Source organism: Polyodon spathula, chromosome 17, assembly GCF_017654505.1.
Source record: "Polyodon spathula isolate WHYD16114869_AA chromosome 17, ASM1765450v1, whole genome shotgun sequence".
Classification (NCBI taxonomy): Eukaryota; Metazoa; Chordata; class Actinopteri; order Acipenseriformes; family Polyodontidae; genus Polyodon; species Polyodon spathula.
In genome coordinates, this window is record NC_054550.1 from 12,730,892 (window position 1) to 12,875,070 (window position 144,179).

At 40.6% G+C, this 144,179-nt stretch overlaps 1 protein-coding gene across 4 annotated transcripts; it reads left to right on the forward strand.

The window, feature by feature from the left end:
* The first annotated feature begins 2,380 nt into the window (after window positions 1-2,380).
* LOC121329869 (tetratricopeptide repeat protein 17-like) lies at window positions 2,381-60,821 on the forward strand. 4 transcript variants are annotated; one of them, XM_041275830.1, is made up of 25 exons: window positions 2,381-2,576; window positions 4,880-4,969; window positions 6,423-6,592; window positions 11,617-11,728; window positions 12,342-12,473; window positions 17,869-17,978; window positions 18,781-18,928; window positions 21,858-21,997; window positions 23,062-23,222; window positions 24,472-24,584; window positions 25,005-25,148; window positions 31,340-31,455; window positions 34,171-34,324; window positions 34,798-34,875; window positions 41,738-41,962; window positions 42,242-42,431; window positions 47,360-47,836; window positions 50,304-50,584; window positions 50,704-50,842; window positions 51,271-51,391; window positions 52,768-52,927; window positions 53,757-53,840; window positions 55,312-55,431; window positions 55,856-55,999; window positions 59,369-60,821. In XM_041275830.1, exons 1-25 carry the CDS (start codon window positions 2,409-2,411, stop codon window positions 59,498-59,500), a joined length of 3,909 nt encoding a protein of 1,302 aa, XP_041131764.1. In that variant the 5' UTR covers window positions 2,381-2,408; the 3' UTR covers window positions 59,501-60,821. The 4 variants fall into 4 exon arrangements, with proteins under 4 accessions (XP_041131764.1, XP_041131765.1, XP_041131767.1 ...); XM_041275831.1 differs by having other exon boundaries at window positions 47,363-47,836; XM_041275833.1 differs by lacking the exon at window positions 47,360-47,836.
* The last annotated feature ends 83,358 nt before the right edge of the window (window positions 60,822-144,179 follow it).

Consider the following 144,179-nt stretch of genomic DNA (forward strand, 5'->3'; position numbering starts at 1 on the left):
CGTGCCCTATAGTTATGATTTCAGAGAAGTATTTCACCCTGGCCGCGGCAACTGCACGCCTGTAGCTTGCGAGATGGTCGGTCCAGATCTATCTGTGAACCGTTAGTCCAGATGACCTCCACTTGCGCTTGAGTTTGCCGCAAGTATATTTAAGCAGTTGAAGTTTGAGGGTGGACAGTTTCGCTCTTTCTTGACGGTTCTGGTAGTATGCGTGGCAACAGTGTCAATGATGTAAGGGTGGCGTTGTAGAGGGTCACTGGGACAGTACCAGTTAGAGGGGATGAGAGACACATTCTGAGTTTCAGAGGATTCAGCAGATTCTTGGGACGGAAGGAGACAACAGTATCAGCAGCGGTTTAAGGAGCAGGGAGATTAATACTAGCAGTGATTAAGAAATGATCAGAGAGAGAGAGAGACATCGAAGTTGAAGAGATTGGAGACATCAAGGCCTCTGGTGATGAGCAGATCCAGGGTGTGTCCTCGGGTGTGAGTGGGGACGTTGACACCTCCTCAGCCCACAACCATTTTGCATGAAATTTAATTTACAGTAGCTACTGCAATATATAGTAATCAATGAAATAAACATCACACAGTAGCTATATATATATGGGAATTAAATGTAGTCGCAAATTTATCTGGCAGCTACAAAAACTAGGATAGTGTTGGCAAATATTACAACAACAATTATTTCACAATAATATGCATCATACACAAGGGAGGAGTCATATGCAAAAAACACTCATTATCATATAGCAGATGATCAGCAGATGTGTCAGCCACACGAGAGCACAGCGTGTGGTTTTAACAGACTCTACTGTGCAGAATAAATGATTTTCTATGGGTAAATATCGGGATTTTCTTCTTATGCATCCGGACCCTGGACTGCCCCGACCATAGCGTGCTGGCATGTAGGTATATACTCATATAATTGATTGCTACAGGGTACCCTACATTATATAGGGCACCCTAGCAATCAATAGCGATCGATTAGTTCTGAAAATAACTTCAATATAAGATAAAATTTGTATCACGATTTGCTCAGATCAAATTAAGTTTCTAGTAAATACAGATTTTGGTTGCTGACCTGAGAAATCCTATAGGCTAGTTTAGGCATCAATCATTACGCATGTTTGATAGACGTGACGGCTGCACCATTCACATATTTTGAGAGCCTAAACCCTCCTACACATGTCATACAATTGTGGAAACCATTGGTCACTCACAGCCTGCACGACTCAGTGTCACTGACATATGTTTGCGTATACGGTACAAAATAGAGTAGCCTATAGCAATCAATAGCGATTATTTAGTTCTGAAAATAATTGTTGAAAATAAGATCGAGTTTGCCAAAACAGCTCATTGGATCCCATAAATTTTCTAGCCATCACGAGTTGCTCAGGTCAAAGAACGATCGGCAGTATATTAATACAGACTTTAGTTTGCTGACACGACTTTATTCCAGACCAAACAACAATTTAGACGTCAATCATAGAGATTAAACCCTCCCACACACTCAGTAATTGTTTTGAAACAATCGGTTACTCACAGCCTGCGCGGCAATGCGATGCATGGAGGTACACCACACCCCCTCAAGCATTTTAGGAGTATAGGACACACCGTACTTGAATCCGTATCCATGTAATTGTAGTGTTCAATTTATTGCATTTAATACAGCGCCACGTTCAGGACATTAGATTGGTGCTTTCGCCGATGCAGTCTTGCACTTTAGTACTGTCTTGATCTAATGCTTAATAACAATTCCATCCAACAAATCCAAAATGTCCCTAAGGTTCAGGCCTAATCCAAAATAAAGTCGGGTGTTGTTTACATCAGCCACGCCTGACTGTTTCTTCTGATTTCTGAATTTTTACTTGTGCTAGTGAGATATTAGTCTGCGTGATGTTCTGATGCCTGATAAAAATGCAGTTTATTTTTCCATTTTTTCGTTATAACGAAATGATGATTTTGTTAAACGTTATATGAGCTGGTTAACTTATTGTTACTCCCCATGGCACCTATACGCTTCCGTAGTTATTGACCCCAGTGATCGAATACATTGTATTTCAAGGATTTAAAAGTACACCTGTGATACAGTCGACTGCTATTCCAAGATGCGTTTAGCATTATCGATTCAGTCCTGCTGGTTTTTGTTCAGTTAGACACATGCGCTTATTCGCGTATTGGCCAAGTACAATTTTTTTTAAATGCTTGCTTTCAACTCTCCCAGACATATGCACCATTAACAACATGTATTGTACCAACACGACGTAATTTAACGTAACGTCTCTAGCACAGTTTCTATACCCGTTGCCCTTAGTACCAGCATGGCGTTTTATTTTACCCTCCCCCCTTTCTTTTCAGGTGTAAGCTTCCGTTTCCTGTTGCTAGTTTCCTCTTGGAGAGGGAAGATGGCGAATTACAGTAGAAGGGAATTTATGACCATGTTTTGCTTCAGATTACCGGGTAAAGTCAGTGGACTTGGAAGCGCACTGATCTTTCTGAGCTGTGTCCTTGCAGAGCCTAGCGCAGCCACCACACACTGGATAGTGACCGAGGATGGCAAGATCCAGCAGCAGGTAGGGAGCTGTGTGAAACAGAGCAGGGTAGGGTCTGCGCCCGGAGATTTGCGGGAGTTGGGCTGTCACTGGTTCACCAGGGAAAGTGTATCAGGGATCCTGTACGAGAAGCTGTGGTGCAACGGCACAAGGCGGCCGAAGTAATATTTTTCATTGGGAATGTATTGAGCTGAGAATACTATTGGTTTGAATCTTGTGTTGTTGCTAAGGTGCTAAGTGTCATGACTGATAGTACACGAGTGAGAAAGCTCAGAAGGAGGAATTGTGGTCTGTTGACAGGAGGTGCGCTTACACTACCTGCACCGGCATGTTTGCAGATATATGGATTTGTATCAAATATCACTTCAAACTATAGTAATATAGCAGTTGTTTTAAATTTCTTAAAATAAAGTTGTGACTTACACTATAAAGGAATTATTATTAAAAATACATTTTGTAGTAGTCGTAGTATTAATTATTTCACCGAAATGTTGAATATATCAATTGCAGTGATACTCATATAAAAATAATGCAGTCACAGGAGCGGTAGACTGTGCAGCCTCACCTGACAGACAAGATTATTGTTAAAAGATGATAGAGCCTTCTGTCTGACAAGTAACCTACATCTGACAACGTTTCATAAATATAAATATATGTAAAGTATGTTTAATTACAAAGACAAGAAAGATGCATTTTGGCTCAACTCATTTAGAAAAAAAGCAATTTTCAGTGGTTTACCAAGAAAATATCAAACAAATATGATCATAGGAATGCTAACAGATTACACTATGTAACACAGTTTTTGTTCCTGGGTAGTAAGGGTTATTTCCTAATTGCTTATGCCTCAAAAGTATAGAAAATGGCTATTATTCCCCACAAACTTTGCTTTTGTGACCAGGACAGTGATATTTTGAAATTTACCTATTTCCAATGAGAAAACGGGCGAATTTGTGTCTTTTCGTTCACATAGTCAGAAAAAAACAACATATGAATTCAAACTAACATGTATTAATACTAAAGTAATACAAAAATGACTACAAAAGATTTAGAAGTGAGTAGTTTTTCGAGATTTACGATTATACTGTAAATCACTTTCACGAATCAGCCCCCAAATGTAGTCTCCCATCATGTTCTCGTTATACTGTCCTTGGTAGCGGCATTCAAAGTCCAGTATATCCTGGTGGAAGCGCTCGCCTTGCTCCTCCGAGTACGCTCCCATGTTCTCCTTGAATTTATCAAGATGAGCATCAAGGATATGGACTTTGAGTGACATCCTACAGCCCATTGTGCCGTAGTTCTTCACCAGAGTCTCAACCAGCTCCACATAGTTTTCGGCCTTGTGATTGCCCAGGAAGCCCCGAACCACTGCGACAAAGCTGTTCCAAGCCGCTTTCTCCTTACTAATGAGCTTCTTGGGGAATTCATTGCACTCCAGGATCTTCTTTATCTGTGGTCCGACGAAGACACCGGCTTTGACCTTTTGCCTCAGACAGCTTAGGGAAGAAGTCTTGAAGGTTCTTGAAGGCTGCCGACTCCTTATCTAGAGCTCTGACAAATTGTTTCATAAGGCCCAATTTGATGTGCAGTGGTGGCATCAGCACCTTCCGGGGGTCCACCAGTGGCTCCCACTTGACGTTGTTCCTCCCCACAGAGAATTCGGTCTGCTGTGGCCAGCCCCGCCTGTGGTAGTGCGCCTTGGTGTCCCTGCTGTCCCAAAGGCAAAGATAGCAGGGAAACTTGGTAAAACCACCTTGGAGACCCATCAGGAATGCCACCATTGCAGCCTCTTGATGCCATCTCAGAAAAATGCAGATATGTATCCACTTAGGCAGCTGGAACTAAACTGAACTGGTGGGCTTAAGGCCCCTGTATTTATACTACTATTTATATTACTAGAAAGTTCTAGAAGTTATTCCAAGTTTACTCAGCACTGAATCTATCTGGAATGTTCTGGAAAATAGGTAAATTTCAAAATATCCCTGTCCTGGTCACAAAAGCAAAGTTTTTGGGGAATAATAGCCATTTTCTATACTTTTGAGGCATAAGCAATTAGGAAATAACACTTACTACCCAGGAACCAAAAAAAAAAAAAAATTGTTACGGTGTTATAAACCTTAGAGAAAAGAACAGTTTAATTTAATCTGGGCGCTTGGATTTAGTTTGTCCCCTAAAAATATGTCTTTACTATGTTAATACCCAAAACATGAATACATTGCCATAAGAACAATATTGTGTCCCCCTTTTGGTGCCAGTATCCGGTTCTTCCTTGGATTTTCTGCCTGGCTCTGCTCTTCTCTGATTGCCTTTGCTGTTATGTTTTGCAGGTGGATTCGCCCCTGAACTTGAAACATCCCCATGATCTGGTGATTTTCATGCGACAAGAGACCAGAGTGAGCTACCTCAAGGAGCTGGAGGTACCATCATATACTATCCAGGAACTAAGCATTGCTATACCAGTGCTCTGCATCCATCAACACATGCCAGGGGACTTGGAGATGGAACAACACACGGTCAACACACAAATATATGCTCTAGATTTTGCCTAAAGCTTACCATCATAGTGTCAGTGTACAAACACATGCTTACACAGATTTACTTACGCTTACTTCTGAATAGCAGGAACAATCAGATTGGGAAAGCACAAGAGTCTGAGCATTTGGGTTTAAGCTGCAATGATCAGTTCTCAAAGAATTTGAAACTGCAGTGGCTCAGTGTTAGGCAGAGTAGGTGAGTGCCAGAACACAAAACACTCACCTACTCCTCTCCCAGACAGAGGATTTCTGGCTGTTTTTATGGATGTGGCCACTCCCCAATTAGCACCTGTGATTGCTGGCAGAGACATTAACCCCGTCCCGACTGGCTCTTATCAAAAATACATGTTTTATTTATTTTTTGTCGTGGTGCAGTGTGGCGTACGACACATTCACTTGTCGTATCGCGTACATTGTGCAGAGACCTTAACACTTCTAAGCAAAATGTAAGTTCTCAAATTTGGCAGAACCATAGCCTCAAATATGTGAAGTCCTGAGCCCAACCACAGTAGATTTCAGCAGCAAAGGGCATTTATGCAGACATGGGGTGAGGCAGAGATATATTTGACACCTCTTTCTTCCCAATCTTGGTAAATACACCCCTTTGTATCATGTTGTTGAGAGTTGCAGTTTGGGGATATAAGAAGGTGCCTGTATGTATGTCACACTTATATTTGTACATTCTTTTGGATGTATGTCATGGGGAGGCACATTTTTATAATAGAATAGAATCTGATTTCATTTTCATAACCATGACAGGGATGTATCCATCTGACACAGTTTTAGTCACTTGTATTTGGGTACTAGAATACCCTGCAGTGTTTATAAGAGACACATTATCAGTCACTGAGTGCCTTGTCTGTACCGCAGCGTTATATTTTCAAATATTTAATTGTACATCACAAGTCAGCTGGGGAATACCTTTCTCAACCTGTACTCGGGAATGTTCTCCAGGAGAGAACTAATTTCTCTTACAAGGATCAGATTGCATCCAAATCATGCTCCTCCTGCAACAATGCTGGTTTTTATTTCCCACAATGTGCCACTCATTTCAATCAGTGCACCAGCACCAGCATTGTTGCAGGACTGAGCATGAACTGGATATGCAGCGAGTGATCCTTCTAATAGAAATCGTTTTTCTCCTGGTTGATTTACCAATGACGTGTGAATAAAAATATCAAAACAGTATTATGTTGAAAAATACATTGCTGAGATATGGCCAGCACTGGATACAGTGAAGGTAAAGTATTGTGTCTCTTGTGAACTCGGGAGGGGGTTCTGGAACACTGAATAACAGTGCTGACTGCCGTGCCTCCTCTCCTGTTCTCTGCTGTAGAAGCAGCTGGTGGCACAGAAGATCCATATTGAGGATAATGAGGACCGGGACACAGGATTGGAACAGAGGCACTACAAAGAGGACGTGGACTGCATCAAAGCCAAGGTTCCTCTGGGAGACCTAGACCTCTATGATGGAACCTACATCTCACTGGAGAGCAAAGACATCAGGTACCAGCAGGGGGCAGCACAGCAATTTAAAAGACATTCCGGCTACAACCAACATAAACTTAATTGAATGTGTTAGCATTCACAGCTGTAGAACCCTATATAGTTTCTGAAGGTTTCAGAAACATGTTACTCCATGACCCAATGCTGATAGCTGTAGTTATGATATTGGCTTAGCAAACACCATAAGGGGTAAAAATTCACTTGGTTTTACTTTCTACACTCATAACCTTCTACTGCTGCAAATAGTAGCCAGAGTGTATCCAGCTACAATGCATGTGTCCCCTTATATCCCCTTAGAAGAGTTTACGACAGTAATTTAATAGTTTTCCTATGCTTTTCCAATGGTTATATTCTTCATTAGCTGTAGTTTACCATGATGTGCCATGTTTTTTAAGATGCTTTGCTATAGGGTTGGGACAATATTGACTGTGGGATAAAAAATGTGATAATTGCAATTATTGTGGTGTTTGCTCATTTAAATTCCGCTGGTTATACAAATATAAAATAAACCAAGGACAAGTTACCTGGAATAATGAAGTGTCCGATTTAAATAATTGTGGTTAAGTGGGAACAGGTGCAGGAGTGATGCAGTGCCTGATAAAAACATACAGAGAGTTATAATCCATTTGGAAAGGTATTTTATTATGTCCATGTCTGGTGACCAAATAACAAGACCTCGGCAATACACAACAATGTGTACTGTGCGACATAAATAACAACGGGTTGCAATCCCAAACAATAAACACAGATACCCTCCCCACAATAATACTAACATGGTCACCAGTCCTGGATGCGTGCAGTAGTGCTCATGGTGGGTAATACAGTTTAGTGATATTAGTGAGTTTATTAGTGCTGTTCCTTGTTGACAGCTCCGAAATTGTGTTTAGCTGTCTAATAATTTACAAAACAAGACAAATGCAGACAAACAAACAAAAACACTCACAAACGTTTTATCTCACAGTCCTTACAGTTTAAATGCTCAAACCAAACGAAGTAACAGATTATGATTCTCCGTCCCCTTTTATGCTGTCACACATGACCCCTTGGTAAACGAGTGCAACCGCCTTTCCAATCTGCGGCTGCCACGTCGTTTCCCTTCCGGGTCTCGCCCCCTTCCAGGCTGGCAGTCTTCCCTTGAATCCTGGTAAAGAACTGTCAGACCAGCCCGTCCACAGAACTCTGTTTTCGCTGCTTAACACCCTTACAGGTCGGGAGGGAGATTTACAACCAAGAATCATTGTATTTCTGTCACAGTAATAAATAAGTAAATAAATAAAATAAAAATAATGCTCAATTTATTTTAAATTTATTTCCATTTTCATCAAAATACAATTTATGTAATGTGTACAGATTACATTAAAAATGACTGTACAGTATACAAATAGTAAAATCAAATGAATACCCAGTGCATATTTTTTTAGTTTTGCCTATAGGCTACTGTAAATAATAATAGTAACGCACAGAGTAAATCATGCCTTCTCTGTACACATTGCTGTAGAATTCGGAAATAATAAAAGATTAAAATTTAAACCTAAAGAAATTTAGCACACTTTTTTTACCCAACTACTTAATAGTACACAAAACAACAAAGTAGCTCACGTTGCCACATTAACAGGCTATGATATCATACAGTACCTTACATATACTGCACACGATAAAGAAATGCATCAATTTTAAATTTACATAGTGTAGTTTACAGTGTACGGTTAGCTGCAAGATCAGTGTTAGGTCCTCTGCTCTTCCTAATCTACATTAATCACTTAGATTCTGGTATAGTAAGCAAACTTGTTAAATTTGCAGATGACACAAAAATAGGAGTGGCAAACACTGCTGCAGCAGCAAAGGTCATTCAAAATGATCTAGACAAGGTTCAGAACTGGGCAGACACATGGCAAATGGCATTTAATATAGAAAAGTGTAAGTTACTGCCCACAGGCAATACAAATGTACATTATAAATACCATATGGGAATATGGAAAATGATCTAGGAGTTTATGTTGAAATGTCTTAATTTAGACAATGTGGAGAAGCTATAAAAATAGCCAACAAAATGCTCAGTAGTGAAAAGTGTTGAATTTAAATCCAGGGAAGTAATGTTAAAAATGTACAATGCATTAGTAAGACCTCATCTAGAATGTTGTGTTCAGTTCTAGTCACCTCGCTACAAAAAGGATATTGCTGCTGTAGAAAGAGTGCAAAGAAGAGCGACCAGAATTATTCCTGGTTTAAAAGGCATGTCATGTGCAGACAGGCTAAAAGAATTGAATCTATTCAGTTGAACAAAGAAGACTACACAGCGATCTGATTCAGTCATTCAAAATTCTAAAAGTTATTGACGATGTTGACCCAAGGGACTTTTTCATCCTGGGAAAAGAAACAAGGACTAGGGGTCACAAATGGAGATTAGATAAAGGGGCATTCAGAACAGAAAATAAGAGGTACTTTTATACACAGAGAATTGTGGGAGTCTGGAACTAACTACCTAGTAATGTTGTTGAAGCTGACACCTTGGGCTCCTTCAAGAAGCTGCTTTGTAAACTTTCTATGTTCTTATGTAAAACACATAGCCTACCTGCTATTTTCTAAAATACTTTGTTTTCTGTTGTTATCATATTTTGCACATAGGGAACCTCCATTTCCCCAAGAATACCGAAATAGCTACTGAACCTTTTTTCTTTTTTGTGAAACAGATTTGAACGTGAGTGCTCACTGCTGCTTTCAGTTTAAATGTGCTTTAATGGCATGACTATATTACAACAAGTATTGCCAAAGCAACTTATAACAACATAACACATATCTATCTATCTATCTCTATCTATCTATCCATCTCTGTCTATCTATCTCTATCTATCTATCTATCTATCTATCTATCTATCTATCTATATATATATATATATATATATATATATATATATATATATATATATATATATATATATATACACACACACACACACACACACACTTGAGTGTACAAAACATTAGGAACATCTTCCTAATATTGAGTTGCACCCCCTTTTGCCCTCAGAACAGCCTCAATTTGTCGGGGCATGGACTCTACAAGGTGTCGAAAGCATTCCCCGGGGATGCTGGCCCATGTTGACTCCAATGCTTCCCACAGTTGTGTCAAGTTGGCTGCTAGTGGATCTCTACTCCGAATAGCTTGTTGGATTGAGATCTGGTGACCTGGCAGGCCACTGCAGTAAGCTGAATTCACTGTAATGTTCATGGAACCATTCCTGGACAATCCTAGCTTTGTGGCATGGGGCATTATCCTGCTGAAAAAATCCATTAGCAGATGGATACACTGCTGCCATGAAGGGATGCACCTGGTTGGCAGTGATGTTCAGATGTCATGTGGCATTCAAACGTTGCTCCACTTTTATCAAGGCGCCCAATGTGTGTCATGAAAACACACCCCACAGCATCACACCACCACCACCAGCCTGCAATGTTAACACACGGTATGATGGATGCATGTACTCATGTGATTTTCTCCATACCCTAGTACTCCGATCAATGTGAAACAGCAGGAACTGGGATTCATCAGAGAAGGCAATGTTTTTCCAATCCTCCAGTGTTTTCGTTCCTTAGCCCACTGCAAACACAGTTTCTTGTGTTTTGCTGAAAGAAGACCTATTAGGTCGTCGGCTGCCATACCCCATTCATGTCAAGGTACGACGAGTTGTGCATTCTTTTATGGGTCTTTCGGCACCAATGTTGTACTGGACTGTCAGTTGACTAAACGTAGCCCGTCTGTCAGCCTCCTTTGGCCTCTTTCGTCAATGAACCATTTTCGACCACTGGTCTGCTGTTGGCTGGATGTCCTTTGGGTGGTGGACCATCCTTAATAAACACGGGAAACTGTTGAGTGTGAAAAACCCAGCAGCGTTGCAGTTCTTGACACACTCAAACCGGCGTGCCTGGCACCTACTACCATAACCCGTTCAAAGGTACTTAAATCTTTTGTCTTGCCCATTTACCCTCTGAATGGCACACATACACAATCCATGTCTAAGTTGTGTCAAGGCTTAAAAATCCTTCTTTAACCTGTCTACCCTTCCTCTACAGTGATTGAAGTGGATTTAACAGGTTACATCAATAAGGGATCATAGCTTTCAACAGGATTCACCTCGTCAGTCTATTTCATGGAAAACGCAGGTGTTCATAACGTTTTGTACACTCAGTGTATATATATGAACTAAACATTAAACATTACTAAAACATCCTTCACCTTCCCTCTCTAACCTCTTTCACCCTCCCTTTTGCTCACCGCCTTTTCTCGACAAAATCTCTCAAGCGCCTCACAACCACTGGGTCATCGTTAGGGCGGAAGTAGTGTCTGTTCACAACAAGACGTACTAATTAAATATTACTAGAACAGATGGAATACTTGGAGTTACTTGTGGAATAATTAAACTAAAAATAGCATACAAATTTCAGTTATCATAATAAATAAAATGTTGTACATTTCTGATGACTCAGTAATTATTTTTATAATGCAATTTTTGTATCGTGACTTCTGTTCGATTTTGATATCACCAAGTTGTCATAAATCATCCCAACCCTACTTTACCATACCTCTGGGCTTTATTACACTTTTACTTTATGGAAAATGTTCATAAGGGTCCACACAACTAGGAAATGCAAACAAACTGGAGTGTAAGCAGGGCCTGTGTGTTGAGACGCGCACAGAGGAAAACTTGAAGAATGTACTAAACAGACACTGAAGAATGGTTGTTTTAATAAAAGATTGAAGTGGTTGTGGGACACTTTTAAGTGTTTCTCTAGTGTGTAGCAGGCAGCTTTCTCCACAAGCTGTAATCCAGGAGTTATAGTTCTCTTACATTTTTCTGATGTTTGGAATTATCCCAGTGGCTCTTATTGCAGTTGCTCAGATGCTGTGGTTTTCTTGCCTGCCACCGGTGCATGGAACTAGAGGCTGGAAGTAAGAGCTTGCACTGTTGGCTCTAGATAGTAAGATGCCCTTTTATTTAGAGCTGCTTCTCCTTTTCTCCCTGCAGTCCAGAAGACCATGTGGACCACAAATCCCCTCTGCCCCCGGACCTGGAGAAACCTGACTGTGCCAACGTGCTGGAGCTGCCCTACAGTATCCACGCCTTCCAGCACCTGCGGGTGAGTGCAGCGCAAAGTAACACATGGGCGCACACACCCCAAGGATCAAACACTTCCTGTATGAAGCCTTTCATGATTTGTATCATTATATGCAGGTTTGTATTGGGATACACTGCATATTTCTTATAGTCCTCCAGCTAGTACTTGAATGAAGCACGACTGGGATTTGTAGTTGCTGCTGCATGTATGATGTAATGCCTGCATATTGTGAGTGTTGTTTTAAGCCCTGAGCAGTCTCTCTGTATACAACACGAAAGGCCGTTTCAGACAATCCTGTATAATGCAGCAACACCACAAAACCAGCTCAACCTTGAGCACTGGCCTCACCCACACATTTATACTGAGAAATGTCTAAATGATAAATACAGCACATGTCTGTTTCACTGAGCCCAGCTGCAGCCTGTACCTGTGCTGGACCAGATACTTGTGCTGGACCTTATCCAGAGTGTTACAGAAAGAAAGAATCGAGCAGCAGGTAGCCCTGGGAGTGGTTGTACTGACTCAGGTTATATGTGTATAAAGATTCTGAATGATTAAACCTACTCAGGTTATATGTGTGTAAGGATTCTGAATATGTTTCAATATTTCTCTCTTCACCTCCCTCCCCTGCCAGGGTGTACAGGAGAGAGTGAACCTGACCACCCCTCTCCTGTCTCAGGAGGACTCCATCTTCAGCTGCATGTCCCAGAGGGTGGGGAGGAGTATGGAAGAGGTGGGCCATCGCATCCACGAGGCATTGCACTTGGTGAGACGCCTGCACTGCTGCAGAGAGAGCTGTCTGAAGTGCTATTTTAAAGAATGCTGTGTTTAAAGTGGTTGTAGATAACTAAATTACTCCATAAATCATACTTGTTTTGCACTTTGATTTGCTGCATGATTCTCCAATGTGCAGTTTTGGAAGAAACAAACATGTATCTTAAATGCAAAACATGATGTCTGGAAATCTATTTCTGGGACAATGCTGGACACTGACTGAAGTCATGTGAGTCAATGGGGAAAGCAGCTAGTTTCTGGAAAGAAATCATTGAAGGGGTGGGGATACTTTCACCCTCCAGGAAGTGCAACACTATCTGAAAGCATGGCTTGCAAACAGAGGTTTCATTAACAGTGAACAGATATCAAGTTGTAAAATAATAATCCTTGTTAACTAGAACACATTTCTTAAAGTGATTGTAGCTAGCACAGTCATTTCAATTTTTTGTTGCAAAGTTTTGCACTTCCATTTGTTATATAGCTTTCAGATGTCCAGTTTTGAAAGAAACATGCATTACAGTAAACTTAATTTTTATTTTAAAACACTATATGGTACTACACTTGGTTAAATACATCTGTTTGCAGTCCATACATTTAGAATGTCCTTTATTTCCTGGGTCATTTCACCTGGAGGGTGAAATTGTCCACACAGATTCAGGGACGTCTATCCTGTCATTAACCAATCAGCTGCTTCCCCTATTGACTGACATGCTTTCAGCCACTAAGGTGCTTTGACTTAGAGGACACTGCAGAGGTGAAGTGACCCAAGGAGTATACATGCAAACAGAAAACACGATTAAAGCATAGAAATTAAGAGTTTCCTTTAACCTAAAGTAGCACCAGATATCATGTTTAAAATTAAAATACCTATATATAAATAGCCATCTCCAAATTGGTAATCACTTAATTAATTTGGAGATGGCCACATTATGCACTTGTTTAGCTGGATGGAGAATTTTAACACCACCCATGCTGCAAAACAATAATAATCACTTTCTTTAAACAAGCACAAAACAATACATTTAAATCCTAATACACAAATAATACAAGGGTGGGCGTACTCCGTCACACAAGCATAGATCCTGTATCTTTTTGTCTGACAGGTGAGATTTAATGCCCTTGCACACCAGACGCGACGCGAAGAGCGACACAACAAAGCGATACGAGAAAATCAATAGCGCCTTTCACACCAAAGGCGAAACGACAAGCGACGTCACCGTGACACAAATTCCAACGCGAGCGATGGGGGAAAAAAAATACAACCTGGTCCTATTTTTGTGAATTTGTTACACAATAACTACACAACTGAGCAGTCAGAAAACGGCTTCATTTCACGTGTTTTGAAATCAAGCCCTGTTTCACTTTCGCTGAAAATGGAGAAAGTCATACTTGCAGTATCTAAATTCTCTGACCTTTTTGATTGAACAATTATAAAAACACAGATGCCAAAAACATAATATGGGAGTCGATTTCTAATGATCTGGGTGTGCCTGGTTTGTATAATTTCATACATGATTAAATACATATCACCTAATATATTGGCAATAATAATAAGCCATTTTCTATTGTGTTTGTATGTTAGGAATCATACTTTCCGAAAGATTTGGCACATTTTTGTGTCAGTGATCGCTTCTGGTGTGCATTGTGTTTTTGCAGTGAATTTTTCGCCCCAGTGAAAATCACGCCGCGTCTGGTGTATGAAGGCCTTTATACAGTTTGCAATCATCAGGCCCTCAATAATAACAAGCCATTTTCTATTGTGTTTGTATGTTAGGAATCATACTTTCCGAAAGATTTGGCACATTTTTGTGTCAGTGATCGCTTCTGGTGTGCATTGTGTTTTTGCAGTGAATTTTTCGCCCCAGTGAAAATCACGCCGCGTCTGGTGTATGAAGGCCTCTCTGGGAAGGGGAAAAAAAGTTATTTTATGTTACAAAATAGAAGTATGTACTTGAAAAGTAACACATTTTAATTGAATGACAAAAGTGTTTTGTAACGATATATATTTTAGGATCTGACATCATTGGGTAAGAAAAATATACAATTTTTGTTTTCACAACCCAAATGGCGAAATGTCAAAAAACTAGTGCTTGTCGCTCCTGTTCATCAGATTAGTCGGCCCACCGCTGGTATAGTTCAAACCTGAACAGGGCTAGGCAATACCAACAGAAATACCAACAGTGTCCGAGAAGCCAGTGAAAAGTCTTGGGAGATGGTACGACTCATAGACAGCAGCGCTTTACCGGGCAAACTGAAACTCTGGTGCTTTCAGTTTGGTCTACTGCCAAGACTGCTGTGTCCACTGACTGTGTACGAGGTTTCCTTGACAAGAGTTGAGAAGCTGGAAGCTTTAAACAGTTCAGACATCAGGAAATTGTTGGGAGGTCGACGCTCCCTCAGTAGAGTGGGACTTTATGGTAAAGGAATACTCCAGCTACCAGTCTCTGCTCTAACCGAGGAGTTTAAGTGCACCAAGGTCCGACTGTAAATGACATTAGTAGATTCAATTGACAAATGCGTAAGGGAGGCAGCACCTGTGTTGAAAATTGGAAGAAAGTGGGCGGCAAAGAAAGCTGTGGAAGATGCTAAGGCTGCCCTTCGAATCGGTGATATTATGGGGCAAGTTCCTCCTACATGGCACAAGGCAACCCCAGCTCAATGGAGGAAGTTGGTAGTCAATGAGGTGCAAAAGCAGGAAGAGAGGATAAGGTGTGTAAAGGCCGGTTCCCAGGCCAAGCAGGGAGAATGGATGAGATGGGAGAGTGTGGTACAATGCAAGATTGGCTGGCAAGACCTATGGACAGTGGAACAGAGCAGGGTCGGTTTCCTCATCAGATCAGCATATGATGTTCTCCCATTATCACAGAACCTAAACCTCTGGGTGGGTGAGGATCCCTCATGTCCTTTGTGTACATCACCTGCAACATTAAGGCACATTTTGACAGGATGTAAGGTGGGTCTTAACCAAGGATGGTTTACTTGGCGCCATGACCAGGTGCTGCAATGTTTGGCCTTAGCATTGGAAGACAAGTGCTACCTGACCAATGGTTGCCATCAGTTCCATCAAAGAATTACACACAAAACACAATATTCCTTCGACCAGGAGAGCAACCACCAAGAAAAGGTGTTAAACCCAAGCCTCACCCAGGACAACTGGAAGCTGCTAGAAACTGGAAAATGCTTGCAGATTTTGGTCAACAGCTTATTTTTCCACGTGAGATTGCCACCATTAACCTTCGACCAGACATTGTCTTGTGGTCTGGATCAGCATGCCTTCTTCATATGGTAGAGTTAACAGTGCCATGGGAGGATGCTGTGGATGAGGCATATGAGAGGAAGAAACTTCGGTATGCTCAACTAGCTCCTGATGCGGAGCAGTGAGGATGGAGAGTCCAGGTTTACCCAATGGAGGTGGGTTGTCGAGGATTTGTGGCACACACTACAACCCGGTTTCTCAGAGATGCCGGATTCTGTGGCCAAGAGTTGCGTCGCACAGTGAAGAACTTATCTGAAGCAGCAGAAAGAAGCAGAAACTGGCTGTGGTTGAGACGGAAAGATTCTGGCTGGGGATCTCAAGCACAATAGAAAGAAAGCAACGCTGATGTACGGGTATGTTAGCTGGGCTGAGTTGAGTGTGGGCCGGAGGGGGGTGATGCTGGGACGCCAGAATCACTGTCGAGCCCTCTTGAGGTGTTGTGGGCTAGTCGACGAAACACGATGGAAGGTGCCCACTTGAAGACCCCAGAGATTTACCCTACTTGGCTCAATCCAGACGGTTGTCATGCTGATGCGTTGGGGAGACCGCTCTGTGGTTGATCCCCTGAGCCAGCATCGCAGCCATTGTGTGTGTGTGTGTGTGTGTGTGTGTGTTTGTGTGCTGATCCCTGGAGCCAGCATTACACTTCAGCCATCAACGCCAGGCAGAAGGATATCTGCATCATCAGATGGAAAGAAACACAAATGGATGGAGATGTTGATGGCTCACATTAGTTTACTGTAAAGCTAGGTCTTAGCTGGTGCTTATCCTGGCAAGAGCCAAGTTCAGATCAGCATGAAGTTTTAACATCTACTCTCATGTAATGGAAATCGCACTAAAATAAATATTTGAACATTTACGCAAAGTAAAACAAAGCTATTCATTGATATTCGGAATTAATGCAGGACAGCCCGGTTGCCATAACTAGAGATTGGGTTAAAGGGGTGTAGGAAAGCCGCAGGCTTTTTGATAATTAATTTAAAACATCGTCGGAGCAGAGAAATAGTATAGAATGAGTAAAATTAATAGAATGCAATGTTTTCTTATGCTTATTGATTAACATTTGCTATTACGTTTACATTTGCTAATACAGTGGATACAAAATATGACTGATTGCTAATCAGAAATCTTGGATTACCTGCTTAATCAAAGATTTACTAATCCTGGTTTAAATTTGTGTGGTGCAATGTAACTGATTAAAACATAACCCCTGAACACCTACCCCTAGTTTAACACTAAACTGAGTTTTATTTAGTCCACGTTGGTGCATTCAACCCTCGGTGCACTAGAGCTGCCATTTTGAAAAGCACTTTGAAACAAGACTTTAAAGTTAGAAGTGTAAAAAGTGTTCAGGATCTTAAGTGAAAAGAAAAGTTACAGGTACGTTATTTAAACAGTTGTAGCAACACCTGCGGACATGTAACGCTAGATTTTCCAGGAAACCCGCTACTTGCTCATTAAGATTTTGTGACAAAGTCTAGGCAATAGATTAGTAAGAAGGTCCTTATTGAAAAAAAAAATAGTTGTGCACTAATCGTGTCTGCCCTTCTGTCTGTCAGACTGGTGAACATGATACCTGTCCTGATTGTGCACCAGTCTCCACCAAACTTGTACCACACACTCCCAGCTTCCCTCTGATAGACATTTTGGGTTGCATTGGGCTGTAACTCGATTTCATATGAATATTCTTAACCTTGCAGGTACTGTGTGATAATTATGCAGTTATCAGGACAGTTTGAAGTGTGTGCAGTGGCTCAAGTATAGGGGCGTATCGATGATACTTTCTTTACGTGATATATTGTATCTTAAGCGGTACTGTATGTGTCGTTTGTATCATGATTCAAGACCAGAAGCATAACGTAGTTCATTGTAATTCATGGAATGTTTTTTGAGTGAAGAGGTTATGACTAGATACTGTCCCTATCCCTTTAATTTTTGTATTTTGACTAATATGATATGTAGGGGGCCTTGGGTTTACAATAGGTTCTTCACACTATGCAACCCTTTATCCAATCTTCAGGGCCACTGAAAGCTGTTATAACAGGGGGTGAAATGTCTCTCTGGTCTAGGGAGGCTTGGGTCAAGGCTGGACTAGTTTTAACTCTGTAACCACTGCACTGACCCCACACAGAATTCCTCCTCCTGGGTGCTGTATAACATGGCAGCCTTCTACTGGCGGATGAAGAACGAGCCGCGACAGGTGGTGGAATGTTCCATGAGGGCGCTGCACTTCTCCCCCAGGTACGCTGCTGCAGGAAGGACACTGCAATACAGAGTCGCAACTCTGGTCAAGCCCAGCTTCAAACTACTTACTGACATAAGCAAGCTGTAATATGTGATGGAAATAGTTTGGAATCTTTTTTTTTTTTTTTTAACTTTAATTGAAGATTTTGTAAATAAATAGATCACGTGTGGGATATCAGCTAATCACTGTTACGGATTGGTCAGTGTTCATGTTAATTCAGATGTACAGATTACTCGGTAATAAAAAAAAATAAAACCTGTATTGGAAATGAACCAGTCACCATAAGGATTTCTTAATATTCCGGTACATCATATGCTGTTTGTGTGTGTAGAACCCATTGAACTATGCTGCACATTCTAAACATTTTTTTTTTATGTTTTAGAAGTTGCAGAGAGCAATCTTTTTTTGTGTGTTTTTTTATTTTATTTTATTTAATTTTGTTTATATGGAGTCTGTTATCCTTGAGCATTTCATTTTGCTTTACGGCCCTGTTGCCCAAACTGAATGAGATAAAGCACATGATAATACTGTTGCTTTCTAGCATCTATTCACGTCCTGTCCTGAAGGTGACATAGTCAGATTGCTGCTAGACTATTGGACAAACACTGCCAGATAGCACAGGAAGTGAACAGATACTTGTAAGGAATCATACCGTTACCTTTGAATGAACTGCATACCCTGAATTAAAAAAAAAAAAAAAAAAAAAAAATACATTTGCAATTAGACATCAGGCTGTGCTGAGTAAAACCCTATAATCCAATGTAGGGAGTACTGTATGCCCTCTGTTTCCCCCTTCAGGCAGCACAAGGACATTGCTCTTGTCAACATGGCCAATGTTCTGCATCGCGCTCACTTCTCTGCCGACGCCGCCATCCTGGTCCACACAGCTCTCGACATCACCTCGGACCTGCTGACCAGCCACTACACACTGGGAAACATTTATGCAGTGAGTACACTGCCCAGTGCGCACTACAGGGGAAATACCGCTCCATAAACCAATATAGTTGAGCTGAAAATAGTACATCTGGAATATGAGACTGTTTGTTTGCTATTTTACTTTCAAAATTGTGTTTAATATAAGTTGAGCAGGAATACTGCATTTACATCCCCATTAAAATCTTGACAAGGAGCAATTCTGCTATACGTCTGACAGGAGGAGTATTTATCATGACTAGGATAGTATGATTTTTTTTTTTGCTTTTTTTGGACACGCAATAGTGCTAACTGATTGAAATGTTTTTCACTGAACTTGTTAAGTTGTCATATTTCTAGTTGTTTCTTCCATTGAGTCCTGTATAAAAGTTAATAAATGAAAAGGAATAATTAAATAAAAAGGTAGGAATGTAAAACTGAACCCCCTCCTGTCAGTGCCCCTGTGCAGAGCGCTGTCTGTGTGTCCCTCAGGCTGTGACAGGCACACACATACTGGGCAGAGCGCTCACTTTGTGTCCCTCTGGCTGTGACAGTCACACACATACTGGGCAGAGCGCTCACTGTGTGTCCCTCAGGCTGTGACAGGCACACACATACTGGGCAGAGCGCTCACTGTGTGTCCCTCAGGCTGTGACAGGCACACACATACTGGGCAGAGCGCTCACTTTGTGTCCCTCTGGCTGTGACAGTCACACGCATACTGGGCAGAGCGCTCACTGTGTGTCCCTCCACCAGTAGGACTTCCACTCTTGGCCATCTGTGGGAATTGCAAGAGAGAAATCTTAATTTATTTAAAGAATGTGTCTCTTGTTTGGGTGCATTTACTGCAGTGTAATACAATGTGCATCTCTGTGCTGACTTCTCCCAGTACTGTCTGTGTTGTCCTTTTGTGATGGCCAGGTGGTGGTCACTGAGTCTGCACTTGGTCAGGATCTGCCTCTGCTTTGTGACTTTCACTCTGACCAGGTATTCTGCCAGGGTGAAGTCTCTTTTAGGGCCTGATAGCATTCAAGTTTGTTTTGTGTTTTAGTTTTTGTCCCAATGCGTGAAGTGTAGTTTGGCTCTGACTGCCATTGTTTTAGCAGTGCTGTCCAGAAGCTGACTGATGTCCGTGCCACTCAGTGCAGTGAGCTTCATGGCTAGCTGGCTGAGGAGGCTGAGCTCTTGGCTTGTCGGGGCTTGTGATTTTGGGTTGCTGTGGTTTAAATGAACCAGGTATTTTAGTGCTAATTTTTTTAATCTTAAGAATCATTTGGTAGTGGCCTAATTCAGCACTGCATGCATGGTTTGCTGTATTTCTCTGCACTTCTAGTAGATTTTTATAGAAGGGTTTCTGTTGGGTGTTTGTCCCATTTTGTGTAGTCCTGGTCTGTGAGTGTACTCTGTGTGACTTTTGGCATTCTTTTACTACACACGTTGTTCTGAATGCAGCTGTAGTTCAGTGTCACTATTTAGATCTGAGATGGATACGTTCTACCGTGTGATATGAGAGCTGCAGGTCTGAAATTTGCTTTTAGGGTTTTTTTTGCATGGGCAATGTTCCAGGCCACTTGTTAGGAGTAGGCTAGAGTCGCGGTCTCAGTTTGTTTGGGAAATTTGGTCAACATTTGCGTCTGTTTATCCTTTTGCTTTTTACCAACAGCAGTCATTTTGACAGGTACATTTTAATCAGCTCCGATATGAAAAGGAAGTACAAACTTTCAGATAAAACTCAAAAGATGTATTCATGAACATAATTTGCAGAGCAGAAACACCATATTTAAATAGAAATTAGCACATATAACGCATGACTATCATGGCGGTTCTAGCGTTAACATTTAAAGACAGCAGTTCAGAATCTTTTGGAAATTCTTTGTCAATGCGGGCATGGTTTGTAGTGAAATAACGCTGCAGATTTGAAGATTTGAACTGCGACATAAAAGCAAGTGCCTCATTGCATAACACCTTAAGTGAAATTCCCTCCTTAGTTTTCCCAAATGTTCTACTTAAGTAATATTTGTATTTAAGTATTTCCCTTAAGTTAGTTAACCGTTGCACAAAACGACTTTAGGGGATAACTAAGTGAAAATACTTAAATGTCCTATTGAGGCCCTCACGCATTGCACCCTGTTCTTCAAATACAGTGGTAGTACTTCATTTTTTCACAACTGGTGGCTTTTTATTACTAAAAAAATGTATACTTAATTTGTATGGCGAACACAGCCATACAAACTGTTTAAACAAATATGTTTAGTGTACATTTTTTGTAGATTTACCTATTTTTTGTGATGCTATTCTATATATATATATATATATATATATATATATATATATATATATATATATATGAATGCTGCGATTTACCATTAAATTTCTTGCATTCACACATTGTTATTTCTGCCAATTTCTTCTGCTTCATGGGAGTTGTCAAATTCGGACGTAGTTTGCCAGTTATTATTTGCTTTCTTTTATTATATTCCTCCATAAGTATTATGTTTTTCCTCCTCTGTCCAGTTTGGGTTTCTTTTTTTTAATCAGCCATACTGTAGTTTTCCTTAACTGCCCAAATGTTTCCATGGAGACAGGATTTACAGAGTAAATACTGTAAATACAGTATAATCATAAATCTCGAAAAACTATTCACTTCTAAATCTTTTGTAGTCATTTTTGTATTACTTTAGTATAAATACATGTTAATTTGGATTCATATGTTGTTTTTTTCTGACTATGTGAACGAAAAGACACACATTTGCCCGTTTTCCCATTGGAACTAGTGATATTTCAAAATATCACTGTCCTGGTCACAAAAGCAAAGTTTGTGGGGAATAATAGCCATTTTCTATACTTTTGAAGCATAAGCAATTAGGAAATAACACTTACTACCCAGGAACAAAAAAAAAAAAAATAGTTACACGGTGTAGTCAGACCAAGGAATGTATCTCTCTTTCTCTGTCTCTCCTTAGATGCTGGGGGAGTATAACCACTCAGTGCTCTGCTATGACCATGCACTGCAAGCCAAGCCCGGCTTCGAGCAGGCACTCAAACGCAAGCATGCTGTCCTGTGCCAGCAGAAACTGGAGCAGAAACTGGAGACGCAGCACAGGTAGTGGGGAGTGGGGAGAGGGGCCCCCTCCTGGGTTCAAGTACTTTTAATTGTGTTTGGCAATGTGTTGTTTCCAGTACATTAATATTGTAGCTTACAAAGTCATTCTTAATCCATAAATCTCAGCCATTTTGAACTTCCATTGGCTATATAGGTCTCAAATGTTAAGTTTGGAAGGAAACACATTTTATAGCAGACCTGTATTTTAATTTTAAAGTGTGCTTTGTGGTAGTACTCAACTTGATGACCTTTGTCGTAAAGCTCTGGGTATTTATCCACAGCAAGTATGATTTTTTTTTCCGGCGTATTTTGCATGTCACTGACCTAGTGGACCACGTGTATTGAAGCTGTTCTCTGATTGCTCAATGTTCTAGTTGACAAGTCACAAATCACAAAAAATAGAATTCAATCCTATTCACGTCGCTCCAGTGCAGCCCTGGTGCCGCTCCCCTGCCTCCTGTGTGTTGCCTGTAGTGTGAAAGATACTTATCAAAAGTGTAGGTTCTGTTCATTCTGTTGCATTGCTGCGCAGGTTCGCCTGCCTCACTGTGTCTGATTGGTAGCAGCACTAAATCTATATATATCTATATGTTTATATATAATCTCACACAGTAAAAAATATTCAGATATTTGTCCCAAAACTAATATATAGTATACATAATTGTATTTGATTATTTTTTTTTTAATAAAATTGCATGTTTGCTAGAACACATGTTTCTTTCAAAACTGCACATTTGAGAATTGTGTAGTGAAAAGATGTACCAGGCAGAACTTTTTTGCAATAAGTTTGTCAGCTACAATTACTTTGTCATAGCTTAAATAAAACATGAACTATTTCAATAGTGAATACCTGGTTACAGAACTCTATTGTAGTATAGGAAAGGTAGCTCCATTCAAACAGCAGATCACTTTTATAATGATGTCATCATAACCCTGTAATGTATTATTGTTATTGTTTTAAATAAAGCTTAGGAGGAATTCATGTGATGTACTCAAATTGCCACGCTGTTCAGAGAAGCAGGATGCTGTGTGAGGTTTATGTGCCTCCCTGTCTCTGTGTTCAGATCGCTCCAGCGTACTCTCAATGAGCTCAAGGAGTACCAGAAGCAGCATGACCAGTATCTGCGGCAGCAGGAGGCCCTGGACAAGCACAAGCTGGGCCAGGAGGAGCAGATCCTGCGCAACATCATCCATGAGACTCAGATGGCCAAGGAGGCCCAGCTAGGTAAGGAGTTCCACACCATGCACCTCCATTCATTATATAAGTCTCAAATCTGATTGGCGCTCACAGCATCACTGCATAAGAGTTCCACACCATGCACCTCCATTCATTATTATCTTAAACATGTAGTTTTTTTTTGTTTGTTGCAAATGTACATATTCATAGTTTGTACCACGTTGCCAGAACATCAGCAAAATCTGGAGGGTATGTAAAGGATGTTATGCAAAGGAAAAGTGACAGAGATGCTCTGATGCACTGTTTGGCCACCAGAGGTTTGTTCAGATTTAAAGAGGCTACTGCACACATTGTGAATCACCCAGCATATTTCAGATATCTGGTATTACACTAGGTTAAGTACATCTCTTAGTAGTCCTTGCTTGCAGATAGCCTTGCACTTGGTCATTTTTCCTGTAGAGTGAGGTTGTCCACGTTAACAGACAACACATTTATTGAGATTAAAGACAATTTGTCAGTGACAGCAGCACTTAGTTTCGGGAGTGATTGACTCCAACCTAGTTAGAAATGTTTGTGAATCACCGTAATTGTAGAGATTGCTGTGAACTGATTGCGATAAAACTTAGAACATTCATTAAGATATAATGAGGACAGTTGTTGAGAGGATCAGAGTCTAGGGGCTTTGCCTGTATGTCACTGAAAGGGTCAGAATCTAGGGGCTTTGTCTGTCGTTGAGAGGGTCGGAATCTAGGGTCTGTCTTGCATTTAGAGGATCAGGATATAGGGGCTTTGTCTGTATGTTATGCTTCCATTTTAACATGTCCAGTATTTAGAGAACTCTGTTATTGTGATGAAACTTGGTTAGGACATTCTGTGGCACAGTGTATCGAGTATCAGAATCTGGGGGTTCTGGCCGCATGTACATCCGATTCATACAGGTCATAGTGGTTAACCTTCTCACAATAACCATGTATTTACACTGTGGCAGGAGATTTATGCCACGGTACTACTTGGATTATTTTTAGGTTGAAAAATACACAAAATAATAAACTATTCTGTCATTCTGCATTGATAATAAATGTATAATATTTGGGGTACCACTGCACTTGTGGGACTGATTATTCATTAAAATATTTTTAAAAAAGGAGATGATTATATATTCAAAGATTCCAAGATATTTAATAAGCAGAGGTCTTACAGGGACAAAAGGGTTAATAAGGTCCCACCGCAGTCATTCTGCTCTAAGGCTGATGACACCATAGTTCTGATCGGCATGTATTTCATTGTGTTTCTCCAGGAAATCACCAGCTGTGCCGCGTGGGGAAGCCGCAGGGCTCCCTGCACTGTCCCTACGACCTGCCAGTGCGCTACCACCGTGGGGACGTCTTTGAGAGTGTGGAGCTCATCCAGGTGAGCTGGGAAGGGCTCTCAATTACTGCCATGTTTTAAAGAAAAAGCCCTATTGGATGGATCTTTATATCAGGGTTTTCTATAGGCTGCCCTCCCTCAGTGTGGAGGTGGTATCACAGTGAAAGCATTCACAGTCATATACTCATATGTTTACAGTTAATATAGTGCCCTAACAAACAAAAACTAGTTAAACTTGACCCCTTTCCATAGGCTTTGAAAAGTTACCAGGATTAGAAACTGTCACAACCCAGTTGTAATGAACAATAATATATTTAATTGAGGGTAGTTGTGAAACACAGGTGTGTGTTCAAGACTGTTGTGAGTTTGTAACTCTGAGTAAGCCTCTGTTCCTTCTCGTTTCTCCTCAGTTGAGCTGTGCTGTGAGTTTGTAACCCTCTGTTCTTTTTTGTCTCTCTTCAGTTCGGGGAGGATAGGTCCACTGCCAGCAGCACGTCTCTCATCTCGGAGCTCAGCCTCAACCAGAGCGACGGCCGAGTGCTCTTCCCTTCTGTGTCTTCAGCCCCCTTGCTGGGGACCTTCTGGGGCAAGGAGGCCTCCTCTAGGGTGAGGCTACTTCACACTGTTCCGCTATACATTCATCCAGGCTTGTTCAACCGTTTTGTTAAAAGAGCTGCAATTATGAGAAGTGGGCTCTTAGAGACACTAAATCATACAGGTTAAAACAGATTTACTAATGCTAAACAGAGCAGTGAAAAGGTAAACCACCACCGTCTTTATTTATTCATTTATTTATACTTTTCAAAAACATGTTTGGAATTTATAAGAAATTCAAAAAAAAAAAAAAGGAAATAGAATATGGAAAAAAAATGGAAATAGATTTGGACAGATGGTTCATGGGCCAATACCAGACGTTTTGAAGTTGGCTGCAACACCCCCCCCCCACCCATTGGGTTTTTTTGGTTTAATATTTCTAAAGTGAATTTCTGCATGTTGCCAAGCTGGGTAAGTGTTCATTTGGCTTGGCAACATCATATTCTAAACCTATCCCCCCTATCACATTTCTTAACAAAAAAATGTGTTTGTTTAGAAATTACTTTTGTGTGATGAATACAATTCACCAAATTGAAACATTTAAACTTTCAAGAGGATCATTTGAACAATTTAACATGTTTAAATACATATTGTGATATTTATACTGATTTTAAGCATTTTTATACACTATAAATGATTTAATATTGTCTGACACAAATTTAATTGTTTATAACATAACTATCCAATGTGTCAAAAATGCAATAGCTTCTGCCTAATGAGGTTGGCATGCCTCTTAACAAACACACTTTGGGAGGTGGAGTAGACAATCCTTCCTCCCAGGTGCTCAGCTGGGTTGTGCCCCTTAATGTCTGAGACTGTAAATGTCAGTACAGATATTGTATTATCAGAAAATCCCTAATTGCTTAGACTATAAATTGTATTGGAAATTTTAATTGATGAACTGTAAAGCACTGCAATATTGGGAATACAATAGATTTGACCATTTTACATGTCTGAGTCTCTGTTATCCTCAGATTCTTTATAACTGCTTCTGTACAGTTCTCACAGCTTAATCCATATTTGTTCTATTCAAGACATATTTTTGTTGACTCACAAGCAACAGATTCCTACCCTAAGCAGCCACAGCTGATGAGCTCCATAAGGGTGTTTGGAGCAGACAAGATCTCCCAGTGATATTGCCTTCAACTACAGTCCACCCGTATCCAGCAGGCTCTGCTGTGGGTGGTTTGGCTCAAGAGAACATCTCCATATGACAGCCTGGAGTTTGCCCTGTGTATGTGATTCCTCAGAGCAGCTCTGCATGGTGGAAACTGGTTGCTTTGAAGATTGTGGCTACACATGGACCAGACAAAAGCCTCACAAGATGTGACAAGCTCTTCACTTGTATAAACTGCTGCCCAATTAACTGACAGCATCCTGCATTGTTGACTGTTCATATTAAGTGTGTGTCCTTGTTCCTATGTGCACCAGAACTCAAAGAGCAAGCCAGGAGTAGCACATCTGTGTCCTGGGTCTTGATCACCACAGTTGCATTTCCCTCATCAGCTGATTTTGACTTGGAGGGAAATGCAAGTATCTGCCTCCTGCTGTGTAGAATCCAGTCCTGTATATCCTGTTGCATAACCTTACCACTGCTGGCATGAAACCAATGGCAATGTCTGCTAAATCCATAGTAGTTAACATATATCAAACTTTGCTGCATGTAGGTCTTTCGACCACTCCTGAGAGAACATGTTGGCATTGTGGGAAAGGAACTTCTTCCACTGCTTTGGAACGGTCTGGTGACTGTTGCTGATTTTGATCACTAGTTTGCCCCTGCTAGCACGATGACTGCGCTTGGTGCATTCAATGTGGTTTCTGGATATTCATCAGTGAGAAGATCCCTTGGAGAATTGCAAGGCCTTCTCCAGAACTACCATGGCAAGATCCCCAAGAGTCTCTGGGAGGCGAGCAAGAGATTGCAGCAAAGTCATTAGCCTGGTCCGAAATTGTGTGAGCTGGTTTTACAACCTTTTTGATTTGCTCTCCAAGCATGCTCTTGACAGCTTTGCACTGGGTACCATCTGTTGCTGCTATTGCCCAAGGGAGAGATCTGAGTCAAGGTCTCAAAACATTTTGCAGATACATCTGACGGGTCTGTGCTATGACCACCATCTATGTAAAGAGGCTAAGATCAGCTTTGTGAATGGCTCCTCGCTCAGCGGCTTTGGTTTTTACCGAATTCTATAAATGTCTTCAGTTTTATCTTGGGGAGTGGATCATAGCATGTTTCACTTGTGACCAGTGTCTGTTTCACAAACTGTGATGAGGCTTCCTGGCCCTTGGTTGGAGCTTGTAGTAAATTTGTTCTTACTTGAGGGCCTGCCTCCATCCCAGACGTAACACCAAAAAGTTAATGCAAGCTCTCAAAGGGGTTGACAGACTTTTTGAATTAATCAGGTGCTTTCAAGACATCATCATCATTGTCACGCTTCAGTCTTGGCGACCTTGCTTCTTTTTGTGCTGTGGTGTCCTTCTTGCCATTTGCTGACAGCTTTGAGTGATGGTTGCCTGTTCGTGTGCTGTCAACATCCAGGACATGCGCTCCACAGCTCCTTTTCTGTGTCTTAGTTGATAGACTGCTCAATGGCCTGGTCAATTGGAACCTGGGTAAATGGCGTTGAAGAAGATCTCTGCAATGCAAATTCACCATTCCTGAGCTGTTATAGACATCACACTCGCATAATTTTTCCTGGCATTGGAGTGCATTCAGGGGAGCATATCATGCACACAGACCAGGTACATTTCCCTGTTGCCCTGATGAGTAATAACAGCAGATATGCCATTTCTGTGTAAGAGCTCCAGAATTGTGCCATTGGCCTTTGTAAATCTTGTAGAATTTGAGGAATGATTGGTGTACTATTGAATTTTTGAAGCAGGACTCCCACAGTGTGCTTTGTATGCTGCTCTCAGGTCTTTCTGACATCTACGAATGGTTCAGATTTAGTGTCACCACAATTGTATTCAACTAGGCAGTTTCCAAATGTTCCCAGTGAAGTCTCAGCAGGGCTTCCATCGTAATCTTCTGCTTGTGTACTCTCTGTTATGGTGACACCCTTCAGGTGTATTAATAGAATCAGATCAGATGTTTTCTGATACCATTAGAATGTCCCCGAGACCAGCACTGGGGAAAAAGTTTTCTTAGAACAACGAGCAGAGTACCAGCTAAGTGAAACCTCCCTAGCAAGGCACAAAACGCTTCAATTCCATGGGGTTCTTCCACATCATAGCTAGTACTTTTGCATAGATGGCCTAATCAAAAACAACAACATCTGCTTGGCCAAGTTGGTCATCCATAACCTGCAAACATTTGAGGATGTTGTACACCACAGAAGCCTCTGTCGGAGAAGCATATATTTCGTGACAATAGCCAATGATGCTACGTCGGGTACTGTAACGTAGCTTGGGTATCGGTGAACAGAGAGTCACCAATATACAAGTGAAGTAGGAACCATGCAAAATCCCATCTTTGACTGTTTGTATCAGCATGAGGAGATCTTAAAAGCATGTGGGTTACATGGCAGCAATTCTCTGGAGTGATGGGGCAGGCGACATTGTTTGAAGCATGCTTATGTAGCTGTAGAAGACATGGGAGCACACACATCTACCTGTCTTTGGATGGTGATGCAGTTAGTGGAGTGTGTTGCTCCTGCTACAGAAAGGGTGTCCTCAAGAGTATCATTGTTCTCTCAACACTATGTTGCAAAGACCCCTGGCTGGACATTGCTGGGGAGAAATAGTCGTTGTTCCTTCAAACTGTGAACTGCTGCTCATATGTGGAAGTTGCTACTTTGTGTGTGATGGAATAGCCGAATCAGTTGAGCAATTGCACATTTCTGTATGCTGGAGCTGGAGTGAAGTGGGTCAACCACCTGCACTGCATGTTTAGAAAGGCTATATTTATTAATCCTGGCTAGATACACTGCTGCCAAGTCTGACTGGACTGGTGCACCATAAACATATTTCATTATCTCCATGTTTATAGGGCTCTATGTCCTTGGGCTACTGAGCTAGTGTTTTTACTGGCCCGGATGCAGTTTTATCTGGCCTAATATATTTATATATATTTTCATGGTGGTTTTTATTTTCAGTATGTTTCTAACTGTGTATGGTAACCAAAGTGAGCCCATGTCTCAAAAGAAAGTGGCTAAACAAAGCCTTTCAATTTATGTTGCTTTATCCATTTAACATGTACTGTATATAGCAAGGGCTAAAATAAGTACGGTAATCCAAACTTGGGTAACATTGAAATTAGAAAGGTAATTTAACGAATATAAAGACATACTAAATGTTAAGCACAATAACGCAGTAAATATAAGAAAAGGTAAGATACTTGGAGTTGGAAAGGAGTGCAGTTCAGTGTAAAACATCTACTGCTGACTTTCTGTGAATGGATGGAGTAACGGCAACATTTGCACTGAACATTAAAAGTACAACCAGGTGTCCTTGTTTTGAATTATTTACAGGTTATTGAATAAACAAAGTAACTTGACCTGGATTCATCTGATGTCAGCACTTGATAGCTAGTTGTAATTAGTAAAGTTAAACTTTTGTAATGTTGGAATTTATTCTATTTTGGCCAGGTTACAATATTTACACTAAGATTATTTTATAAATGTTATTTGTTAGAATTAAACAGCCTCTCCCAAGTCGCGCCAGTCTTGCTGAGTGATACCAATGAGTCCTGGTCAAAAAGTTAGACAATTTGATTGCATATCTGGGTATCCATCGGGACATCTTACTGTGAGACTGGATATGATGTAAACGAAATGTTAAATTCACAACAACTAAAGCTGCTGTTTATCTGTAAGTCTGGGAAACTGACGCCAAACAAGGCAAAACAGTACTTTTTTCTGTCATAATGAAGCCTCCACTCTAAATATTCGTCTTCATTTTTTTTCATAATTACTTTCTTTATGATTTATTGTTTTCAGAGCTTTCCTTTTGGCTTACTGGTTACTTAGTTGTAGAAAACCCAATTTGTAAAAGATTTGCCGCGGGAACGAGTACCAACACAGCACTTCTGTACGCAGTCTCAGATTCTGACTGTACAACAAATATGACGCGTGGTGGGAAAGTTAGGATTAGTTCGTAGTTGTGGTTTTAAAAAATGGTTTGTAAGTTAATTTTCAGCTTTTTGACACACTAGCCCATTTTCCTGGATTCATGAAACAGAAGCCATATGCAATATATATATATATATATATATATATATATATATATATATATATATATATATATATATTAAGTTTGTACTAGAAAGTGCTTCATAACTACCGGCCAAACTGCGCTCTCAACCGGCCCCGGGGCAACGGGCCGTGGTTAATGTCGAACAATGGGTTAGGTCTTTACGTGTGGTGAAGCAGGTTCTCGTTTAATTCAGTAGCTGTCTTGGCAGTCACCACTGCAGAAACATGTCTTTAGGGTAAAATGGAAAACAATTGTCCTACACCATGGTGTTAGTAAATTGATTATGTTTGGGTGCACTACTGCACTTGTGAGATAACTTTATCAACTAAATCCTTTGCATACTGGATATTTCTTAGAGGAGACAAATTAACCAAGATATTTGATATTTAGGGAGTCTGAGGGGAAATACATGTTCCATCCCATTCTGTTTCAAGAGTGGTGGCACATGGAGTCATAAAGCACACTACATGCAAAACTGGACTTTCTGATTTGTATGTGCTTATAACAGTGCAATGTAACATTCAGATCTGCGGAGCGAAGAAAGGGTTGATTCTCCTAAGATGATCAGAGACACTACTTCACTCCATGAGGGGTGAGGGTATGGAATAGGTTACCTAGTCATGTTGCTGATGCTGAATAACGGGGACCCTCTCTTTAAGACCTGGGTTGACAAAGTTTTGAGATCAGTCAGCTACTATGAACTGGGCGAGCTTAGATAGGCTGAATGGACTCCTCTACTTTGAACTGGGTGAGCCTAGATAGGCTGAATGGACTCCTCTACTATGAACTGGGCTTGTTTAGATAGGCTGAGTGGACTAGTCTCATTCAGGAATCTTCTGATGGTTTTTCTTGTTTAATTTCAAAGCAGAAAATTTAGAAGAGTTCCCCTGAAGAAAATTTGCTTGTGTTCTAATACCAGTCAATAACAAGTCCTGTATTGTGGCTACTCTGGGATTTCTTGCTTATCTATTTTTTCACATTTATTTCCTATTCTTTTTGTTTCAACTATGCAGGACAGCCAGGACATTCTGTGGCCAAAGAGGTCTGACTGTGCCCGAATCTTTCCCTCCATCCCCACGCCGGAGGAGCTGCCAACCTACTTCCTCCCACCAGAGAATCGTGGGCTGGGGTAAGAGATTAGTGTGCTGCCCTGGCACACTGCGCTAGTCACTGTGCTCCAGCCGGGCATTTAAAGTGTCCCAGAACCCCCTACAGTGTTTACAAGAAAAGTTCTGCCCCTTTGCTGTGTCCTGTGTTAAGAAACCTGTTACTGCCCCTTGGCATGTCCTATGTTATTTTACCTTTGCTGTGTCCTTTATTGTTCACCTATTTTTTTTTTAACATATTCATGATTTGCTTTGATATTGTTTTTTATTCACATGTCATAAGGAAATCAACTAGAGAATTCCTTTTTCTTTTTGTACTCGGGACTGTTTGTCAGGTGAAAGATTTTTTTTTCATCTAAATATCGCACTGTGTCCAGATCATGCTCCCTCCTGCAATAATGCTGGCTGTTGCAGGAACAGAACATCTGGATACAAAGAGAAATTCTCGCTCCTGGCGAAGGCTCCCGAGTATGATATGGACATCGCTGCGAAGGTTGAAATTTGTCTGGAGCAAAAACGTGTTTTTCATGTTAACCATTTGTTACTAAATGTAGTTTTATGACAAACAAAAACATGTTACAGTTGAAGTAATTGTAGCTACTGTAACAAAATAATTGTACATCTCTTGCCTGTTTTGCATGATTAGCAACATGGCTTTGAAAGAAACGCATGTTATAGAAAACAGATGTTTAACTTTTTATACTACTTTTAAGTTAAACAAGTCCTCAGTTTTTTTTTTACTTATTATTGCACTTCCTTGGTCATTTCACCTCGGCAGTGTTGTCTGGGTCAATGCACGTTATTGGCTGAAAGCATGTCAGTCAGTAGGAGAAGCAGCTGACTGGTTAATGACAGAAAAAAACATTGAAGGGGTGGGGACAATTTCACTCTTCAGATAAAAGGAGCAAATAAGTGCAACACTAACTGAAAGGTGCGTATTTCAAGTTAGCTATAACATTTTATAAGTAACTTGAATACTGCAACTGTTTAAGAGCTGAAAACAATTAAAAAGGTCAAATTAATCAAATGATCAGTTCGAAGAAGGGTCTAGTTAAGTAATTGAGAGCTCAGTTGGAATGAAAACCAGCAGAGAGTGGGTCCCCAGCACCGGGATTGGGACCCACTGTACTACTGCATTACTTTATCACAGTGAGATTTGTATTCGTAGCTGGTGAACAATCCAAGCATTAAGAATGGAGATGTGAGAATGCCATCAGTGTGCCGTAACATTCCTGAATACATCAGCACACTGTTACTGCACAGGTGGAGTTTACTTCAAAAATGAGTTTGGAAATACAGTAACAGTCAGGAGAGCGTGTCCATTTAGTACATACAACTTGGATCATTTGAATTCAAGTAACTTGAACTAGAACATAGTTATTCAAATGGAAATGGTATAAATGTGTACAAAAACTTTCATTGCTCGGTGTACTTCATCAATTTAAGTTCAGTCAACTAATCTAAATGAGTGGTGCTTACTATTTTACTGTGCAGGTGCCTCTTTTTTGAATAAAGCAAGTTGAAACAACAGAATAAGGAATTCTAGCTCATGTTTGTAGCTAACAAAACCCTTTCACCCTTTGTATTTTGCACTCCCACTCACTATAAAGGTCTACAATGTGCAGATTTGAAAAGAAAAAAGCACAGTATCGCAAACATGGATTTTCATTTTAAAACCCGATTTGCAGTCCAGGCACAGGCAAAAATATGTGTTTTACCACTAATTCTCATTATCAGGAGTTGAAGCCAGGTGCAGTTTTTATTGAAGCTACAGTAACACTGAAATCAAATTTAAATTACAGAACAATGAAAAGTATTATACATTTTTAAGTACTGTGCATTTTTTTGAAAATACAGTTGTAAGTGAACTTTTTAAAAGTATGCATTGCAGCTTGAAACCGGTATGTCCCATCCTGATCACAGGCATTTTGAAACCACAAAAGCAAGGCGTCCTGAACATCAGGGTATTGAGCAAATCAGACATGCTTGAACCCACAGTGTGCTGTTCATAGGCCTGTGTTATTGTATCAGAAGGGTTAAGTAAGCATTAGCGGGAACGTTGAAATCTGCAGCGACATCTTTCTTTTTCTTGTACAGTGGTGCATTATCCACTCCACTTTTGTCTGCAAGGATAATTAATGCATTTTGCGCTTGTCAGGAATTTCGATGCTTCATAGTTATTTTGATGCCAAAATAATTTGCACATACAGGAAATTCATGTTAAGTGAATTTGTATTGTAAGAAGTAATTTACAATAACCAGCTTAAATTTGGCTGGGACGATGTCGTTCAGGGAAGCAGCTGGTTGGTTCCTCACAGGAAAGAGGGCCCTGAAGGGGTGGGGACAATTTCACTCTGCAGGTGAAATGACCAAGTGCAAGAATCTGTAGCAAGAGATTTATTATGCAAACAGAGATTTATTTAGCCTGGTACCAGAGGCCATGTTTTAAAATGCAAATACACATTTACAATAACATGTTAAATTTCAAAACCGCACATTTGAATCCTATACAGTGAATGCATAACATGTTAGATTTTTAAAACTATTTTGTTAGCTTCACACACTTAACGTTTGCTATTTTACTATTAAAGTGCTTCTTGAATAAAGCAAGTTAAAACAACAAAAGAAGGACTTTTGGTTCAGTTAACTCGGTGTGAATGAGAAAGAATCCTGGTTCGGGTTTCCAGTGCATCGATGCCCCCTCCATACCTAACCCCTTCCCTGACTCTGCTCCACAGGGTCCAGGCTCTTCTGTTCCAGGGCCAGCTCCCTGAAGTGCTGCCGCCCCCCCCAGATTGCAGCTCTGTGCCGGGACCCCCCCCGAGGGACAGTCCTGCTTCTCTGGGGTGGGGGCTGGAGGGGAGAGAGCTGCCAGACCATCATGCCAGGCAGGTCAGTCTCTGATTCTCTATTTCCAGGGCTGACGATCCCCCAATCCCAATAAACCTCTCTAAATCTAAACCTCTATAAAAGTCTCTCTCTTTCTTTGCCTTGTGTGAGCAAGATCAGGATTGTTAATGCATGTGTTTTGTGTAGCATGATCATTGTAAAAAAAGAAAAAAGGTAAACACTTAAGTGATTGTTTTAATGCTAGATGTCAGAATTAATCAAGTTGCAAAGTAATATATAAATTGGGGGGGGGGGGGGGGGGGGGGGGGGTTTTTGCCTTGAAGTCTCCAAAATTGAAATCTACACAGTTAGCATGGAAGGGGATTCATAATTTGCACATCATTGTTGTTTTGCATTGTTTTCAGTATAACTTTTTAATGTTGCTGTTATTGAACAGCCCTCTAGTGGCCAGACAGTGCATCAGTGTCTCTTGTCAGACATCTTTTGTTTTGCATGTCCTCCTCTACACTCTCCAGCTCCTGCTTTCCCGTCTGGATAGGCCGAATCTCGGAGAGGAGCAGATCGGAGGACTCATTACTCGGGGCTTGAACCAGGTGAAGCTCACAGCTTAATGCAGCTGCACCCTGCCTCAATTTTAGAGTCTTTTTCTGTCTATTTATGAAGTTACTTCATTTATTTATTTATTTATTTATTTTTTATGTTTCGTCTTTTATATTTCTAGAATAAAAATGCTTATCTTGTCTGATGAACTCCACACAACATGAACCTCTCGGTCTCCATGTTGCTTGGGTCAGGAGAAAGAACCAGATCTCTTTCCCAGAGATCCTTTTTATAATCCTTATTGGTGCTAATAGCATGCTCCACATCACAGTCACTTCTACTGTGAAGAAGTTTCCTTCCCCTTTGGTGGTTCACCGTTCCGATAAGGGTCGTTCTACACTCTCTACCTCTAAAAGAGCAGAGAGCCCCAGAGGACAGTGAGGTCCTGGAGTTTCTCCTCCCAGGAAAAGAACGAGAAAGTCAACTAATTCCCGCTGCAGCTGAAAGAGAGACATAACGCTAAATCGGCTTCCGCCATTACGGAAGCTCCAGCTGCCAAGGCTCAACCACCCCCTTTGCAGCTACCTATGCCTAAAGATAATTTCTTTCGGTAGTTAAAAGAATGTGAGCAGTCTAAACAAGCTCAACTTTTACAGTAACTCAATAAAAAACGGATACCGTCGCACCCGGAAGTTCACAGGAGCAATACTTTCCAGATGCTGAAGAGGATGATGTCATTGATTCCAACCCCGTGGATGACGTTTGTGAGTATACAAACAGCCCCTCTCCTATATACACAGATGCAGGTGCCGTGCTGAGAAGGATTTCGTTCTCTCTCAAAGTACAAACCCAGACCTGTGCAGATCAGGATGACTTCCTTAGCAACTTTGATGCAAAGGATAGAAAAGTCTTTGAGGGGTTCCCCTTCCATGAGGCTGTCTGGAGGTCTGTTGAGGCTATTTGGCAAGAACCTGCTGATTCTGCACCATGCCTGCCCAGAGTAGATAAATTCTACAGGGTACCAGTGGATCATAAAAACCACCTTTTCAAACAACCTAGGTTGGATACCATGATGGCTACACAAACTGCAGGTATGTCTTCTTGTTTCTTTTAGTGGGTCTGATTAAAAAAAAAAAAACAAAAAAAAAAAGATAATTTCTTGAAAAAAGATTACTCTGCCTCCACATACAGCATGTGGATGAACAATTATCAGATGCATGCAGCTAAATACCAGCATATGCTGTGGAACCAGCGTTCAACGGTTTTATAATCGGCTACGCCTGGAAATGTAGCGTTTGCCATGCAGCTAGCAGAAGGAGGAAAAAACACTGCCAAACTTCAACTGCAATCAGCATGTGATACCACTGATACAAACGCCAGAGCCGTGGCTAATGTCATCCCTGCAAGGCAGTGTATTCAAATGAAGACATCTTCTCTATCTGCGGACACCCAGACAAGAATATCAGAGTTACCCTTTCAGGGTGATCTTTTATTTGGCATCAACCTTAAGGATTCCTTGTCTAATATGATAGAGGCTAGGCTGGCAATTAGATCATGCTCTACTACAGGGAAAGGTGTACCATGCAACAGTTTTTTTCAACAGGCAAAGGTAATTCGGAAACCAGCCACCTCAACACTGGTTCAACAGGCAAGGCCGCTTTCAGTGTGCCCAGGATTTCAGACTACGTAGAATAGGATGTGGCTATTATAAAGAGGTAGGTAGACCCTCAAACTCCTCCTGATAGGAAGGGTGTCCCGTTTTTTAACCAGCTGGGAAAGAATTACATCATATCCCTGGGTCCTGTGGCTTATTCAGCAGGGTTACAGGATTCTGTTCCAGGTTTTACCACCATCCACAGGCATCATTCAGATGGTTTTAGACTGGTCAAGTCCAAAGGGTATCTGCCTGCAGGAGGAAATATCAAATATGCTGCATTCCCATGCCATAGAAGAGGTCCCCTTATCTTCACACACCCAGGGCCATTACGCAAGGTACTTCCTGATATGAAAGAAGAATGGGAAATTCTGGCCCATTCTAGACCTCATTAACCTAAACAAGTTCATTCGTTCAGAAAAATGGTGTCTTTAGCCATTATCATCAAGGCAGTTCAACCAGGGGACTCGTTGATTTTCATAGATCTCAAAGATGCCTATTTCCGTCTGCCTATACGTAAGGGATACAGACCATTTCTCAGATTTTCCATCCAAAACTGTTAATTCCAGTTCAAAGTCATTCCCTTTGGGATCTCCACAGCCCCCAGGGTCTTTACTAAGGTAATAGCGATGGTGACTGCATATCTGTGGGGCATGGGCATCCATGTCTATCCATATATAGACGATTGGCTGGTAAGAGCTCCTTTGGAGCACAGGGACAAGGTACTCCACCTTTTTCAGGACTTGGGCTTACTGGTCAACGAAGAAAAGTCATCTCTCATCCCAACAGAGCCTCTATTCTTCCTGGGAACACAGTTCAATACAATATCAGGAAGAGTTTACCTCACAGAAGAAAGCTGCCACAATCCGACACATGGCAAAACATTTCAAAGTAGAAACCAGAATAAAAGCTTGTTCCTATCAGCAGTTTCTGGGGCATATAGCAGCATTAGTCTTCCTTGTAAGAGATGCGGTGTTACGTATGAGACACACGCAAAAGGTGCCTCCTTTCTTCTTGGAATCGCACTCTGCCAGACTCCCACCCCATCAGGGTCTCCCCATGAGCAGCCACAGAAGCCAGATGGTGGCAGCTTTCACCACGGGTAGGTATGGGGATGCCATTATCTTCTCATCCTCCTGCTGTCCTTCTGTATACAGACGCCTCCCTGTCGGGTTGGGGAGCTCACCTAGCGGACACTTAGGTCCAAGGTATGTGGTCACTAAAACAAAAATCTCGCCACATAAATTATTTGGAGCTCTTGGCAATCTCCCTGACATTTCACCCCAGTATTAAAACAAAAAACAGTACTGATCCTCACAGACAACACCACAGCAGTAAGATACATAAACCATCAGGGAGGCACAAAATCATGGGACTTCTGCAACCTAGCTATGAACATCTGGAACTGGTGTAGAATGCAGGACATCTCTATAAGGGCGTGTTATTTACCAGGACTTGACAACAGTGTGGCAGACCTACTCAGCAGGGTAAGGGCACCCCACGAATAGAGGATCCGGCCAGATATACTAGTGGGGGTATTCAATGAACTAGGTCACCCAAAAATAGACCTGTTTGCAACAGCAGAAAAAGCACAGCTACCACTCTTTTGCTCTCAGTTTCACCAGGAGGCAGCAATAGCAACAGACAGTCTGTCCATTTCATGGACAAACGACCTGATGTACGCTTTCCCATCCTTACCTCTAATCCCAGAGGTACTCAGGAAGGTGAGAAGAGACAGAGCCAGTCTCATACTAGTAGCCCCCTACTGGCCCAAGAGGTAATGGTTCTTGGAGATTCTACAGCTAACTGAGACCCATCCACTTTCCACAAAACCCCGATGTGTTATCTCTGAACGGGGAAATTACTTCACCACACTCCAGGACTTTTTCAACTTGCTGCTTGGACATTGAACATCAATAATTGAAGTACAAGGGGCTTTCAGAGCAGGTGGTCAATATTTTACTCACTTCCACCTTTCAAGCCTGCTCAGGTAAATGGAGGGGGTTTGTTTCCTGATGCAAATCAAAATCCTTGCACCATTCAAACATTCCCCTCGTGGACTTTCTATCTTACCTTAGTCACTTATTCCATGAAGGACTCTCCCTCTATTAAAGTACATGTTGCTGCAATCTCGAGCATTTTACCTGGCTGGGATAATCGCCAGATGGGCTCCCATCCGTTAATTACCAGATTTATTAAAGGGATGAACCATCTAAACCCACGGAGGTAAACGTCTTTTTCCTCAATGGAGTCTCAGTCTGGTACTTAACATGCTCTTGGGTCCTCCCTTTGAGCTCATGGCAACTTGTGACATGAAATACCTGACATGGAAAACAGCATTCTTGATGGCAGTGACATCTGCAAGAAGGGTAAGCGAGCTCCAAGCACTAGTTATTGACACACAGTATTTTCAGTCCTTTAAGGATAGGATTGTGTACAGAACTAATCCCCAATTCTTACCAAAAGTAGTAACTGAATTCCATATAAATCAAACCATAACCTTTCCAGATTTCTATCCTAAACCTCACAAGTCAAAGGAAGAAGCTAGACTTCATCTTATAGATGACAGTAGAGCCCTAAACTGTATCCACAGGACCATCGGAAGCAGGCCATCAGGGCACCTTCTTAATCTCCTTTAACTCACTCCTTTAATTCTCTAAACAGACGATTTCACGCTGGAAAACATCATGCATTGAGTTCTGTTACAGGCTTGACAGTAAAACAGTTCCAAAACCCATCAAAGCGCACTCTGTAAGGGGAGTGGCTACTACTTGGGTAAAATTCAAATCTGTTTTGATTCAGGACATCTGCAATGCTGCCACTTGGGCATCTTTTGACATTTTCATCAAGCACTATAACTACAATGTCTCTTGTTCTCAACCTAACTTTGCTTGTTCAGTTTTATCTGTGGTTTCTTCTACAAACATCTAACCTACCACCCTTCAGTCTACATACTTTGGTATAGTTCACGTTGTGTGGAGTTCATCAGACAAGGTAAGAATACGAAGATTACCTGAAATATGGTTTCTTCATTGGATGATGAACTCCACACACCTATATCCCACTCTCCTGTTCCCCCCCCTCTTTTTTTGGGGGGTTTGTTTGTCGAAATTTGGACAAACTGATGCGGGTATGAGGTGGATTTTATGGAGGAGGGGCACGCTACTAGTGCCAATAAGGATTATAAAAAGGATCTCTGGGAAAGAGATCTGCTCTTTCTCCTGACCCAAGCGACATGCAGACCGGGGGGTTCACGTTGTGTGGAGTTCATCATCCAGTGAAGAAACCATATTACAGGTAATCTTCGTAATACTAAAACAGGACTTATTAATGTCCTTAGTGATAGGCACCTCATCATAAAGTTTCAGGTTCTTATTATATTAAAGAGATGGGGGGAGGCAGACTCCTATTGCATACAGTGACCCCCCCCCCCCCCCCTTGGACTTTTCCACATTTTATTGTGTTACAACATGGAATCAGAATGGATTTAATTAGGAGTTTTTGCCACTGATCAACACAAAAAAAGTCTATAATGTCAAAGTGAAAAATAAAATCTACCAATTGTTCTAAATTAATTACAGATACAAAAGAGAAAATAATTGATTGCATAAGTGTTCACCCCCTTGAGTCAATATTTTGTAGTGGCACCTTTGGCAGCAATTACAGCCATGAGTCTATTTGGATAAGTCTCTACCAGCTTTGCACATCTGGACACTGCAATTTTTGCCCATTCTTCTTTGCAAAATTGCTCAAGCTCTGTCAAGTTAGATAACGACCTTTGGTTAACAGCAATTTTCAGCTCTTTCCACATATTCTGAATTAGATTGAGGCCTGGGTTTTGACTGGGCCACTCCAGGACATTGACCATTTTGTTTTTAATCCACTCCAGTGTGGCTTTGGCTGTATGTTTGGGGTCATTGTCCTGCTGGAAGATGAATCTTCTCCCAAGTCCCAGGTCACTTGCAGACTTCAGCATGTTTTCCTCCAGGATTTCTCTGTACTTTGCTGCATCCATTTTGCCCTCTATCTTCACAAGCTTTCCAGGCCATGACTCAGAGAAAGATCCCCATAGCATGATGCTGCCACCACCGTGCTTCACGGTAGGGATGGTGTTCTCATGATGATGTGCGGTGTTAGGCTTGAGCCAAACATAGCGCTTAGTGTTGAGGCCAAAAAGCTCTGTTTTGGTCTCATTAGACCATAGAATCTTCTTCCTTTTGGTCTCGGAGTTTCCCACGTGCCTTCAGGCAAACTCTAGCTGAGATTTGATGTGAATTTTTCCAATAATGGCTTTCTTTTTGCCACTCTTCCATAGAGGTCAGTTTTGTGACGCACCCGGGCTATTGTTGCCATATTCAGTGTCTCTCAGCTCGGTCGTGGAAGACTGTAACTCCTTTAGAGTTGCCAGTGGCCTCTTGGTGGCCTCCCTGACTAGTGCCCTTCTCACCTGGATACTCAGTTTTTGAGGACGACCTGTTCTAGAGTTTCACAGTTGTGCCATGTTCTCTCCATTTCTTAATAATGGACTTTACTGTGCTCTGGGGGATATTCATTGCCTTGAAGAATTCATGTTCTTATATCCTACCTCTGATTGGTGCTTTTGAAGAACCTTATTTGCTTTGAATGTTCCTTCGTCTTCATTATATAGTTTTTGTTAGGAAATGTACTAACCAACTGTGGGACCTCCCAGAGACAGGTGTATTTAACCTAAAATCATGTGAAACACCTTAATTGCACACAGGTGGACTCCATTCAACTAATTATGTGACTTCTAAAGACAACTGGTTGCAGCAGAGCTTATTTAGGTGTGTCATAGCAAAGGAGATGAATACTTATGCAATCAGTTATTTTCTGTTTTGTATTTGTAATTAATTTAGAACAATTTGTAGATTTGATTTTTCACTTTGACATTATGGACTTTTTTGTGTTGATCAGTGGCAAAAACTCCTAATTTAATCCATTTTGGTTCCATGTTGTAACACAAGAAAATGTGGTCCAAGGGGGGTGAATACTTTTGAAATGTATTCACCATTCAGTGGAGGCTTCTTAAAGGAGGCAAGGGAGACAAGCCTCAATTTCAAATAAAAAATATATATATACACACACACACACACACACACACACACACACACACACACACACACAGTTGTGCAGCATTATAATATAATTAGGGCTTCTGATAAAACACCCCCGATACATGCTGTCCTTGATTCTTCTCTGGTCCTGGTACCTATTGAACCGTCTCCCTGTCTTGCTTTCAGTCTGGCGCCCCCTTGTGGCTTGTCCTAAATGAAGCTGCTCTCTTCTGGCGAGCAAGTGGCAATGCCAGCTCCGCCCTTTCCTGCCTGCACAAAGCCCTCAACTACGCCCCTCAGGAGCACCTTGACATCCCATTGGTCAATGCGGCCAACCTGCTTCTGCACTACGGGCTGTACCAAGAGGCCAGCCAGGTCCTGGAGAAAGCGCTGGCCATCAACAGAAGCGAGGTACACACAGGCAGACAACCCTGCCTCCCTCCCTGTCTCTTAGCACTAACCATCAGACCGCACTGCCTCCCTCCCAGTCCCTCAGCTCTAACCACTAGCCCATACTGACTCCCTCCCAGTTACTTAGTTCTAACCACTAGAACAGATTGCCTCCCATCCAGTCTCAGCTATAACCCCAAGTTCACACTGCCTCCCAGTCCCTCAGCTGTAATCACTAGACCACAGTGAGCGAGTGAACCAGCGTTTATGTAATGAGTCTGTCTCTGTGTCTCTCCCTAGCCCCTGACTCTGCTCAGCCTGGGTAATGTGTGCCTAGCCCAGGGGAATGTGAGCGGCGCGGTGTCTGTGTTTCGACAGGCCCTGTCTCTGGGGACGCGCTGTCCGGGGTGTGAGAGCAGCCTCCGGCTCATCCGCTGCCTGCAGTTCTACCCCTTCCTGTACAACCTGAGCAGCTCGCTGGCCTGCAAGCGTGAGTACAATGAAACATGAATTCACTTCATTAGAACAGATAGTTAAGCACGGGTTCACACAACTGGTCACCAATAAAAAAAACAAATACGGACTTCCATATTGTTTTTAAGACGCAAATGTGTACCGTTAGTACATTTAACAGGAAAGAATTCTTCATATAGTCAGCGAGGGTGCATATATAAACATAAACATGTTTACAGCTAAGACAAAAGAGGAAACACTGTAAATACGATGTATTTGACTTATACTTCTATTAGAACATTTAGTCTGTCTCGTGTTTTAATATATATGTTTTTACAACATTTATAAATATAAGGAAACCAGTGACTAAGCAAATTTTGTTCCAGGAACAATTTTTTTTTTTTGTTACTGATAATAATGGAGTGAAGAACTATTATGTTTACAAATATTTATTTTGAGAAAATAATTGAGAGTAGTGTCCATTATTGCTTGTAATTCACCCAAACATCAATATTTTTCAACAAAACTTTCAGGAATTATTGTAAGGTTCCTCAGGTTGTAGGGTAATACATTTTTATACATGTATCTCTAAGCCAGTTACATCATAACAAAACAATACTTAATCTTTAAAAAAAGCTAAAAAAAAAAAAAAAACTATGGTGTTGGAAAAAAAAACCCTAAGTTTTATATGGTTTCTGATGTACGTTATAATGTTCACAAGAGTGTTTTGAAAAATAGGCCACCAATTCTAAGATGCTACTGTAAAAAAAATATTTTTAGCTAATTTTTATAGGAAGAAAGTAAACTACAGCCAGAAAACCCGGGTAATGAAGGAGAATCCCACTGAAAAACTCTTGGTCCTGAAAGGGTTAATAGGTGCTGCTTTTAATTTTGGGTTTTCACATGTCATCATTTTAAACAAATATTGATCCTGGCTGTCAGCCTCAGAGAGCCTTCTGGTGCTAAATTATTAAATACCGCCCTAATCAAGCCCCTTACGACTTCTCATACAACACGAACCTTCTCTCCTGTGTATGTGGAAGAGTGTGGGTGGGTCATTTGAGTAGTCCAAACCTAATGAGAAACTATCATCATCTATGGTTGCTAATGAATAAAATAAATAAACAATAATAATAACAATAAATTAAACATGTCTACTGGCGCCAGAATTTAATATCACTCACGCTATATGATGTACACTGGTGCTAGAGTCTAGCTCTAAATGTAGACAGCTTAACAGCGACTTGGATGATGAACCCTAATTTTGGTGCGTACCAAACTATTTCTGCTGGTACTCACGTGAAAACCTAGTGATAAAAGTGATGTGAACCTCTGGTTATAAGCGGGAGTGCAATGAAACGGTCCGAGTCAGGAATTCACTTCATTTAGAAGCCAATCTCTTGTTTTAAATTGTTCTTTAGAAGTCTGCTGTTATTAGATTGAATTAGTAGATTGAACAGCAGGTTGCACATGAAAGGTGAATGAAACGTCATTGAACTCTTTGGGAAGGGTTTGCTTGGGGATGAAGCACGTAATTTTGACTCTGGGAAGGGTTTCTGAGGATGAAGCAGGTGATTTTGATTCTTTGGGAAGGGTTTCTGTGGGGATGAAGCAGGTGATTTTGACTCTTTGGGAAGGGTTTCCATGGGGACAAAGCAGGCTGATGATGCAGTGGTAACCCTGGGATTGTGTTGTGCATTGGAACAGTGTGCAGATTGGTGCATTAGTTATTTTGTGTGTTGCAGTTGATGACATCACTGATCACCAGTGGGAACGGGGCTGGAGGGTTATCTGGAACGTTCTTTATCCATCTATCTAAACAGCCTTCCCCTTCATTCCTCAGTCACCCATCTGTCTAAGTACAGCCTTCCCCCCCATTCCCCGGTCCCTTTCATGTGCCATTCAGTAGAAGCTAATTTTAGTGCAGGCTCAGGGACTTGGCTTTATATATAGCTTCAGTTGATTTCTTTACCTTTCTCCCTCTCATTTTTGCATCTCTTCTCCCCATCTCTCAGCCCCCCTGCACTACACACACCCTGTGGGTTAAAGAGAAGAAAGCTTATTTAGAAGTGAGTAGTTTTTCGAGATTTACAATTATACTGTAAATATGTGTATACAGTATAATTATAAATCTCGAAAAACTACACACTTCTAAATCTTTTGTAGTCATCTTTGTATTACTTTAGTATAAATACATGTTAATTTGGATTCATATGTTGTTTTTTTCTGACTTTATGTGAACGAAAAGACACACATTTGCCCATTTTCCCATTGGAAATAGTGATATTTTGAAATATCACTGTCCTGGTCACAAAAGCAAAGTTTGTGGGGAATAATAGCCATGTTCTATATAAGCAATTAGGAAATAACACTTACTACCCAGGAACAAAAATTGTGGTACATAGTGTTACATAGTGTTATTAGTTAGAATAGGGTTGCTAGATCTGTCCCTTATCTGGAATATGACTGGCATGTTGAGCCGTTTTTGCATGTCCTTTTTTTTTATTTTCAACTTGTATTATGTTTTTATATATCTATATATGTCTATATATGCAGGCCGACCAAATGTGATTATTTTGTATATTACAGCTCATATTACAGGTATTCACAAACGTAATCTCTGTGCAGCACTTGATAAGCTTGCATGTATATACAGTGCCGAGAAAAAGTTTGTGAACCCCAGTGATAATTATGGAAATTATGAACCAATTCCATGTCTTTTGAAACAAAATGATGTATGAATTAGACAAACAATGAGTAATTAAATTCAGGGTATGTGAAAAAGTAATTGAACCCCAGTTTTTATCAGCTCAATTAAGGAATCAGGTTTTTAAATAATTAGGCAGATCTTCAGGGGTGAGTTTGAGAGGCCCCACCTTATATAAAGATCAGAAACTTTGTGTGTGTGTGTGTGTGTGTGTGTGTGTGTGTGAAAACCACTGCAAAAAATTAGCGTGGGGTTCTTGTTATTGTATGTAATCTTTCATTTGCTTTCAACTTTATTTGGGCCATATCTGGCTCCTAGTCAGTTTTTCACAAAAAATTTTAAATAGATATGCATTTTTTTTTTTTTTTTTACAAAATATGCTTAGAAATGTAATGTGACCAAGTCAATGTGTGTCCTGTAAAGGATTAAGTGTGTGTGTGGAGTGGCAGGACCGTGGCTGATCTCTGCTGGTTTAAGGCCCTTCAGCATTAGGCTGACATATTTTCCTTAATGTAAGGTACAGGCCCCATTTGTCTTGCTGGAGCACTTCCTGACCAAGCTTTTCAGACTGGCATTACACGTTGTCTCTGATTGCCTCCCAGATCGACACAGCATTTCACCTGCAATGTGACTCGCTGCTCCCCTGATATCTCATACAATCCATGAGCTGAATCCCAGCAGGCAGTTTAAACACAAGTTGCTATATACAGTATAGAAGACTGCATTGGAGAGTCTGTTTCATGTGTCTCTGCTAGCTCTCTCCCTGCTCTTTCGTTCTTTTAATCTCTGCACCCGAGATTTATTACCAACCTCGTCTTCTTGCTTTGCAAGTGCTGGCTCCTGCTCCGCAGCCAAATTCTTTGAGTGCATCAGAATGGGTTTTGATGTTGGTGCTGAGACTAATTTTAGCAGCAAGGATCCCCAAGAGTGTTTGAGTGGGAGCATGTGAGGCGTGTGAGTACAAATGGATTTTCCAGACAGTGATTTACATGTAACAATTAAAATTTTATTTAATATTACACGAGAAAAAAAGAAAAAATAATAAAAAAGGATGTGAGGGAGGGAGTGCGGGAGTAATCAAAAACAAAGGAACGGGAGCCTCTTAGTCCTCGTCACGTTCTGCTTTAATCCAAAAAATAAAACAAAAGGAATAAAAACAGAAAAGAACCAGTTAGTAAAGCCCCCGTTCGTGACACAGTCCACAACAACCAAGTCCTCCTCCAGCCTGTTTCTCCCCGCCTCTATTCCTTAGGACCAACCCCGAACACAGTAGCACGTTCCCTTTAGTATGCAAACCCCGCCCCGGTAGTCAGTGGATCACCAATCCCAAACTGACAGGCATCCTTAATTTCACTTGACTCCAGTGGCTGGAATTTACATACTCGTACTTCCGCCCCTCACCAAGGTGCCGCCCCTTAAAAAGATGACTTTTGTCATGGTCACAAGACCTTGGTAAGGGAAATCCCGAGTTGGTTTGATGCCTTCTACTGTTGGGAGGCTGAATTGCAGACCGAAACCCCTTTGACTCATCACAGAGCAAAATAATTGGCTATTTCAATTTGGGAGAAAAACGGGGTAAAATTCAACTCCATTTATTTGAAATAATAAGTTGCATTTGTACCTGTGATTCCTGCTTATTCTGTTAATGTGTAGTTTTTGTTACTTTTTAGTATAATTGTAATTAATTGTTTAATGTAGCACAATTGTAATTAATTGTAATCGAATAGCATATCATTGTAATTTGCACACACAATGCTGTTGTAATTGTAAGTATATATGTTATAATTTAAATTGAGCCCAGGTTTGATACACATGAGGGTCCTGATGTGCTCATCATTGTATGACTGACTATTTTGTTAAGACAAAAATGTAATGCCATAGAGAGAGTACGTAGTCATACCAACTATGAAAACATACTTGTTCTTCATTCAAAAAACATTTTGAAAATTACAATGAGCTATACTGTGCTTGTGGTCTTTTATCTCAATGCAAACTGTAATGACCTCCAGTACGATACAATATACTATGTAAAGAAAGTATCACAACCAATCGGTACTCCCTTTATTGTTCCAAACATTTCACATTATTGATCATTTCATTGTATTTTTATTTCAGAGTTCTGTATTGCTCTTATTGGTGCCAGTATGAGATCTCTCAGATGGACTTTATTTTCCAGCCGTGTATGATTAGGGTTCTTTGTAGTGGCTTGCTGGTTTGCACGTGCAGGTAGCTGAGGATTTATTTTGCTTGTTTCCCAGCAGAGGGCTCATGTTACAGCCAAGAGGGGGCAGAAACACAGGGGTCGGAGCCCCAGAGAGAGGCAGGAGCAGACAGGAGGGAGAGTCTGGGGTCGGAGCCCCTCGGAGACACAGGAGCAGACAGGAGGGAAAGCCTGGGGTCAGAGCCCCTCAGAGACACAGGAGCAGACAGGAGAGAGAGCCTGGGGTCAGAGCCCCTCAGAGACACAGGAGCAGACAGGAGGGAGAGTCTGGGGTCTGAGCCCCTCAGAGACACAGGAGCAGACAGGAGGGACAGCCTGGGGTCGGAGCCCCTCGGAGACACAGGAGCAGACAGGAGGGACAGCCTGGGGTCGGACCACCTCGGAGACACAGGAGCAGACAGGAGGGAGAGCCAGGGGTCGGAGCCTCTCAGAGACACAGGAGCAGACAGGAGGGAGAGCCTGGCATTAACTAAACCCCACCCTGGGACCGGAGGAGACCCCTTACAGTTCCATTGTAAGCCTGCTTCATTGGATCTCACTGCTAGTATCAGGGATTTAAATATAGTTTCATTAAAGTGTTTATAGCCAATGAATCTTATCTGTCATGCACTTTCAGGCAAAATTACTGTACAAACAAATGTATTCAGATAAAGGTTTGGCAGATTTAAAATAAAGTGCAGGAAATTTTACTAGAAATGACTGAGCAAGCTGCATGAATGCATTATGTTTAAAATAAAATAAAAACAAGCACAACGTTCACCCATGATTTCCTGAAACCAATTAAATCTGTGTTTTTGGTACAGATTTCAATGGTATCTTAAATTTACTCAGCAGAACTTTAAAGTCAGTTATTGAGACTGTCAGATTAAGGTTGGTATAGATCTCCAAGTGGCTCATCTGGTAAAAGAATGGGCGCTTGGTTTGCAGAGTGAATCATGAAGTCAGAGAAGTGCCGATTCTCATTCTGGCTGTGCGAAGCTGGCAGTCTTCGCTGCGGATTCCGGAGGGGAGCATCACATTAGCTGTGGCGCACCCGCGGGTTAGGGAGCCAAAACCAGCAGGGACTGTTTCAGCTCATCACAATACAGCGACCCTACTGGCAAGGCTGGTATTTGCCCTCAGAGGCTGGTAGCTCGCTGATATCCTCTGTAGAGCACCAGCAATTCAATCTGAGGACGAGGCTTTTTTTTGTTCTCAAACACCCATTCTAGTTTAATCTCCATTTGGAACTTGATCACCTTTTTTACAATGGAGTTTTTAATTAAACAATATTTAAAGGTAGATGTTTTACATTGGGAACTGATAAAACATACAGTTACCACAATGTATAATTTTATGTTATTCACTCTGAAATATAATCCAAGAACACTTGGGATTTACTCTGGTTGTGGCATTAATATTGCGTGACGGTAATACTGCGTGATGCTGATACTGCCTGATGTTAATTCTGTGAAGTTAATACAGCGTGAAGTTAATACAGCGTGAAGTTAATACAGCGTGAAGTTAATACTGCGTGAAGTTAATACTGCGTGATGGTAATGCTGTGATGGTAATACTGCGTGATATTAATACTGCGTGATGTTAATGCTCTGATGTTAATACTGCGTGAAGTTAAAGTAACTGTAGCTAACAAAGTGCAAGTTCCATACATTTTCTCCATATTAATTTACTGAAGGTTACATTCATTTACTGTAGGGGTTTTCAACCTTTTTTTGAAACTGTGTAGGGAGGTTTCAGCTAAAGTACCCTTTACAGTTTCTGCTGTACTGAGTGGTACCACAGTTGCAATAAATGATTAGCACGTTTTTCTCTTTTCCCTGTTCATTTAATATATAATTTGTTACTGATATACTGAGAAACTGCAGCTTTAGGACAGAATACCAAACAGTAGTCTTCATTCTTAAAACTTTTAGTTGCATGTCTTTGGATGCATAGAATTTAAAGACTATTGGGGAATCTCTTTGGAAACAGTGTTCACTTTCTGTTGAGCAAAGCCATTATACATAGTACACAATAGTCTGCACTGCAAATTTTTATCACGTTGCCATTTACTTCCCATCTCCGCATAATTGTGTGCCATTTTAAAATGTTTACAATATCAAAAACATTAAACTCAAGATCAGAATAATAAATAAAACAAAAACTGTCAAACTCTGAGTGGTGATTATTATTTGTGTTTACTGGAGCACTTATAGTACTAAAAAATGCAGAAAGATTGTGCTTCATTGATTAGCACTCAATTATACAACAAGTTGAAATCAGCAAAGTTCCATAGTCAGAATTGCCAGACGCCTGCTTCACCTGCCGTAATATCGGCTTGGAAATCCACTCAATCGATAGATTCTGTGTGCGTTTTTAAATTCACTTTGAGCTGCTAAACAAGTGACATATTTATGCACAGTGGTTTAGAGATAATATAATATAATATACCATTAAAAAAAATTAAGATCATTATTCTCTTTTACTTTCATTTTTATTTGTGCATTTGAGTCATCCTACGTACCCCCTATGACTCTTAGTAGCACCCTCTAGGTCTCATATGTGCAGTTTTGAAAGAAATGCATGTTACAGCAAGCATGTATTTTTCATTTGAAATGTCTGGTACTACAGTTGGTTAAATAAATCTCTGTTAACAAGTTATACTTTTAGACTGTCTTGCACTTCCTGGGTCATTTCACACCTTCACCGGCGTCTTTCCTGTCAGTAACCAACCAGCTGCTTCCCCTATCGACTGATATGCTTTCAGCCAGAAGACACTGCTGGGAGTAAGTGACCAAGGAAGTACCAGACATCTGTTTGAAAATGAAAATATATGTTTGCTATAATACCTGCTTCTTTAAAGATTGCACTTTTGAGATCTATGTAGCTAACGGAAGTAGAAAAATGTGTAATATGTGTGGGGTTATTTAGTTTGTTCCAATTGCTCTTCTTGTGAGTTGTGTTTTCCCTAGTGGTGACCTCAGTCTCTCTCCCTGTTTCAGCGATGATGGTCCTGGATAGTAACGGCTCTGGTGGGGCGCTGCAGCGTGGTGGGGAGGTCCAGCGGGTGGAGGAGAGCGAGGAGGAGGAGAAGGAAGAGGAGGAGTGGCAACTGAAGGAAGACCTGATTGGAGCCTTCGAGGGGGCTCTGGATGTGAAAGGGCGCCGTGTGGACCTGCAGGGGATCAGGGTGCTGAAGACAGGAGGCGGCGGAGGGGCAGAAGCTGGGGGGAGAGCAGGGCCCTGCTTCGGGAACTGCGAGGAGGATGATGGAGCCGAGTGGGTACGGAGAGACGCAACCCCCCTAACCCCCATACACCCTGCCCCTCCACATGCAGGAATGGTATAATACTGCAGCCGGTGGCTGCTGGGTGATTGGCTTTTTTTCTGTGTTTTCTGCAGATCACATTCCAGGTGAAGCGTATGAGGAAGCCCAAAGCAGACCCTTCTGACCTGCAAGTGGGGAGCCGAGAGAGAGAGGCTGGCTTCCACTCTGCCCTGGAGATCAGCGGACCCCAAATCCCTTCCCCGGGTCCCCCAGGTACCCCCTCACTGAGCCCCAGACTCTCTCTCAATCTGTACCTGTCTATACTGTAACAGAGCCCCCAACACTCCCTCAGTCTGTACCCCTCTATACCTTACTGTAACAAATCCCACAACCCTCCCTGTACTGTAACAGAGCCACCAACTCCCCCTCAGTCAGTAATATTGTAAAATCCTTACAAAATCAGGTGAATACACCTATTTCAAAGCAATGCACTTTGATTCATAGCCCTACTATTATTTTATTATACCACAACTGCCTTGACAGATAACATTTATGGAAAAAGCTAAACATTTATTTTCACAGAAATCAAGTATGTGATGCTTGTATTCAGCTGCAGCATTGCCCTTGACACCTGGCTTTCCCATTGTCTTGGGGGAGCTTGCTGTGTGTGGCTGCTGGTCTGACACGGTTTGTGTTTGCAGGGAGACGCCGGGACTACCTGAGTCTAGGCTGGCCGAGCCCGGACGAATGCCAGCGCCTCCGCAGAGTGGAGCCCACCACAGTGGCAAGCACCTGGCTGGCAGTGTCTGCAAAGAGCATTGAGTGAGTCCACGGCATCATAGCACTAGTTTAACCCATCAGCAGCTCCCAGTCTGAGCGCAGTGGTTTAATGGTAAAGGAGAGCCCCTCGTTATCTATCAGTTTAACCCGTCAGCTGCTTCCTTATTGCTTTCAATCATAACATGCTTTGACCTTAAGACCCAGCTGCTGTGAAAGTGCAAGTGTAACAGTAATGAAACTGAGAACTTTCTTTAACCTGGCATCGTACCAGATGTCATGTTTAAAATAAAATGACACGTTTGCTAAAATGCATGTTTCTTTCAAAACTGCACGTTTAAAACCTGCTTCGCTACTGGAAGGGCAAAACAGGGAAGTGTTGTGCAGCAATGCCTCACATGTGACCCGTCACTGTAATCTGATTACATTTTTAAGTAACCTGTAATTTAGTTTCTCAGGAAATTAAGTGAAGTAATGGATTATGTTTTATGTGGAAAAAAGCAACAGTTCCTTGTTACACTTTATGCATTAGCCATTGTCCTTTTTAATCTAGAAAACAATGCAAGTCAAACGATGTGCCCGATGAACGTGCTTTTCATACCATCTACAAAATGGCAAAAGGGTTCAAAAGCTGAATCTTTTTGAAAATTTTTCAAGCTGCAGCCTGACCAAAAAATACCTCTAAAATGTAAACTGTTCCTGAGAAGTAACAATTTGTAACTGTAACCAGTTACATTTTTTCTAAATAAGTTACTCTAATTACAATTTTGTTTAAGTAACTAGTAACTGTAATGGATTACGTTTACAAAGTAATTTCCACAACACTGAAGACAGGTAAGAGTTCTGGAAATACTTTGTGAACTGTACTCACTTTAGACTAAAGATCCTGATCCTCACATTACTGATAGAATCGAACAGAAAAAAAAACAAAACTTCACATTAGCTGAGGAAAATATAAAAATGTCATGCTAAATTGTTTTAGGTAGAACATCAATGCGTAATAAATTGGGTCTAGTAACTGAAAGAAAAAAGGTGAATAGGAGTCTCTCATGTTTAATACAAAATTCTATTTTAAAGGAGAGTAAAACTCCTCAAACTGTATAATCATTACAAATGTGCAAAGATCAACTAAATTAATACTTACTAAATGTGTCCCTTTTCTATATTTGTGGAAATGAGTTACTTTTGAGTTTTGCTACATTATAAAAAGATGTGAATCTTGGCCTCACACTCTCACTCTCTGTCATAAAGAGGAAGAATATATGTTAAAATTTGGATTTTATAAACCTTTAGCAAAAAATTCAAGGACTGTCAGATGCAAGTAACGGTGATGACCTAGGGAATAAATGTAATGTTACAGCTGGCAAAGCCATGTGTGCACTCAGGGAATTCCCACTCACTCACTTACTTTCACTCCACAGTATCACAGAGCACATAGACTTTGCCACTCCCCTGCAAGAGCCTGCTGTGGAGCCAATCTGCAACGCCAACCTACCAGCCACCATGCACACCCTGGATCATCTAAATGGAGTGGCCAACCGTGGAGGCATCCACTACACAGGAGAGAGCCAGCTCCAAGAGGTACCCTCCCAGCACACAGTCCTACACAGTCACACTGTATCACAGCATATACACACCACTGCACAGGACAGAGACACAGTTACACTGTATCACAGCACATACACACAACTGCACAGCGAGATACATTCACACTATCAGCACATACACACCACTGGACAGGAGAGAGACAGTCACACTGTATCACGGCACATACACACCACTGCATAGGACAGAGACACAGTCACACTGTATCACAGCACATACCACTGCACAGGTAGATACAGTCACACTGTATCAGCACATACACACCACTGCACAGGAGAGAGACACAGTCACACTGTATCACAGCACATACACACCACTCCACAGGGAGATACAGTCACTGTGGCAGAGCACAGCTCTGCTCTTTAGAAATTGGCAGGGATGGGGTTAAATTCCCCTACCTGCCTTGGTTCATTGTGTTCAGGTGGCTGGGGTTGATTAGATGATTAGTTTAATTAACGATCAATCAGCGCAGCCACCTGACATAAAAGGAGGCCTCTGCTTCTCATTTAGGAGGAGGGAGCTGAGGAAGCAGGTTGGTGTTTTGGTGTTTGTGGTTTGTTTGTATTTGTGAATCCAGTGAAGGCATTGCCCAGCCTGGAAACCTTAATTTTGCAAGTTTTGTTTTTGTATTGCTTTATTTGTGTTTAATCCCTTTATTTTGCCCTTGTGCACGTTTATTTTGTGTTTATTTATAATAAAAGTATATTTGTTTGAACTGCAGTCTGTCTCTGGGCCTCTATCCACTCGCCAGCCTGCCACAGTCACACTGTACCATCTTCCTAATCCAAATTTCCTGTCTTCTCAGGTGCTCCAGAATCTGGGCAAAGACAAGTACTCTGCACAGTCCTTTGAGCAGGTGGGGACACGCATCGCCAAGGTCCTAGAGAAGGTAAACCATTCAATTAAAGTTCCCTCTCTTAGTAAGGGCTGTAAGAAAAACAAAAGAGAAGTTACTGCACCCTCCGATCAGTGCCTGTGTTGATGCCAGGAAATAATTAAGAAGCTCCAAGTTCTTTTTTCAAAGTTTATTTTACTGTCTTGTTGTGGGGTTGCCTTGAGTCCCGCAAATGCAGGTTGTAAAGCAGCATAGTCACTGTTCCCATTGGCCATACCACTAGCCTTTCTCTTCTGTTCTATAGTAGTTGCTTATTAAAGACATGTTACCCATCCTAGCTAAATCAAATTTGTCATTATAAAAGTAAAAGATAGCAGCATCTAGTCAACGACTGTATATTGCCAGCAATACAAAAAAAAACATTATTATTATTATTACCTGTTCACTATATGGCGATGGCTCTTAATGTCTTATGTAGCTAGGGTTCCTCTGACTGGCAGCTAGAACAGAGGAGCATGAATAGAAGCATGTTCACAGAAAACAAATAATCATTTCAAGAAGAACCACTCGGAGTGATTGCAATTCTAAATAGAAAGCATTCAGCATTCATTCAAGTTACTGACTTAATTAACTCTACCATTTATTCATCACTTTCTCAATAAAATGGTGCTTGTTTCCTTGTGTTCTGAACTGACTTTTACTTCTGTTTGTGCCCTCTAGTATTGCTCTCTGAAACAGGCTTGGGTTAATGTTCGACCACAATATTGTACTGAACCGTTTACACTAGCTGGCTTTGAGGAGGCTTGGGTCTTTTTTTTTTTTTGTATAGTATAAACGCAGCTGGCCAAGGTCCAGCCATCCTAAAATTCATACGTATCAAATTGAAAATTTGAAAGTCACAAATGTTTCTTTTTAGCTGTTAAAAGAATGTGCTTCGCTTTTGCTGAATAGCATAAATAATATATAAGAAGAGTTTCCACTTTGGAAGTGGAAATTTAAAGAAACAGGCGTTATCTACATATTGGAGTCTGACAAATAGACCGCTACTGATATGCAAGTTTTCAATGCTTTGCTCCATTTCTGTTTGCAAAATTCAGTCTTAATTAGTACGGAACAACCACCTTGAAGTAGAAACATGCAAATGACAGGCTTGTTGTTGATTTAAACACCTCTGCCTCTGTGTTTTGGGGAGGGGAAATGTCTTCAAGCAAGGGGTGGTCCAAATGACATCATCGGGCATGCACTACAGGTCGGGCTATGCACGCACATCGGTGTGAAAGTCTGTTTAGGTCTGTGCTCAAGTACACTCACACTGTTAATGTTATACTTTCACATCCAAGGCTTTTCAAAGAAGATGAGAGACTAAAAGGCTATTTTGGGTAACCCCATTGTCTCTGTCTCTGTGTATTTGTCATTGTCTCTTGTGTGTGTTCTTCACTCTATCATTGTCTGTGTCTGTCTCATTGTGTGTGCCCTTGTCTCTTTCTCGTTGTGTGTTTGTCCTCATTTCTGTGTTTGCCTTCAGAACCAGACGTCGTGGGTGCTGTCCAGCATGGCTGCTCTTTACTGGAGGGTGAAGGGTCAGGGGAAGAAGGCTGTGGACTGTCTGAGGCAGGCTCTGAACTATGCTCCTCACCACATGAAGGTGAGACATACCCTCCCTCGCAGTAATAACACTGACTTCTGGATACATGCCATCTGAGGGTGCACTGAATGTCACTGGGGATATAGTGGAGACTTCTATACTGTGATGAAGCTTACAAAGGGCATTTTCAGCAAAGTTCATTGAGGGCATTAGAATCTGAGGGGTTTTGTATTCAGTCACCTGGATGAATGTCTCTCTTTGAGAACTCCCACTTGTTTAAACAGGAATTGGTTCAATGGTGTCTCTGTTAAATCATGTGTGCCTGCAGCTTAAAGTACTTTCAGTAATGTTATGAAACTGGTAAGTCAACATCCAGGTTATGATGTTGACTTCACAGAAGGCTAGACTATGGAAGAATGCTGGACAGTGTCTTCCAATGTCTGCAGATCTTCAGAGATGATATGCTTCTCTCTTTCTCTTTCAGGATGTGCCTCTGATCAGCCTTGCCAATATCTTCCACAATGCCAAGCTGTGGGATGATGCCATTACCGTGGCCAGCATGGCGGTGGAGATCGCGCCACACTTTGTGGTGAATCACTTCACCCTCGCCAATGTTTACATCGCCATGGTGAGAGGGGAGGAGAGGTGTGGAGGGGTGTGAGGGAGACAAGGTTAATGGCCATTATCCCCTCCTTCATTAACGCAGTGACCCAAAAAAACTATTTGGGGTCACACTTACCATGAAAAGCCAGTTGCTAATTGCCAAAATATTAAATTGATGATCCAGATTTAAAATCCTGATCCAGGATTTTAAAAGCTGTTAACCCACTGATTGATTGGAATTCTGTCTTCTAGACTTGCCGATTCCCCATTCTTGTTGTTTAATAGGGCTCTGTTTGTTGTCATTTGCTAGTTTGCTGCTCTCTCTTGTTGGCATGCAGTCCGAGTCTTTGTTTTACTCTGTGGCGGCCTGTCGTTGCTGAACTTCTGTCATTCATGGAGCAGCTCTATAGATCGGACATTGTCAGAAGACAAGTCACAGCTGCATTAAAGTGCTACAGAACACCCTACAAACTTTTATAAAAAAAACATTATTCTGCCTTTGCTGTGCCCCCTGTTGTCCATAACTCAGCTTATATTTTTAAACATACGTGAATTGAACAATAGTGCTCTGCAGTGATTGTCATGTGACTAGGCTGGAAATTAAAATACTACACACTGTAAACAAGAAAATCTCTAAAAAGGCTAAAAATGTGTGCAGCAGATCGCGTAAAGCAGCATCCAGCAGGAGTTTACACAGCGATGGAGGTAAGCTCTTCTGTACGTCCTGCAACATTACTTCTGTAAATCTTCTGTTGACAGGCATTTACATTCAAGTATTCACCGAAAGAATAAGGCAGAAATCCAGAGCAGTAGAAACAAAAAACGGTGACTTCCATGTTCTAAAAGTCCACTGAGAATCATGAAGCACGAAAAATACATTCAGTTTTGACCTGACAGAGGTGTTTTGTTTGTGCAAATATCCCTCTTGAAAAATAAGACAACCAAAAGTTAGGTAAATTCGTCAGACTGAGTGTAGCAAATGGTGGAGTGACTCCTTCATCAGCCCAGCTGAGACGTGAATACTTACCAAAAATTGAGTATCACAAGTAGGAGATTATGGAATTGGTAAAACAGTCTGGTTGCTTGTCAGTGGTCACTGACAAGTCAACTGATGCCCAAGATCAGTATGGGTTACACATTGTATTTGTTTTTTAAGGCATAAATGGTGAACATGCGTCTGACTGAGCTGTCCTTGCACATACACTTTACCTACGTTCTGTTAATTACAACACCGTTTCACATGCTATTATAAAGTGCTTGAATAACTTTTACATTAATTTTGATGATTTCAGTGCATTTATCTCAAAAAACACTGTACATATAATTTATAAAATAGTGCCTTGCACATTCCGCCGAAATATGATACTTTACCCGAATTTTTAAAAAATAATAAAATAAAATCTGCGATTTCACTATGTAACACAATTTTTATTCCTGGGTAGAAAGTGTTATTTCCTAATTTCTTATGCCTCAAAAGTATAGAAAATGGCTATTATTCCTCACAAACTTTGCTTTTGTGACCAGGACAGTGATATTTTGAAATATACCCATTTCCATTGAAATGTCAGAAAAAAACAACATACGAATCCAAATTAACATGTATTTATACTAAAGTAATACAAAAATGACTACAAAAGATTTAGAAGTGAGTAGTTTTTTGAGATTTACGATTATACTGTAAATCACTTTCACGAATCAGCCCCCAAATGTAGTCTCCCATCATGTTCTCGTTATATTGTCCTTGGTAGTGGCGTTCAAAGTCCAGTATATCCTGGTGGAAGCGCTTGCCTTGCTCCTCCGAGTACGCTCCCATGTTTTCCTTGAATTTATCAAGATGAGCATCAAGGATGTGGACTTTGAGTGACATCCTACAGCCCATTGTGCCGTAGTTCTTCACCAGAGTCTCAACCAGCTCCACATAGTTTTCGGCCTTGTGATTGCCCAGGAAGCCCCGAACCACTGCGACAAAGCTGTTCCAAGCCGCTTTGTCCTTACTAGTGAGCTGTTTGGGGAATTCATTGCACTCCAGGATCTTCTTTTTATCTGTGGTCCGACGAAGACACTGGCTTTGACCTTTGCCTCAGATAGCTTAGGGAAGAAGTCTTGAAGGTACTTGAAGGCTGCCGACTCCTTATCTAGAGCTCTGACAAATTGTTTCATAAGGCCCAATTTGATGTGTAGTGGTGGCATCAGCACCTTCCGGGGGTCCACCAGTGGCTCCCACTTGACGTTGTTCCTCCCCACAGAGAACTCGGTCCGCTGGGGCCAGTCCTGCCTGTGGTAGTGCGCCTTGGTGTCCCTGCTGTCCCAAAGGAAAGATAGCAGGGAAACTTGGTAAAACCGCATTGGAGACCCATCAGGATTGCCACCGTTGCAGCCTCTTGATGCCATCTCAGAAAAATGCAGATATGTATCCACTTAGGCAGCTGGAACTAAACTGAACTGGTGGGCTTAAGGCCCCTGTATTTATACTACTATTTATATTACTGGAAAGTTCTAGAAGTTACTCCAAGTTTACTCAGCACTGAATCTATCTGGAATGTTCTGGAAAATAGGTAAATTTCAAAATGTCACTGTCCTGGTCACAAAAGCAAAGTTTTTGGGGAATAATCGCCATTTTCTATACTTTTGAAGCATAAGCAATTAGGAAATAACACTTACTACCCAGGAACAAAAATAAATAAATAATTTGTTACACAGTGTTTTCACAGGGCTTTATAACATAACCAGTACATTTTCTCATTTCTCATAAATGTTCCGGAAAATTCTCCAGTTTATTTTCTCCTTTTCCAGCGTGAATAAAATACAATCGCCTCAATCACATGAAATACAATCACATGATTATCTGGGTTGCAGATTAACTGGTGTCCTGTACAGTGGAGTGGTATCATGGGACACATGGGGGAGTCCTGTATTGTGTAAGATAGTAATTTCATTTTCCACCGTTAGCCCATTGATTCTCATTTTGCTTATGTAGTACAGATTTGTTATTCATAATATTGAAACGGGAGTGACTAAACGTGCTAGTCTGCACACCGAATGCAGTACCAGAGTCATAACATGTGTTTCATTCAGAGAAAAGCATTTGAATGGATGTGCATGGCTACAATCACTTCAAATGGTTTATCAGATCTGGAATATCAAATAGGTAACGCATCACCTCCAGATCACAACATTAATAGGAATCGTAGGGGTAGTGAACACTTCAAATTGTGTTGCACTGCCTTAGTACAACTCTTTGATATAACTCTCTGCACAGTGCAGCCACAAGTATTTCACTTATGCAAACTATAGATATCGGCTTGCAAAAATGATTTGAATTAATCAAGACGCTACAACACCAACTCTTTGTTAAAAGTACTTTTGAATAAACAGGTTTGTTGTCTCATTGCAGGAGGAGTTTGAGAAAGCCATACAGTGGTATGAATCCACTCTGAAACTGCAGCCCGAGTTCGCCCCTGCCAAGGATCGCTTGCGGTCTATTCAGTGCCACCTGCTGACCAAGAAGGAGAAGCGCGTCCCGTAGGAGCAATGCAGGTGTGAGGAGCCTCAGCATCTCACCATCCAACCAAGCCTGCTTTTAACTGAGCTGCACTTAAACAATAGAGAGTTAAGACTGGGGGCTTTAAAAAAAAATGTTCATATAATCTGTTCAATTTAAATATATTAACACTACAATTCTTTCAATGGACATCTTAAATCAGAATTGTGAATGTATTTACTGCAATGGCTGTCTCTGTCCTCATATTGGGAAATGTTTACTGGATGTTTTCTGGGTAGGCTATTACTATAATGCTATAGGATATGAGATTTGTAACCCATTCACACATTCTGATTCATCGATCTGTAAAGAACTTCAAGATTACAATCCCTAGTTAAGACAGTGTAATTGTATTGGATTTTAAAAGTTACCCAAGTTAAAGACAGTCGAGGGCAGGTGCCTGTAGAAATTTTGAGGTCCGTCTCCCCACTCTCGCCTTTCTTCCGGTGTTTGTTCATTGATGAGAATTTGTAGTCACAAGTTTGATCAAGTCTTGATCCATTTCAAACAGATTCAGAACAGCACCACTGTTTTATTATCTCATTATACTTTTTCTTTTTTCTGTATAGGACCAGTTAAATGATTCATGTGGCATTGAAAGTGTTCTTTAGGCTCAAAGTGAATGTATGAGCCAAAATAAGACCATAAATCTTCCCTGTTTTGCCCTTCCATTACCACATCAGTTCAGACCCAGCCTTTTTTACATTCTTTCAAATCTACGTAGCCATTCTTCTCATAAACCCTTATAGACTGTTGTAAAGTAATTGTAGCATACAAAAACATTTCATATAACTGAACTATTTTGCACTTCCATTTTGTGATGTCTCCAGTCATTGTAAGTGGTTCAGAGTTCTGTTGCATCTACCTTAGCCAGAGACTAAAAACCTTCCCCTATCCATTCAGATCATGTGATACTTTTCAACTCTGCCAGGCCCACCAGCTCTCTCTGCCTTTATATCTGTGGAGTAGGTGGGCTGGAAGAGTTGGAAGATCACGTGATTTGAGGGAAGCAGTTCAGTTCTAGCACCTAGGATTTTCCAGACAAGCGCCAACCCAGATTAGAGAGAAACAATAGAATCTGGGATATGTAAAAAAAAAATAAAAAGTAAGTAATTAAAATGAGAGACTGCGCAGCATAAAATCGAACGCAGAATTAATTCATTAGACATGTTGGGACAAATATTTTGACCTTTTGGAATGCTGGTTCATATTATCTTGAAAACAAAAGTATGTTTGTATTTGTCAAAATTGTAATGTTTATTGTAATCCCATATGGATAAAATAAACACAATCTAAAGTATTCTTTATCTTTGTTTTGTACAGTGATTCAGTTGGGCCTGGGCTTACCAAGATGTTTCCACTACACTAGTGTTCTAGATTAAACCTTTTTGTAAGAAAAAAAAAAATTAACTCTTTGTTTGAATTGTGTCCCACCAGTGTTGTTTTGAGTGTGTTCAAGATTGCATCAAGGGAACATTTACCAAAGAGCTGGATTTGAGAAGAGGACCTATCAGAATGGATTGACTAGAAATTGGAGTGCTTCTTCAAGCCTCTAATCAGCATGTTAAAGTTTAGTAGACTGTAGAGCTGCCATGCCTGTACCTCTCATGGCATTGCACCAGTCTGTACATCCCCTGCTGTTAGATATGGGTACAAATAAGGCAGAAGAACTCAAAAGCTGATATAAAAGAATATTTGGAAATCTTAAATGAATATCTCAAAGTACTGTATCATAGAGACACCTCCTCCCTTTATTGAAGATTACAAAACCTAAAATGCACATTCCAGACCTTACCTACTGTAGCGTTGTGGTTCACCTTTCATGCTGTGCTGTTCTGGTCCACTCTTCAGTCCTGAGCAATAAAGCGTCCACATTGGAGATGCTAAACTAGATCCCAGGTCTCTCCCCAGGACTCTATAGTGTATCTGACACGTGGACGAAATGTTATTCACTTAACTGCTGATACTGGGTTCCACTGTAGAACATTTGTTCAGAAATGTTTTTTAACCTCTGCATTCGAGTGGTCAACAGATCTAAAGAGCTCCTTTACTCCTCTGCCCATGTGCAGTTGTTAGAATTCTGGACTGGTCTGCCAATGCAGGTTCCCTCTTGGGTGTGGCTGTTGCAGTAGGAGCCCTGCAGAGCCCTAGGCAGACTTGATCATTAGCAATGAGTATCACAGGAAGCAGTACTGTATAGTCTCCTCAATATTATAGCAATTGTAGCTCAATTGCAGTGCTAAGATTTTTCCACCATGCACATCCATTCATTCTATAGGTCTCATGTGTGGTTCTGAAAAACACTTTACAACAGACATGAATTTTCAATTCAAAACACGATATCTGGTACTAAAGTTGGTTAAAGAGAACTTCACAGGCAAAGCATTTAGACTGTTGTACTTCCTGGATCATTTGACCTGGACAGAGACATTTTCCCCACCCTTCACTGGTGTCTTCCCTGTGAATAACCAATCAGCTGCTTCCCCCAATTGGTTGACATGCTTTCAGCCAGTAACATGCTTTGACCCGACAACACTGATGAGGTGAAATGCGAACAGGCAAGCCAAGAATAAGGCATAGAAACTTAGTTTCCATTAACCTACAGTAGCACTAGATATACGATTTTTAATTCAAAATACATGTGCTGTAATGTGTTTCTTTTGAAACTGCACATTTCAGATCCATGTAGCTGAAGTGCAAAAGGGCTAAGATTTGAGGAATTAATTTATTAGCTATAATAAACTTTAAGGTTGTTTCATCCTTTTCCAACCTAAAAGCCAGTGTGTTAAAACATATGTTACGGGCAAACCCCGAAACTGGGCAATTCGTGGTCATAGTCCTGTCACTCGGAACAGGAATAAAAGAACGGAGGGAATAATTCGGACTCTGCCCGAGAAGAAGTGGGCAGACCAGTTTGCCCAGTCAAAGTCTGAAATAAGTTATTTTAAATTATATATATATAGATATATATATATATAGATATATATATATATATATATATAGATATAGACAGAGAGAGAGAGACATTTTGTTCCATTGAGACAATGTAATGAAGTCCAAAAAAGTCTCCAGGGTTTAGTAGAGGGAATCAAGATCAGTCCCAAGTTCACAGAAGAACTCAGAACTCAGTCTCTCCATATTAATCACTCACCCCTTACCTAGACATAAGTCCTTGTCAAGATTCTGCCTTTGTTGCAACACCATCTAGAGCTGAATGAGAAATTAAAGGAAACAGTGTTCCAGATTCTTTGTTGCCTCAACCCGGCACCGTACTCAAAATCAGAAGTGATGTTTTACTTTGGTCAGCCAGTTTACATAAAGGTGCATCTTCCAGGTGTCCAACCCTTGTGTGCTCACAGATTGAAACCTTTACTGGGCTCAGATTATTCCTGTAATTCAATCCCAGCTACAATCTCATTTGAACATTAGAAGGGCATGGTATTATTATTACTGATGACGAGTAGCCGGTACACATACTAAGGGTTCTCATAATCACACACTAAATGCTTCCAACTGCAATCCCAAATGTCTTTTGGAGTTTTGTGAATTGTTTTTCAGATTTGAACCTGTCATTTTATATAAAATAAGAACAGTAAATAAAGAGTGTTACCCTTGTGTTAATTGCAGAACACAGTGTTTGGATAATCCTCCCATCCATCCAACCATACACAATTCTTCAATTCACTTTTTACCTGTTTTACTGTGTTTCACTGAGCCTGTAACACAGGGGTCAGGACACAGCCCTGTGTTTAACTGAGCCTGTAACACAGGGGTCAGGACACAGCCCTGTGTTTAACTGAGCCTGTAACACAGGGGTCAGGACACAGCCCTGTGTTTCACTGAGCCTATAACACGGGTCAGGACACAGCCCTGCGTTTAACTGAGCCTGTAACACAGGGGTCAGGTCACAGCCCTGTGTTTCACTGAGCCTGTAACACAGGGGTCAGGACACAGCCTTGTGTTTAACTGAGCCTGTAACACGGGTCAGGACATAGCCCTGTGTTTAACTGAGCCTATAACACGGGTCAGGACACAGCCCTACGTTTAACTGAGCCTGTAACACAGGGGTTAGGACACAGCCCTGCGTTTAACTGAGCCTGTAACACAGGGGCCAGGACACAGCCCTACGTGTAACTGATCCTGTAACACGGTGGTCAGGACACAGCCCTACGTGTAACTGATCCTGTAACACGGGGGTCAGGACACAGCCCTGCATTTAACTGAGCCTGTAACACGGGTCAGGACACAGCCCTGCGTTTAACTGAGCCTGTAACACAGGGGTTAGGACACAGCCCTGTGTTTCACTGAACCTGTAACACGGGGGTCAGGACACAGCCCTGTGTTTAACTGAGTCTGTAACACGGGGGTCAGGACACAGCCCTGTGTTTAACTGAGCCTGTAACACAGAGGGGCAAGGACAGCTAATTGATTCCTTTCATCTTTTGAATGTAATGTAAATGTCTCCGATTTTGGTTTCAGAATTTTAAACTGACATTGTAAACATATTTTTGAATCAGTTCAATGAAGACATGCCAAGCATATTAATCTTCATATGGTGTTAAATATCAATAACTTTTTTTCCAATGTAAACTGTGTTTTTCCTATTTGAATCAATGCATAAGAAAGCCCACTAGGTGGCACCAAGTGCTGTGTTATTCACAATGTAGCTGGTTAAGATCTGGAGATTCCAGTGCCTTGGTTCCTGTAGCCAAAACGATTTTTAACAATGAGAACCAACAGTCCTATTTTAGAAGCAAAAAAATATAAAGCTCACTTTCCCTCTGACACATGGGAACAGCCAACAGTCTCTGTTAATAACTTTCAACTGGATTTGTGGCTCAGCAATTGACCAGTAAGCATGCCACCCAACCCTCTTGTCCTTCAGTACGAGTCCGCTGTAGTCCCAGTCCTCGGCAGAGACAACGACCCAACTGAGCGTCCCACAACTGGCTAGAAAAAGGACATTTCTGGAAAACTCAATCATTTCATTTTTGTCTACAGATTCAGTGTTGATTTATAGGAGAACCTGTAGAAGTTTGAGCTGAGATGTGAAGGTGTTTGATGATTATTGCTTTAGTTTGTCCAAGTAGACACTTCTTTACAGGTCATGCTATTAATTGAGGACATTCTAAAATGTAATTTTCCCCACAGATCCAATGCTAAAGCCAGGTTACTTTTCCATGTTTCAATGCAAGAGAAATGTGTTGCAGTAGACAACATCAGATTATTACAAAGTTGGCTTATCAAATGAGATTCATATCTGAAAAAGCTAACCAAGGACCAAAAAAGTCCTTTTAGACATTTGCCGTTTGTTTCATATTGAGACACTAGAGTGTGTGTTTAAGCATCGTCTTATTATAGTTACTATTTTTAGTGAAGATTGTTGAATTACTTTTCTGTGAAAATCCATTTGGGAAGTCCCCACAAGCTCTGATCACCACTGCCTGTGTGTCTGTCTTTGTCTGTGTGATTGTTTGTGCTTGTTCATGCTTCCTAAATGTGTTCATACCTACGCAAGTTCAGAACGGAACTCAGATCATCTTACTGGTAAAGAGTCTGAATGTTGAGCTGGTTTTTATGCAGAGGTAGTCACAAAAGGAAGTATCCTGTATCATATACTTGGGAACATGGGAAGAATTTTACTATGGTCTTTGAAAAAGGCAGCCCTATTCTCTTTTTCCTTTTGTCAGGAAACACCCTCTCCATAGCGTAAGCTGTGGCAGAACCCTCCTCCACAAATGCACCGTGTCCCCCGAGCATCTGCAGTGTTGGAAGGGCTCTGCTTGGTAACCATGGCTGCGTTCCCTCTGCTGCACTTGTGCATGGTAAAACAAAACACAAGCCCACTGCCATTGCTCTCGAATGCCTGCAGGGGGCTCTGCTTGGCTAGGCCAACTGATTGATTGCGACCAGGTATTTCCCAAACAAGCTGCTTCTCAAAAACTGCTGCTATAAAGAGGAGGAGGGTGGCTGTCTGGATGCCTACAGAGGCTCTGGCAAGTCGATTGCAACATGGAGCAGGGAAATCTGTACTGGAGAACAGACATGTATAATTGAGAGAGGAGCAGCAGAGCAGATGACTATCATGGCACAAGTTACTGTATCAGAGGTTATGCACTAATTACACCAGAAAACCTGTCCCCAGTGGGTATTTTTGCTTGATAATTGCCTACAGCAACAGTTATCCTGAACTTAATTTAGAAATTCAATGACAGACGTCTTTCTCAATGTCTTCAATGACTTTAGGGCTGACAGCATGTGTTTCAGTCTACCAAAACATTGCATAAGAAAAAAGAAGGGAGCAGCAATTAATAGCAGAACTAATAACAGGCTGACCATTCAGAGCCATATAACACCACTATACCAGAAAATATTTCTAACTTAAGATCTCCCCAAAACTACAATTCATCCCCTACTTTTCTTTTCTCTTTACCTTAAGAAAAATCATAATTTTTCCATGTTTTATTTTTTTCCTTGCTTGTGTGACTTGCGGTAATCCACACCTCTGCAAGGCCGCTGTCTAATATGTAGATAATCAGCATGCATACATTGGGAGCATTGAGATCATTCACACTTTAGCCATCAAGGATGGTTCACATCAGTGATAGAACTATGTGAAGCAATTTCAGTTCAAAATTTCAATTTCTAAATATTTCACTATTAATCAACATTAAATGAGCACATTTATCCTGAAAAACATTGGAGATTCACCCAGAATCACACCACCAAAGTTATCTCAATATAGAACCCCACCCTGGGACTTCAATGAAGCAGTTAAGACAATAATACTTCCAGATCTAGCCTCTCTGAGCATCCATGGCCTGGTGAGCCCCAGACCCTACCAGCCACATGCCTGGTGAGCTCCAGACCCTACCGGCCACGTGCCTGGTGAGCCCCAGACCCTACCAGCCACATGCCTGGTGAGCCCCAGAAACTACAAGCCGTGTGCCTGGTGAGCTCCAGACCCTACCGGCCACGTGCCTGGTGAGCCCCAGAAACTACCGGCCACGTGACTGGTGAGCCCCAGACCCTACCGGCCACGTGTCTGGTGAGCCCCAGACCCTAACGGCCACGTGTCTGGTGAGCCCCAGACCCTAACGGCCACGTGCCTGGTGAGCTCCAGACCCTACCGGCCATGTGCCTGGTGAGCCCCAGACCCTACTGGCCATGTGCCTGGTGAGCTTGGGAGGACAGCCGCAGGGCTGGCCTTGGTAAGCTGGTAGCTCTCACACAACAGCTCTCAACTTCCTCGGTGTAAAGAAGCAGTTGGCTTGGTCGTAGGATTGGAAGACATCCCCTGACCTGCAGTTCTCCTGAGCTGTGTGGGGAATTGCTGTGGTGTGGGAATGTAATTGAAAATTTAAAATGGGGAGAACATGGGAGGTAAAACAATTGGGCACTTAAAGAAAAATTGCATCAGCTTTAATAAAATGACACTTTTTTCATACCATAGTATAATTACAGTTCATTCAAAAAACACAGGTTAATAATATGGACCCAAAGGATAATGCTTAACAGAAAGCAAATAATTGAGTGCATTAATGAAAACAGAACCATAAGCATAAGCAAAAAAGAGCAGGGATTAAATATACACAAATAGGAAGCATGCTGTATTAAGCACCTTCAATGCATTAACACATTTTTTTTAAAGTGCTGTATATTTCCAAAAACATTTTTTAAAACAAAAGGAGACATAATGCTTGGTACAGGAAGCAGACTAGCTTTTTTTTGAAGGGCATGTGTTTGAAAATAGCTGCTACTATATATAGCACCTTCTATATTTAAACAATCACAAAGCCTTGCAGATTGTTTTGTCACAGTGCCCTTTTATAGAAGATCCATTTTTATATTGAAGAGGCCAGGGTGGGTGCCAGACATACAAGTTCAATAGAGGTGAGGGACTTCATTGCATTAGGAATGGACTACATAGCCAGGGGGACTGAAGGAAGGATGGCAACATGACAAAAGGGGTTGAGATCTAGCTACACCAAGAGAGGACAAGGGATTTTAGAGTTTTCTTAAACATTTAACCATTGTTAAAAGCATGAAAGTCAAATGAAGATTGTAAGGCAAAAACATGCCAGCTTTAGTGTATATAGAATTGTATGTGTACATGTCACAAATGACCAAAGTTGGTGGTGGTTTTATTATCTATACTGTTTTAGTTGCACTAATTAGTGTGTTTTTTGCATTATTTATTGTATTTTTATACTGTGTGTTTTATTATTTTTATACCCAAAAGGAGATACCAATAAGGGTTAAAGTTATATGTTGTATGTATCCTTGGGAAACAGAAATAAGGGGCACGGTCACAGTGATTGGGGCATTGATTGTAGTCAGGTTCAAGTCATCAACACCCCTTGATTAGTTCCCCCATATAACTGGAAGAAAAAGAACACAGAGAAGACAGGGGGAACACTGGTGTGACCATTTTTGGACAAGGCAGGCAGGCAGGCAGGCAGGCAGGCAGGCAGGCAGGCAGGCAGGCAGGCAAGCAAGGAAGCAAGGAAGCAAGGAAGCAAGCAAGCAAGCATGCAAGCAAGCAGCACTGGAACCTAAACAACAGATACATTGAAGAGGAAGAGGAAGAGAAGGAACTAAAATGGCACATCTAAATGCTGTGAAGACTATGTCACAGAAAAGAATGTTAAGTACTCTTTGCATTATTGGGAATAAGAGAATACTGTTTCACAATAGACTGCAAGTATAACTCGTGGTGTTTATACAAATGTCCCATTTGATGGATGCTAGTGTTCTAGTTATTGTTAACTGTTACATGACTCCAATACATAGGGACTGTGAATGGAATAAGTATACTATTGGACTGGAAGATATCTTTCTTGTATTATGAGTGCTGATGCATTGTAGTTCTGTCTGTCTCCAGGGCTGGCCTTCTCTCTCCCTCACCTCCAGAAGAAGGACTGCAGAGAAGATGAACTGCTCTATGACCTGCAGACACCCCGATAGACAAGGCTCTCCCTGAAGTATCAATGGTGGGTTGGAAGACTAATGCTCTTGTAGGAAGGGGCTAAATGCGGGGTGAATGAATTAGCCAGCAAAGCATTGGCAAGGAGCCAGTTGGACTTTCATGGACAAATTAAAGTGCCCACATTATGGTGAAAACCACTTTGGAAAAAATTGCTTTTTGTCCTTTTTGAGGAACAAGACACTCTGCGTCCATTGAATGTCAGGTAACACTAAAACTGTGGACATAATTAAGCCTTCTAAACAGTGTGGAACATTTTGAAATCCTCCAGGGAGACTGAACTATACCTCTTACTTACCTGAATACTTGCCATGTGTACTTTAACTTATAGCACCCTGGGAAAGCCATTGTTATTTTAGGTGATATAAGTGTTCTTATTGATATTCTTTGTGAACAGAACTGTTCTGTTTTATTGTTCGCCTTGCTAAAGAACAACCATTGTACCTATTTGCCTATGTGCTCCTTGGCGGGGTTTGTGGTCAGTGTGAGATCCAAACAACCTGTGTGCTTTAAAAGAGAAGGTTACGCAAACATAACCCCTGCATACATTTTAAGGTGATTTATTTGTATATTCAATATTTTCTTATCCATATACACATCAATGTTGTAAACATGTGGTCTCATACACAATAATTTAGTATGTAAACTTTTTGGAATAAGCTTATCATGATCAATGAGTAGATACTAATACTGAAGGAATGCTGCAGAATTGTGATGTATTTGTGCGCCCCCCCCCAAAAAAAAAAAAAAAAAAAAAAATTAGAATAACTAATTATGTTCCCTCACCACAGCAACTTCCCCACCACAGCTCAAGAGAACTGTAAGTCTGTGACTGTCCTCCAGTCCCAAGCTAATTGACAAGATACCGGCTCTGCAGGACAAAGGCCAGTCCCTGCAGGTGTCTGCTCATGCTCACCAGTTGCCTGGCTTGTAGGGTCCACTGTAGTGTTGTGTGGTGACACAGTACCTGATGACATTCCTTCTCCAATCTCTGGGAACGTTGGGGCCTTCAGATCTCCAGCCCTAATGGGAAACTTGGCAGAGACAGGAACCTATGCATCCCTGACTGTATGACTCAACTTGAACACCAGCCAATCATGCCTTTTACAAGTCAATCAACTCTGGGACCCTTACAGCATGTTACTCCAATTTGTTGTTGTCCCCCTGCAAATTGAAAACCATGTGCCCTGATGTTATTAGTTAGCATGAAGCCCAGTGAAATAAGATGGGGCAAGGTAGCTGACCTCAAGCAAAGCTGCAGTCCTGGTCACAAAATACTGAAGCAATATTTTACAAGAAGTGTCCTCCTCTGTCCCTGTGGGAGAAGTGCCTCAATTGTCTAGGCCAGTGGTTCTCAATCCTGCTCCTGCTGGTTTTTGTTCCAACCAAGTGCTCAATTACATAATTGAACCCTTAATTGAACTAATTTTTTGTCTAATCTGAGCTTTTTAATTATTGTAAACAGATGGAGATTTTAATTTAGGTATAAAATTGAATAAGGAACTTAAATTCTCCAACTTTTTATAAGCTACACTATTTAAAAAGTCAAATTAAGCTAACTATTAGTTCAATTAAGGGTTCAATTATGTAACTGAGTAATTGGTTGGAACAAAAACCAGCAGGGCAGTGGTCCCCCAGGACCAGGATTGAGAACCACTGGTCTAGGAACCACTAAGTGCCTCTTCCCTGTTGTATTGTTTTGATACAGGACTGTTCACTTTAATACTTAATGTTACACATTTCCAATGTAACAGAAGTAGCACTGTGTATGGTTATTTAATTAGTGATATTATTTCAGTCAGTTAGCATTTCCGTGCATGTCCAGGAATTTCCAGGAAGTGCCAATCTGTCCTATGTTACAGAGCAGATGTTTCAGTCTTTAAGTACAGTACAGTCTTTTGGGGAGCAGTTTAACCAATAGACAGGGGTTGAAAGAAAGAGCATCCATGTCTGCAAAGAACAGTGTATGGGCTTTGTGGGCTGGTTAGGAAACGTCACCATGTTGGTTGCTCAACATTTTATATCATAGCATCGAGGTCACGTGTTTATGTGTAATACGCAGTAAAGACAATTTATATGAACTTCCTGGTATGTAACTGGGCCTGTGTTGTGTTTTTAAAACGTGTTTTGTGCTTGAGGAAGAATGCATGACAAACTAGCCAGGTAGTGGAATACAGTTTAAACATTTCTGTACTTTTAGTAATGAGTTTCATATATTGTTGCGACTGGAGGCGGTAACGTAAATAGGTGTGCGTGCGTGCGTGCAGGGGTTGCATGGCACATGGTGTGTGCCTGTGTGCGTGCGTGCGTGCGTGCAGGGGTTGCATGGTACATGCTGTGTGTGTAGGGGAACGGGCTGCATGGGTGGCGCGAAAGACGTGGGGAAAGGGGCTCTGGTATAAGGGGTGGGAATCAGGGTTGCCAGTTCCGGTTAAAACCGCGGAATTGGGCTTCTCTTTCCACAGAGTCGGTTGCAATTTTACCTTGCCGCTTTTTACTATATTTTTTACTTATTTTCATGCTTGGTCGCTTATGCTGAAAATGGTTAACACTGCACAAGTCTGTTCAATTTAATATCATTCTTGTATACAAAGATATATCATTCAATTAAATATCATTCTTGTATACAAAAGTAAAACACATTATCTACCAGGTTTTGGTTTTCTCTGTAAGACATAGGGCGTCGATTGCAGCGCACCAGACGATAATCACGATAGTCTGATCATCCGCTAAATCAGATAAGATCCTGATTGCAGCGTACCACCAAATCGGACGTAGATGGTCCTGTTCAGGTGGACTAATTTAGTATTAGAACAACTTAGTACGCTTGCTCGTCCTACGTTTTTATACAGCACATTTTAAAACAGAGACAGCTCCATTATTCTCTGAAATGACATCGGAAAATTATTGAAATGAAAAGTGAAGCCTTTTGAAGCATTTTGTTCAGTAAAGGTTCGCTCGTCGATGCCGAGTCGCATGAGGGCATCATGCTCAGTGCAAGGTACTGTAGAGACGCTCAACCCAGCGTCTCAAGTGAAAGGCATCACTAAAATGTAACCGAATACAGAAATATATAATATTTTAAGTTATTATATAAAATTGACAATTGCATTGTGTAATATTACCTTGTGTCGTTGATACACAATATTAAGCAATTCTAATATTCTAACATTCTAGTCTACCAATTCTTGGTAGACTAGAATGTAGCCTATAACTTAAATATAATGCACTTTTTTTTCTCATATCTCCCATATTAAAAAAAAAAAAAAAAAAAAAAGTAGCATACTGCAAGTATGCCCGTGTCAAAATATTACTGTTTTACTATTACTGCTATACTATTTCACTTTCAGTATAGCTATATTTTAACGAAGGTTGTCTCATATTGCCCATAAATTTATTCATACATTTTTTTTTTTTTTTTTAATTTTCATTGTCGGCTGTGACATGCCTGGAAGTCCAGGCTTTTTTTCTCACAAGGAGATCTGACAACCCTGGTGGGAATCAGAGGGAGATAAGGGGGTGCTTGAAATTGACCGAGAGAGTAGGAGACAAGTGTGAGTAGAGACAGCGAGAGAGAACTAATTGATCAGAGAAATTAACAAAAGTAATCACTTTGTTTTTTGTTTTCGACTCCCAGTTCCCTTCACTTACTCTTTTGTTATCTCGATTATTGTATAAAAATAAACAGCTTGAGCCCTTCGATTCAATCCAGCCTCAGTCTAACTTCTATCCCAAAGAACCTGAAAGGCTACAATATTAACCCAAGTTATCAATTTTCAGCTGGACCCAGCATCCTCAGAATACTATAATGCTGCATGTTGTTAAATCCATTTTTCTTTGCACATCAAAATGCATGTGCTGGAAGATGGGTACTCTGTCAGTAGTCTCTGGCGTCATTTATAATGTAATTAGTATACTGAAGACTGAAAGGTGAGTTTTTCAAATGTAAAAAGAAAATAACACTGGTGTGCAATAAGAGTTGTGTCATAACAAGAGCTATTTAAAAACAATGTGCACCTCTGATGGAGGAGTATATTTAAACACATACAGGCTGTTGGAATACACATAGTGGGATTCAGAGATCAGCAGCTTTAAACACCTCTTCTTATGTAGCAAATCCCTGTATACAAACCATGCAGTCTGAACACTATATATCTTTAATGTTTTCTTTACTCACTGTGTCCTTTAATATTAATCCTGTGACAGTCTGGGTGCAGCACATCGCATGCAGTAAACTGGAATATGATAGTGGATAAGTACATAGAATTCGCTATACAATACAAAAATGTATTAGCTTTTGGAAATTGAGCTTTGGCACATTTTAGAGTTGTTGCAACTGTATTGCATATTACTGATCAACGTTCTTTTTGTTTTGTTTTGTTTTTTGTTTTTTTGTTTTAATTTACTGTTTCTAACCCGCCAGAATATCTGAAACCCTGTTTCTATAGGAAACGTTTGATTGATGCCTATGATTTAATTGGGCATTTGTGTTTGAGATGCCAGTGTGGACTCTAAAGGGTTAAACGAGTTATGTAACTCCAGAACTATTAAAACAATCACCTGCATTTGCTCCGTCTGTCTTTACTTAAGGGTAGATATACACAATGATGTATACACAACTTATTATAAAAAAGGGTTTGGAAAAAATAACAGTCTTTAATATTAACCAGAATAATATTTGAAGAAAAGAAGTCAAAACAAATAGGTTAAAAATAAAGCTCAGCTATCTCTCTTCGTTTGCTATCAATTGGAAGCTGAGAATCACAGACACAGCTGGGTGTAGTGCAAGGGAGGGAGGGGTGCATGTGATCTATTATGCACTCCAACCGTTCATAAATATGCAGGTGCCTTTTCTATTCATGCAGACTTGTTTAGGTTATTCTTGTGCAGCCAGCACTGAACCACGTGGCACTGGAGGTTCTATAAATAGCTCTATATCTCAGCTTCCATTGACATCATCTTTTCAAGAGATGGAAAAATAAACAGTGATAGCGGGAGGAGAGCTCAACCTGAGCTTAAAATTAAAACAGAATTTTCTGTAGTAAACAACAACACAGCGTGCCCTTTTCCTGGACCGTCACATGATGGAAAGAGGAGAGCTGGGTAGTTAGGACATCAAACAAATGAAACACACCAATATGAATGCTAGATAAATATTTTGGTCGTTGATGAATTGAGGATTGGGAGTGTTTAAACACAGCCGTTTTGACTTATTGTACTCCAGACCTATTTTGAAACGAGTAATCAGATGCAGTGTTTCCTCAATAAAGCTGCTATACACACAGGGGTAACTTTGTTTTCATCATTGCTGTAGGAAAGGTGCCACTCGTCTCCAACCCCCTGCTTCCCATTCACTAGACACAAACATACACAGAGTGACCTGTTATCTTGTTAATACTAACAAACAGCATTGTAATGATTGCATTATTTCCCAGCTGCTTGAAGGAGATGCCCAGGTGTTATGAGCTGAGATGTCTTCTTTTAGAGATGGCAACACCCTGGTTGTCTCTAAAGCACAGCGTCTATGCAGAGAATTACATTGCTGAGGCACTTCATACAGCAAGTCCTATCAGATTTGGAAATACTTCAGGAAACTTCAATGACAAACACATGTCTTCAGTTTGACGTCAAAATGTTTGTCATTGCTTTTATTACGTTTTGTTTTTGTACATCCAAACTATTGTGTTCAGTAGCTAGATAACATGACTGAATCAAAATGCTATAGAAGCCTATTGATACTGAATATTGATGGTGAAATTGTATAATTTGGTGTTACTGTATGATTAGAATTTCAAGGTCATACTGGAACAGGTGTACATGTTATTATACCCAGTCAGATGTGATTCAAGCTAGGCACACACAATATTGTCTAACTGAATGACAGGACAGCTAGCCCTGGAATGGCTTGAATATCGTGACTGACAGGGCAGTTAGCCTCAATATTCAAGCCTTTTAATGGCTTGAATATTGTTATTGTTAAATAGCCGCTGTTTTGATCACTGGTCTTCATATGTGTCTCTTTAAATTATGCCCTTAATTGTTGAAATGAGCAGTCCAGACCCTTTACCTTACTGAAATGAGCAGTCCAGACCCTTTGCCTTACAGAAATGAGCAGTCCAGACCCTTTGCCTTATGAAAATCAACATCTAACATCTGCTTTTCCAGATGTGTTAAAATATGTAAAACTTCAGAAAGGACCCTTTATGAATAGGTAAAACACAGTGGTATTTAGTGGACAGTGGTAACTGTCCCACAACTCAGTAATTTCACAATATGACAGCCAGGGGGAGTTGCAATCTAGATTTAACTTTAAAAATGCTTTTCGTTTTTTAAACAGCAGTAAGACGTCTAGGATCTCATTCCCTAAAGGCTTTTATGCTTTAAAGCGCGCCTTCTCCTAGGATAACGTGTGCGCTATTGAATGTCTTGTTCATCAACCTAGATACTGTGCACCTTAAAAGAAAGTGCTGGGTTGGTTAGCATCTGCTGAATATGTCCACTGCATTGTAATGTATTAAATGATGTGGAAAGATAGCACTAGTGAGGGGACTGGTATGCACATGGTATTCACTAAACCGTGCTAACCAAAGGTGCGCCTTAAATTGCGTGCTTAGCAGCACTGATGGGAGCAGGTGTTATGAGCTGAGATCCTTCTTATAAAAAAGTTATTTTTTCTTATCATGGAAGCACTCCTTGCTAACAGACAAAGGTGGCATTTTCAAAAGAGAGAGGAAGAAGAAAGGATCATAGCTTGAAGGAGAGTGAGACCCAGAATTCTGTACTGCAGTATAGAATGTGTTTTATACTGCAGTTTCTGCACCTGAACTGTGCTGTGTTTCCTCAGGATCCCTGTCTGTGTTTATTAGCCCTGGCAGTCACTCCACTTGTTCAATGCACAGGACAGAGGCTGTCTTCTCTGTATGACGTCATTTCATTATTAGACAAGGTGCATGTTATAGTAATATAGCTAATGAGTTCCATAGCACACGCCTTGATAAGGGGCATTCAGCTTACTTACAGAGGTAAGGCACGTGTTAAGGGATGCTGTTAATGTGTGCCTTACTGCACTCTTAAGAAGGGTTAGTGAAGGAGGCCCCTAGGGAGCTAAACATGTCTAGAATGTTGGTAGGCTTGGCATTGACTTAAACATGTCACACTGATAACACCACCTGCTATTAAAACCCAGGAAAAACCCATTCAGCTTGTAGTGTTTCCTCTATGTTAAGATACAAGGGTGCTGTCTGTTTCCTCTGTGTTGATGGAAGGGTGCTGTCTGTTTCCTCTGTGTTTATTTATGGAAGGGTGTTGTCTGTGTCCGCTATGTTGTTGGAAGGGTGCTGTCTGTTTCCTCTGTGTCGATTGGAGGGTGCTGTCTGTTCCCTCTGTGTTGATAGAAGGGGGCTGTCTGTTTCCTCTGTGTTGATGGAAGGGTGCTGCTTGTTTTCTTGCCCTTGTTTGTGGCACTCTTATAATCAGGCATGTTAGAATCTGGGATTGCCACTGGTAAATAAGCACACATTTAAACAGAATTAGATCACACCTGACCTGTAGGAGAGTATTTGTGAAGTTGCTACATTTCTTCTAACCTATGTGGACATCTGTCACAGAGACGGCCGAAGTGGGCGGCGTCAGAACCAGGAAGGAATGAAATACACAGACAGGACGGATGAATTGAAATGATGGTGACACCTGCTGGCACCGGTTTATTGAAAATAAAAGGTTTAAACAAACAAAAAACAACAGGACATGGCACTCTATGCCAAAATAAAAAGACAAACAAAAATGGACGAACACTTTACAAATGGTGAGCAGATAGACAAACAAACACGGTGAGTTAAATAAACAAGTATCGTGCTGGTCCCACCAGCACGCAATAGCAATTGAAATGATAACTCTCCTCTCTCTCCCATTCTCCACTCACCAAACACCCAACCGCGAGTGGGTGAAAACATGCTGTTTTTATGCAGCTGTACCAAAACTCGACTGCTAATCAATCATTCAGTTGGAGTCTTGGTACAACTGCACGTGAATTAATAAAATGCAATTCCCCGTGCTCACATATTATTACTTTTTACTTGCACGTGAAGTGCTGTGCAATCCTCGTGCCTAAATACAAATATACATTTTAAACACTCGTGTTACACAGACCCGTTTATATCCTGTGTACCAATGACTATACACCAACATTAAACACACAACATAACAGAAAATATACACGGGGGGGGGGGGGGGGGGGGGGTGCACTTCGTCACATATCCCCCCCCCCCCTGTGCAAAGCACACATGGCCTCAATGGCCACCTCCCCCCTTAAAAGCCCAAAAGTCCAACACAAAGTCCTGGGCCAGGACCGGAGGCTTCAAGGGGCCCGCAGGTCGTAAGGCTGTCGGCAGCAGTGCTGACAGCGGGGTGGCATACTCCTGCCAGGGTAGTCCTGGAAGCGGAAAGGCTGCTTGGGGGGTGGTCTCCTGACCTCCCCCCTTCTTCGTGCCGGCAGCTCTCCTTGGTGGGGCTTCGACCACCGTACTTCCAGCTGCGAAGAAGCTGCAGTGGGAGCAGGTCCCCGGACCTCCCCCACGATCTGCGGCAGCGAAACTGATGCAGTGGGAGCAGGTCTCCAGACCTCCTCCTCCTTCTTCTTCGTGGCCGGCAGTTCCCCTTTGTGGGGTTCCGGCCACAGTACCTCCCGCTGAGATGCAGAGCAACAGGCAGCCCCAGGCGATGCGGAGCGACAGGCAACCCCGGGGGATGCCTGGCAGGCATCCTTGGGCGAAGTGTGGCAGGCATCCTTGGGCGAAGTGAGGCAGGCATCCTTGGGCGAAGCGAGGCAGGGAGTCAGGACAAGCTGATGTGCTGGCTCCTTCGTAGCCGCTGTGGCCGGGCCATTTTTCCCCATGCTCCCCTCAGCAGACTATATAGTGACTGCTGAGGAATGCCAGCATCAAGTCCTGGTACTCTTTCTTGTACAGGGAGAGGCAGCTCCTGCCTCTCTCCCCCTGATGGTGATGGAGGCAGAGGCAGCTCCAACTCCTCTCCTCGTGAGGGTGGGGGAAGTGATACCAGCAGGCATTCATCCTCTGCTGGTGCGGAAAGTGATACCAGCAGGCATTCATCCTTTGCTGGTGGAAAGGGGCCCAGCAGGCATTCATCCTCTGCTGGTGGGGGAAGTGATACCAGCAAGCATTCACCCTCTGCTGGTGGGGGAAGTGATACCAGCAGGCATTCACCCTCTGCTGGTGGACAGGGACCCAGCAGGCATTCACCCTCTGCTGGTGGAGGAGAAGGAGGGAGAGGCAGCTCCTGCTACTCTGCGCCTGCCGGTGGAGGTGGTGGAGGCAGAGGCAGCTCCTGCTGCTCTGCGCCTGCCATCGGAGGTGGCGGAGGCAGAGGCAGCTCCTGCTGCTTTGCGCCTGCTGGTGGAGGTGGCGGAGGCATGTAGTCTCCTGGCGGTGGAGGTGGCGTATAGTCTCCTGGCGACAGAGGTGAGAGCAGCGGGTAGTCTGCCCTTGTTACAGGAGACTGGTGTGGCTCTCCCTCACTTGCAGGGGACTGGTGCGGCTCTCCCTCTCTTGCAGGGGACTGGTGCGGCTCTGGAGACAGCGGTGGGACCTCTCCCTCTAGCACTGGATACGACAGCAACGGCTCCTTTCCCTCTGGTGCTGGAGATGACTCCTCTCCCTCTGGAGGCAACACCAGCAGGCATTCTTCCCCTGCTGGTGGAGACTTGGGCGGTGGACACTCTGTGGTCCTCTTCCCCTTTCCCCTTCTCTGCCTCCTCCTCACCTTTCTCTCTTGCGCAAGTTCCTCCTCTCCCTCTTGGTAGGGGCAGCGGAAGGGACAGTTGGCAAACAGATGGTTCTGTTCGCAGAGGAGGCACGCCGGCAAGGGCTTGTTACATCGCCGGGGATGTCTGGCCCTTAGGCGGCACTCCTCCTCCCTGTCCCTCACCTCTTTATCCTCCTTCCGTCCCATTTTATTGTTGTTGTTGCTGTTTTTGTTGTGTTTTTTTTTTTTTTTTTTTTTCACACACACAACACCTCTCCTGGTCAGACGCTTGGAGGCGCTGTTAAATCCCACACAGGACACCACGTGTCACAGAGACGGCCGAAGTGGGCGGCATCAGAACCAGGAAGGAATGAAATACACAGACAGGACGGATGAATTGAAATGATTGTGACGCCTGTTGGCGCCGGTTTATTGAAAATAAAAGATTTAAACAAACAGAAAACAACAGGACATGGCACTCTATGCCAAAATAAAAAGACAAACAAAAACGGACTAACACTTTACAAATGGTGTGCAGATAGACAAACAAACACGATGAGTTAAATAAACAAGTATTGTGCTGGTCCCACCAGCATGCAATAGCAATTGAAATGATAACTCTCCTACTCTCTCCCATTCTCCACTCACCGAACACCCAACCGCGAGTGGGTGAAAACATGCTGTTTTTATGCAGCTGTACCAAGACTCGACTGCTAATCAGTCATTCAATTGGAGTCTCGGTACAACTGCACGTGAATTAATGCAATTCCCTGTGCTCACATATTATTACTTTTTACTTGCACGTGAAGTGCTGTGCAATCCTTGTGCCTAAATACAAATACACATTTTAAACACTCGTGTTACACAGACCCGTTTATATCCCGTGTACCAATGACTATACACCAACATTAAACACACGACATAACAGAAAATATACACAGGGGAGGGCACTTTGTCACAACATCATATGAAGAAACAGTTGTGGTGTTTTGAGTGGAAATATTAGCTCTTTAAATGATACAAAATGAAAAATGTTTATGCTTCATAAAGTATAATTTACTAAATGAAGTAACTGTGTACTAGGTGTAATAATCTTCAGAACTGATGGATAAGTAACTGGGATATAGTTGTCTTTATTACTGCTACATGGTACCATTGCTGACAAATGTTTCAACTAAGTTGAATGTTGTTTTTAATTTATTCTGTGTTCTAATTTACTGTTTTAATTTCTAACAGTAATTAAAAAGAAAATCTAAATAAAATGTGTGTTGCATCATCTTGTTTTCAAAAGGTTTTGTAGTTTTACAGCATGTTGTCTCATTAGAGAGGTAATTTAGGCTTGAAACGTTTGAGACGACTAATAGTGGCCTTAATATTGAAAGTGACTTTATATTAACATAATTAGCAGCCAATCATCTTTAAAAGAGTGGCCTGGTGTGGTGGTCTTTTTACTCAGGCGGCTTGTGACAGACAAAATGATTTTTGGTGAGGGCACTGTGTAAAGGGAACAGAGTCGCTTGGACTGGATGGCCAGATAATTAATTCCCACAGTTAAGCGGAAGTTGGCCATCCAGAAAGGGGGCGGAGCTATTGTACACTAAATCATCGACCCGGAAGGGAAACGATGTGGCAGGCACGGATTGGAGGAGCTGTTGCACTCATTAACCTAGGGGCCATGATAGACGGTACAAAAGGGGACGGAGCAAGGTGATCTGTTCCTTTGTAATGGTTAAACGTGAACCGGTTTGTTGCCCTTTTGTAACTCAATATGTGGTTAGCTTTGCAGGATATTTTCTCTCTGAACTCTTTTCTATGGAACACTTGTACAAAATTAAGTATGCTTTGATAGCATACAAGAGAATGTTTGTATTGTGTTCAGCATGAAAACCAATAGGTTGTTCAAAACATGAAGTCTGTGGGTACATCTGTAAACAGAAGCTTTTACCAGCAACTGGTCCCAGCTGGTTCCACACTGAAAGGGTAGATTGCTGAGGGACATCTTGGTTGATCCTTTTGTGTCTGATGACAAGGCCACTTCTGTCCTAGTTAAACATGCTGGAATGCTTGTGTGGGATTGTTTTGTAAAGGGGTTAAGATGCTCACTTGGGGACTATGCAATATCCCATAGTGGTCACTGTAATAGGGGGTTAGCTAATGAAATACAGTGGCTCTCAAAAGTATTCACCCCCCTTGGACTTTTCCACATTTTATTGTGTTACAACATGGAATCAAAATGGTTACGTTTTTGCCACTGATCAACACAAAAAAGTCCATAATGTCAAAGTGAAAAATCAAATCTACAAATTGTTCTAAATTAATTACAAACACAAAACAGAAAATAATTCACCCCCTTTGCTATGACACACCTAAATAAGCTCTGGTGCAACCAGTTGTCTTTAGAAGTCACATAATTAGTTGAATGGAGTCCACCTGTGTGCAATTAAGGTGTTTCACAAGATTTCAGGTTAACTACACCTATCTCTGGAAGGTCCCATAGTTGGTTAGTACATTTCCTAACAAAAACTACATCATGAAGCAAAGCAAATCCAGAATAAGGTTCTTCAAAAGCACCAATCTGGGGTAGGATATAAGAACATTTCCAAGGCATTGAATATCCCCCAGAGCACAGTAAAGTCCATTATTAAGAAATGGAGAGAAGATGGCACAACTGTGAATCTCTAGAACAGGCCGTCCTCAAAAACTGAGTATCCAGGTGAGAAAGGCACTAGTCAGGGAGGCCACCAAGAGGCCTATGGAAACTCTAAAAGAGTTACAGTTTTCCACGGCTGAGCTGGGAGACAGTGTACATACTGCAACAATAGCCCGAGAGCTTTACAAAACTGGCCTTTATGGGAGAGTGGCAAAAAGAAAGCCATTGTTGAAAAAAAAACTCATATCAAATCTTGGCTAGAGTTTGCCAGAAGGCATGTGGGAGACTCTGAGACCAAAAGGAAGAAGATTCTATGGTCTGATGAGACCAAAATAGAGCTTTTTGACCTCAATGCTAAGCGCTATGTTTGGCGCAAGCTTAACACCGCACATCATCCTGAGAACACCATCCCTACCATGAAGCATGGTGGTGGCAGCATCATGCTATGAGGATGCTACTCTGCGTCTGGATCTGGAAAGCTCATGAAGATAGAGGGCAAAATGGATGGAGCAAAGTACAGAGAAATCCTGGAGGAAAATCTGCTGAAGTCTGTAAGAGACCTGAGACTGGGGAGAAGATTAATCTTCCAGCAGGACAGTGACCCCAAACATACAGCAAAAGCCACACTGGAGTTGCTTAAAAACAAAAAGGTCAATGTCCTGGAGTGGCCCGGACCTCAATCCAATTGAGAACATGTGGAAAGATTTGAAAATTACTCTTCACCAAAGGTTCCCATCCAACTTGACGGAACTTGAGCAGTTTTGCAAAGAGTGGGTAAAAATTGCAGTGTCCAGATGTGCAAAGCTGGTAGAGACTTATCCAAATAGACTCATGGCTGTAATTGCTGCCAAAGGTGACTCTACCAAATATTGACTCAAGAGGGTGAATACTTATGCAATCAATTATTTTCTGTTTTCTATTTGTAATTAATTTAGAACAATTTGTAGATTTTATTTTTCACTTTGACATTATGGACTCTTTTGTGTTGATCAGTGGCAAAAACTCGTAATTAAATCCATTTTGATTCCGTGTTGTAACACAGTAAAATGTGGAAATGTCCAAGGGGGAAGGGGGGGGGGGAGTAAATACTTTTGAGAGCCACTATAACTCCACACATCTTTCTTGTCACACTGTTTTGAAAGACAAACATGTTATTGCAAAAATGTATTTTCATTTAAAAAAACAATATCTGGTGCCCTGCAAGGTAAAGACATATATTTGCACAAGACTTACTTTCAGCTAGTCTGGCACTTCCTGGGCCACCTGGAGAGTGAGATTGTTCCACCCCTTTAAAGCCTTTTCTGTCATTAACCAAATGACTGGCATGCTTTGTAGCCAGTGAGATGCTTCTACTATTCATTACTTCCTAAGCCCTTTTCATATGAGCTTGGATGCTGTCTGTCTCGTTAAAATGCAGCACCCTCCTTCTCCACCCTACTGCTGCTCTTTTTTCTCTCATGCTGTGAGCAATAAGCAGCCCCCACAATCAACACATGCCAGGTGATTTCAGGATAGTCTTTTTTTATTCCTTACTCCTACAAAGGCACTGGGTGAATCCAGTTCACTCGTTGTATTACACACTCGCTGACTGCTAATGTCCCCGGATATCCAGGAAACCCATAAACAGAATATTTCACATTCCAGTCCTTGAACATAAACCTTGTCCTTAAATTACCACTCACATCCTGGCAATGACATGCTGGGTATAACAGTGTGACAAAGTATGGTGTGAAAAGGGGAAAATCATTTTGCGACTGTAATTGCAGACATGTTTAGTCTATTGAAAAAGTATTTTACAGTACCTTTGTGAGGTAACTCTTGGTGACCTTGGTTTCAGAGCTACTGGTCTGGTTTGTTGGACAGTCTTTATTTTTTTCAAGAGCAGGTCATCTGGGTTTATTCCAAATAGTTTGCAGGTTTTCTAGAGGTCTTTCACACCAAATTTAACTTGGATCATTTGGCTATATTGTATAAACCTCAAAGAGGACTTTATTTCTTTACATTTTAAATAAACAATGTTTTAACCTGCTGGGCATATGGTGATTCAAATAGTGTCTGCACACATTTTCTGACTAAATTGGTGTGGTCAAAGGCATTGCCCAAGGCCACCAATGGGCAACACAGACCCAGGTTATTATTAATCTTGGACTCAGTAATGCTACCTAGGTGGTCCAGGATTAATCGTGGTTAGCCAGGGTCTGTAAGAGTAGCAGTTAATGCCCTGCTGTTACAGCAGGCCAACCTCCCAGGAGATTCAGTTCCACTATACCCAGTTCAAATGGCTCCCATACCAGTAGTGTGTTAAAAAAAAAAAAAAATCATGCTCTGACCGCTCTGAATCTATGAATTGGGCAAGGATCTGCGAACACAACAGGTGAAACACGTGGAATGTTTTCTTTTCTTTTTTTTTCTGAACAATACATTTAATGGTTATAGGAATTGAGGATTGCTGAAATTCAGTTGTGATGATGTAATATTTAAATTTAAGGTTTCTGGTATCTCTGTGTGGTATAATGCAGAATATATATATATATATATATATATATGAATATATATATATATATATATATATATATTGAGGATTGCTGAAATTCAGTTGTGCGTGTGTGTGTGTGGTGTGTGTGTGTGTGTGTATATGCATGGGTGAAAGTGTGTCTGTGGAGGGGGCGTGTGGGTGTGCGTGCGTGTGTGTGAATGCGTCTGTGTGGGTGTGCGTGCGTGTGTGTGTGTCTGTGTGGGTGTGCGTGCGTGTGTGTGTGTGTCTGTGTGGGTGTGCGTGCGTGTGTGTGTATAAGAAAGTTGGGTGAAACGTTCACACACATATTTTACTTCATGGGGGGGTGTGGGTGCGTGCCACACCGTGTGTATGCATCACTGTGTGGACACACGTGCGTGTGCACACACGCGTGGTGACTTGTGTGTGACCCATCTGGGTGTGCGTGCGTGTGTGTGTATGCGTCTGTGTGGGTGTGCGTGCGTGTGTGTATATGCGTGGGTGAAAGTGTGTCTGTGGAGGGGGCGTGTGGGTGTGCGTGCGTGTGTGTGTATGCGTCTGTGTGGGTGTGCGTGTGTGTGTGTGTGCGTCTGTGTGGGTGTGCGTGCGTGTGTGTATATGCGTGGGTGAAAGTGTGTCTGTGGAGGGGGCGTGTGGGTGTGCGTGCGTGTGTGTATGCGTCTGTGTGGGTGTGCGTGCGTGTGTGTGTATGCGTCTGTGTGGGTGTGCGTGCGTGTGTGTGTATGCGTCTGTGTGGGTGTGCGTGCGTGTGTGTATATGCGTGGGTGAAAGTGTGTCTGTGGAGGGGGCGTGTGGGTGTGCGTGCGTGTGTGTATGCGTCTGTGTGGGTGTGCCTGCGTGTGTGTGTATGCGTCTGTGTGGGTGTGCGTGCTTGTGTGTGTGCGTCTGTGTGGGTGTGTTCCGATTTATAAAGCCAGCACTCAAATAGACGAGTATCTTTATTGGGGGGATGATGCTTTCAGTCACTCTGATAGAAGATGGATAAATACGGTAAATATTGTGAAAATGCACTGCAGTCAGCTAAAACGGGATGTTATTTATAGATCTGAGTGGTGAAAATGCAAGCCTGGTCTTGCGATCTAATTAATTCAAATATCGTTTTTTCCACTATCTACACGTTGTTCTCGGTGCATTCGGACTTCTGTCGGGTTTCCAGAACATCAGCAGGTCTCGGGGATGAGAATTCGAGTGCTTCATGGCCGATTCTAACCACGCGCCCTCCTTGCCAGCTGAATTAATGTGATACTATTTTTGAAAGTCAGTGTTTCCAAGGGAGACCTAATGACGCAATGACGTCAATGCAGGTCAATAGCACACTGGTGGAGCTCGCTCGCGGCAGAAACAGAGGCAGAGTCTGGCGCTGGGGTGTTTCAAACAAGCTTTATTTTGTGTAATGTTATATTTTAAGAGCAGCATTGGCATTGTTAAACTACCTCTAACTAAAACCGTAAATGTGCGTTAAAGGGGAATTCCAAGTGAGCGATAAACATATAATATAAAGCTCTGCACTGTGTCTGCTTCCCCAAACACGCAGTAAAATCATATACAAATAGTGTAGTGCTCCAACATTCATCACATGATTTCAAAGCACTTCTATAAATAGATAGCACTCGAAAATGCAGCGTACTTAAAGTGTATATCCACGTTAGGTGGGATTAGGCACAATGTTATATATTAGCCAATTCTTTTACGTACATAAGTGTTCGATGCCTTACTCTATCTCTTGCAAAGTGGCACATCACACAACATGTTTTGCCTCAGACGGAGAACCATGTAGACACCCTACCCTTTCACCTGCTGTAAGACTAACATTTGGGTAGAGAAGGTTCTATTTATTATGAGACGTTGTGTTAATGACAAACATCTGTTCCCGGCGAGAAAAGATAGGAAAACTTGTTGACACTGTGGAGACGATTTTACAGGTAGGTGGATATTGCAAGCTTATATTTTGTTGATGCTTGCACAGTTCTGTTTACGCTTAGTTTGTGAACGGACTTCATTAAAAGCAAGCGGTCTTTCGCTGTGCTCTTTTATTTAAGCAAAGTTAGACATTTAAATGCTTTCTTTCTGCGTGCATGTGTCTGTCGGTGTATGTTTGTGGTAGTTATTTGGGTTACACAGGAACAGCTAGCAACAAGTGATTTTTATTAAATTGACAAAAACTGCAGTTTATTGATAAAGTCGGTGCACAAAAATGTCCGCTTGTATAATACAATAACTCCTCTGGGTTTCACGCGCTTTGCAGTCACTGACTTTCTTGTCGTGATTAATAAATGTTCTTCATAGATATCATCTTTTGTTTGCTTTGAAACGCACAAACTTACACACGGAGAGAGACACTCACACACAGACTTTCACACAGACTGTCACACACAGCCACCCCCCCCCCCCCCCCCCCCCACACACACAGACAGACAGACACTCTCACACACACAAAGACAAACACAGTCTCTCTCTCTCTCTCTCTCTCTCTCTCTCTCTCTCTCTCTCTCACCACAGACACTCTCAAACTCTCACACACAGACACAAACAATCACACACACTCGCATTCGCACTGTATTTAGTCAAAATGCAAAAATGTATTTCAGGTCTCAACGTTATAGAGATGAATATGAATACACACAAGGTTCACTGCTGTGCTGTTGTGATAGCTTTTTTTACACCGTTACTCTGCAGACATAGCTGTTCTATTTGAGGCAAATATGCGCTGGGAGGGGTGGGGCGGCTGACCTTGTCTAACTGCGTCGATGTTACTCTCGTGAGCACCTGCACCGCATTGTTCGACAGCCAGTGGGTCAAACTCAATATTTGTGCCAGTATGCGCAAATACAGCGTGCCCTTTTTTCATTTCACAGTGTATGTCAGTGCAAAGACAGCATGTGAATTTTTCATACCCTTCCATACCTTCAAGTAAAAACGTGTTGTGTGTTTTGGAGACTCTCAGGAAGTGGTGTTCTTTTCTTACAAATGGGTTTCAGTACCATGGACAGAGCACACCACTGTCTTCCGCATGGTGTTGATTTCCACCACTGCGCCGAAAAGCATTTTCAATTTTCAACCCTCTTTCTGATTTCAGAGCACTTTTTTTAATTGATTGAAACGTTCATCTCCTTCTTATAGCTTCTTATTCCAACTGTCTGCTATTTTTATTTTTTAAAAACATTCCTCATGTTTGCTCAGTGATGGTGAGTATTTGTACTATCGACAAGTAAATACACATTGTATCTTACTGAATAATTACAAAACAGTTTGTATAGAATAATACCTTTAATATATGCAGTAGCCAAATTATACCGACTTTGAGATCATGTTGAATTCACCACATTTAAACCCACTTTACATCTTACAACCATGAATGCTACCTCAGTTAAGCAAATCACAACGGCTATAACCAGAGTGAAGACAGCTTGAAGGCAGTCAGGGTTAGGGCTAGGGCATCCAATCATCATTTAGTGTGCTTTCTGAAAGTAACATTTTGCATATTGTGTTAAAACAAATCATGTCATCCTTTATAAAGTAATTCAATTAATAATGGAGATATACTAAGTACTGGTATCAATGTTTTGGAGCCATTGTCAGTAGCACTATCCTCCCTTAGAATGGGGGTTTGCCATCTGCCTCTGTATAGTTTGTGTACTTGATTGATTGATTGCAGATTTGAATTGTATTCATTTGAGTATTATGAACACCTTTGTGTTCTTTTTTAAAAACACATTTCTCCCAGACAATGTTGAAACACCAAGGCCATTCACAATCAATCAGCTGCTCTATACGTAGTTCAATATTAGGCTAGATTAAAACCTTTGTTGAAGATCTTGGCAACGACGATAAAATAAGGACATTTATAACCCTCCATCTCTTACTTACCCCTCCCTGCACCCCCCCCCCCCCAGTACACACACCCTCCCTACACACACCCACTCACGCCCACACAGTCACTGAGAGAACCATTTACATTACATCCATTATCTTACGGATGGGTACATGTAATGTGAAATACAAAAAAATATTTCTAAAGGGTTTTCTTCACTTCCAATACTGTGTATTCATACTTACTTACAAAGTGCAAATGTTTGCGTTTATTTGACTGATTGAAACACATTATTTTCCCTAGAATACATTGGGAAGATGAGTTTTGTTATTGGATCCAGTATATAAAAATTTGTTAATGTGGGTCTAAAAGATGTATAATTATAATAAACAAATAATGAACATTCTGCTTTCTCTTCAAAGGCATAACTGAGCTTTTCTTGCTTTGACGACTTAATAATATTGAACACCTCTATACATGCACACATAAGAATACATATCACATATTATTGATGTTTGCATAAAACATCAATAATTTCATATGTAATATCCACATGTTATAGGCTACGTGAATGCCATTTTTAAATATAGCTGCATTATTTTATATTAAAGTGTTATTTACTATTTAGATGAAGGATTCCAAAACATTCCTGTTTTTGTTTTGGTATTGTATGATATTTTAAGTCAAGCAAACGTACAGCATTAGTGTGTGTCTATGGAATGACCGACTGTTTGGAATGAAATGCAATTGGTTTTGTTAAATATTCTGTATCTCCTAACAGAAGATACATACATTACCGAGAAACAAGCGTTTCGCATTCCGCATCTCAGCCTCGTCAAATAAACGAACGACTGTGTGTATGCAACAGCTGGCTTTTCATTGTGAATTGTACTGAGTTCCGTGCTGGATGGAGGGCTACTGCCTCTTCAAATGGATGCTGCAACTGACACTTTCATTAATCGTAAGAAGGCTCAATTGAAACGACGAGGCTGCTGGGGATGGGGCGACCCCATGCGGCGCATCACCGTCATTGCAAGCACTGGAGGCGGCTCCAGTCATTGATATTTGTTACGGTTCCTCTGATTGATAGATTCACCACTGCAGCAGCGATACCACACAGAGCCGGGAACTGGAAGTGGAAGAAAGGGAATCAGAAGCCCTCTCCCTAACGTTACGCGATGGAAAAGCGGAATCTTTATATAGGAGGTTAAGAAACCCATAGGGTGACTAGATACCAGAAATATAATTATGGGTTGCAGTATGATTATGGGTTCCTATAGAATGCAGAATGGTAGAATGGTAGTGTTGCAAATAAATACTACATGCCTCAGTATGTGATAGCAACTTTTATCACACAGGTGAGGATGGTCTAAAAACACAAGAGGAAAGTTGGCCCTGGTTACGGCAGGCCAGCTGTGTGGAAAATGATTATCATACATCTACAACATGTGGAAACAAAACATTAAGATTTCAAAGGAAGATCAGTTGGCAGAGTCCTGTAGGAAATGTATTACATGCATATATTGTCACACTTGTCACATGAATCTCTATTCTTCAACAAGCCCTTCTTGAATAAGACCAAAAAAAAAACCACCTTTTCTTTTTTTTTTTTTCATTTACTTCCACAAAATCAGTAAGTGGATCGAACCGTTGTTTGGACTATTACCGGTAGTACATTAATGTGTCATAGTAGCCACCAAAAACAACCGCATCGAGTTGATCTGCATTGGTAACAACTGGATAACTTGTGGTGATACCATTGTACTTGTGTGACCTATTGCTCGTATTCGAAGATTGAACTATGTTATTTAATAAATAAGGTGTATGAGTGGGGTACAATAGGAAAGCAATGCCAACCAACACAGAGTATATGAAAAAGCTTCCCTTTTCACTTCTAATTCATCCAGGGAAATCGAGTAAATATGTCTACAAACCCGTTGGGTCTAATACATAGCTAGATGGGTAGATGGAGGAAAGACGTCAATTCAATGGGTTAACTAAAGAGTTGCTTCCCATAATAAATACTCATATTTATAAAATCGGAAATAAATATATTTGGATGGATTTTAATTTGTAGGGTATTTTATAAGAACGTTTTGTTTATTTATTTATTTTTCAATGTACCCGTGTGCATCAGCGATGTGCAATCCGCAGCGCTGGGCATATAGAACAAAAATCGTTATAGGTTAAAAATAGAAGCAACCTATTGCGACAGGCACTGCCCTTTTTTCTGAAACGTCTATATCAAGAAAACGCTTTCCCCTGTGTGCAGAGAAATCGTGGATTCTAAATAAAGTATCATAATCACACTCCTCGTGACTGCTTGAGATGGTTCATAGAATGCAAATAAGTGAGAGGAGGTGCCTCTGTGTTCTTAAAAGATAACCTCGTTTTCATTTTTCTTTCGGTGATGCAGTATAGAACATGTTTTCAGTGCAGAATAAAGGCACATTCATAAAATTGTCTTGATACAACCAGTTTTTATTATTATTATTATTATTATTATTATTATTATTATTATTATTATTATTATTATTATTATTATTTCTAGTATTTAATATATGGAAAGCTCTGTGATTCCGTGGGAGACCGCCCTTGCGCGTGGGCACAGCACACAGAGAAATCAGCACCATATCATCTGTAATTTGCGTCACTCAGAGGACAAGCCCGTTTACCTTACAAAATATATAGCCCGTAGCTTTTATCAATACTTCTCTGAAATAGCCAAATGGAAGGGAAAGAGTAGTGATAAAAGGCAGAATGTGTTCCAAAACTAATTCTGTTACAAGCTCACATCGTATGTATTTAATCCCACCACCCTCCCCCCTTTTTTTGTGGGGAAATTTCATAACAGCACGTCTTTTATGATCAACTATAGTGGAGAATCTAAACGTGACGTAAATGATTTGTAACTGACGCAGCTTTGTACAGAAAAAAACATCTTTCCCTTTCCTGACAGCAAACGCTTGAAATAATAAATTTACAGTATTGTTTGCAGTGTATATGATTTATGTAAAAATAGTTTTCTCCTGTAGACATGGAAAATGTTCTTTAAAAAAAAAAAAAAAAAAAAAAAAAACATCTAAATAAAATCTGGTTGTGCGGCGAAATCGATTGTTGTTTTAGCGCGTTCATTTCATAAAACAACTGGTGATCTCTTACACCTGCAACATTTACAAACATAGTCAATCAAATAATTTACCAACCGCCTTCCAGATGCAATAGCTGGAAAAGGGAAGCGAGCGCACACATTTACAAAGTGTCTGCCTGTGCATGAGGAGACGGACAGGGAAACAATGAATGAGGCGTAGGGTTTTAAAAAAAAAAAATCTCTGCAATGATGCAAGAAAATCAGATGCTGTTATTGCAGAGAGAGTTAGAAAGGGGGGATAATGTACATTTAATGCTTTCCACGTAACGTTCCTACGAAATGCCTTTTATGAGTTTTTTTTTTTTTTTTTTTTTTTCTGTCCTGCTTTCTAAAAATAGCATCAGGATTTGAACGTGCTCCAGAAATAGACAAGAGGGTTGCACTTGTATAAAAGGCAGTGCGACTCGGAGGAAACTTGGACACACATGCAATGTTTTTAATCTAGTCTTTGAAATGAACTGTAGACAGTATGCATAGCAATATTCTGTGTGGGAGTGTATGCATGTATGAGTGTTGTTTAATTATCCTTTCCTCTGTCTCCCTGTTGCAGCGAGATTCCCTACCCGGGTAAGTAATACATCACGTGCAAACGTTTATATTATTTTATGTCATTTTTTACAAAAAGGTTGCGTTACTTTTTACATGCTTATGTGTGTTTTTTTGTATTTTCAACCAAGATATATGGATGTTTGTTTAGGTGCATGCGTTCGTAAGCAACAGTGTATTTTTTACAGATGGGAATCACCCTGACTGTAAATCTCTAAATCAATAGCGGCTATGTTTGTCTGTCGGCGCTGTTGGGTCTCTTTTCGTTTTTTCCCCGCAATAATTTTTAAAGCCGCTTGAAGGAAATCCAATCTGATGTGTGTAAACGAGCCCTGGATATTTTCTTACCAAAAAAACAAAAAACAGAAAAACAAAAACAAAAACGCGTAGTTACAAAATATGCAATGCACCATCGGAACAAATCTGCAAAAACATCTTTGCCAAGTATGACGAGGGAAACCCGTGAGCTGCCCAGTGTGGATGTTGCTACAGCTTGTGAACCCACGTCGTCCTTTCAGCACTATCATTTTCAAAACTCCAAAATTCTACAACAGGAAAGTCACGGGCTGCACTTCAATGCTTTGGCGGCAGAGGAGCTGTCCGCTCGATCTGGTGCTGAAAACTCCCAGAAAGAAACTGATGTTGTACGGTCCCGTACCTTACAATTGAAGAACCGCTGCGTGTCTCCAAGTCTGGTTTGCCGCTCTTCCCTAGTGCTTCTTTTGAGCCAGTTCTACCTGATGATGTTGTCTCACAGAAAAAGAGTCTAAGGTTACTTTATTTGGATCACTCTCCCATCCATGTCCTGCCTTTTTGTTTCCTATAAGTGTATCCACTTTCATTTTATAACACTTTCCTTTTCCGATTCGTATCCATGTTCTCACTAGATGAGTTGCTGGAGAGTCTGAATCACTAGACGCGTTTTTACTCAATGGTGTCTTTGTGGTTAAGCTGCGTTAAGAGCTGCTACACTGGGTATGACCGCCGTTAGCCAAACACAGGCAATCTGATCAGAAAAAAGGCAACATCACCTGCATTGATTACATAGAAATGAAAACTATTTAACCCGTAACAAACTCTAAAGATAGCAACTAATTTAGTCAAAAGCTAATATCATTTTCAGTTCGAGTCAAGGAGTCAAAGCATCAAAACGCAATGGAAAAATGCCGAAGACCTAATAAATATACGTATATATATTGATAGCCATATTTATACTACATAATTAGTTGAACTGAAATGTTATTATATGGTAAGTTAGAGCTTCCAAAACAGAGCATAAGCAGAAGCAAATATGATGCTAAGAATTGTTTTGTTCACAGGAGCCTGGAAACAAACAAAACGTGTAAGCTTACCAAAACTGTTAATTCATATACTCTCAGATATACCGCTGTCAGATTAGTATTTCCAAGTACTCTGATCCAACATTGTATGCGCTGTCGGGAGGTGTGGGGGTGCATGGATAATTAAAAAAAAAAAAAAAACGTTTTTATCCAACCCCGTTTAATTGTGAGTTTGTGTTTTGTTTTTGGTGGAGAAAAAATATATTCTCACCTCTCATCGGCGGTTTGCGAGTCTGCCACAGAGCACAACCCAGACAGACAAGATCCTCTTAAATATCTCAATGCTGACGCTGTAATTTTATTGGAAACAGCGTGGATTTCCAAGTCGTGACTGTTAAAGTGAGTAATGTGCGTTGGCTGCGTCAGGACTTCAGTCACAGTGCATTCGAAACGGAGTGGAAAATCGTGACTTACTTGAGACATCCCTAAATGAAACGCACACCCAATCAAAACGACATCAGGGTGCCATCTGGGCATGCATTTTTTTCGTTGCCTTTGCACCAACTTGTAGAAGGGGAGTCGGGGTGATCCAGAAATACAGAATTACCAAGATCGTGATCCTCCCACTCACTTCGGAAACTTATATACATAACCGCAGACGGGGATACCGGGCTCTTGAGTCTTTGTAGCGAAGGAAAACACTAAACACACACACACTTGAACAGAGAAGGACAAGGGGCTGGACCGACGTGGTAAGTGTGATTTAAATCCTTCTGCTCACTGTGAAGATGTTTATTCATTGTTTTGTGGGGTAACTTTTGAAAGAGTTGTGAGACATTAGGTGGGCTAGCTGCGTTTTTTTTTTCTTTCTCAAATAAGGGTTGCATATCACAATGATTGTATCTTTAGTATTTGTAAACAGATTGGAACACTGCGGAGCTTTTGGTTTGGGTTATTTTTAAACTTGAACTCTTGACAGAAGTCTTTGAAGTCATTATTATTATTATGTTGTTGGCTTTACCGCACTAGGTGTGTAGTGTTGTGCTGTTCATAGTATTTAAGGTGTATGATTGCTCACTTGCCAATGCCTCTTATCTGCATTGCTGTAAGATATTTCAATGAAGTTAAAGGCATGGCTTCAAGGGCAATTCCCTTCTAATTGATTGTGGTTAGGGTTACGTACTAGTGAGAGTCTATTTTGTTTGTTAGTTTGGGACAGCATATATTGCTTTAAGCAATTGCTTTTCATGATACTGGCCTTTATGTGACTATATTGAATTGTTGGTAAACACTTTTACTAAAATGGAGGACTCTATCTGACATTATTATTATTATTATTATTATTATTATTATTAGTTATTATTATTAATAATGTATTATTATTATTATAATAATATAATAAATATAAAATAATTTTAATATACATAATGTGTAATTGATGTAAATACATAGTTTTTTTCAATGATATTATGCATATATACTATATATACATCCTATTTTTCGTACAAGTAAAAGCAAGTTAGAAATTAGCAAAAAAATCTAGTAAGATTTTTTTTTATCATTCTATCATTTTTATCATTTTTATCGGAAATTGTGGTGTACAAAACCTGTGTGTTTTTTTTGGGAGGTGGACGGGGTGGGGGGTGGGGGGGGGTCGGTTTGTGTGAAGGCCCCCGATTGGTGGATGACGAAATTTGGTTTGCACCAATGAGGTGCCTAGATATCCTGTATTTATTGAGGGCTGAGGGGGGAGAGCTTCTCTTTACGCAGAGCTACTAGTTTGCTGCAGTAGCTACAGCCAGGACCAGGGTATACAATAATACTGTTGGTTAAAAAAATCGTTGTTAAAAAAAGTCAGGCCCTTTCACAATTACTGACATCAAGGACTTATGCATGGTGGATGTAAGCGCTCATCGTCTGGGATTCGAATGTGGCTTTTTCGAAATCCTCCTATCTCTGCACATAGCGCGGAGTTGGAGAGAGCTTTGAGCGCAACACGATTCCTGCGCCTCAGCCGTCACTGACTGGGTCGATTCAAATTCGGTAGCGTTTGTGCCGAAGACCGCTGGACACCCGCGCGCTCTGGATATTTTGAGAGACCCGACGGGATCTGGAATTTCAATGTCTTTCGCGAATCTTTTTGCGGTCTGGGCTTGCTGTATGTAACTATCTAGCCGGGAAGCCCTTACCCCAAAAAGCATTCGCGGAGGGCACATTCGCCGAGCCGATCGGGAACTAGCAGGTGGATCGCTTCAGTGGATACTCGGATTCTAAACCCTCCTTCTTTCTTTTTTATTATTTCAAATCACCACATGCAACAGATAAGCACCTCTATCCACCCTCTCCATACTCCAGTTTAACACAAAGTCCATGCTACATATCTTACCACGGTCTTAACTTTCTTGTCCGTACGATATACATTTCTAGCCCACGTTAAGAACTCTTACAAAAATCAAAACAAACCATCCCGAGGTATACATTTAAAATAAAAAAAGAACAAAACAAACGCCTGCGTGTGAAAAAAAAAAAACACACCCAGCCTTTGTGGGAGAGATGAATTTAAAAGGAGATGACACAGCTACTATGTGATTTACCTTACGATGAGGCTTCTTCCGCGGTCCCAAGCTCAAATGAAACACATATAGTTAAAGTTTTACAGAGAGAGACCGCAGCAATCCCTGTGCTGTAATAAAGACATTGAGCCGAAAGCTGCCCCCACCCCCACAACAATGATACAATAAACTGTCCGTTTAGCAGTGACGATACAATCTAGTAATTCATGTTATTGAAATTTAACGCTTAGCATATATTATTCAAACAATGTTTTAAAAGGTCCCCATATATAGTAATTCTCTAGTTGATATATCGTTACTGTCAGCTAAATGCTGTTAAACACAGTAAGAGTTAAACAGACATTATTTACAGGCATGGCATCTTTTTTAAAAACACATTTTATTTTCGTTCTATAAACGTCTAAGACAAGTCCATGCAACTTACGCAATTGAGCCAAAATGCTGACGCGTACAGTTGGATGAAGTATTTAAGGGATGTGGGGCTGCTTAATTGAAACAGTGAAACAAGAACGACCAGGGGACATCCACTTACATGCCATTCATATCTTTAACTAATCAACATTTTTTTTAAACCTGCTTTTAAAGTTTTCACTTTGCATAAATGTTCAAGCTTTGGTACACTGCTCTAACAGATGGATGCTGCAGTTTTACAAAAGACAAAAACCGCAGCAACGCATTAGTGGTACAAGGTGGGAGAGTAAAAGGATTAGTAACACATGGTACCGATATTCTTCTGAAAGCAAAAAGAAATCTTTAAATAAGACAAGAACAGCGCACTAAAATATCTGTGTTCTGTGGCACTGCCTTTTGTATGAAACCTGTATACAGTCTATGCTAATTCAAGCTTGTCTCTGCTTTCATCAATTGTGATTTTAACCCAATATTTTGTATATAACTCCAAAGAGCTCATTGGGACTCTACTGCTAATACTACCTATTAAAAACCTATTACCTTTCAGTCAACAAACTCGTTTTCTGACGGGTTAACATCAGACAAGATATATGGTTCATTTTGCTTTTGGACGATTAGTTTCATGTTATTTATTTGCTATCACTGAGAACTAAAAATGTATATTTTATTGTTTAAAAAAAGAAAAAGAAATAAAAAAATCCAACATTATAACCAATACGAGCTTTGGTACTTTACGCAGCATCGTTATAAAAGAAAGCCAGTACTTACTTTATTTCATAATGAATACAATATTTTATCTTTATTAAACTAAATGATTTAAACATGAATCTGATTACTCAACTTTTGAAATGTGTTTTTCTTCTTAAGAACCACTCAGAATCATCTGTTATGGATTGTGAGGGATAACTGCTAAATTACGTATTTTATTGTTTTCAAATGTATCAGCATTATATAATTTGTCTATGTGCTCAAAAATTAACATATTTTCAACCATTAATGTCGTAATCAATGGTTTAATTTGTATTTTGGTAACTGCCTGTTTAATTATACATACATATGTGAGCGTACATGTAAAAATCCTGATAACATGAAAACAGGAATGCAACACACATTATCTCCAACAATCATACACAAAATGAGCACAGACCTTTTTTTTAAAAAAAAAATCAAACACATGCTCAATTTAACAAGACACTCACAAATATATGCTTTTCTTCATTTTTTTTTTTTTTTTTTTTTTTTTTAGGTTTTTAGGGCCTAACTGCTTAACACGACTGGTATTGTTATTACAATGAGGGAAATCATCTTAATTTTAACATGTAACATCTTTTAGCATTCAAATGATAACACCTTCATTTACAATAACAACAGTTAATCTTGTAATGATCACTAAAACTGTGCTACAGATTTAAACGTAGTTCCCACAGGTGTGTTCCTTGTAACATTCAAACAGGCTTGTATTACAGAGTGATGTTTGAATAATTCTATAAATCATCAATTAAAGTCATACACTAAACTGTTCAATATTTATTAACCTAAGGAAGAAAGCAGGCAGGATAACTAAGATGTCTACGACACACCAAGACCGATTGTATGGACACAAATTATAACCCTTATGCTTATTCCAAGTCTATTTAACAGAAATAGCCATGTGAAGTTTTTCAAGTTGTATAGTTTACTTCGGAGATTTATGTTTAACTCTAAAGTGGTGAAGATTGAACTTCCCTGAAAGACTTTTACTAAAATTGATGACTTTATCTGGCATTATTATTATTATTATTATTATTATTATTATTATTATTATTATTTAACCCGAACTCACTTAGCTTTTGAATAGACCTTTTAATTAGGAAATATGTTAACTGTTATACTAACTGACTACTAAAAGTTTTCAACGTGTTTAGTAAGCTAAGCTTAATAAATGGTATGTTAATGAAGAGCTTTGTGTTCGCAGAGGGAGTGCTCTCAGTGTGCACCTTCTGCAGGGTTAGAGCAGGTATTAATTCAATCATTTCCAGAATCAGCTTGATCAATAAGTTACAGAGGAGCTGTCCAAACCTTGTGGTTAAAAGAGCCATGCAAATGACTAGTTCTCAAACAGCCATACACCATTTCAAATAAATATTACTAATGGACAAGACTGCAACACAAACTTCATATTACTACAGCTAAATAGCTGACTGAAGAGTTGCAAAGACGTTTTTAAAAAATAGGTTTATCCAGACTGCACGAAGACACAGCTTTCAGTGTGTTTGTGCTCGTTATGTTGAAACACAACATCCGTTTCGCATTAATTGACTGGGCTGAACTTCTACCAGACAACCAATGACTCTATAGTCTTTCAAACTTATTAAGAACATTTCAGTTTCGAACAAGAGAGCATTATTGTTGAGCTTAGTATATTGGAAAGCCATGAGTTTGAGCATTTAAGTTATTGTACCAGGAAATACAACACAAAACACATACAAACTATATATTATACTCATCAGTTACACCATTTGCGTGTACAGTAAAACTATGTGAAAGTACCACCCACAGTCTCGGAAATGCGGTGTTGAAAGTGAAGATGAAGCCCCTCTCGAGATTTGAAATGGGGGGATACGTATATCTGCGATTTGTTATCTACATGTGTATTCCGAATTCTGCAAGCTTTTAAGACTTACTGTCATTCCAGGAAGTACCAGCTGTGTAGCTGTATATCATTTGCTTACTGGCAATAGCACTCATGTACGCTTTTTGTATGGTGTACTGATGATATCTGGGTCTGGAAAGATGAACCAGATGAAATCGAGTACTCGTCGTTTGCACCCTGAAAATCCATTTTGCAAATAAAACTTCCACGGGTTAAGATAACATGCCATTAGTCTACGCTCCTTGTCAGGGACACGGGTAAGTTTGTGAGAACAATGTCAGGAAGCCTATTTGTTTAGAATATATATATTTTTTTTACTGGTTTTCAAATTTTGCTCACATTGATTCTCCGGTGTCTTAGAAGTCATTCATAAAAGTCCCCACCGTGGGCTCTGAAACGTGTTGTGGTAGATGAACGTGTGTTTGCTGCTTTTTGAGTGAGCAGTTGCACACAATTAGTTAGAAGTCTTGTCACTTTAACGCTTTTGAATGTTCTTTTTCCTCCAGGCGGAGGAGCTCCATCTCGTCTGTGCCACTTCTGGTTCGTGCGTAAAAAGCAGCTACATAGTGGTCGTGCTTGAAACGGCGTCAGATAAAGCGATTAAAAGGCAGGCACAGGTAAGATAAGTTTTTTTATTTTATTTATTTTTATTTGTGGAAAAAAGTAAAGGTGTTCTATGCATTAAAAAAAAGAAAGAAGACGAAGACTTAAAAGATATACTTTAGTTTGATATATTTACGCATTTTTAGTGGTCGCTGAATAGCTTGGTTATTCTTTCAAATATGTCTCTTACTTATGAATACTTTGCTGTGGTTTATACTTCACTTTAAGGGCTTTGCTTTACTTTCCAGTGTCATATGTTAATTGGGTTAAAGAACACTGTATCTAATCTAAACTCGATTCAATTAAAACCAGTTAATATCACAAAATGTAACATTTTAATAATGCCAAAGTAGCATGGTACTAATAGTAGACTAAAAAAATACAAGTCAATACCATTCCCCCCTTTCATAAAAACAAACCTTCACCACACCTTTCCTGTGGTATGATGAAATCAGGATTGGAATGAACATATTGATATAAAGAACAGCAGCATAGATAAGGAGATCAGAAACGTTGTTGTCTTTAAGCAGACTTGAAAACAAGAGGGCAGTTTTTTTCATTTATGAACCCCTTTTTCATTAAAGGAGAGAATTCCACAAACAACTTGAGAGACCATAACACCCCAAACCACTTCATTGTTTTTGTTCTACTTTTGAAAACTGACATTTTATCCTTTAAAACAGAGGAGTCAATTAAAGACTGGAATAAAAGATTTGATAAAAAAGGCCCCTGTGTATTCCTTAATCCAACAGATTTGGCCATATTTTCGAAGTGTTTATTCTAGCGTTTGCAGTAATTAACTTTTAGCTTTTGAAAGAGATAAAACAGCTGTTAATTTGACAAAACTAGTAAATAAAAAAAAAAAAAAAACAACCAAAAGCAATAATCCATTTTCTTTTCAGCAATCTCAAGGTGTTTATTTCTCATTTTTGTAACATTAACATAATTTTCTCTCCTTTTATGGCCCATATTGTGTTCATTTGATCTCCCTAAAACGGGGAGGACACATTCACTTTGTAACACTGATATAAGCAGGGAGTGATTATTATGCTCACTGTAGTTGGCTTTTCCAAAAGCAGTCTAGAACACCTTAATGGATATCAAATTTTATTTAATTCACGAAAACAAATGTAAACTTATGAGTTAAAGTTAAGGCTTTGGGTACATCAGATCAGAGTGCCAAATTCTAGCCTAAGAAGGGTTTTGTTTTCACAATGCAAATTATATCCCATCAGGATTACCACTGAGTTGAAATGGTTAATAGCTGTTAAGAAATATTTAGTCTAACTGAATAAATGCACCGTTGTTTTGTAAATGTTTGCACGAATGAAACAAAGCAAATGTCGACTAGCATTACAGCATTACAACCAACTAAGTAGTTTGCTTCTAGAGCCTGGCACTTTATCTACTCTGTACAATGCTGTAATCTCACTTTCCATCAGATCATTTAAAATAAAGAAAAACAGTTTGTAAATTTATTTAGAGCTGGTACAGTTAATAAAAGTATGTAACACAGTCAAAATATAGTTCTGTCTTTTTTTTCCAACACCCTATTCATATAATTAATACGGTAAGCAAGGGGTGGGGGAAGGGGAACAGACACATTTGCTTTATGTTTTTCATTATTTATCTGTAATAAACTTTATTAAAAACAAAACTATGTAGTTTTCAAAATCTGTGCTTTTAGTGTCTATGATTTAAACTTACAAACTATATATGTGTGTGGGTGTAGGGAGTGGGGTGGAGGTGTGGTATATATTTGGAAGACCTGGGTGAGAGAGAGAGAGAGAGAGAGAGAGAGAGAGAGAGAGAGAGAGAGAGAGAGAGAGAGAGACTGCTTTTAACCAAATGACAGGGAGCCTATGAACTACTTAATAGATGTCCTGTATATCAATATTTGAAGGTTATTTTATTATGAAATGCTAGAACAAACACAACAAGAAAAATAGAAGAGTTATTCAACTAAAAACAAAATTAAATGTAAATCCATTTTATTTTGTTAGGGAAATTGAGATGAAGAAAAATAGCTCAACAATACCCTGTATCTTTTGGAGGTGCACCACAAGCTGCTACAATTGGACATACAAAACAACTCGAAAACTGTTTAGTTTAGTTTTGATTATTCACTGCACCCGCAGTGTACATCTCAACAGTGGGAGCTAATATAAAGATAGAACATGCATCTTGTTACACATTGGTACCCCCTGTAGTCAAAGCAAAAGAAACATGTGTGTATTGTGTGAATGAGTGCAGTACACCAATACTTACTAGCATGCTGACTGGGAATGAATTGCCTACCTATAGAACTCTAAGTGCCCATTTCCTCCTCTGAAATAAAAACGGATGGGCAACCCCACCCCCTCCCAGAAAAGCAACTGCGAGGCAGAGAATGTTTCCCCATATACTTGTAGACATAAACTCAAAAAACAAAATAGTCAAACTCACCACATTAATCATAGTCCTGCCCAGAACTTATTCATTGTACAAATATATCTCAAGCTATAAAAAATATGCTAACACTGGAGCAATAATGTCACAAGATTAGGACCTTGTAGTTTTTAATGACACTGTCCTTTTGGGCCAAGAAAAGAAATCTTCTTAAAGAGAAAATTCTATTTCATTGCAGACACTTCAAGACACATTAATGTACATGACCAGGCATGCAAGGAAATACATTGTCTTGTTACCGACGAAACATTTTCACACACTGTAGCATCATTGGTAAATTTAGTAGCCCTTTAATGACTTACTGTTTTAATGTATTTAATGAGTTAGAAGAAAAAAAGAAAACTGGATAGCCACTCATTCCCTTTTCACTGCTCTGGTGCAATTTCTGTACTTGAATATAGTTTATTTGTGGAGGCGGTATGGGTTCAATCTTGCTCCCTGCTCCATGGTAAAGCATTACTCTAAATATTTTATTATACAAAGTCTCGGGTTATAATCAGTTAGAAGGTAACCAGCACCATATTTTGAATACACATTTAAACACAATTATTTCGAATCTATGAACATTTAAACAGGAATCCAAAGATACAGGTTTTGATAATTTTTTTTTTTTACAAAGGAAAAAAATCACTCCCAATAAAGTTACCGAACAACAAGATCCATCTGTACAGAAACACTGACATTTCAGAGGGGTCTTAAACTGCTTTTTATGCATTTCTAGTAGTTTTCTTTGTGAAGGATTTGGAGTAGACAGGTCTGAGGCTGTGGCCTGCAGTGTTTTTAGGAATCTTGGGTGTGGTGAGATCTGTCTGGACTAGCTGTGTCTGTCAGCAGCCTGTGGACTGTGTGTTATATTTCATTGCCTTTATAACACAAAAACAAAACATTTGCCTTCATTTAATAAACTTCTTTTTAGCAGTAGCTCATAGTGTTTACTGTATCACATATTTTTGAAACTGTATACTGTTGTGATAAGTGATGTTCTTCAGTTTGAAGCAGATCACATTCATAGTTAGGATAAAGGAGGGTTAATGTACGTGAATGGGAGCTTTGATCTTTCGGGTTCAGAGAGATTTTACTTTGCAGTTGCATGTAAATAACTTCAATACAAACAAAAGTAAAACCTTTGCTATTTCAAAATTATCATTTTAATTGTAGAAGTAGCCTAAATTGGACTGACAAAATTGAAATGTTTCAAGAAAAGAGATGAGTAAAGTTTCAGCTACTATAACCTGTGTTAAAATCTCAAATACAATAGATGTCATTACTTAACAGTTGAAAATAAAGTTTTTAGTGATGCAGATAGAATTTCTTGTACAGTGCAATTCCAGATTAGATAGTTGAAGTCTATTTGATTAATAAATATATCACATTTAATTATACTGCTGATAAGAAAATAGAAATTTTGAGAATTATGGTTCAACCATTCTATGAAAAAAACAAAAATATATATGTGGTTTTATAATTTTTTGTAAGTGATATATGTATACAATAATTTGTTTTTTGAATACATATATATTGAATACACATATATAACATATATATTTCTGATATTTTGACCTATCAGTGTATATCTACCTAGCTATATTACTAAGCACATTATACATATTAATTAATTTAATTAATTAAATTTAATTAATTAATTAATTAATTAATTTGGCTTGGAATATGGGCAGATATCTGAAAATAGAGATTCCTCACAAGCTTCTTTTAAAATGAAGCACATATGTTCTGAATGTAGCTGTCATTTCTATCTGTAATACACTGTCATTCATCACTTTGCACACAGAACAAAGACCTTTGTGTCAGTTGCCAATGTGTTAATATTGAGGTTCCAGAACGTCTCGACCAGAGAAGAATATTTACACAATTCAAATATTTTTTTTTTTAGGGTTACTGAACATTTTCCACGTTTGAACTTGTGGACAAAGATAGATCTAGACATCTATAGTGGCAGACTTGAAAGGAAGTTTATTTTTGTGAGTGAAGAGACTGTCTCCCACACTTGAGTCTAGCTTAGACTTGCCATCTATAGAAGAGATGCTGTGAACACAAGGGTCCCAGGCTGTGAATAGATCACTGACACACAGATTTTACAAGAGAATGCTGAGCCAGAAATATGCACAAAATCAGAAAGAACTCAGACACAGAAAACTGTCAGGAATTTGCTTGGACACACCGTTGTAGTTACAGAATTAATTAAAAAAAAAACAAATATTAAACACAACCATCCATTCTCCTGCATGCTTAAAATGCAATGAACAAATATCTTAAAATACACTCTGGATCACATTTTTTACCTAATATAGTTTAGATTATTCTGACGCTGTAAACATATAGTTAAATTATATATAATATGAATACATTTTAGCAGAGTCAGCAGTATTACAAATGATCAATATTAATCAATAGAAATGGGTACGGCAGGAACCTAAATTGTGAACCTAACAATAATAAAAAAAAAAAAAACAGTTTACAATACAGTTACCCCAAGAACACTGGGAACAAACAGCAAAGTCAGGAAACAACCTCCCCATCTATGACTAATGGGCATGCTTCAGTGCAACTTTAGAAGCATGTCATGACATTTTGAATCTCTGTTACAGCTCAGGATGCCAAACTCAATGGCCCTCTTTTCAAATGGCGTTTCTCTTAAGAGCTAACATCTTACATGAAGCCAGTGAGGAGGGATGCATTCAAATGAGTCTTTCCTTGGGAAAACCTTTTTTGTCTGCAAACCTTTATAGACCTTACGTGGGAAGGTTCATTTAACTGTGAGAATGTAATTTGTGCAAATGTCTTCTTTGTGTCTAACTGTTCCTAACCATCTTCCCAGCGTTCTGGGAGAGGATATCTGTGCAAATATTCGAGTGAAAACAGAGTGAATTTCTTGTAGGACAAAATTTGGTACGTGGAAAATGTATAATAATCTGCACAAAATAACTACAAATACACCTCCAATGCCTACTTTTGAATGACTATTTTTATCGGACACCAGAAATATTTTTGTAAAAAGCATAAAATCACTTTTTGCTTAAGGCTGCATTTTAAACTATGTGCACGAAAACACCCACAGTTCATATAAGATACAGGATAGCTTAGTTACACAAGACACAATTACAGCTTGCGTAGCACCCATACCATCTCATTGTAACATTTTACTAAGGAACAACCCTTCAATAAATATTAGATTGTCTATCATTTACTACAATACTTTCTGCTTAAGAATGGGGCAATTTCCATGGCAAAAGAAAAATAAGTCTCACCTTTTTCTCACTCTGTTTTGTTAATATTTTTGGGTTGTGTGTGTTTCCATTTAGTTTTCTTTTAGTTAGAGAAATTCTCCTTCCAAATGGAAATAACCTAATTATTAATAAAATACGGAACAGTATACAATAATATTTCTACCTGTGTTCCAGTTTAGTCTTGCACGACAACTGCTATTGTGCAGCTTTCTTAAACTGGGTTTCCACAGCCCTTTAGGTTGTGTTGAAGCAGTGGAAGTGTAGCCGGCATTATTTGGCCACCAAAAAAACATATTAAAAAGACGCGGGAAAGGAAACAAAAACCGAGACAGTGTCACACAAATACAAACAAAAAAAAAAATAATTCCATAAGAAAGCGCTTTGTACTATCCTTTTATAATTTGCTAAACATTTTTTGACTGCATATTTATAAATCAACTATATACTTGCATATATAATGTAGCAAAGTGGGTGCTTAAAGCACTGTTGTCGGGTTATACCCAGGAACGAGACAGACACACTGGATTTAAGCAGCAACCGACCGGCAGGCTGGCAGGCAGGCAGGCAGCTCCCCAAATGGAAACATCCACTCTCGCTTTACAGACTGCAGGAACAAACCACTTCCCCCACTACTGCAGCCCCTGTCACTACTGTTGATGACATAGCATAAATACAGAAATAACACTCAACACTTTGCAATAAGGACACTATATAACAACAACAATCACCCCATCGGCCTACTGCCCTGTATCACAACAAGTCACAACGAGTCCTTAGGACAGGCAACAAGAACGCTGACTGCGGCAAGGTGAGGGTTATGTCTGTTGGGGACCCCAGGTTGATGCAGGAGGGCCCATGCTCTCCGTGGTCTCAAGTTCCCCACCAGGCTCAGTATTTTCCAAAACAACCACCCATCTTGTGGTCCGAAGCCTTACCTAGTAATTCACGTCTGACAGCCACTTGATCATTCCACACGGGCCCTCCCTGTGGCTGGTCAGCTTCGGGCATAGTCCTTTCTTTCGCCAGGAGCAGTACACCCAAACCCGGTCCACGGCTTGGAAACCATACCTCCAGCAGAGGGTATCATATGCCTGTTTCTGCCACTGATGAGCCACGTCCAGCCAGTCTTGGAGCATATGGAGGTACTTAAAATAAAATCTACAAATTGCATAAGTATTCACCCCCTTGAGTCAATATTTGGTAGAGGCACCTTTGGCAGCAATTACAGCCATGAGTCTATTTGAATAAGTCTCTAAGCTTTGCAAATCTGGACACTGCAATTTTTGCCCATTCTTATTTGCAAAATTGCTCAAGCTCCGTCAAGTTGGATGGGGACCTTTGGTGAACAGCAATTTTCAAATCTTTCCACATATTCTCAATTGGATTGAGGTCCAAGCTTTGACTGGGCCACTCCAGGATATTGACCTTTTTTTTAAGCCACTCCAGTGTGGCTTTGGCTGTATGTTTGAGGTCATTGTCCTGCTGGAAGATGAATCTTCTCCCAAGTCCCAGGTCTCTTGTAGACTTCAGCAGGTTTTCCTCCAGGATTTGTCTATACTTTACCGCATCCATTTTGCCCTCTACCTTCACAAGCTTTCCAGGCCCTGATACAGAGAAGCATTATTAGCTTTGAATGTTCCTTCACCTTCATTATTAGTTTTTGTTAGGAAATGTACTAACCAACTGTGGGACCTCCCAGAGACAGGTGTATTTAACCTGAAATCATGTAAAACACCTTAATTGCACACAGGTGGACTCCATTCAACTAATTATATGACTTCTAAAGACAATTGGTTGCACCAGAGCTTATTTAGGTGTGTCATAGCAAAGGGGGTGAATACTTATGTAATCAGTGATTTTCTGTTTCATATTTGTAATTAATTTAGAACAATTTGTAGATTTTATTTTTCACTTTGACATTATGGACTTTTTGTGTTGATCAGTGGCAAAAACTCCTAATTAAATCCATTTTGATTCCATGTTGTAACACAATAAAATGTGGAAAAGTCCAAGGGGGGTGAATACTTTTGAGATCCACTGTGTGTGTGTGTGTGTGTGTGTGTGTGTGTGTGTGTGTGTGTGTGTGTGTGTGTGTGTGTGTGTGTGTATATTCAGATCTGGATTTATCTGAAATTATCAGTTTCTCTGGTTTTACTGTTTATAGGTATGTGTTTGGGTAAAATGAACATTTTTATTTGAATTTTTGCGCCAGGAGTGGCATAAAGTCACCCAACATCAATGTGAAAGACTGATGGAGAGCATGCCAAGACACATGAAAGCTGTGCTTGAAAATCTGGGTTATTCCACCAAATATTGATTTCTGAACTCTTCCTAAGTTAAAACATTAGCATTGTGTTGTTTAAAAATGAATCTGAACTTATTTTCTTTGCATTATTCGAGGTCTGACAACACTGCATCTTTTTTGTTATTTTGACCAGTTGTCATTTTCTGCAAATAAATTCTCTAAATGACAATATTTTTATTTGGAATTTGGGAGAAATGTTGTCAGAAGTTTATAGAATAAAACAAAAATGTTCATTTTACCCAAACACATACCTATAAATAGTAAAACCAGAGAAACTGATAATTTTGGTCTCTTAATTTTTTCCAGAGCTGTATATATATATATAATCACATCTAATTACAGTGAAATAAAAACAATGCAGAATATTATGTTATGTAATTTTATGTGTATTATATTTAGTGGAATATTTGTTAACAAAGTACATTTAAAAAAATGTTTGTTTATATGTATATCGTTTTTATTTGCTTTTAGATGTTTATCCCTTTAAGAAAGACGTTCTTGGTTTTTAATGAGATGCAAGCATTTTTAGAAACAGGATATAGTTTCTGGTAATAATGGAGTAACCAGGCAGAGGGGAAAACAGGTGAAGAAACAATAGTAGGACACACGAAAAAGGAACACAGTCTGTAGATTTGTGTTATAGCTGTGGAGAGCTCGAAATACATTTTTGCTTAAAAAACCCCCAAAACAACAAAAGAAAAAGGTTATAGATTACAAACACAAAACTACAACAGAGCTGGTATTACTTTTTATGTTTCTACCTCTGCTAATGAAGTCTTCATTCCTCTCAAGCCGCACTTTTGGTGCTGCTTGTTATAAATTAAACGCAGATTTACAGCCCTAATTATAGTTGTTAATGGTATGATCTACATTGCAATAACATATTTAATACTGTAATACAAAAAAAAAAAAAAAATCACCTGCAACAAAGCTGGAATTGCATTGCTTCGGTTAGTTGATGCAGATATATCGGTATGTAAAATATTTGTTAGGGTTTAAATTAACCGTCTGTTAAAATGATATCGGCTTCTCAATCAATTCTCATCTGGATGATCATCAGATATATCGTATATTATCACCTGTCGAGCCATGGGAGAAAAAAAGTTGTTTCAATGGCAGATCTGGACTTAAGCCTCCTAAGGGTAGTCTTAAAGTTAAAACCTTAGTTAAGGCCAAAATTCCGTTAAGACTTGTTCCTGAATAAGACTTAAGTCGAAATTGACGACTTATGACCAGTCTTAGACTTAAGTCAGCTTTGTGAATACGGCCCCGTGGATGGAGGTACAAGTCTTTAAGTGTCACTGCATTGAGCTTCCTGTAATCCACACAGAATCACAGTGACCCGCCCTTCTTCCGCACCAGCTCGAACTGCACTGCCAGTGTCATTGTAGTGCTGTACAAGGCTGGTGAGGCTACAGTTCCCCACGGTGGCTGCAAAAATCTCTCTGTATCCCCTCAACTGCATCTTCAGGTGCTGAAGCAGGCGGGGGCTTTACGGTATCCTTCTTCTCAGAAGCAGTCCTGGTAGTCAGCAGTGGAGGTGTCATGTTCAGCAAAGCAGAGTAGGCACTGTCAGCTGCTTCTGAGACAGGTAGGGTCATGCCCCTCTGCGTCCGACGAGCCCTGCTCCTCTTCGGTTGACGTGGCGATGTTGTCTCACTCAACCGGCTCTCCTCCCTTAAGGCATTCTTGGCAAATTAACACAGCTCCAGCAGCCAGGCCGAAGTTGGCCCTCACTTTGACCAGTAGGTCCAGTCCCAGAATACAGCGGTCATGGATATCCGCCATCCAGAAATCGTGTTAAACCTGGATGCTTCCCAGCTGTACTTTAAGGTGCTGCCATTCCAGCATGGGAGCATCTTTTCTAGTTGCTGTTCGGAGATGGACTTTGATGGGGGCCCAATCACACTGTAGTCCGCCTCTGCCATCAGGAAGGACTCCAGGCCATATGATGGAGATGGTGGAGCCAGTATCGACCAGAGCTTTGCACTGGACCTCATTGATGGAGCAGGTTGCATGCAGGTTGTTACCCTGACTGATGCAGCCCACCAGCACCTCCACATCGTCGTCTTGGGGAAAGGAGGAGTGATTATGGAGCTGCTGTCCCTTCAACCCATTCGGCCTGCTCTAGGGAGTTTGGAGGCAGCTAGCTGGACTTACTGTCTGAGCATTGTGGGAGCCAGGCCACAGATAAATGCCTCCACCTCCAAGTCTTCCTCCACCGTTGTCGGATATGCTGGACACGCACACTGAGCTAGGTACAGGACAGCCATGGCCAGAACCCACGGCTTCTCTTCACTGGCACGGCTTCGAGTTGCCAGTTGCTGGCGCAGGCCGATCTCTGGCTTGATCTTCCTGAACCGCTAGCTGAGAGCAGTGGCAAGCTCTTTAAAGTTATAAGGGCCTGCCGGGTCGAGGTCAAGCAGGACCTGCAATGACTGGCCCTCCAGTGACGCTGCCAGCTGCCTGGCCTTTTCTTCAGGGCCCCATCCGCTCACCAGCTTTAATGCTGTTTCGGCCATCTGGTCTCTCTCAAGCCAGTGCATCATTGGCCTGGAGCTGAAAGGGGACGCAGCCATCCGCTTCATCCGCTGCCCTTGCCGTCTATCCTAGAGTGGCTTGTAATGCCACTGCCTTCACTGCCCCTCTAGAAGTGGCTCACAAGCCGGTCTAGGATATACGGCAAGGGCAGTGGATGAAGTGGATGGCTGCGTCCCCTGGCAGCTCCAGGCCAACGATGCACTGGCACTCTCCCCAGTCATATGCATCTGCCGATCTGCCTTCTGCTTTCAGGCTGCAGAGCCCTCACCCCATTATAGGGAGAGTAAGTGTACCATCTCTTATCCCACTCTCACACCAGTGTAGCAAAGCATGGCGCTTCGCCTGGGGCCGCTGCCAGCTCTGCTTCGCCTGGGGCCACTGCTGACTCTGCTTCGCCTGGGGCCACTGCCTGGCTTGCGCCGCTTGGGGCCGCTGCCTGGCTTGTGCCGCTTGCACCACCTGGGGCCGCTACTAGTCCTGCAGGACCTCAGGAAGCACCAGGGTCGGCGCCTCAGAAAATGGGGCTGCCAGCTACAAAGAAGGGGGGGAGGTCAGGAGACCAGCTCCCCCAGCTGTACTTTCGCGGAAGGAGAAACAATGGCTGATGCCCTGGAAGCCACGAAGTAGTGAGGGGTGAAGGACCTTCAATCATGGCCGCCCCCATCAACACCTTGCTCCCCCTCTTCCGGGACTTTGAGACTGAGGGGGGAGGTGGCCGTTGGGGCCATGTATGCTTTGCAAAAGGGTGGGTGGGATATGTAGCAGGGTGGTAGGAAAGCCCTGCTTAAATGTATTATTTGTTTATTTTAGAATGGGATTTCCCCCTCCGCCCTTGTGTAATATTGTATTTGGTTGTTATATATTTGTGTGACGCTGCCATGTTATTGTTTTGTGTATGTTTTGTTTTTGCAGCGAGGATGGGAAGTCCATCCACGTTAATTGAAACTCATGCAGAAGGTGGCCATCTCCCAAATTAATTAAGTGATTAATTTGTTGCTAATCAAGAGATGGTCACCTGTATAAATACCTGCAGCTCTCTGCACTTCGGGTATGTATACCGAGGAGAGTACAGGAGAGCAAGGAGAATGAAAATATAAAGATAGGATCAGTGAAGGCGATTGGCCAACCTGACCTATCTGGGTTTTGTTTTGTTTTGTGTTCGTGATTTGTTTTGTTCAATTATTTATTTTGTGCTCTGTGAGCAAGTGTCTTTTTGTTTGTTTAAATACTTTATTTATTTTTGTATTTAATAAACGGCGCACGCCGTGTCTTTTAACTGCAGTTCCTGCCTGGTTTGTTATTCTTCCGGCTTCTGGCCTGACATCACCACAATGCCATTTCCTGTCACACATGGTGTCATCATGGGTTCAAACACAGCCTCCGACTCAGGCCAGAGAGAAAGGGTACTGCAATTTTTCGGGTTTTTTTTATTATAATTTTTTTGGAGCGAGGAAAGAGGTGGATGGAGGAAGCTTTGTGGTGTCTGGACTTCACGGAGGTGAGGCACTACAGGAGGGAAAGCGCTCCCCAGAGGCCACCTCTCCAGAGAAGGATGAAGAGGTATGAGAGCTGGCTAAGGGACCCCAGTGCCCCCCTGTGGCTAAGAACAGAGGGGAGACATCTGCTGGGAGACAGCACCCTGAATATCCTCTTGGACTTCTTCAAGCTGAAGCCAGAAGTCCAACAACAGGCAATCGCAAGAGGATATCCAGGGCTAATGGAAGCCTCGGAGAGGATGACCCAGATCGTGGACTGTGTCTACAATGAGCGAGAGAGAGGGGACACGGACCTGGAGTGGGAGGAGCCCGAACATCCTGTGCCTGAGTGGGAGGGGCCCGAACGTCCTGCCCCTGAGTGGGAGGAGCCCAAACGTCCTGCCTCTGAGTGGGAGAAGCCCAAACATCCTGTGCCTGAATGGGAGGAGCCCGAATGTCTACAGCCCAAGAGGGAGAAGTCGGTGCGTCCACAGCCCAAAAGGGGGGAGTCCGTGTGCACACAGCCCAAGAGGGGGGAGCCCAGGTACCTGCCGGTTCCACCTCCACCACCATGGGAGGACTGCTTGTCACTCCCACCTCTACCAGCAGAGGGAGAATACCTTTTGTTTCCACCTCCACCTCTGTGGTAGGACTGCGTACCGATCCTACCCCCCACCAGCAGAGGGGGAATACCTGTTGGTTCCACCTCCACCTCCGTGGGAGGACTGCATGCTGCTCCCACCTCCACCAGCAGAGGGAGAATACCTGCTGGTGGCACCTCCACTGCCGTGGGAGGACTACTTGCCCCTCCCCACCAGCAGAGGAAGCATGCTTGCTGGTACCCCCACTGCGGCCAAAAGGGGAGGAGCCCTTGCCGCCTTCACTCCCATCACCGCCACCACTATTACCACCAGCACAAGGAGAGGAGCAGGAGCTGCCTCTGCCTCCACCTCTGCCAGTAAAGGGCACATGCCTTCTGGCTTCACTCCTACCAGCAGAGAGAGAGAGAGAGAGAGAGTCTGCTGGTCCTACCTCTGCCAGCAGAAGGAAGAGACCTGCTGGCTGCACCACCACTTCCTTCACCACACCCACCAACAAAAGGAAAGGAGCAGGAACTACCTCTGCCTCCAAACCCACCAGCAGAGGAAGGATGCCTGCTGGTCTCACTACCTTCATTGCCTTCCTCACCATTACCTCTATCACCTCTACTACCTTCACCTCCATCACCACCTGGAGAAAAGGAGCAGGAGCTGCCTCTGTCTCCACTACCACCAGGAGCAGAGCAGCAGGAGATGCCTCTGTCTCCATCCCCGCTAGAGGGAGAGAAGCAGGAGCTGCCTCTCCCTGCCCCATAAAAGGACCAGGGCAGGATGCTGCCGGACCTCAGCAGCCCCTGCATAGGTAACCAACCTCCTACCGTCCAAGGATGCCTGCCTCGCACCGCCCAAGGATGCCACGACTGCGTCGCCTGGGGCTGCCTGTTGCTCTGCATTGCCTGGGGCTGCCTGTTGCTCTGCGTCACCTGGGGCAGACTGTATCTCTCTTATATCCCTTAGGGTTGCGGAGGGCCCCGCTTCGCCTGGGGTTGCCTGTCTCTCCTCTGCTTCTCCTAGGATTGGTGCCGGTCCTGCTTCGCCTGGGGTCGCTGCTGGCTCTGCTTTACCTGGGGTCACTGCCGGTTCTGCTTCGTCTAGGGCCGCTGCCAGCTCTGCTTCGCCTGGGGCTGCTGTTGGCTTTGCTTCATATGGGGCCACTGCCTGGCTTGCACCGCCTGGGGCCGCTGCCTGGCTTGCTCCGCCTGGGGCAAAATTGTGATTTTTTTTTTTTTTTTTTTTATGTTTTTATAAAAATATAAACCGCCATTGTTTTTATATCGATATACTGTGTGTGTGTGTGTGTGTGTGTGTGTGTGTGTGTGTGTATATATAATGTGCAAAAGTTTTAGGCAGGTGTGAAAAAATGCTGTAAAGTAAGAATGCTTTCAAAAATAATAGTTTAGATTTATCAATTAACAAAATGCAAAGTGAGTGAACAGAAGAAAAATCTAAATCAAATCCATATTTGGTGTGACCACCCTTTGCCATACCATCACTTCCAGGACTCCTTGTTCTTCTTTACATTGAAGATAGTTCTTAATGACTTTTGCTATATGTTTGGGGTCATTGCCATGCTGCAGAATAAATTTGGGGCCAATCAGATGCCTCCTTGATGGTATTGCATGATGAATAAATATCTGCCTGTACTTCTCAGCATTGAGGAGACCATTAATTCTGACCAAATCTCCAACTCCATTTGCAGAAATGCAGCCCCAAACTTGCAAGAAACCTCCACCATGCTTCACTATTGCCTGCAGACATTTTTCTGCAGACATTTTTCTGCACCCCAGTTCCTATGTTTTCATGCATAGTTGAGTCACTTGGCCTTGTTTCCACGTCTGAGGTATGGCTTTTTGGCCACAAGTCTTCCATGAAGACCACTTCTCACCAGACTTCTCCGGACAGTAGATGGGTGTACAAGGGTGCCACTGTTTTCTGCCAATTCTGAGCTGATGGCATTGCTGGACATCTTCCGATTGCGAAGGGAAGTAAGAATGATGTGTCTTTCATTTGCTGCAGTAAGTTTCATGGGCTGACCACTGCGTCTATGGTCCTCAATGTTGCCCGTTTCTTTGTGCTTCTTCAAAAGAGCTTGGACAGCACATCTGGAAACCCCTGTCTGCCTTGAAATTTCTGCCTGGGAGAGACCTTGCTGATGCAGTATAACTACCTTGTGTCTTGTTGCTGTGCTCAGTCTTGCCATGGTGTATGACTTTTGACAGTAAACTGTCTTCAGCAACCTCACCTTGTTAGCTGAGTTTGGCTGTTCCTCACCCAGTTTTATTCCTCCTACACAGCTGTTTCTGTTTCAGTTAATGATTGTGTTTCAACCTACATATTGAATTTATAATCATTAGCACCTGTTTGGTATAATTGTTTATTCGTACATCTGAATATATGCCTCAAAAATTCCTGACTTTGTGCAAGCGTACCTAGAAGAATTGATGCTGTTTTGAAGGCAAAGGGTGGTCACACCAAATATGGATTTGATTTAGATTTTTCTTCTGTTCACTCACTTTTCATTTAGCTAATTGATAAATATAATCTATTAACATGTCTATTTTTGAAAGCATTCTTACAGCATTTTTTCACACCTGCCTAAAAAACTTTTGCACAGTACTGTATATATATATATATATATATATATATATATATATATATATATATATATATATATATATATAGTTCCAGTCAAAAGTTTGAGAACACCTGCTTGAAACTAGGTTTTTCATAATTATCTATGCTTTTAACTGTATAAACTTGTCTATAAACACTTAATATTTCATTATATGGTATGTGTACTTATATAAGCTGATAAGCATAAGTGAATTGCATTCAAAAGTTTAATTTTTAAATGAAAATGTAAATCTTGTCAGTTTCAATTAAATGGTCACCCAAAGCAAGGGGATTTCAGTCTGAAGCCCAAGTCAGTTAAAAGTCTGAAATGTGTATAACATGGTGTTAGAACACTGGCCTAAGTATAAAAGTGTCATTGTTAGATGTTTTCTGAGTTAACTAGCATGTTACCTAATTAACCCTTTGTCACCAATTATTGTTAACAGGTGAGGGTCTATGATTACTATAAATATAGGTAGCACAGGCACAAGTTTGTCATTCCTGAATGTAAAGGAGCAGAAAATGGGAAAATACGCTCAGTTAAGCAAAGAAAAAAGAAAAAAAAAAACTGTAATTACTTTAAGAAATGAAGGTCAATCTTTAAGACAAATCGCAAGAACTTTGCAAATGTCTGTTACTGCTGTGGCTAAGACCATCAAACGATTTGAAGAAACTGGCACGCATGAGGACCGAACAAGGTCAGGCAGGCCAAGGGTGACATCAGAATCAGAGAACAAGTTCATTCGAGTCACAAGTCTGCGAAACAGGCGATTAACTGCCCCTGAAATACAAGCTCAGCTAAATGCTACTAGAAGTACAGATGTTTCAACATCAACTGTTCAGAGGAGATTGCGTGAAGCTGGCCTAACTGGAAGAATTGCTGCAAAGAAACCATTGTTAAGAGTGCAGAATAAGAGGAAGAGACTTGCCTGGGCCAAAAAACACAGAAACTGGATGTTTGAGGAGTGGAAGTCGGTCTTATCGACCGATGAGTCAAAATTTGAAATATTTGGGTCCAACCGTCGAGTATTTGTAAGACGCAGAGAGGGTGAGCGCATGAGTTTTGCATGTGTGGTTCCCACTGTCAAGCATGGAGGAGGCAGTGTCATGGTCTGGGGTTGCTTTGCTGGTGACAGAGTTGGTGATCTTTACCAAGTCCATGGAAAGCTCAACCAGCATGGCTATCATAACGTACTTCAGAGGCATGCCATTCCATCAGGATTACAGCTAGTTGGGCAGTCCTTCATTCTTCAGCAAGATAATGACCCGAAACACACCTGAAAGTTGTACAAGAACTATCTGGTGAATAAGGAAAGTGAAGGACAACTCAATCTAATGACCTGGCCTGCCCAGTCTCCAGACCTCAATCCCATAGAACTTGTATGGGACGAACTGAACAGAAGAGTCAAAGCAAAGCTACCCACAAGTGCTCTACATCTCTGGGAATTGCTGCAGAAGAGCTGGGAAGACATGTCGGGTGATTTCCTGCTGAAACTTGTTAACAGAGTACCTCTTATTTGTGAGACTGTTATTAATGCAAAGGGTGGCTATTTTGAGGAATCCAAAATTTAGAGACAATTTTCAATTTTCTTGAACATTGCTTTGATACTCCTTATGTTTTGTTTTGTATATTGTAACGTGTTCATTTTCAAGTATTTTCCGAAATGTATACGACATAAAACATTGTCAGTTTTGAAAAAAACTCAAACTTTTGACTGGTACTGTATATAGTGATGAAGCTGACCATAGCTTTGGGTTCATACCCCTTTAAAAATGTGACCCAGAGATAAAAACTTTGAATTTTAAGCGTTTCTGCGTACTTTTATTGAAAACACAAAACAAACAAACAAAAAACCTGGCTCTCATTGAGCACTTACTACACACATGCAGGTCCCTGTCTAACATACAAGAGAGCTAAACTGTTTACCTGACATATAACACCAAAACAAAACATTAATACATATTCTTATAAAACCAAACATAGATTTTTTTTAAACAGATCTTTATGACTTTCAATCAGGCCTTTCACTCGATCAGACGGACTGCTTCCCTTTTATATCCTGCACCTGGCTCTAATTTTCAATAATTGCCAGGTGCAGGTGATAATTAATGATGATTAAACAAAACAATTCAATTAAACAAAAGCAATTACCTTGGTAGGGAGGTTTTAATTTGGCAGGGGCTTCAGGGCTCAAAATGTGTTGAAGACAGCCCTCAGGAATCGACTGGCAAGTGACAGACTGAATACCTCCTTGTCATAAGAGTGGAGGGACCTCACTGGAAGAGGTTTGATTATGAGAAGGCCCTGGCAAAGTTCAGACATGAAAAAGAAATCTTCTGCACAACAGGTGCAAAAAATGTAACTTGTGTAATGTAGGGGCACTTTGTTTCTACCAGTTTTATTATTTTTTTGTTTTTATCCAGGCAATTTCAAAAGACATAATTCTTACTGACTGAATACTAAATAAAAACTTTGTTTTACATTTACATTTTTTATTGTTCCTTGGACACACAAGGTCTCTAAACTGTTGGCATTTATAAAACATGCCATGGTTGCGTTGAAAAAACATATTGACCCCTCACTAAAGAAAATGCCCCACAATCAATGAGTCCTGGAGCATTTCAAAAACTGCTTGTTAACATGTTTGTTAACTAGCTAATGTGTGATTTATCAGGTTGGTCCATCTGGTAAAATGACAAGTTAATTTCTGAATTCCTTTTTCAAGTTCAAATTTGCTTCTGAAAGTGGTCCAAAATGCTCAGACTGCATCTGAGAGCCCAGAGCTTATGGGGCCTTAGGTGGCCCTCAGAACCCCGGCCAAAACATTGTTTTTGCCCATGCAGTTTCAGTCAAAATGATTATAGGCCACATTCACCCATGCTTCTGACACGGTAAATGATTTTAATGTACTTTAATGCGTGTCGCATAAAGTGGGGTGTAGTCCCCTCAGTTTTTTGTTCTGCCCCCCCCCCCCCAATATGCACATCATGAGGGCCCTATGGCCCCCAAGGTTTGGACATTGTCTTAACTGGCCCTCCAGGAGGCACTGTGCCCTGATAAGGAAAAACAACGCAGCACTAAAACGCTTTCATATGAAGTGAATGGGTGCAACAAATGGTTAAAGCTTTCTTAAAGAGACAGACATAACTACAGATTTAAATCCTGAAAAACATTACTGAAGGGATCATCCAGGTTAATGCATTTATTTTTGACAACATTAAAACCTGAATGTTAAACTTTTAAAAGTACTATAAAGCCAAAACTCTAAAGATCGTTGAGTTTCCTGTTCTTGGAAAACAAATTAAATATACATTTTCAGAAACTTGACTAGTGTCAATCACTGTATTCCAGATGTTCTGAACTGTGTTTCCATGACTTTTTGGAATAACTTTTTTTTACCATAATTGTCTGTAATGCAAACACAACAATACAAGCAGAGCCCACTGTAATGCAAACACACCAATACACACAGAACAGTCTATAATGCAAACACACCAATACACACAGAACAGTCTGTAATGCAAACACACCAATACACACAAAACAGTCTGTAATGCAAACATATCAATACACGCGGAGCCCACTGTAATGCAAACACCGATACATGCAGAGCCCAACATAGCTCAATGTTTAGCGTCCGTTCTTCTGTCCTGTCTGTAACAATGGCAATTTGCCTTTACCCTTTACCTTTATTAATGACTGTTTCTCTTGGTAAATGCACCTTGTGACAGTGATGGCTGGTGGATGATGTCAGACCAGGAAAACAAAACCACAAACAGACAGGTACTCAAGCACGGTTGTACCCAAAAAAATTTAATATTTAAACAAAAACAATGCTCACAGAGCAAAGTAAAAGTTTAAACCTAAAACAAATGACAAACACAAAATAACCCCCACCTAATCAAATACAGTGCTGGGGCTTCCAGCATTTGTAGCAGTTGTTCTCTTTCAATTTGACGATGACTGCCAATGATACTTTTGGGATATGCCTGCTTGCCAGGTATTCACTGAGCATTTTATATCAAAGCTGCCGATTGGCCCAACTGTGGAGTGATGTCCTCGGGCCCGCCTCACCGAGGTAATAAATAGTCACTGTATGGAGATATCAGTCTCGTTTTCCTCTCACAGACAGGTAGGTAAGGTGGGTAAGGTGAGTATTACTCTAACCTTTTCCAGTTGTGAATGACTCTTTAGAGCTTCTTCTTTGAGTTTTTGTGACTTCCCTTGCAATTAATTGCTGGAAGTAGGCTTGCCACTTCCCCAGAATAAATAACTTAGCAATGAAGGAGGAGCAACTGTGTATCGTTTAAAAAAAAAAAAAAAACCTTCAACAGCCTACATCACCTAGCGATTGTAGGTTGCTTTCTAACCTCTGCAGCTTGCTGCATGTTTTTTACTATCATTTTCCTCTGCTTTTTGCAGTTGTAAAAAAGAGAGAGAGAGAAGGGAGAACATGACCCTCCAGCAAGTCCAGCCTCACTCTGCAGCCGATGTTGACTCAAGGGCTCTTGCGACCTCAGTACGCCCACTTGGTGTGTGCGGTTAGGCGCCCCTACACGCCATTGATTACTATTAATTTTACTGTTACAGTAACACAAAAAAAAGACAACACTCCAGCTTGCTGTCGAGTGTCTCTTCTACTGCATTGCAGTTTTAAAAATAAATAAACTATGTGCTTCCTCCATTAGGCCTTGGCAATGTTGCCCCACCCCTGTATGCATTTCTGTGTTGTATGTTGCATGTTTAATGTTGGTGTATAGTCATTGGTGCATGGGATGTAATGTGGGTTACAAGCACAAGTGTTTAAAATGTATATTTGTATTTAGACATGAGGATTGCACAGCACTTCACATGCAGGTAAAATATAGTAATATGTTAGCACTGGGAATTGCACTTATTAATTCACATGCAGTTGTACTGAGACTCCAATTGAATAACTGATTACACTATGTAACACAATTTTTGTTATTGGTAGTAAGTGTTATTTCCTAATTGCTTATGCCTCAAAAGTATAGAAAATGGCTATTATTCCCCACAAATTTTGCTTTTGTGACCAGGACAGTGATATTTCAAAATATCACTATTTTGAATGGGAAAACGGGCAAATGTGTGTCTTTTCGTTCACATAAAGTCAGAAAAAACAACATATGAATCCAAATTAACATGTATTTATACTAAAGTAATACAAAAATGACTACAAAAGATTTAGAAGTGAGTAGTTTTTCAAGAATTATGATTATACTGTAAATTTACTGTCCTGGAACAGGAACAACAAAAAAAAAAGCAGCATGTTTTCACTCACTCTGGGTTGTGTGTTCGGTGAGTGGAGAACGGGTGTGGAGAGGAGAAAGTAAAAAAGTAACGTATATAATAATAGCAGCTCACCGTGTTTGTCTGTGTAGTTCGTTTTTGTTTGTCTCTTTGTTTTGGCTGCCAGTGCCGTGTCCCGTATTTTGTTTGTCTTTTACAACCTTTTATTTTCTGTCTGTTTTTCATTATTAAATGCTGAGCGAAAACAATCGCTCAGCTTCACCAAACTCCACCTCTCTGTTGTTTATTTGTTGGTTCCTGGTTCTGCTCTGACATCACCCACTACAGCCATCTTTGTGACACGATATTTTAAACTATGTATTTAGCATTTAATCATAATGTGATATGATTTCATTACTTTTCATTAAGAATTTAAAAAAGTGTGATTCAGGTTGTCTCAACTGTCTTGTTTAATTGGGACAGCTGCTTATTCGGGATATCCCGATAAATCGGAGTCAACTGTATTGCAGTACGTTGCACATGAGGACGGCATGTTTAAATGACTACATAAAAAAAGAAAACATATTTACTAATTTCTGCTGTGATCATGGCAATAAATGTAGTCACAGGATCATTATATTTATTATGCAAACTCATTTGATAAAAGGTGTTTCTACACCTGTCAAGAGGATATCTTTGTTATCACCTGGGATTGTTAAAAATGAGTGGCATATGTAATATTAAATAATTCTTTCTTTCAATTCAGAATAAAGCAGTGGGTACCAGAGCTCTAGGTATACTGTTTCATAATCTGCTTATGTATTGCAGATACAGGATGTGTTGTTAAGGGTTGGATCAGGTTTTCAGTATAAAGAACACCAAGTGGCAGAGGAAAATAACAAAGACAACTGTAAATGAGTCAGCTAATTCTTTTGAATGAATTACAATATCAGGAGTCAGCGCATATGGACTTGCTTCTTTCTGCTGTCATGTGGCAAAGTGGTGAGCGATTACAGATGCGTGCAGTGCAGAGGTGATACAAAAAACAGACAGACAACGATTTCCAGGTGCAAGGGTGTTTTTTTTTTTTTAATTAATTAGCAATGTCCAGAGCCTTATGGCAAACACCTGTAAATAATAAATATTATAAAGTGATACAGCGGCGTGTATCACTTTCTTTGTAATCCCCGGGTTTGACTCGTAACCAAAAGTCCTGTTCTTTTTCACCAACACGTAACACAAAACACAGACACAGGTACTTCAGTGATTGAATTAGTGGTCGTGGTGAAAAGACAAAAGGGAAACAAAGGGCAGTGCTGGTGTCTGGGTTTGATGCTGGCCTTTGGCTACAGCTCCGGATCGTGTTAGTATTCTAAATAACAAACAACAGATTTTACTGGACAAACTTACATTTACATTCTTACATTCTCGTAACACAGGGTCTCCTTCTAGGTTGTTATTAACCATTTACAAAGGAAAAGATCACTTACTCTATGCCCCCTATTTATACCGTCACCCTTGACCCCTTGATTAACGAACGCATCCACGTCTCCTGTCCAAGTCATTGAGCTTGGGTGCTATAGCTCAGCCCCCTTCCTAAATGACTTATTTCCACCTACCCTAAAGAATAAATTGTCGTACCATTTAGTTAAGGGTACTCCATTCCCTTTACATAGTGCCCTCACAGGTCGGGCGGGAGATCTAACATCAAGAATCAATCGATCTTTGTCACATACCCCACCGCTCAGAGTAGAACCAAAGGAACACAGCTAAATCTACCTTTCCCATTACTCCCCCCTCCCGGGGAAAACAAAAAAATATGCATTTTGGTGGTCTTTCTCTGCACGATGTACCTTGTGGTACATGAAGGGCTACAATGCCAGATACCACCAAGTTATGCGGGCATTGCTGTTCTTCATTGTGCTTAACCACTTGAGGGGGGCCTGGTCAGTGACGAGATCAAATGAGTGCCCCAGCAGGTAGTATCTCAAAGAGTGATTAGCCCATTTGATGGCCAAACACTCTTTTTCGACAACGGAGTAGTTGTGCTCCCGAGGGAGCATTTTTAATTAGGTACAGAATGGGTTGTTCTATTCTGTTTACCATTTGAGACAAGATTGCACCCAAACCGACAACTGAGGCATCGTGTGGAGGATGAATCTCTTGGTGAAGTCTGGAGTGATGAGAGCGGGGGTGTCACAAAGACGGCTGCAGTGGGTGACGTCAGACCAGAAACAGGAACCATGAAATAAACAGAAAGGTGGAGTTGGGTGGAGCAGAGCGATTGGTTTCGCTCAGCATTTAATGAGTGAGCAGAACAGTAAATAAAAAGGTTGTAACAAACAAACAAAAACACAGGACACAGAACTTTCACCAAATTAAAGAGACAAACAAAACAGACTACACAGACTAACACGGTGAGCTGATATTTTAACTATTCACTATTATTATTATTATTATTTTTATTATAACCTCCGTCTCCAATCCCGTTCTCTACTCACCAAACACACAAACCCGAGTGAGTGAAAACATGCTGCTTTTATGCAGCTGTACCGAGACTCGATTGCTAATCAATCATTCAATTGGAGTCGCGGTACAACAGCACGTGAATTAATAAAGTGCAATTCCCCGTGCTCACTTATTACTTTTTACTTGCACGTGAAGTGCTGTGCAATCCTCATGCCTAAATACAAATATACAATTTAAACAATTTGTTACACAGACCCGTGTATATCCCATGTACCAATGACTATACACCAACATTGACACACAACATACAACACAAAATACACACAGGGGCAGGGTACTTTGCCACAGGGGGCCTGGCAAAATTTCTGTTTAACAGTATCAAACGCCCCCTGACATTCTGCTGACCACTTAATTAAATTTGGTGCGCTCTTTCTGGTGAGGTCAACTAAGGGATTAACCACTGTGGCATACTCTGGGACAAAGCGATGGTAATTACTGGTTAACCCCAGTAGAGACCTCACCTGAGCCTTGGTTTTGGGGAATGCTGCGTCCACCAAGGCCTGGACCTTGGTGACAACAGGTTTCACCCTGCCATTCCCCATTATAAATCCCAAATATTGTGTCTCTTTTTTGGCAAACAGACAATTTCACAAGTTAGCTGTCAGCTGGGCTGCCCTTAGAGACTGAAGGACGGCTGTGATCCTAGCCAAATGCTCTCGCCAGGTAGAGTTGTAAATAGCCACATCATCGATATACACTGCCGCATATTCACGATGTGGATGTAAGACCAGGTCCATTACTCTAGGAAAGGCAGTAGGTGCACCAAAAAGGGCGGGTCGCACTCGACCCGGCGCTACTCGCTGGCAGTCTTGGCATGTTGCTACATATTTCGACACATCTTTATGAAGTCCTATCCAATAAAATCGAGCCAATATCTACTCCTGTGAGGCGAGAGTGTATTAAATGGAATGTCCAGACAGTAATTTATGTGTACAGAAATAAAATAATTTATTTTTATTATCTATACACAACAAAATAATTAAATAACAAAAGAAAACAAAATGGTGTGAGGGAAGGAGTGCAGGGGTGAAATCCAAAACAAACCGTGATGACTCGTCTTTAATCGTCTTCGTGGCGAACCATACATAAACAAAAAAAGACAAAAGAAATGTTAGTGTTTTTTGTTTTAAAAATCCCTCTGCACCAAACCAGTCTCTCCCTCCACCCATTACTCCTCCTATTTTACTTTCGGACCAACCCCGAACACAGTAGTACGTTCCCTTTAGTATGTAATGTCCCGCCTCTGTAGTCAGTGGAACACCAATCCCCAACTGACAAGTGTCCTTATCCTTCACTTGACTCCAGTGGCTGGAATTTACATACTCGTACTTCCGCCCCTCACCAAGGTGCCGCCCCTCAAAAGATGACTTTTGCCATGGTCATGAGATCTTGGTAAGGGAAGTCCCGAGTTGGTTTGATGCCATCTACTGTCGGGAGGCTGAATCACAGACCGAAATCCTTTTGACTCATCACAGCTCCCTTTTCTTGTCAGCTCTGAGGTGCCCTGCAAAAGGGATAATATGTGCCAGCCTCATGACCTAGAGCCGACAAGACGGGGGAACCAATAATTGTGTTACAGGCTGTCCTGTGCCCCTGGCAAGGTTTACCCTATACAATAATTTCCCCTTGATAATGAAATGTAGAAATACTAGTGCCCCAGCGCTTTCAACATTCATCCAAGTATGCACTAGTGAGAGGTTGTTATTTTGGCCCCACACTATGTCCGCGCTTGAGTGCCACATGTCCGGTATATTGAGAGGGGCGGGAGTAACATCTGCCCTTGATGACCCAGTAACCTCACCCTCTTGGTCACATTGTGTTCTAATGCCCTTTGACTGGCATTTGTTACCTTTATAACAGGCTTCCACCAGCCCCCAGCCTTGTGTCATTAATGTTCCCTCCCATTTCTGCATCCTTCTCTCTATTTGTTTTTCTCGGGCAGAACAGAGGAGAAAACATTTCAGTTTGAAAGGGAAAAACATTATGAATCATTTCCCTTTTGGCTTTTTCTGCCACATTTATGTGTGTGGTTGGGACTGCCATTAATTTCACTTATTCTTTATAGTTTGGCCAGTCTCTACCCAGAATAACTGGATGTGGTAGCCTTTCCATCACCCCAACTACCAGGTGATGTTTTATTGGACCGACCAATAAATATGATTTGACTGTGGGATATGTTCCCGTGGATACAGGAGATAGTCACCGGACCTTGTGGCTGCCACAACACACCACTCTAAGGTCTGACCACACCCTGTGTCCGCTAATGCATGGGTTTTCACATTTACTAAAATTACATTAACAATGCAAGGCCCCTCCCAACCATTTTCCCCTCGCTTACCCTCTCCGGATGCCAGATTGCATGTGGGCACGTGACACTCCACTGCAGATGGGCATGACTTGGCCTTTCATTTGTTGTAGTTTGCCTTGCGAACAGGCTGCAGCTACATTTACACCTCCTTTAATTGCTGCTACTTCACCAGCAGAGGCTCGATGCAAACTTGATTTCTCGTGACTATTAAACCTTTCTAAAGCCTTTTTCCAATTTCCGAACCCCTCCTGAACGAAAGTCATGTATGAATCTTTTTCTTGATGTGGCTGGGATTGGGGCTTTCATTTTAGCTGCAGAACAGCAAAAGTTGCTAAAAACATTGTACTTAAGTCAGCGAAAAGTACTTTTCCAACTTGACTGATTTGATCTTCCTGTTTTTTTGTGAGTAGAGTCAGCCCTAACCTTACTGGAATTTGGTGTAGATCCTGAGTCCGATTCTGTGGCATTTTTTCCGCTCTGTTCCGTTTCCCCCTCGCTCTGGCTAGATATTTCTGGTTCAGTTGTGCTGGGCCCAGCAGCAACTGACAAAGCTGATTCAGTCCTGAACTCAGTTCTTCCTTCAGCAACTGCAGAACCTCCGTTTGTCTTCGTAATTAGAAATTTATCCATGATTTCAATAAATAGAATGAACAAACTTCTATTTTAACGCTATATCTGACCCATTCACTGCTTCACTTTATTTCTGTCATGCAACGTCACTATGTTACTGTGACGTTTTACGTCACCCTACTAATGGCTTTTGTCACATGATGTTATGAAGCAGGAAGCCAGTGGAATTTACTCAGACCAACGTAACGGGAGGGTAATTAAAACTATTGTAACTAGTGCAGTTTAAAAGACAACCTAATCGGAATCACAGTTTTTTTTTTTACTTCCTTGAATGATTAAGTAACTTATCAAAATTTCAAGGGGCGCCGAGACCCCCTTTTTACTGAAGCCCTGGAGCTCACATGTAGTTGGCGCTTATGCCTCCCCCATGACCCCTAGGTTAACAAGCGCATTCTCCTCCAATCCTCGGATGCCATGCCATCTCCTGTCCGAGTCATTGAGCTTGGGTGCCGTAGCTCTGCCCCCTTCCTAAATGACCGATTTCCACCTACCCGAAGGAATAAATTGTCGTGCCATTTAGGTAAGGGTACTCCGTTCCTTTTAAATAGTGCCCTCACAGGTTGGGAGGGAGATTATTCGATCTCTGTCACATGTCATCAAAACTCAAATCCAGTTCTGACTCGCCAGATCAAAAGGCTATCGCAATGCTGTCACATAACAATACACCCCCAGCCCCCAACTTGTTCTAATGCGATTTCCGAAATTATCTTGATTTATGAAAGTATGTTAATATCTTAAAAAGCGGGGCTTCTTGCAACTAGTTCTTTTGTTTGCATTGAATTTTAAAAGGAAATCTGACCTCTACTGTAGATTTTACTTGAATTACGCAAATAAAAACCTAAGAGTAAATAATGAAATCTTGGTATAGAAAATGGTGCATGAGATATTACAGTAAAGTTTCTTACAGGCAACTGAGGATTTGCAATGCATCCTTGGCTTTTAACACCTGTGTCTAATCCACACAAGAACTAAGGATAAGCGTACAAGGACACACGGATCCACTAGGAATGTGATCAAGATCCTTGACATGGATTTTGCCTAAACGTATTTTTAGTGTTGTCACACTCCCCCCACACTTAATGTACAATGTACACTTTCACATGTTTGTATGCATATAAAATGTTCTTATAATACCGTAAGTGTTCGTGGCTACTTCTAATCATGTTGAGTTTATTTATCGTGGCGGTGAGCAAAGAGTACCAGAGAAAATGCATGATTAGAGGAATTCACCAAACAATTAATTATAAACAAATTGTGTATTGGGTTTGGGAGTTCTATTGCAATTTTAAGCTTAATAAATATATAATAAATTGTTACATACATGACATGTATAATAACTAACAACTACAAACTCAAATTACACTTCAAACATATTTATAGCCTACAATTGTACATACTGAAATACATACAAAAGTAGATGTCCAAAAAAAAAAAACACACATTTCTTTTTAACTCAAAATATATTGCAAAACGTACATTAAAAGAGTTTTGGTATATAGTAAGCTGTGGCAAAATATCCCCCCGAATGAGAGTAAATGACTAGTGGGGTTTAAGTTTTTTTTATTTATTTTTTAATCTGTGCCATTTGATTTTTACCCACATGCCAGATAATCATAAATCAGAATTTTTTTATGTGAAGTGTTCTAAATAGAGCTATATTTTGCATGACAAAATGTACAATTTTAAACAAAGTTTACAAATTATATACAACATAAATAGTCCCATTATGTTTTATTTCCATTTGGCTGCTGCTTGCTGGTGGGAGAGCCATCTCCCTGTACACTGGTAATTTCCATAACAGAGAATTATGCGTCCATTCATTTTTCTTGATCTCATTAACATGCATTTTCAAGAATGAGTTCCCCTTATCTAGTCGTTGAGATAGGAAGTGACGTGCGACAATTGAGTTTTTTTTAATGAGAAATGCGTTCATTAACCAATTCCTTATCAACTCAATTTCAAAGCACTAACAGATTGATTTTCTTAAATTTTGTTTGAAAATCACTTGCTACTAAAGCTGTCGTTACCGCAAGTTCGATACAATAACACTTTTTTGAAAATCTTCCCCTGTCATTTCTTAGTGAAGATAGTCTCCTGTTGTGTAAGAGATGTTTTAAGACCGGGAAGCTGTGCTGTCTGCTCAAACTTTGACGTCGTCATATAAAACTGTTTAAAGAGAAAAACAATTGTATTGATTTCAAAGTGAGCCCCTGTTCCCTGCACAGGATGAAATCTGTTCACAGGGCAAGGTCTACTGAAAGTCTGACAAACCACAAACCCTTACCCGAGAGCAGTTTATTCCTGATTGGGAATATTTAAGTTTAATGTACCTCAGTGTCAGAGTGGAAGTACAGGCACTGCAGCATAAGTGGAAGAGTTTGTTGTAGGCTTTATTAACCATTGTATGTGGGACAAGTTAACTTTACAAGTGTTATCTCTGACAAGTGTTTGTAGTTACTGTGTTTTATTGCATTACTGACTATAAATTTTTTACAAAATTCAACAAGTACCTATATCAATTGCCTTTTTCACAGCTGTGAAAAATATGTATTTTAAAGAAGAAACATTTTAGCATGAACCAGCGGCAGCAGAAGATTGTTATGACTGAGGCAGTGAAGCTTCCTCTGAGCTAGTTTCCACCGAAGCACAATTTGTGAGTTAATGTTGAAAATAATTAAGTCCCCATCTAAATTGCGGCGAGATCTTTAAAAAGTGCAGCTCAATTGTGGCCAAAAATCCCAGAAATGTAGTTCTGGTGCCTTAATTAAGGTAATTGAACAACGATACAAACAGTGTTTCATTTTCTTATTTCATAACAATACTGATCTGAAATGGCAGAATAATTAAATAACTACCAATATTTTTTAATGGCAATTTTATATACATGTATAAGCAGAAATGTTTTACAGTAAGTCCAGCAAAGTTTCTAGATTGACCGGTACATTTACAGTATTTCACAGGAAATAAAATTGGAACATAAAAGCAAGCCCAGATATACCTGTATATTTACAGTTCACATGCATCACATTTCAAACAAAAATGTGCGCTACATTTTTCAGATACTGCCAGGCACGGTCTATAGCACTGACAAACCGCAAACCTGCTCTTCACTTCAGGCATCTACCTCTTAAACAAAATATAAAAAATTACCTGCAACTTTTTTATTTTTTAATTAGGCGTTGAGTGAGCGTTTATGTATTTTGGCAATAGGTGCTAAAATGTATTAGCGACAGTTAGCGACACTGTGTTGTTTGTTGAGTAACTTGTTCACAGTGTGTTCATAAAGTTTATTCAGAGTAATCAGCCTGCATCCAGATGTTTGATTTCTACAAGTTGTCATTCAAACCGGAGACTAGTTACTACTCCTGCTGTGTTTACTGTATTGCCGCTGACAGGGACAGACAACATTCAGAGGGTTGCTAGAATGGAGATTTTCTTTCATGAAGCAGAAAAAGGTAAATTACTTAAAAGAAAGCAGTTTTTATGTTTTTTTCAGGTTAAAGGAAATCTCCGATCCATTTTTTAATATGCAGATAACTCTTACACGCCTTACAGAGACTCAGAGTTGGGTGGGCGAAAACATACTTCCACCACAACATTTTAATTGTGTGTGGGGGGGGGAGTTAGTGCCCCCCTGGCCCCGGAGTTCTGCCACCTGTGGTATTAACTAGAGTGCCAAAAATGTAGTGATTTATTTATTTATTTGGGTACAGTTCAAAATACAGGTTGGTACTGTACATTATCTAGCTGTAGTCTGTTAGAGTTTTTTTCAGTAGTTTATTACAAGTACAGTCTTTTTACCACTTTACTATTGTTTCAAATCCAGTTATCCTTCCATAACATGACATAGTACAGTGTTGATAAACCAGCCACACAAAGGCTAGCATTGATCCACAGCACGGTTGACACTGAAGCGAGGTATTGTCAACGCTTGGTAGTTTATGCAGCGTGCATTTCTGTTAATAGAGTTCTGGAACTAAAAAAGTGAATCACTTGTTGGGCATTACTTTAACAATACAACAACAGGCCAAACAGAATGCAGATTATTAAAAAGAGTGGTGATATTATGTTATAGGTTACCTGTTAACGTTGTTGATGTTCAATCAGTGGGAACCTTTCAAACCCATCTTAACTACATTTTAAGCTCAATCAGCTACTGGGAACTGGATGAGCACAGATGGGCCGAATGGTCTCTTGTTTGTAAATTTGTTTTCAAATGATAAATGATAAAAGTGCACACATTTCGTAATTGTAAGGTCTCTCTCGAACCGTGGTACCTTGGGGAGTGATAATGTCATATTCAGCAACATTAGTTCTGCTGGGCATGTCAGAAAAAAACATCCTTGAACTCCTCAATTAACCTATACAGATCTCTCTGATCTGGAAGTAACTGTTCCCCTATCGGAATGCTTTGTGCGCTAGGGGCCTCTGTACAGGGTCCAAAATCATCCTCTACCTTGCCTTTGGCTATAAATAAGGCCTCCCTTGCCTGCCATTACGGCAATCTTGATTCTGATATAGGAAGAAGCAGCATTACCTTGTCACCTGGTCAAAAGGTCAGAATATGTGCATTTTCGTTGTAATGCTGCTGTTGCCGGTGCTGAGCCGATTTTCGATTGTCCTGGGCCAAACCACAGACCAAATCCAGCCATTCAGAGTTGGAGAACATGCTGCACAACAATTTTTGGACAATCTTCTTTGCTCCACCTAGCCCTCTCTCAACAGATCGAGGATGCCGTGAGGCTGTCGGCCATATTACTGTAACATTTGAGACAAGAAGTTAGTTCCATGATCAGTCAGTATCTCTTTGGGGATCCCTACTAACTACATAATCTGCAATAGTTCCTTGGCTATTGCAGTGGCACTAGTGGACCTCAATGGAACTGCCTCCTGGTAGCGTGTTGAATAATCTACTACCACTAATATATGCGTATACCCGGAATCAGAAGATGGCAAAAGGCCTACACTGGCCTACAACTCAAAGGGAGTGGAAATGATTGGCAGTGGGACCAACTTGGCAGGGTTCACTCTGCGCTACTCGTTGGCAGTCTGGGTATGTGGCTACATGTTTCAATACTTCATTATGAAGCCTTACCAAATAAAATCGAGCCAATATGTGTTCTTATTTTATCAACTACGAGGTACCCTGCAAAAGGGATATCATGTGCCAGCCACATGACCTCGGGTCAATAAGACAGGGGAAGCATCAATTGTGTTACAGGCTGTCCTGTGCCTGTGGCAGGGTTTACCCTATAAAGTAATTGCCCCTTGATAATGAAGTGCGGGTGTACTAGGGCCTTCAACATACTTGCCTTCAATAGACCGGATCTGTCCCTAAGCATGCACCAGTGTGGGGCCGGTGGTCTGGTTCCCAGGTGAAGGAGAGGTGGTGGTTGAGGTGGCGCTGAGACCATGTGTGAACAAGTGGTTTGCAGTGTGCAGGTGTAGTGGTGATGCAGTGCTCCATCAACAACAAACAAGAGTTCATAGTCCAAACAGTTCTTTTATTTTGTTTGCACGGTTTGACACCATTAAATAATACAACAGCAATGTGTATTTACACAGCTAAATAACACAGAGTTTCAGTCCCAAAACAATAATAAACAAAGGCAATGTCCCGATACGGCTCTGCGTCCTTTCGCGGTGCTCCCGTACTGGTGGTGAACACACAATTATTGTGACTGGTGCAGTATTTGTAATCTGGGTGTGATGCTGGCTTGACAGCTAAAGCTCTCTGTTTGTTAGCCGTCTAATAATTATAAATAAACATTTAGTAACAAAAATAAAAATAGAAAACACTCACGGTTTATACTGTTTGTCCGTCCTTTACAGGTCTGTTTGCAACCATAACAAAGGAACAGATTACATCATCACATCCCTTAAAATACCCATAATCATGCCCTCTCTGATAGCTAGTTCAATCACATCTATCCAATCCATGACTGACACATCGCTTACTGTACTAGGGCGATGACTTCTGGTATCGTGACTCCACTTCCGACCAACCCCGGAATGAACTGCCAAACCATCCCGTACGAGGCGCACTCTTCCTGTTATACAGCACCCTCACAGGTCGGGAGGGAGATTGTTCTCTAGGATTCATTCATGCTCTGTCACAGTTACGTTAACAACGATGAAAACCTTTTTTTTTCTGAAGTCCTGCTGTTCGAGACTGCTCTCACATTCGGTTACTCCCATGGCAATGATGCATCCCGGCGCCACATTGGATATGTGTCACGGGGTTGTGTCTAAAAGCTAAGCTGAAAATCCTGGAAAAGGTTTTTTTTTTTTTTTCCCCACAAGCATTGTGTCACAGTCCTGAATTTGATGTCATACATTTCAAAGAGAAATAACAATATGACTACATTTTATGTCCTGCCTTGTGGATTTTGAGCATGAAGTTTACTGGAATGAGGAACTTTTGATGACAGACAGTGACTGGGATGAAGGGATTGCTACAGAATGAAACATTGCAGCATTTGTAAGAAGGTTGTGATTATTAGACGATTCCTGTCAGGGCGTTTCCTCCCAAATCCTGGACTGATCTGCACTTAGAGAGTCGAGTCTACAATGCGAAGGTAATGGACAACCTCGCTACAAGCGGTGGAGGTATGTAACCAAACAAATGGCAAGCAGCGCGGCAGGACGGCGTTTGAAGTATGTTTATACACCGAATAGGTTGATGGGAACTTGTCGGTAATTGGCTTGTAGATTAACCAGTGAATAAATGCGCTGTACTAGGAACTGCATTAATGATGTGTGACCAAGCTGGCCGTTATTTGGGTTCACGCCCCTTTAAAAATGTGACCCAGAAATAAAAACTTAGATTTTAAAGTGCTTTTACGCACTTTTTTCCAAATTTAAATCACACAAACAAAAACAAATGCCTACCTCCCTCAGAGCACTAACTAAACATATGCAGGTCCCTAACTAACACACAGGACAGCTAAGCTGTTTACCTGACTGTGGCAGAGCAAAGCTCTGCCCTTTTTAAATTGGCAGGGATGGGGATAAATTTCCCCTACCTGCCTGGGTTTATTATATTCAGGTGGCTGGGGTTGATTAGTTGATTAGATGGTTAGTTTAATTAACGATCAATCAGCACCCAGCCACCTGACATAAAAGGAGGCCTCTACTTCTCATTTGGGAGGAGGGAGCTGAGGAAGCAGGTTGGTGGTTGTTGTTTGAGATTTTTCAATTTTGCTAAATCCAGTGAAGGCATTGCCCAGCCTGGAAACCTTTATTTTGTAAGTTTTTGTCTTTTTTTTGTGTTTTAATCCATTTGTTTTGGCCCTTGTGTCCTTTCATTTTTGTGTGTTTATTTATAATAAAATAGTTATTTTTTTGAACTTCAGACTATCTCTGGGCCTCTATCCACTCGCCAGCCTGCCACACTGACATATAACATGACAACAAAACACTAACGCTGATTTTTATAAAAACATTTAAAACAGATTTTAAACAGACCTTATGACTTCCAGTCTGGCTCCACAGCAGCAGCAGCCTCAAACAGACTACATGCTTCCCTTTTATATCCTGCACCTGGCTCTAATTTTTAAAAATTGCCAGGTGCAGGTGATAGTTAAACAATTAACAAACAATACAATTAAACAAACAAATTAAACAAAAGCAGTGAAATAAAACAAAATGTGCAGTTTCACATGTTTTTAGGCAGGTAGGAATGTGACCCACCCCCTACAAACTTACAGATGCTATAGATTTTCTTCCTGAAAACCTTGCAAGCTTTTTATTAGCCTTGTGTGTGTGGAGTACATTATTTTATTTGTATTTGCTCACACAATCAGATCATGTTTGCAGAGGGCTGCACCTCTGTTCTGCCTATCAATGGTAACTGATAACTATATTAGTATCTAAACCCTACATCTGCACTTTTTCAGAGCATAAGGCTGTGGCTAGGCTTTGCAAAGCAAACCCTTAAACTGCCACAATGCCTGGGTATTTCATTCCTCCATGTATTTGTTATATAGAGTAATTACATAAGGTAAAATTGATGCCAAAAAAGTTCCATATCATCAGTGAGTCAATGAGTGAGACTTGGCACACTTAATATAGTAGTACTTAGAAACAGACACAATGCTCAACAAGAAGTATATTTCAACGTCTTTAATACTCTAAGATAGGGAAAACAATCTGCACTATTAAACACACACATGCACACTAAATTATTTCCTGTTTTATAATCCTAGTAGTTTCACATCATCTCAAGTTTCAGATTTATGTTATTCTGGGTGTGTTGAATAGCTTCATGGAGAACACAAAACACACCAAAGAGCAGCAGGTCTTTAAGATTTACACTTTTATGGGGCAGCAGTGAAAAACAATGACAAATCAACTTTTCAGCTTGTTCAGCAGGCGCCTGGCCAGTGGTGACACTTCAGCATGATTAGAAGAAACAGTCCCTGATAATTGTGCCTCTGCAACCTGTGGAATTGCCAGCCAGGGCATAAAGCTGCAGCAGCATATTTTCATCTAATTGAGAGAGAGCAAATTCCAGGCCCAAGCTTTTCCTAGACTTATTACAGAAACTACCTTTCATCTTGTACTGTATCTCCTCAGCTAATCTGATTATTTAAAAGGGTCTTGAAAGAGTTTCAAACTTGAGATCAGAAGTTGTTGATAAGTTGTTGATCATCAGCTACAGGTTGTGTTTTTGGATAATTCATGTCCACATAATTTGTGTGTGAATGAATGGAGTCTTGTAACAAATATGTTAATTTCTAAAAACTGTTGTCACATTTCAACTTTTTTCTTTATTAAAAGTAGTGTACAATTCATGATCTGATTATTCAAATTAGTGTAATTCAATTTGGCGATGTTTACAGTAAATTGTGAATTTGTGTTACTTGTATAATGGCGGGAGATGTATAAAATTGCAAATCTGTATATCTATATTTTAGCTCATTTTGCTTGATTTCTGCTGACACATCCTTGACACAACCATTGCAAAAGCTTTTGTTCCTGCGTTCTTTAGCTTTATGTTATCAGGAGTGCCTGTCTGGGCTGTGAAACATGAGCGGAAACAAAGGCTACATTTATAATAGAATACAAGTGTTGTCACTCTGTGGCTAAGCTGTAACATACACTTTTGTTTACCTTGTTTTTTTTTAATAACAAACAGTGGGTTTACAACAACTGAAATGCATTGTTTGTTTATTGAGTGGAGCTGCTAATAATTCTGGAGTCATGCACACTCAGATTGTCATGCATTACAATTACTTTTTAAGATTGTGTTGAGTACCAATGGAAGCATGAACATGTACCCATATAAGCTCCTAATGACAAAAATCCAGTATAACAAATGAGGAACAAAAATGTTCAATTTATCTAGAGTCACACAATAATGTAAATTGTTGTTTTATTTATACAACATGGGTTGAGCTCCAGGGCGGAATAACTTTTTCATAATCAATGCTACATGGGGAAAATCATACTTTTTAAGAATACTCCATGAAGATTCAAGGAGTTTTTATTCCATTCGCTCCCTTTGGGGTCTTGTCCAGGTTATTCTGCCATTCCTTATTTGTGAACATACTACAGTACTCCAGTCCTCTATGTATCCAGACAATACTACAGCACTCCAGTCCTCTATGTATACCAACAACTACTACACATGATTATTCATGGGATCAGAAATTATTCCAATCGGTCATAATCCCAACAATTCATACTTCCAACTTGAGAGTTAGTTCTTCTATGTTTTGGCTAGATTTTATGATTAACATTATCACAGGAGAACGAACATAGTTCTAGAAAAAATGAAAGTGGGTAGTTATTTTATGAATTTGGGTTTGTAAACTTTATCGAGAGGAACGGTAGTTCCTCGCACCAAGTTACAGCGAAGCACGAGAACAGCCAGTGACTCTATACAGCAAGGATAGTTTACATGTTTTCAGGGTATTGGTACGACAAAAGCAAATCAGCCAAAAGCACCATTTCACTTTTAATTTGTAGTTCCCAACACTCTTAGGTAAAATGTAGAAAAAATAAATAAACAGCTGTCTTACAGTAAGAGAAAGTCACCTTTTTCTCCAGAGCTATTTTTTTTTTTTAGGTTTTTGCAGACCCCAGGCACTTTTATCTACACATATGTATATTACAGGACATCCGAGTTTAATGATAATTAACTTGTTTTATTAACAAGGAAATATACTAGGGAACAAACTTATTGTGACGTCTGTATCATTTATATTAAATGATTTATTTATGTTTTTCAATGGAACACTTGCCTTCAAAAAAAATCTTTATATAAATAAAAGAAATGTCTGATGTACGTGGGATTTTTAGCCTACAACCTCCAGTCTGAAAGCGTGTTGTGTTGACTGTCAGCACTACATGACGACTTGAGTCAAACACTATTTTAAAAGATGAAGTCAACCAGCTGAGAATTCTCCGGACACATTTTTGAGATTTTTCGAGCCATCATTCATCTTCAACACCATCACTCTTAGATTTTGAGCTTGAGTTCTGAAAATGTTTGCTTTCCTGTAAGTGTAACACTCATTGCGGTCCTTATTGGCACAAGGAAGTACGGTTTCCTCTCTATATACTGGTTGATGAGAGTAATGTTATTTGTGGTCCCTGCTGGACAAAACAGGAACATAATTTCTTAGAATTAGCAATGCTGACAGATAGCCTATATATTTGGTAAAAGTAAAACACAATAAATACATTTATATAAATATTGAAATAAATTAATACATAAATGAATAAATAAACATCTATGTAGTTATTGCAGAACCTATTACTTATATTTATCATCTTTCAATTAAATCAAATGAGCAGCCTAATGTCTGGAAGTCGGCCTGTGTTACTCCTCTCTTAAAAGCTGGAAATCCATCTGACATGAGCAATTACAGATCAATTTCCAATTTGTCAGTTTTGGATAAAATTTTGGAATCTGGGGTCAGTAATCAACTGAAATGTTACTTGGATGCAAACAATATTTTAAATAATATGCAGTCTGATTTTAGGTCAGGTACTGTGACTGCAGCATTGACAGTTATGGATGATATCACGATGACTAAATAAAAAATCAACATGTTTATCTCTGTTTATTCATCTTTCCAAGGCCTTTGATACTGTTGATCATGCATTACTCAATAAAAGATTGTTGTGTGCTAGTATTGGATGACAAGCAGCTGGATGGTTTCAGAATCACCTTACTAATACATCACAGACTGTCAAACATTCAAATATGATGTCAAATCCTGTTTTGTTAAATAAGGGTGTTCCTCAAGGATCTCGGCTCGTTATTGTTTATCCTATATATTAATAACATCGGTGACAACATTAAACACTGCAAGTACCATCTTTATGCAGATGATACTATTTTATACTCATGTAATCCCTCTCCTTCCTTGGCAATCAATAATTTGCAGGCTAATTTTGATTCCATTCAATGAGCCTTAATTAATATAAAGCTTCTTTTAAATTCTAGTAAGACAAAAGCTATAGCATTTTCTTCTACAAGGAAAAATTCTACGAAAGAATTATCTTTAGGTGTTTTAGATAACAAAGTTATTGAGATAGTTGATAACTATATGTATCTGGGAATCTTGGACATGAATCTGGTAGACATTTGTTCTACCAGGCATCAATAACTAGAATCTGTATATTTCTGTAAAATCAGCTTCAGCGATTGACAGCTAACGGTTAAGCTAAGGAGTATGTACTAAAAAGACTATGCTGTTTAAAAAGGAGTACAGCATGAACAATATATAAGGTACGTGCATAACGATTTCTGTTCAGTTTTCAAGTTGCCTAAAATTACAAGTAGATGGATCTATTTGGAATTATTGTGGCTTTAAATATGTTATAAATGGTGATGTTTCCGTGATTTCATATTAGTTCAGTAAAATAATAAATGTAGCATAATGCTTCAGTTATCGGTAAAGGGAGTCACCAACTTGTTTAATTGTGTTAAACGGTATTACAGTATACTGCAGTTTTGATAGACCAAGGCTGACTGAGAAATATGTCCGGGTTTGGTCCGAGTACTACTTCCTAAACATGATTACGTTACAATATACAGAATGAACAGATCAAGCGTATTCTGATATTTTGCAAAATAAGATGAAAACTTTTAATACAATCGGGATAATACATAATAATCATCTTGTTCTTCTCGTGGTTATAAAAACGGCAACTTTACTGCTATACTATTTGCAAATGTTACGAAATGGAAGTACAAAATGTGGCGTAAATGCTATAGCACCTGCATTACCAATTGAATTAGAAACATGTCTTGGGTTCAAGTACCACACAGGGTTTATGTTGCAAACTTTAAAAAATATATACATATACATTTTATTTATGTGTAACAAACAAATTTTGAATGTGAAAATGTAGTTGATATGAATGACACTTTCATTGAACATACATACTTTTGCACACATAACCTTAACATGCATATATATATATATATATATATATATATATATATATATATATATATATATATATATATATATATATATTATATATATAAAACAGAAACAAATCTACAGACTGTGTTCCTTTTTCGTGTGTCCTACTATTGTTTCTTCACCTGTTTTCCCCTCTGCCTGGTTACTCCATTATTACCAGAAACTATATCCCGTTTCTAAAAATGCTTGCATCTCATTAAAAACCAAGAACGTCTTTCTTAAAGGGATAAACATCTAAAAGCAAATAAAAACGATATACATATAAACAATTTTTTTTTTAAATGTACTTTGTTAACAAATATTCCAACAAATATAATACACATAAAATTACATAACATAACATTCTGCATTGTTTTTATTTCACTGTAATTAGATGTGATTATATATATATATATATATATATATATATATATATATATATATATATATTATATATATATATATATATATATATATATATATACACACACACAGCTCTGGAAAAAATTAAGAGACCACTGCAAAATTATCAGTTTCTCTGGTTTTACTATTTATAGGTATGTGTTTGGGTAAAATGAACATTTTTGTTTTATTCTATAAACTACTGACAACATTTCTCCCAAATTCCAAATAAAAATATTGTCATTTAGAGCATTTATTTGCAGAAAATGACAACTGGTCAAAATAACAAAAAAGATGCAGTGTTGTCAGACCTCAAATAATGCAAAGAAAATAAGTTCATATTCATTTTTAAACAACACAATACTAATGTATTTTCTTCCAGGACAACCTTGTACTTGGCTTGATTCATGCGCCCTTCACAAAGACAAATCTGCCCGATTCCAGCCTTGCTGAAGTACCCCCAGATGAGTCCAATTTTCAGCTTTGCCCAACACCTGGTCGTCTAATGGTTAGACGGAGACCTGGAGAGGCCTACAAGCCACAATGTCTCGCACCCACTGTGAAATGTGGTGGAGGATCGGTGATGATCTGTAGGAATCGGGCAGCTTTGACATGAATCAAACCAAGTACAAGGTTGTCCTGGAAGAAAATTTGCTTCCTTCTGCTCTGACAATGTTCCCCAACTCTGAGGATTGGTTTTTCCAGCAGGACAATGCTCCATGCCACACAGCCAGGTCAATCAAGGTGTGGATGACCACCAGATCAAGACCCTGTCATGGCCAGCCCAATCTCCAGACCTGAACCCCATTGAAAACCTTTGGAATGTGATCAAGCGGAAGATGGATGGTCATAAGTCATCAAACAAAGCCGAGCTGCTTGAATTTTTGCGCCAGGAATGGCATAAAGTCAACCAACATCAATGTGAAAGAGAGCATGCCAAGACGCATGAAAGCTGTGCTTGAAAATCAGGGTTATTCCACCAAATATTGATTTCTGAACTCTTCCTAAGTTAAAACATTAGTATTGTGTTGTTTAAAAATGAATATGAACTTATTTTCTTTGCATTATTTGAGGTGACAACACTGCACCTTTTTTGTTATTTTGACCAGTTGTCATTTTCTGCAAATAAATGCTCTAAATGACAATATTTTTATTTGGAATTTGGGAGAAATGTTGTCAGTAGTTTATAGAATAAAACAAAAATGTTCATTTTACCCAAACACATACCTATAAATAGTAAAACCAGAGAAACTGATAATTTTGCAGTCCTCTCTTAATTTTTTCCAGCTATCTATATATATATATATATATCAAAATTGTTGATAGTTTCTATTGTATGTATTTGTCACATACTGTTAATGAAATAATATGAAATCATAATTTAATTTGGATATGTCAATTGCATTATGCGGAATCAATTATTATATTTATAAAAAAAAAAATTAAAAATCACTTTAATTTATGTGGCAGATTGCTGCAGAACATATGTAGCATCTAGGAGGCGCACTCGTTCTTTCTGGTCAGGGTGGAATCAGCCAAGCAGAATACCTGAAGGAAAAGAGATACACCTTTAAATTTGACGCCTCTCTCTTTCCTATTTGTCTTCCTTTCACTTGTCCAATCAGAGAGCCCTACACCGGACAAGTGGGAGAGAGCACAGCTGGGGGTGTGGCACCAGGAGAAGCAGTGGCAGTCAAAGAGGGAGTGAGATGAGATCATCCAGGAGGTCGTTGAGTTACTGCCAGAGAGACCGCAGCTGCTGCCAGAGAGTCTCGCACCACCAGAGAGAGAGAGTACCCCGTGCCGCCAAGGGGGGAGCGTTCTATTCTGCCAGTCCAGTGCCCCAGAGAGAGAAAGACCAGTATCGCCAAAGTGCCCAGTGTTACCGCCTGAGAAAGAGAACCACGTGCTGTAGTTGCCACAAGACAGTTACACGCCACAACTGCCGTCTGAGCGTCCTGTGCTGCCCAAGAGAAAATGATACACACTGCCAGTGAGAGCATGCCGCACCACCGCCAGTGAGTGACTGCACAGTGACGTCAGAGAAAGAGTACCTCCCGCCACTCAGAAGAGACTGTCCTGCGCTAAGAGAGAGAGAGTACCTCATGCTGCCAGAGCTCCAGAGAGAGAGCCCCGTGCCACCACTACCCCAGAGCAAGAGCCATGCATGGCCAGAGGCCCAAAGAGGGAGCCCAGCATCACCAGCGCCCCAGCGAGAGAGACCCACACCTCCAGAACCCAAGAGAGAGAGTCCCGTGCAACCAGAGCCCCAGAGAGAGAGAGCCCAGCATCACTGCCCTAAAGAGAGTGCCCCACACCTTGGCTGCAGCACCCAGCCCATGACAAACAGCAGCCGGGTTCCGAGTTTGCTGCTGGTGCTGTGCTAGCTAGCCTCTCCCCTACTCTGTGGAGGGGGGCAGTGGTCCCAGGAAGCCCACACCCAAGAGGGACTGCCATCCAGGACTGGCACGAAGCCCAGTGATGCAGCCCAGCCCCTGAAGTGGTCATTGCATTACGTCGCCCTCAAATGTGCTGCCAGGAACCGTCCGTTGCTGTCCTCCGCTCTGGCAACCATACAGGCTGCCACACCAGAACCAGGTCAGTGTAATGGCGGGTCAATTTGGGACTGCTTTTGACTGATGTCAAAATGATGACTGGGGTCTCTGTTAGCTGCACTGTGATTTGTGTTCGGTTCCGCCAACCTGCTGTTTGCATGGGACCAAGGGTCTGAGCGTTTGGACTGTGTATATGTAAATATACTCCGGTGTGTGTGAGCCAATAGGGCTTGGTGGGGATCACTATCACTGCCTGTGTGCAGCTCAGGGTCGTGTTGTGGTTTTCATGTAGCTGTGTGTCCAGGAGCTGTCTATCTGAGCTAAACCATTTAATAAGAGAGCGTCCATTTGCCTGCTGTTCGAACACTTCAATAAAAATAGCAGTTTTCACTGCTTTAAACTGTATCCTGTGCCGTCTCCATTGCTTCCCACTACCGACCAGATACGCTGCCACTACAATATATACAGTAGCAGATTGTAAAGTGTCTGGAATGTGAATAGAATGCATTGATTTCTACATTACTATTTCTAGTAATCTGATAATGATGTTAAATGACAATCAGTACGATTACGTAAATTATCTAATTACTCAGGACAAAAGGTATATATATATATATATATATATATATATATATATATATATATATATATATATATATATATATATATATATATATATATATATAAACATAATGTGTGTTTTCTAACATATTTCCATGCAACTTATTACTATATATAAAAAATTAATTGGTTGCGTGGAAATGTGATAGAAAACACGTATGTCAGTTTAAGAATGAAGAGGGCAATGTTCCCAGAAAACTTAAAATAACTAAGTCAAAGAGATGGTAATCTTAGTAATGTCCACTAGGGGTCGGGAGGCACTTGAACTTGTCTCTCACAGGGTTAATTAGCTCATTGTAGGAGCAGATGAAGTTAAACTGTCTCCAATCTGGTAATCAAGGAACATATTTAAAAAGGTTATTTGTTTGTGCAAGTTGTTGGCAAGTAGGAAATGGTTTGGAGACCTGTGTGGCAACTGGGTGAAAGGAGAATTATTTTGTTTGGCAGCAGCCGGCAGATAACCTGTGTCTAACCTAGGGCCAAGGTTGTCGCAATTGTTTCTTCTAACTTATATCAGAAACACAAGCCAAGTTAGTAGAAACAATTGGGGCAACTTTGGCCCCCACTGCTTTGACAGTTGTGCCTATTTGCTTAGTGCTGGCCAAGGTTGTCCCAATGGTTTCTTGAAACTTGGCTCGTGTTTTTGATCTCTCTACTTTAAATTGCTGGGCATGTTTGATAACTTAATGTTTTTTCACATTTCCAATGTGTTTTTGTTTCAGATATTACATGCACCTTTAATAGTAGCCTATGCATTTAAATAGTACATATTTACTGTAGTAGTAAGTAAGCTCTTTTTATGATATTTACAATAGTTTACATGTTCTGAATGCTGTTAGTAAATATGTTTTTTACCTGAAATTTATTCAATTGTTTTGAAAATCCCTACCCCTTAGCAAAGTGGTTGCAACTTTCTCTGTGCGTTTCTTTTCCCAGTAGGTAGCCCTCTACGTCGGTAGCGTCCTTTTAGTTTGACTCCTCCGTGGAAGGAGTGGAGCTTCTGCAATTTTTACAGCAGTTCCAGAGGATTTAACTAGACTTATCGTAACACTACATTTCTGTCATTTACTGTTCAGTTCTCGTTGTACTTGTTAAATTGAAAAATAACCGGTCGATAATCACTTAGGATTATTATAAATTTTTCGTATTCAACAGAGTGAATACCTTTTTTTTGTACCAGATCTCATCTTGCATTCAGTCAAATCCAACGACATTATGAGCTCTGTTCCAAATTACAGAGCATTTCTAAACAGATGAGGAGCTTGATCATTTCACTTTTTATTACGTTCATGGGGATGGCTGTAAACAATTTGCCTCCCTTGGGGACTTGTCAGTTGTCCGACCATCCTGATTCGTGGAATAACCACAGTACTCCATGAATGTTAATGGAGTATCCTTACTCTAATTCTTTTCCAACTAAATCCCTTCAGTATCACTTATAGTAATTTACATTTCAAAAACAGTCTATAATGAAAGTGAGTGGCGGCATGTTACTGGTAAACTTCTTTCAACCCTTCCTATTATCCCAGAGGCATTGACATTGTGCAGTTTACATATTGGCACGTTATTGTTTATAGTTGCTGACTGCACTGTGCTGTAATTATTTATTAATGCAATAAATTGCATTGTGTAGGGTTAATGTTGACTATGTACTTTTACACACTGTAAATGGGAAATACAACAGCATTGTATTAGCACTTCTTGTCTTTTTCATTAGTACTAACTAGAATTCTTATTTTGACAGGTTATTGGTGAACTGATTACTGTCATCATTTTTGCTCAGTCCCTTGGAAGTGATACTAAAATATTTTGGCTGTAACCAAGAGCCATTCGCTAGTCTTTCGTTATATTTTTTCTTGGTGCTTTTGTCACAGGTTTGAGTTTCAGGTTTAATATTTGAGTCATAGCTCAGTGACGCCACCCTCTTGTGTGCAGGGATGGTGGGATGTGTACTTTATTTGCACTCAACTTATATAACCTATCTCTGTGGTTGGATATTAACAAAATAACACCACTATAGCAGAGAACACTTTTCTCCCCTTCTCCTCCTGTTTGATTTAGATTTTTATTTTAGTTCTTTTTTGTTCCCTTTTCTAACTGTCCATGTCTTAATTTTATCTATGCATTTTTATTTGATTTTAATTATTTCTACTTCCTTGCCTGCATGACGCACACGCAAACACACGCAAACACACACACACACACACACACACACAGACATGCACACACACATTCCTCTTGATGGGACCATTCATGCAATCATTCATACTTCATGCCCTCACCCAAGGATCTATCTGTGAACAAAAAATCGTTTCATTCAAAGTTGAAAACATTGCAAAACACTTTGAGTCTAAACTTTTGTCATTTAATTTATTTTTGTATTTCTGGATATTAGGATTACACTGTGAGAGTCACTGAACCATTCCACCACAGAGGATTAAAAACCAAACTTGAATGCTGTACCCTAATGTACAATTAGTGTATATAATAGTGTAATGAAGTATAATGTTTCAATAGTTTAAAAACATTTCAAAATTTCCAGCTGATGTTGAATTTCTTCTTGATTTTAAAATTTCACGATTTATTCCATTCAGGCCTCGCAGGAAACGACATGGCATCATACAAAGAAAGGCCCTGCCATCGTGAATCGACAATACCCAAACAAGACAGAACATTACCACACTGATTGCAAAGATAATAATGTTCATAAATGATAACCGTAGTGATTAAAACAAAGCATGTGCTTATTGACAGCGTTTCATTTATAGAATATATTACGGAAATGTTTTCCTGCTTATGCTTTCTTTACATTTATGTGTAGTGTTTAAAACACAATAGGAAATGCAGTATTTTAAGAGGGACTAAAAGAAGCAGTGCTGGCAGTATAGTAGACCAAACCAGCTGGGACCCTGTTCAGAGCAGTGATTAGTTCAGTTACTGATCGGATTGTATATAGTTCTTTAAAAACAAACAAACACAAAAAAAAAACAATTAGCCTATTTATATGTCTTTGCCTGCTCAAGCATGCATGAAAGAGTCACTGTGATGCAGTGATATACAAGCTTATTTGTTCCCATTCTATAGTGGGCACAGTGTTTACATGTGTCAGTTTCTGAAAGTTTAAGCACTTGTCTTGTGTGTCACACACCAGAGATGGTACATTGTACAATGTCCAGCCACCCTGTCGAGTGGATACGACACAATGCAGAGCTATACAACAGTTTTATTGTTTGTCCGTCATGCTAAAATGCTGTCTAATATAATACATGGTAATATCAGAACTCCAAATAATGCAATATACAATACAGCCAGAATCAATAAGGGCTGCATATAGACATTGTGTGTCTACTACATTGTATTAAGTTTATTATTCATCCTGTTTTTTGTTTTTTTTCAATAAGCAATGAATCAGAGAGTGGCAAGGCCTTGGCCCATGCAGTCATTCAGGTCCCTGGTGAATCACCGCTAAACCCTATACTCTGAAACACACACTGTAATATATACTACAACAAAAGTAAGCTGTCTATTTAAAAAAAAAACAAAAAAAAAACAGGATCATTGCTTATAAAGCTGGACTACATCACCAAGAGACCTGTCAGGTTAACGACTTTGTGAACAGGATCTGAGTGGTGCAGTAATAAATCCAATGCCCAGACAGGATTCTCCCAAAAATATCTGTGCTTACTTTACAAAAACCACAAAAAAAAAAAAAAACAGTCCGCCCCTCTACCAACTATGGTATCGGGGAGAAACACGGCAGGTTTCAGTCCTGATAAAATAATAAAACACTCCTTAAC

Bases quoted from the DNA above. Each gene is read 5' to 3' on its own strand.
- LOC121329869 (XM_041275830.1), top strand. From the start codon at position 2,409: ATGGCGAATTACAGTAGAAGGGAATTTATGACCATGTTTTGCTTCAGA. The intron at 42,432-47,359 runs GTGAGTACAATG...CTTGTTTCCCAG, and splicing joins CAGCTCGCTGGCCTGCAAGC to CAGAGGGCTCATGTTACAGC. The intron at 53,841-55,311 runs GTAAACCATTCA...GTTTGCCTTCAG, and splicing joins TCGCCAAGGTCCTAGAGAAG to AACCAGACGTCGTGGGTGCT.